Source organism: Nothobranchius furzeri, chromosome 2 (assembly GCF_043380555.1).
Source record: "Nothobranchius furzeri strain GRZ-AD chromosome 2, NfurGRZ-RIMD1, whole genome shotgun sequence".
Taxonomy (NCBI): domain Eukaryota; kingdom Metazoa; phylum Chordata; class Actinopteri; order Cyprinodontiformes; family Nothobranchiidae; genus Nothobranchius; species Nothobranchius furzeri.
Genome location: NC_091742.1, coordinates 230,785 through 374,963, shown reverse-complemented (window position 1 = coordinate 374,963; position 144,179 = coordinate 230,785). Strand labels below are relative to the sequence as shown.

At 42.4% G+C, this 144,179-nt stretch overlaps 4 protein-coding genes across 11 annotated transcripts in view; 1 reads left to right on the top strand and 3 right to left on the bottom strand.

Annotated features, from left to right (window-relative positions):
- LOC107377479 (3',5'-cyclic-AMP phosphodiesterase 7B) overlaps nucleotides 1-4,801 on the bottom strand; it is a 17,000-nt gene extending 12,199 nt beyond the window's left edge. The window contains exons 1-2 of the mRNA XM_015947094.3: nucleotides 4,593-4,801; nucleotides 2,055-2,115 (exon numbers count right to left, since the gene is read on the bottom strand). Coding sequence (XP_015802580.3) covers nucleotides 2,055-2,115; nucleotides 4,593-4,613 — 82 coding nt within the window. The 5' untranslated portion in view covers nucleotides 4,614-4,801. The remainder of the gene's footprint in view (nucleotides 1-2,054; nucleotides 2,116-4,592) is intronic.
- An 18,732-nt stretch (nucleotides 4,802-23,533) lies between these two features.
- mtfr2 (mitochondrial fission regulator 2) lies at nucleotides 23,534-40,405 on the bottom strand. Its single transcript, XM_015942680.3, has 8 exons — nucleotides 40,258-40,405; nucleotides 39,665-39,828; nucleotides 39,384-39,488; nucleotides 39,169-39,293; nucleotides 25,254-25,444; nucleotides 24,893-25,178; nucleotides 24,620-24,806; nucleotides 23,534-24,542 (listed from the first exon to the last, which is right to left on the bottom strand). Exons 2-8 carry the CDS (start codon nucleotides 39,734-39,736, stop codon nucleotides 24,498-24,500), a joined length of 1,011 nt encoding a protein of 336 aa, XP_015798166.1. The 5' UTR covers nucleotides 39,737-39,828; nucleotides 40,258-40,405; the 3' UTR covers nucleotides 23,534-24,497.
- A 367-nt stretch (nucleotides 40,406-40,772) lies between these two features.
- armc1l (armadillo repeat containing 1, like) lies at nucleotides 40,773-42,805 on the top strand. Its single transcript, XM_015942681.3, has 7 exons — nucleotides 40,773-40,790; nucleotides 40,906-41,075; nucleotides 41,143-41,234; nucleotides 41,511-41,694; nucleotides 41,778-41,894; nucleotides 42,001-42,075; nucleotides 42,155-42,805. Exons 1-7 carry the CDS (start codon nucleotides 40,787-40,789, stop codon nucleotides 42,347-42,349), a joined length of 837 nt encoding a protein of 278 aa, XP_015798167.2. The 5' UTR covers nucleotides 40,773-40,786; the 3' UTR covers nucleotides 42,350-42,805.
- Nucleotides 40,905-126,103, bottom strand: map7b (microtubule-associated protein 7b). 8 transcript variants are annotated; one of them, XM_054747837.2, is made up of 20 exons: nucleotides 125,986-126,103; nucleotides 59,893-60,063; nucleotides 59,742-59,819; nucleotides 59,105-59,268; nucleotides 58,757-58,874; nucleotides 58,414-58,515; nucleotides 57,975-58,085; nucleotides 54,620-54,715; nucleotides 53,595-53,714; nucleotides 51,732-51,904; nucleotides 51,455-51,597; nucleotides 51,075-51,319; nucleotides 50,851-51,001; nucleotides 50,605-50,770; nucleotides 47,324-47,431; nucleotides 47,194-47,244; nucleotides 47,091-47,115; nucleotides 46,908-47,010; nucleotides 46,682-46,833; nucleotides 40,905-43,780 (listed from the first exon to the last, which is right to left on the bottom strand). In XM_054747837.2, the coding sequence occupies exons 1-20, from the start codon at nucleotides 126,044-126,046 to the stop codon at nucleotides 43,770-43,772; spliced, it is 2,349 nt and encodes a 782-aa protein (XP_054603812.2). In that variant the 5' UTR covers nucleotides 126,047-126,103; the 3' UTR covers nucleotides 40,905-43,769. The 8 variants fall into 8 exon arrangements, with proteins under 8 accessions (XP_054603812.2, XP_054603808.2, XP_054603809.2 ...); XM_054747833.2 differs by lacking the exon at nucleotides 125,986-126,103 and adding an exon at nucleotides 112,834-113,645; XM_054747834.2 differs by lacking the exon at nucleotides 125,986-126,103 and adding an exon at nucleotides 112,834-113,643 and having other exon boundaries at nucleotides 51,732-51,880.
- Between the last annotated feature and the right edge of the window lie 18,076 nt (nucleotides 126,104-144,179).

Sequence of the window (144,179 nt, the reverse complement as noted above, 5' to 3'; positions counted from 1 at the left end):
CCCCTTGAGGAACAGTCACATGCAGAGAAAAAGTACACACACACACACACACACACATTGATTATCTTATATCAGCAAAATAACCTAACAGTCGTTAGAACAGGAGTGTTCAGAACAAAGATACAGATAAAACATAGAAACTTGTAGGAAGTGGAATGAGTTTTAACAGAATCATGGCTAACTTGACTGTTTTTGCTCACGTAGGCAGATCGATTATCTGCTGCAATCAAAGATATGTGAAAATGCTTTAAAAAGCTTTTCACAGAAGCGATGGCAGGAGAAAAAGGACACACTGAGCCAATGAGGTCAGTGGAAGTCCTGATGAATAAACTCTGGCAGAGAGCAGACAAGACGGCTGGCTCCAAATCCAGATGATCCCTGCCACTCCAGTCATTCCCCGTCCCTCACACAGATCTGCCTCCTTGTGGGACTTGCCTCTTATCCTGTTCTTAGCTAACACTCTTCTCCGCTGATGTCCTGTTTGTAAGAACGGAGAGGTGGAAGAGGGAGTTAAAACAGAAGAGGCTCTGAGCCAGCTGCAGAGGTCATCACAGAGCCAAGTCAGCCCAACTAAACCAACATGTTGTGTTTTCACTCAGCAGCCCTGCTGTTAATATCATACTGTATCACCCGCGGGGGGGGGGGGGGGGGGGGGGCTTGAGTCACGTTTACAGGACTTGGGACAAAGTTAAGACTTAGACATGGACTCTAACATGCACATATGTGACACGCCACTGTTTGACGTATTCAACATCTCCAGAAAGTGTCCACACATATGCCACATATCGTAAAGTTTGCTTTACAGATTTCTCCTCAGGAAAAAGCAGCACCAGATGTACAAAATGCCGGAGGTCATTGGAAGCCAAGACTAGGACAACTCAATGCCCCCACGCAATCACCAAGCTGACAGGGTAGCGTGTGGCTAAATAATAAAACGAGTTTAAAATTACTTTTGGTATGTTCATTCTGTGTTTATCAAATGTCATTACTTAGTACTTTCTGCACACAGTGTAATAAAGATTTGCTAGGTTTGGCTAACTCTGTAGCCTTTCTCAGACCAACGCTGATGTTGGTGGTGCCAGCAGCATCGGCTGTGCAGAAAAGAACCAAATAATGGAAGCTTAAAATAAATTTGAAAACAAAAATAATCAACATGCCACCTGTACACTTACAAGGGCTTTGGGATGTTGTGGTTATAAAATTTGTCCAGTAATCTGACCTAAAGTAACACGCCAACATTAGCATCGACAACAGCCATTTCACTCACTTTTCTGGTGCAAACGTAAGAAGTGGTGGTTGAAAATGGACATTCATGTTTTGGGACCTGACTTGGACTAATCCTATGTGACTTGGACTTGAGAGATAGTGACTTGACTACAACACTGGCATCACCTAGAACCAGGCATAACTGATACAGGTTGATGGGTACATCTTCTTCCTGACTAACGGAGTTATGATGAATGAAATGAACAAGCCTAGTCTGTATCTAATCGGCTGCTCAGTAAACGAGCTCTGCTACATCCTTACTACAATAAAACAACAGTTTTCACAGTGTGAGACATTTTTCCAAGTAAACACATCCAGTTAGGCTAAAACTTTAATGCATATGAAAAAAGTGAATTATTAATGAAATTAACATTTCTTTTGTTTACTTTTTCGTCTTCTTGTTTCACTTAGTCAATAATGTATAGGTTGTTTTTTCCTTCTGGTGCTTCTGCAGGCACAGACTAAACGGCTTAGGTGGAAATCATCGTTAAGGGAAACTTGTGGGGTTAAAACACCTTAATGAAGCAGATATGAGGGGGTGGAGTCAGCAGACTTTTAGTTGACACGTTTTGTTTTTACAGTCTTTAAAATGACTGCAAAGTCAGGTAAAGAGCAGTGATATTCCTGAGAGTTCGACACAGAAGTTACTCTGCAAAAGGTCAGTGAGAGCCTGAAGCACCCTCTCCCAATGTTTGGAAATCATCATACAACACCAAACAAAAGGGGACCGCATATGGTTCATCTCCCACTCTTCACACTCAGGTGTTGGGGTGGATCCGTGTTCTTACCCAGCATGCGAACCCGTACGGCATTCTGCTCCGACCATTTAAATGTGACAGCTCCACACCTCTGTGGCAAAGAGGAGAGAGAAAAGGACCATCAGTGTTACAAAAGCACACTCTGCTTTCACAGAGCATCATGACCCTTGCTGACAAACAGATTATGTGCTAAAAGTCACGTGTGAAGCCACAAAGTTTTTTTACACTTGTGTCTCAGAGGTCTGCACGGTGTTTCCCACAAGAACTACAGCTGTGTTTCATTTCATCTTTAGTCCTCTGTTCATGATCACTCAAGGGACACCTATTATCTATTAACATTGTCACCTTGACCATTAATTATAGTGATTTTATACCAAAAATAAAATCTGGATGGTAGTGAGGAAAAGACGAGTCCTTATTGACGCTGGTGTTGGTCGTTCCAGGCATGTCAGCATTTTGGCCAAAGACACAGAAATGTGGGTCAGGCAGCGCAGTGCCAAACTCTGGCAATGATGTCCACATTAATCACATGCTTCCACATGGCTGATCCTCATGGGCAGATGTTCTTTTTTTAGCCACTCTATCAAAGGTGTGTTTGTCTTGGAGTCAAATCACAAGATCTTCATATTTTTTCCCATTTATTTATAATAAAAGACATCTGGTAGCAGCAAAACAGACAAATAACCCTTTTCAGAACAACCTGTTGCATCAAACTAAGTCGATGCCTGGCGACCCCGTGGCCTTAAAAGTGTCACACGGATTTTTACTAATCAAGTCCACAATCAGTGTGAGGTTTGTCCTGATCTCAGATCAGCTCCAGAGCATAATTACGTCTAAAAGTCCTGCAGCTCAGGCCGACTCTGTACATTTCCCAGTTGGAGGCAGCTACATATGATGGCTAATAATAGTCATAATGGGTTTGATGTGTGTCCGCTGAATGGTGCACTAGCAGACACGTGTGTTGACATGACTGAAGGCAGACTGATAAACCTGTTCAACCCTCAGCTAATCATCTGCCCCCCCCCCCCCCCCCCCCCCCCCCCAAGAGAAAGAGATGTATACCTCAGGTAGGAGGCCTTACATTTGAGTTAGCACGCCGTTTACCAGCAGGCAGGAAACGGGTGGATGGGGACAAACCAGAAGGAATGACTACTCACTCACCGAGCCCACATTAACAGGACACCCGTTGGCTCCGTTTCTTTAATCATCACACTATTGTTCTTCTCATCCTCTTAAACTGTCTACAGTTGAGTGATTCTAGCTGGCTGCAACAAAACCAATAAGACTGGGTCCATAAATCCAACACTAGGAAAACAAACTAGAGAGGCTGTATAGTTTGTGTAAAATGACTCTAATTTGTTTACTTTGTCATCAAAACATTACAAAGATGCTTGAGGGTATGCATATTGCAACTGTCTTTCATGCAAGAAGACCAAAGAGTTAAGGTCCAAATTTCAACACTAAATAAAGCCAGATCTTGTGCAGAATCAACAGCTCTAACTCAATCTGTTGGCAGTCTACACAATATTACGGCTATTTCAGTCCATGCAATGTTTCAATGAATGTTGAGCCAACAATAACTAGTCTGTTAAAGCCAAAATGTTAAGTGAAAAAGTGATTAAAGTGGGTGATGAGCTTGCTCAATGGCAAATTTAGCCAAATATCTTTAGAACTGACTGAGATTTCACCAATTTGGTGTTTTTTCTGAGGCAGCCGTCGTAAAATAAGTTAATAACAAATGTTAAAACTTAGTTTTTGGGGTGAGTATGTGTTAGACATTGTTCAAAGCCAATAACAAACCAACCTTTAGCTTATGAATGTAAACAGATTGTATTTTTTGCTTTTTGTGTTCTTTAAGATCAACTGGCTGTGACGCAATCTTGAACTGGGTCAAGATTGATTAAACTTTTAAAACTTTTATTAAAATAGTCCTGTGGTTTAGCATCTATCATGCTATCACTACAGATACAAGAACCCATACAATGGTAAAAACATAATAAAAAATGTGCAATAAAAATACTTTTAAAGTTTCTCATTTGTTTCAGGACAGTAGATTATAATAACTTGCATATATCTTGCATATGTCTTTCCAACATATGCAATCATCTGTGCACACCCCCTGGCCCTGTATTTCATTCAGCAGCATCCCATCAGAATGTTTTTCTGCAGCGTCCAGGCTGCAGGTGCACTGCTGTAAATCTGTCAATACACGGACGAGACCTGTGGCTATAACACACGGGGCCCAGCTCACCACCACAGTAACAACACACACGTGCACGTTAAGAGGGAATACTGACAGGACTAACAAATAAGTCTTTATGAACTCAGTAGTTAACATCAAATCCTGTTTCAGATTAGAGAATAGTAGCATAACGATTTTGGAACAATGTCGCGCGACATCAAAGGAGATCAAAGCAGACCGACAACCGTAAAGGTAAATAATAAAGTCCCATTTAGCGCGAACGCAGGTGAGAGGAGTGCGTTTTCTGAAGTCGCACGGGGCTTTGTAGCTAAATACAACAAAGCGCGCGCGCGCGCGTGTCAGCTGTAAATTGACATTCTACGTACCTCGACCATTAAACAGGACATTTAACCATCGCAGCTGCTCGCAGATAACAAGAGAACGCGGCAGAATCTGGCGCGTGCGGCGTGTTTTCATGTCATGGGAGAAACGCAAGAGTTTTACCGCATACAGCAGGACTAGAGGTGACTTGTTAGCCTGGCTGACACCTGTTTCAGACTGTTTCCTCTTCCTCTCACGTCCTGTTCGCTACAGACAGTGTGGGATGTTTAAAGAACAAGGTTACGGCTGATGTTTACCCCGCTGCGCCTGTCCGCGTGCTCTGTGCGTGTTTGATGAGCTGAACCGCAGAGAGCGGAGGGGGGGGGGGGGGGGGGGGGGGGGGGGGCAGATTGTAGCACCACAGGGGCGGGACTTATGAGAAGTGAGCCAATCAGCGATGAGGAATATAACTGCTCTTATTCTGATTGGCTGGTTGGTGATTTAAGTAAACATCATGGTTTGTATTAAGATTACTACACCGATTAAAGGAGAATGAAGAATTTTCGAATTTATTCTGCAGCAGTATGTATTTAGGAATATTTTTGAACAATATAAAAATTTATCAAAAAGGTCACAATGGATGATGAACTAAAATATATAGCTTTTTTTAGGAATATCCATCTTAAAGCTGTGTTATTAAAGCAATCTCTTCATGAATTTCATATGCGTCGTCGTCGTCTTCCTCCGCTTATCTGGGTCCGGGTCGCGGGGGCAGCATCCCAACTAGAGAGCTCCAGACCTTCCTCTCCCCGGCCTTCTCCACCAGCTCCTCCGGCAGGACCCCAAGGCGTTCCCGGACCAGATTGGAGATGTAACCTCTCCAACGTGTCCTGGGTCGACCCGGGGGCCTCCTGCCGGCAGGACATGCCCGAAACACCTCCCCAGGGAGGCGTCTAGGAGGCATCCTGACCAGATGCCCAAACCACCTCAACTGACTCCTTTCGATCCGGAGCAGCAGCAGGTCTACTCCGAGTCCCTCCCGAATGTCCGAGCTCCTCACCCTATCTCTAAGGCTGAGCCCGGCTTTCTGGCTCAGCTCCCTCTTCACCACGACAGATTGGTTCAGCGTCCACATCACTGCAGACGCCGAACCAATCCGCCTGTCGATCTCCCGATCCCTCCTACCCTCACTTGTGAACAAGACCCCGAGATACTTAGACTCCTCCACTTGAGGTAGGACTTCTCCCCCGACCCGGAGTTGGCAAGCCACCTTTTTCCGGTCGAGAACCAAGGTCTCAGATTTGGAGGTGCTGATCCTCATCCCAGCCGCTTCACACTCGGCCGCGAACCTACCCAGCAAGAACTGAAGGTCAGAGCTGGATGAAGCTAGGAGGACCACATCATCCGCAAAAAGCAGAGAAGAGATTCTCCTGCCACCAAACTCGACACACTCCACACCACGGCTGCGCCTAGAAATTCTGTCCATAAAGGTAATGAACAGAACCGGTATCAACGGGCAGCCCTGGCGGAGTCCAACCCTATATATATAGTATATACAGTATATATATATATATATATACTGTATATACACACACATATATATAAGTGTCCACTAGGTGGGGTGGTGGGTTTGGACTCCCCACATGTCAGTTCCTGCAGCCACGATAAGCAGTGCACGTCACCTCAGTCTGGACAGGGGAGGGAGGTTGTTGGGGTTCGGAGGGCACAGTGACTCCTGGAACGATTCGGCGGCCTTCACAGCCCGCAGTCCCGCCCAGGCTGAGAATAGGAGACAGAGTTGCCATAGCGACGGCAGTATTCCACATTTCTTCTGAGGGGGTAGTAATCGTTGCAGCCTTACAGGCTCAAGAGCACCAGATTCAGATTAGAAATTGTTTTGGGGACAGACAGAGATAATTTCCTCCCTGTCTTAAAGCTCCGTTGGTCCTCAACCTCTAAAAATCCCAATAATGGCGTAAATTAATCTATCCCAATCCTTGCTGATTCGTCCACTCTCTCCTTGATGGCATCCATCTTTTGTGCCAATGCATGAATCTCAGCCAAAGTTCCAAGCTTACGATTCATCTCACCAATTATGTGAGTCTGTGAATTCACAGCGCGGTGTAATCCATCCCTGGGCTCGGGGAGAGCGCCAATATTCCTCTACAGCTCATTAATTTTCCGGTAAGCCAGGAAGCCTCCTAGGCCAAAGAGCAGGAAACCTGACACCAACACCACGAATATCCACACGTCTTCCGAATCCTCTACAGACAGCTGAGAGAGGCAGATCAGGTTCCACTGTTTCCAGGAGTCCATGATATACCCAGCTGGCTCTGTCCCAGAGGGGCACCCAGGAGCCCCTTATCCCTTTCTCATGGTTGAAAATATTTTGTCAATCGCATTAAGTGACCAACTGACCAGGTCCATTTTAGTAATTTCAGTTTTCCAGTTTCCAGAAATAATGCAGAAGCGCCGTACACCCAAAGACAGACAAAGAGCCTTGGAATAAGATAGGGAAGAGAGGAGGAAAAATAAGTGTCTGTACTCTCCAAGAGCCGGAAGAAGAATTCTTCCTGTTAAAAGGGAGTTTTCCTCTCCACTGTCGCTAAATGCTTGCTTGGTATGAGGATTGCTGTAAAGACACTAACACTTGTCAGTGACTTGATGCAATCTGCTGGGTTCCTTATATAGGAAACTTTTTACTGACTGGCTTTATGAACTGACCTGTATTGGAATGTTTATTATGTGAAGATCCTTGAGACGACTCTTGTCATGATTTGACGCTATTTAAATACACTTGAATTGAATTTAATTATAATTCTTATACGGAGTTATGATTATACTATTAGGTGTGTTATTGGTATTTATAAATGTAACTTTATACATATAGGCTTAGTGACCTCACAGCCTCAGCAGAGAGGAAATTGTGGGGACCCCCTGCAATCTTGCGGGGAACTCCTTGGGAGGTCATGGAACTTGGATTGGGAACCCCTGATGACCGTACTTTAAAATTGAGAGAAAAAAAACTTTTATCCAGTACTAGCACGTGTCCTGGGTCTCCCCCTTTAGGTCTCCTCCTGGTTGGACGTGCCCAGATAACCTCACCAGGGAGGCATCCAGGAGGCATCCTGACCAGATGCCGGAGCCACCTCAACTGGCTCCTTTCAACGTGGAGGGGCCCATCAATCTCACGCTCCAGCATTCCCTCACTTGTGAACATGACCCTGAGATACTTAAAATCCTCTACTTGGGGCAGGACCTCATCCCTGACCTTGAGAAGGCATTCCACACTTTTCTGAATCAAAACCATGGTTTAGGATTTAGAGGAGCTGATTCTCGTCCCAGCTGCTTCACACTCGGCTGTGAACCGCTCCAGCGAAAGCCGGAGATCACGTTCTGATGAAGCCAACAGGATCACATCATCTGCAAAAAGCAGAGACCTGATCCTCAGGCCATCAAAACGGAAGCCCTCCACACCTTGGCTGCGCCTAGAAATCCTGTCCATAAAGGTTATGAACAGAATCGGTGACAAAGGGCAGCCTTGGCGGAGTCCAACTCTCACTGGGAACGAGCCCGACTTACTGCTGGCAGATGCGGACCAAGCTCTGACACCGGTCATACAGGGACCTAACATCTCGTATCAGAGGGCCTGGTACCCCATCCTCCTGAAGTACCCCCCACAGGGCCCCTCGAGGGACGCGGTCTAACACTTTCTCCACAAACCACAAGTAGATTGGTTGAGTGAGCTCCCACGCACCCTCCAGGACCTCCCTAAGGGTCTAGAGCTGGTCCAGTGTTCCACGGCCAGGACAAAAACCACACTGTTCCTCCTGAATCTGAGGTTTGACAATCCGACAGACCCTCCTCTACAGAAAACCTGAATAGACCTTACCAGGGAGGCTCAGGAGTGTGACCCTCTGTAGATGGAACACACTCTGCGGTTCCCCTTTTTAAATAGGAGGCCACCACCCCATTCTGCTTTTTGACCACCTCAGTGACCTTGGCACCAGAGATTGGAGAGTCCAACCCAAAGTCCCCGGACTCTGCTTCCTCACTGGAAGACGTGCCGGTTGGATTGAAGAGGTCTTCAAAGTACTCCGCCCACCGGTCCACAATGTCCCGAGTCGAGGTCAACCGCAAACCATTCTCAATTTAAACAGTGTTGGCAACGCACTGCTTTTCCCTCCTGAGGCGCCATGGTGGACCAGAATCTCCTCGAAGCCATGCGGAAGCCTTGCTTCATGTTTCACCGAACTCCTCTCATGCCCGAGTTTTTGCCTTCATAACCTCTCAAGCCATATTTCGCTTGGACTGCCGGTACCTATCAGCTGCCTCTGGAGGCCCACAGGCCAATAAGACCTGATAGGACTCTTTCTTCAGCTTGACACCATCCCTGACCGCCAGTGTCCACCAGCAGTTTCCGCCACGACAGGCATGACACCCCTGTGGCCACAGATCTGGTAGAAAATACCATTGAGCTTAATTAGTGAGGGACATGCTCCCCCCACACTTTACAAAAGGCAGTTTGGATTCATTCATGATTTATGATCTTCCTAAAATTTACTAAAATTAGATAGAATATGTTACTTTCATTTTAATTAAGTCTGCTGACCAGAAATCCTGAAAAGGAAAATTAATTAAATACAAAAAGTGAAAAATAAACAAAAAAATTTATTAAATAAACAAAAAAGTTCCTATAGGAGACTAAATCTTCTTTCCTTCCAGTTGGCTCATAAGTTCACCAACTTTATTGAGTTTACCATTTCCAATACTTATATCCTTATTTGGCACAACTAATCAACCAATCCATGTGAGAGTTTGACAAACCTAACGCTGTAAGTTTTAGAGATCCGACTGTAAACACAAGAAGAGACCGAACTACAAGTAGGCAGTTTTCCTGTTCTACAGACACACCAACATTTGGCACATCACAGACCTGCCCTGATTGGTCTAACGGGCCATGGCGCCAACTGTGACTTGATTGCTGATGATTGGCTGGGTGAAATTCTGTTACTGTAAGAGCTTGTGAGGCACACTGACATCATTTATGTGAGTGGAAGTGTCTAAATGTAGACGCTGGCCCTTTAAAGGGTTAAACACGACTCAAGCACTTAGCTAAATTGAGAAAAACTGATTACTCAAGTCGGGTGATGTGTTCAAGGTCATTGCAAAAAAAAACTTTTACTAAAGAAAAAGATAACTGCATTAATATTCACTTTAATCAACATTTTTGTTTCACGCCTTAAGTTTGCATCTACAATCCTCTACTGTTTAATGATGGGTAAAAAATAGAAGTCCTATAGTCATCATTACACACTAGTGAAATTCATCTCCACATTTGACCCATCCACATGGAGAGTAGCTGTGAGCTGCAGCAGTGGCTGCGCTCGGGAAACACCTAGTGGTTTAAGCCCCCAATCCAACCCCTTAAAGCAGTGTCAAGCAGTGACGGATTGTCTAAGTCTTTGGTATGACCCAAACAGGAATCAAACCACGATCTCCCACTTCCAGGGTGGACACTACCACTAGGCTGGTATATTTAGCTTGAAAAACAATTTAAAGTTAAAGCTGTACAAATTTAATGAACACACCTTTATTTAAAATACTTTATTGTATAAACAGAGGGAGCTCATGCTTGCCAATTTTTCCCGTTAATAAGAATTTTTCATGAAAATAGGAAAAATGTAGCTTTAAGAGTACCACTAGAGGGAGCCAGACTAACGCTGATCCTGAGAAACCCAGGAGAAGCAAGTGGGTCTGCTTTAGAAAATCATCAGTGTATATTCTATCACCTTGTACCTTTTAAAAATAATTTGCATTCTATTTACAACAATAAACCCAAATGTTACCTATACTATATATAAAATAAAATGGATCATAAACGTCAGCTGTAGCCACTGCTGCACATTTTACAGGTTTTCAGTTCACTATCCCAAACCAGCATGATCACATATCAGTGTTGCAAGACAGAAATGTGGGTAAAAAAATCAAGTTACTGAACATAAACAGAACAGACGAAGTTTTTAAATAGTGCATTTTAATATGAAATAAAAACATTTTTAAAGTTGCATAGAGCCACAGCTCTCACACCGTACGCTCACTCCTCCCAATCAGCACAAAATGAGACTAAAAGTCTCATAAAAGGAGTCTAAAACCAATAGAGCAGCAGTGTTTCCCCTAGGAATTTTTCCAGCTGTGGTGGAGGTGGTGTTGGCGGGGGGGGGGGGGGGGGGGGGGGGGGGGAATTATGACATGTCTCACCTTTATGTTAATATTGTTTTATTTGATGCACTCCACTTTGAACTGCACCAATCCAGCGACTGCTGCATTGTAATAACTAGTATTAAAGGTGAATTCACCAATATTTGCACAAGAATAATTTCTGTTTTAAACTCTCAGTGACACACTTTGCAGGGTGGATTTGGCATTTAATTTTTCTTGGCGTCTGGAAAAACATCTCCTTTTGCCCCCTTTATTTGACTCTCTGCCCCCTTTATTTTGGTCGAAGATCATTACTGGGCTGGCCCTATTAAAAACGTTCTACACCCCTGTTTAGTAGACTTAATGAAGTATTTTTAAGCCAGTATAAAAATTACTGAAACACAAATTTACATATTTGGCATTACTGACCAATATTTTTTATTTAATTTATTTGTTAAGAACATCAAGATGCATTACAGTGAACATTATAATAAGCTGGGTGGACACTGTGCGACTTTTTCACTCGTAACACAGCTTCAGCTCAAACTGTACGACTTCAGCGCAGGGTAGAACTCAGGAGTCATGTGCTCACTGTACGTCTGGTAGCAACACGTTGGACCTAAAATATGCTAAAAATAGCAGTTTTTACGTCAGACTTTTTTGTCTTGTTTTGCCTGTTGTCCTTTGGGAGTGCTGCAGGAGGACACACAGGGATTTATGGGGGTTGGATGAGGAAATGAAATAAAGTAAATCTGTGTTTTGTGATCAGTTTAATTTGACATGAACACGACAAACACGCTTTCTTGACAACCTTTGTGAGTAAAAAACGTGTAGAAACAAAAACGAACAACGTGTGTTATTAGGGAAGTAGCGGGTGAGCGGAGTTGATGCAGGATTGCGAATGCGCCGTGAGCGGTTCTGATACTTTTTGGGTCGCAGCCGCTCTCTGCGCCGCTTCAACCCTCATGAGGAACGAGATAAATACCAAACACTCCAGAAGTCCGTGCGAGCTCACGATTGCTGATCGGTAGCTGGTCACGTGGTGTTAATCGCCTCTCGTAACCCCCTGTACACTACACGAGGCTCAGCGCAAAACTCGCCCCGATCTTGTGGATTCTCGCACGAGTGGAAAATCGGCTCAAAAAAGTGAAAAAGTCGCACAGTGCACGCCCGGCTTGTCTCTGTGTGTGTGCGCGTTGATGCCTGGGCCGAGCTGACGGAGCTCCCGGCTGCAGTTTTGTGTGTAGGGAGGGGCGGGCGCTCTATCTGACTGGCCAATCACAGAGCGTGAAGACAGTCAGTTACCCAATGAGGATTTCATTCAGCACGATTACAGATATTGACGAGTTTTACACTCGTTTCTTGTTTGTATTCGTCAAAAATGCTTTATCCGTACGCTCATAGCTGTAACCACCCTGCCCTGCCTCCTCCTCCTTGCTACCTGCCGGCTGTGATCACAAGCAACAACACAGTAGTTCCCGCTGCTTCTTAGGGAAACGGCGCAAAAAAAAAAAAAATCAATAAAACTTGGGATGTTGTAAGCGTGGCGGTGGGATTTCAGCCGTGGCGGGCCGCTATCGCGTCATACCCCTGTCAAAACCCGTGCACGCGCATTGGGTTATGGCAAGCCAAAACCGTCACAATACGCCACTTTCCCAACCCGTCTAGTTAAGAAATGGCGAAAAAAACATCGTTTGACGTGCCAAGACGTCGTAAAATACGGCGAAAACTCTGCCAGAACGCCGTAATTTACGCCGTTCTGAACGGTCCCGTAGAACGCCCGTAAAATACGCCGTTTTTTCCGGACATTGAACGCCGTTTTTTACGTCACCCTAATCCCAGACGCGTTCTCTGTGTGGGTGGCGTAAAATACGGCGTTTGGTACGGACATTGAACGCCGCTTTTTTCGCCGTTCTGTGACATAAAACGCCGCTTTTAACGCCACTTTGTGACAGTTTTAACGCGTTTAAAATTCAACTTTACTCTCATTTATGCAGAGCCCTCCCCATGGGTTTCGCATCCACTTAATTTAAACTCCAGTGACCCAATGAAAGACGAGGAGGTTGAGGCAGCACTAATTCATCCCAGATTCGCCGGGCTGTCGGGCTGTGCGGATTGCTGTTTTCTAATACAACTCGGCTCTGTTTCAACTAATTTCACTGTATTGAAAAAGCCTTGAAATGTAGTAATATTATCAACAACGTGTCAACATTATTATTTTTTCTGTCCACCTGTAAAAGGCAGAAACGCTGTTTCAGTCAGACCTGATGATTACTTAAAAGTGTGGCTGCCGTATCAGTCTGTCCTCGTGGCTCGTGAGTCCAGCTGAAACATCAGTGCTCTTTCTGTCCAAAACTCCATTCTTCTTAAGTTCATCCACTTTCAGTATTTACTATTGTGACAGTGTGTGTGTGTGTGTGTGTGTGTGTGTGTGTGTGTGTGTGTGTGTGCTGTCGCAACATCCCGATTGATGATGTGCCCTGGCTACTTGGCCAAGGAAATGTTCCTTTGGCTGACTGGTTAGAGCGTATGACTCTTACCCGGGAGTCTGGGGATCGAATCCCGTCCGAGTCCTCGTTTATCCACCTGGCCACACTATTGTTTTTTTTTTTTTTTTTTTTAACGACTGTTATACTTGTCTTACAGGAGCTTCTGAAGATGTTCTGTCTTGCTTCTCCATCATCACTCTCCAGCTCCTCAGACCAGCCACTCCAGAACCTTCCCAGATCCAGGATCAGAGCACTTTAATTAAAGTTTGAAACATGTCTGCTTGTTGTTCTCCTATAGAAGCCTTAAACTAGAATTTGCTAATGAGCTTTCTTGGCTAAAATATGCTCTTAAATGTTTTTATTTACATAATCAAGAAACACGTTTTTCATTGCTGCTTCACCAAGACATGACTGAAAATGTTCTCATGATCCTGAAACGCTGGTTAAAACAAATTACTTTTAACCTCTTATAAAACAAACGTGTCTGTTGATGATTATGCCCACTACAATACTGAAGCACCTGCATACTTGCTACCGATTTGCTAACTTTCTGTAAATTTGATATTTAAGTTGAAAACATGAACTGCTGTAACACAAATTCCAAATGTTCTAGTTGAGCACTTGTTTCTAATCAACTAATCATTATTTCTGTGATTAGTCAGCTTTTTCCTTTTCAATAAACACATGGAAAAATTACAATTATCTTACTGAAAAATGGTTTAACAGTGTTGCACATGTATAATAATCTGCACTGGTTTTCACAGTTACGGCATTCTTCAAACTATAATAATAAAATAAAGTGAAAAGATATTTACAATTGATTACTTCAAGTTCCTACTATTTACATTTTATGCATCGATACTGTAAATGGCTGTTTACTAAGGCATACAAAGTCAGTGCCTGTACTTTTATTGGATTGGCTTAGTGTCTGGCTGCAGAAGCAGAACAGATCGACTGAAGCAACTGTCTCTTTAGGTTTTGAGCACTACAATTTATGAAAAATATTTACAAATTTATAATTAGATATAGATTTAGGAAGACATCGAATGAATGCAACATATCAGCTGGAGTTGTTCCTTCTGTAAGAATCTCTGGATGTTAAAAAGGTTTCTCGTGTTTGCACCTTATGACACAAAGCAGATCAGACTGTCAGGTCTTTGAAGTGATGCTTTTGGGCCTGGTCCCTGGTGGTTTCCAGACATTATTTAGTTTACAGATCTTTAGCTGCACATGGAATGTTCTCATACGGGTTCTTGCCTAGTAAGCAGGGGGTTGCCTCCTGTAAAAATGGAGATGATCAGCCTCATTTTGTCTTTCAGCACACTCCGTAAAGTCCTACATTTAAAAAATGTGGTTTGTGGGAGAGGCTCATCTACTTTCTAAGGCTAACACTTTTAAACTCCTCTTAAGCACACACTCAACTTGTTAATAACTAAAAGGATTGTTCAATACCTGCTCAAATAAACAAGGCAATTATACAGACTCGTGGATTTGTAAGTAGCATTAATGAAGAATACAGGATCATATAGAACAGAAATATGTAGATTTACAAGCAAACTACCTGTGTACAGGCACTGACTTTGTATGCCTTAGTAAACAGCCATTTACAGTATCGATGCATAAAATGTAAATAGTAGGAACTTGAAGTAATCAATTGTAAATATCTTTTCACTTGAAGAATGCCATAACTGTGAAAAACAGTGCAGATTATTATACATGTGCAACACTGTTAAACCATTTTTCAGTAAGATAATTGTAATTTTTCCATGTGTTTATTGAAAAGGAAAAAGCTGACTAATCACAGAAATAATGATTAGTTGATTAGAAACAAGTGCTCAACTAGAACATTTGGAATTTGTGTTACAGCAGTTCATGTTTTCAACTTAAATATCAAATATTACAGAAAGTTAGCAAATCGGTAGCAAGTATGCAGGTGCTTCAGTATAGTGGCATAATCATCAACAGACACGTTTGTTTTATAAGAGGTTAAAAGTAATTTGTTTTAACCAGCGTTTCAGGATCATGAGGACATTTTCAGTCATGTCTTGGTGAAGCAGCAATGAAAAACGTGTTTCTTGATTATGTAAATAAAAACATTTAAGAGCATATTTTAGCCAAGAAAGCTCATTAGCAAATTCTAGTTTAAGGCTTCTATAGGAGAACAACAAGCAGACATGTTTCAAACTTTAATTAAAGTGCTCTGATCCTGGATCTGGGAAGGTTCTGGAGTGGCTGGTCTGAGGAGCTGGAGAGTGATGATGGAGAAGCAAGACAGAACATCTTCAGAAGCTCCTGTAAGACAAGTATAACAGTCGTTTAAAAAAAAACGAAAAAAAAAAACAATAGTGTGGCCAGGTGGATAAACGAGGGCCCGGGCGGGATTCGATACCCAGACTCCCGGGTGAGAGTCATACGCTCTAACCAGTCAGCCAAAAGAACATCCTCTTGACCAGGGGGCGCATGATCAATCGAGACGTTGCGACAGCACACACACACACACACACACACACACACACACACACACACACACACACACACACACACACACACACACACACACACACACACACACACACACACACACACACACACACACACACACACACTGTCACAATAGTAAATACTGAAAGTGGATGAACTTAAGAAGAATGGAGTTTTGGACAGAAAGAGCACTGATGTTTCAGCTGGACTCACGAGCCACGAGGACAGACTGATACGGCAGCCACACTTTTAAGTAATCATCAGGTCTGACTGAAACAGCGTTTCTGCCTTTTACAGGTGGACAGAAAAAATAATAATGTTGACACATTGTTGATAATATTACTACATTTCAAGGCTTTTTCAATACAGTGAAATTAGTTGAAACAGAGCCGAGTTGTATTAGAAAACAGCAATCCGCACAGCCCGACAGCCCGGCGAATCTGGGATGAATTAGTGCTGCCTCAACCTCCTCGTCTTTCATTGGGTCACTGGAGTTTAAATTAAGTGGATGAGAAACCCATGGGGAGGGCTCTGCATAAATGAGAGTAAAGTTGAATTTTAAACGCGTTAAAACTGTCACAAAGTGGCGTTAAAAGCGGCGTTTTATGTCACAGAACGGCGAAAAAAGCGGCGTTCAATGTCCGTACCAAACGCCGTATTTTACGCCACCCACACAGAGAACGCGTCTGGGATTAGGGTGCAACGGCGTATTTTACGGGCGTTCTACGGGACCGTTCAGAACGGCGTAAATTACGGCGTTCTGGCAGAGTTTTCGCCGTATTTTACGACGTCTTGGCACGTCAAACGGCGTTTTTTTCGCCATTTCTTAACTAGACGGGTTGGGAAAGTGGCGTATTGTGACGGTTTTGGCTTGCCATATTTATGGCAAGCCAAAACCGTCACAATACGCCACTTTCCCAACCCGTCTAGTTAAGAAATGGCGAAAAAAACGCCGTTTGACGTGCCAAGACGTCGTAAAATACGGCGAAAACTCTGCCAGAACGCCGTAATTTACGCCGTTCTGAACGGTCCCGTAGAACGCCCGTAAAATACGCCGTTTTTTCCGGACATTGAACGCCGTTTTTTACGTCACCCTAATCCCAGACGCGTTCTCTGTGTGGGTGGCGTAAAATACGGCGTTTGGTACGGACATTGAACGCCGCTTTTTTCGCCGTCCTGTGACATAAAACGCCGCTTTTAACGCCACTTTGTGACAGTTTTAACGCGTTTAAAATTCAACTTTACTCTCATTTATGCAGAGCCCTCCCCATGGGTTTCTCATCCACTTAATTTAAACTCCAGTGACCCAATGAAAGACGAGGAGGTTGAGGCAGCACTAATTCATCCCAGATTCGCCGGGCTGTCGGGCTGTGATTGCTGTTTTCTAATACAACTCGGCTCTGTTTCAACTAATTTAACTGTATTGAAAAAGCCTTGAAATGTAGTAATATTATCAACAATGTGTCAACATTATAATTTTTTCTGTCCACCTGTAAAAGGCAGAAACGCTGTTTCAGTCAGACCTGATGATTACTTAAAAGTGTGGCTGCCGTATCAGTCTGTCCTCGTGGCTCGTGAGTCCAGCTGAAACATCAGTGCTCTTTCTGTCCAAAACTCCATTCTTCTTAAGTTCATCCACTTTCAGTATTTACTATTGTGACTGTGTGTGTGTGTGTGTGTGTGTGTGTGTGTGTGTGCTGTCGCAACATCCCGATTGATGATGTGCCCTGGCTACTTGGCCAAGGAAATGTTCCTTTGGCTGACTGGTTAGAGCGTATGACTCTTACCCGGGAGTCTGGGGATCGAATCCCGCCCGAGCCCTCGTTTATCCACCTGGCCACACTATTGTTTTTTTTTTTTTTTTTTTTTTTTTTTTTTTTTTTTTTAACGACTGTTATACTTGTCTTACAGGAGCTTCTGAAGATGTTCTGTCTTGCTTCTCCATCATCACTCTCCAGCTCCTCAGACCAGCCACTCCAGAACCTTCCCAGATCCAGGATCAGAGCACTTTAATTAAAGTTTGAAACATGTCTGCTTGTTGTTCTCCTATAGAAGCCTTAAACTAGAATTTGCTAATGAGCTTTCTTGGCTAAAATATGCTCTTAAATGTTTTTATTTACATAATCAAGAAACACGTTTTTCATTGCTGCTTCACCAAGACATGACTGAAAATGTCCTCATGATCCTGAAACGCTGGTTAAAACAAATTACTTTTAACCTCTTATAAAACAAACGTGTCTGTTGATGATTATGCCCACTACAATACTGAAGCACCTGCATACTTGCTACCGATTTGCTAACTTTCTGTAATATTTGATATTTAAGTTGAAAACATGAACTGCTGTAACACAAATTCCAAATGTTCTAGTTGAGCACTTGTTTCTAATCAACTAATCATTATTTCTGTGATTAGTCAGCTTTTTCCTTTTCAATAAACACATGGAAAAATTACAATTATCTTACTGAAAAATGGTTTAACAGTGTTGCACATGTATAATAATCTGCACTGGTTTTCACAGTTACGGCATTCTTCAAACTATAATAATAAAATAAAGTGAAAAGATATTTACAATTGATTACTTCAAGTTCCTACTATTTACATTTTATGCATCAATACTGTAAATGGCTGTTTACTAAGGCATACAAAGTCAGTGCCTGTACTTTTATTGGATTGGCTTAGTGTCTGGCTGCAGAAGCAGAACAGATCGACTGAAGCAACTGTCTCTTTAGGTTTTGAGCACTACAATTTATGAAAAATATTTACAAATTTATAATTAGATATAGATTTAGGAAGACATCGAATGAATGCAACATATCAGCTGGAGTTGTTCCTTCTGTAAGAATCTCTGGATGTTAAAAAGGTTTCTCGTGTTTGCACCTTATGACACAAAGCAGATCAGACTGTCAGGTCTTTGAAGTGATGCTTTTGGGCCTGGTCCCTGGTGGTTTCCAGACATTATTTAGTTTACAGATCTTTAGCTGCACATGGAATGTTCTCATACGGGTTCTTGCCTAGTAAGCAGGGGGTTGCCTCCTGTAAAAATGGAGATGATCAGCCTCATTTTGTCTTTCAGCACACTCCGTAAAGTCCTAAATTTAAAAAATGTGGTTTGTGGGAGAGGCTCATCTACTTTCTAAGGCTAACACTTTTAAACTCCTCTTAAGCACACACTCAACTTGTTAATAACTAAAAGGATTGTTCAATACCTGCTCAAATAAACAAGGCAATTCTACAGACTCGTGGATTTGTAAGTAGCATTAATGAAGAATACAGGATCATATAGAACAGAAATATGTAGATTTACAAGCAAACTACCTGTACAGGCACTGACTCTGTATGCCTTAGTAAACAGCCATTTACAGTATCGATGCATAAAATGTAAATAGTAGGAACTTGAAGTAATCAATTGTAAATATCTTTTCACTTGAAGAATGCCATAACTGTGAAAACCAGTGCAGATTATTATACATGTGCAACACTGTTAAACTATTTTTCAGTAAGATAATTGTAATTTTTCCATGTGTTTATTGAAAAGGAAAAAGCTGACTAATCACAGAAATAATGATTAGTTGATTAGAAACAAGTGCTCAACTAGAACATTTGGAATTTGTGTTACAGCAGTTCATGTTTTCAACTTAAATATCAAATATTACAGAAAGTTAGCAAATCGGTAGCAAGTATGCAGGTGCTTCAGTATTGTAGTGGGCATAATCATCAACAGACACGTTTGTTTTATAAGAGGTTAAAAGTAATTTGTTTTAACCAGCGTTTCAGGATCATGAGGACATTTTCAGTCATGTCTTGGTGAAGCAGCAATGAAAAACGAGTTTCTTGATTATGTAAATAAAAACATTTAAGAGCATATTTTAGCCAAGAAAGCTCATTAGCAAATTCTAGTTTAAGGCTTCTATAGGAGAACAACAAGCAGACATGTTTCAAACTTTAATTAAAGTGCTCTGATCCTGGATCTGGGAAGGTTCTGGAGTGGCTGGTCTGAGGAGCTGGAGAGTGATGATGGAGAAGCAAGACAGAACATCTTCAGAAGCTCCTGTAAGACAAGTATAACAGTCGTTAAAAAAAAAAAAAAAAAAACAATAGTGTGGCCAGGTGGATAAACGAGGACTCGGACGGGATTCGATCCCCAGACTACCGGGTGTGAGTCATACGCTCTAACCAGTCAGCCAAAGGAACACTTCCTTGGCTAAGTAGCCAGGGCACATCATCAATCGGGATGTTGCGACAGCACACACACACACACACACACACACACACACACAGTCACAATAGTAAATACTGAAAGTGGATGAACTTAAGAAGAATGGAGTTTTGGACAGAAAGAGCACTGATGTTTCAGCTGGACTCACGAGCCACGAGGACAGACTGATACGGCAGCCACACTTTTAAGTAATCATCAGGTCTGACTGAAACAGCGTTTCTGCCTTTTACAGGTGGACAGAAAAAATAATAATGTTGACACATTGTTGATAATATTACTACATTTCAAGGCTTTTTCAATACAGTGAAATTAGTTGAAACAGAGCCGAGTTGTATTAGAAAACAGCAATCACAGCCCGACAGCCCGGCGAATCTGGGATGAATTAGTGCTGCCTCAACCTCCTCGTCTTTCATTGGGTCACTGGAGTTTAAATTAAGTGGATGCGAAACCCATGGGGAGGGCTCTGCATAAATGAGAGTAAAGTTGAATTTTAAACGCGTTAAAACTGTCACAAAGTGGCGTTAAAAGCGGCGTTTTATGTCACAGGACGGCGAAAAAAGCGGCGTTCAATGTCCGTACCAAACGCCGTATTTTACGCCACCCACACAGAGAACGCGTCTGGGATTAGGGTGACGTAAAAAACGGCGTTCAATGTCCGGAAAAAACGGCGTATTTTACGGGCGTTCTACGGGACCGTTCAGAACGGCGTAAATTACGGCGTTCTGGCAGAGTTTTCGCCGTATTTTACGACGTCTTGGCACATCAAACGGCGTTTTTTTCGCCATTTCTTAACTAGACGGGTTGGGAAAGTGGCGTATTGTGACGGTTTTGGCTTGCCATACATATTGGGTCCACAGCGCGCGTGTGAACAGGACTCGCGAGCGAAAATATACATGGCAGCGCGCGTGTGAACGGGACTCGCGAGCGGAAATATACATGGCGAGAGGTCATTTGTGCACTGAGAGGGAGCAAACTGTGTCTGTGAGCGCACAAGGATGTGCACAAGTGACAAACCTGCGTGCGCGCGTTGTCAACGAGCACACGGCAGAGGAAAACGTGCGCGCGCGGCAGCCTCTGTGCGCGCTCGGCAGCCTCTCTGCGCGCTCGGTTTCTGACTCCTGCTCGCTCGGCTGTAAGGGTTTTGGCACTCTGGAGGCGTGGCCTGTGGCAGATCTCCTCTGTCCTCTGATTGGTTAGTGTATCCCGCACTTTACCCTCTACCTATCTATATAAAAAAGTCTACTAGTCAAGTAGTTGCTGGCATAGCTCAGTTGAAAGAGCGGGTGACTCTCGCCCCGGAGGATCCAGGTTCGAGGCCGGGCAAGGAAAATGTAGTAGATGTCATGTTAATTTTTCTTAATCTCAGGTATTTTACAGTTGTGACCGTTCAACTATCATTAAACGTCCGAATGTTTGCTGGGCAGTGTTTTAAAAAGTGCACATAAGCTAGATGGTTTTAACCATATAAAATTACATTTTTTGTGATACTGGAAAAATACATACTGAAATAAAACTACTGATTGAAAACTTTATGACTGTGGTTGTACAATATATGACTCACTAATACACTGCAAACTCCCTTAGAGTGGGGCTTCCAGAGAGAGAGAGAGAGAGAGAGAGAGAGAGAGAGAGAGAGAGAGAGAGACAGAGAGAGAAAAGTTCTTGCCTCATTAATGAATTGTTTATTTTTTTCAGTATTTAATTGACAAATTATCCTTTCAAATAATTAATTGATGAGTTACATAATTGTCCATTTAGAATTGTTGAATGGACTGAGTCAAGTTTGGTGCACTTTATATATTTCAAAACATGTTTTTTTTTTTTTTTAATGATGCATATAAATAATTTAAATGTTAATTTAATGAAATATTTCTATTTTTTCATTACCTCACCCTTGTTTTGACAAAAACGGGACCTTGCTGGATAATATCATGGAGAAACTATTTGTTCACAGTACATGGCTCAGTGATGATCTGTGTACCGAAGGAGGAGATACTCAGAAATCTGTCTGCAGATTGTTACAACCCAGACTGGAAGTGGTGGGCTGTAATAAGAAAGGAGACCAAACAGAGGAGTGGGGGTTCAACAACTGATTTATTTAACAAAAGTAAGGATTTACTAAAGCAAGTTAGTGAACAGAAAATGGCCAGTGAGGACTCTCCACCACACAGGAGAGACCCAGTGAAAGCAGAAAAACAGTAGGCTTTGTAGGCAGCACCACACCCTGAGCCCAGGTGCCTCCAAGGCTGCTTAACCAGCTGCCTACAACAGAAGAAAAACACAATTAAACACAAATGAAAACCCAATGAGATGGTGGGGGCATCACAACACGTTCAGGACTACCCAAACACCAGTAAATCTTGACTGCACTGATCTGAGGTGTCAATGGCCATATTCCCCTCTCTTCCAGAGTCATATATTTTCCTCAAGTTCAACTGCACTCTGAAGAGGCTCATTTGGATTGTGCCACATAGGCCAGTGACCTTTGTCTCAGCACTGTATGCTGGAACTATCAGCGACCAACCTGGGAATCTGGTGTGTTGAAAATGCTACAACTAGAGATGGTCATCTTGGTAGACAGGGGTTTCTGCATTGATGACATTGTGCCCTGCAAAGTGTACAGGCCAGCTTTCCTTTCTGGCAAACCTCAAATGTCTGCATGTAAAGTTATAGAAACAGAAGCCATAACATCTCTGAGTGCATGTGGAGCGCTCCATTCATCTGGTCCAAGAACACAAGCATTTTGATTGTTATTCCCCTCCTTGCATTTGTAAACAATCAGCTATATGCTGTGGTTTTTCTCCTTACCAACTTTTAAAATAGCCCACTAGTGAAGGCCTGGGCAAAGAAGCCTGATGTCTGAGAACCTCAACATATGTACGGCAACCATACTGTATATTTACACACGTTCATAAAGAAACTGCATATCAAGCTTTCATTCAGATGACCTTCAACAGTGCTGCACCCTGCTGAGGGACATCCGAGTAAAACCTTGAGATGGCCATTTTCTGTTCACTAACTTGCTTTAGTAAATCCTTACTTTTGTTAAATAAATCAGTTGTTGAACCCCCACTCCTCTGTTTGGTCTCCTTTCTTATTACAGCCCGCCACTTCCAGTCTGGGTTGTAACAATCTGCAGACAGATTTCTGAGTATCTCCTCCTTTACACAGATCCTTACGGAGCCATGTACTGTGAACAAATAGTTTCTCCATGATATTATCCAGCAAGGTCCCGTTTTTGTCAAAACAAGGGTGAGGTAATGAAAAAATAGAAATATTTCATTAAATTAACATTTAAATTATTTATATGCATCATTAAAATTAAAAAAAAAAACATGTTTTGAAATATATAAAGTGCACCAAACTTGACTCAGTCCATTCAACAATTCTAAATGGACAATTATGTAACTCATCAATTAATTATTTGAAAGGATAATTTGTCAATTAAATACTGAAAAAAATAAACAATTCATTAATGAGGCAAGAACTTTTCTCTCTCTGTCTCTCTCTCTCTCTGTCTCTCTCTCTCTCTCTCTCTCTCTCTCTCTCTCTCTGGAAGCCCCACTCTAAGGGAGTTTGCAGTGTATTAGTGAGTCATATATTGTACAACCACAGTCATAAAGTTTTCAATCAGTAGTTTTATTTCAGTATGTATTTTTCCAGTATCACAAAAAATGTAATTTTATATGGTTAAAACCATCTAGCTTATGTGCACTTTTTAAAACACTGCCCAGCAAACATTCGGACGTTTAATGACAGTTGAACGGTCACAACTGTAAAATACCTGAAATTAAGAAAAATGAACATGACATCTACTGCATTTTCCTTGCCCGGCCTCGAACCTGGATCCTCCGGGGCGAGAGTCACCCGCTCTTCCAACTGAGCTATGCCAGCGACTACTTGACTAGCAGACTTTTTTATATAGATAGGTAGAAGGTAAAGTGCGGGGTACACTAACCAATCAGAGGACAGAGAAGATCTGCCACAGGCCACGCCTCCAGAGTGCCAAAACCCTTACAGCCGAGCGAGCAGGAGTCAGAAACCGAGCGCGCAGAGAGGCTGCCGAGCGCGCACAGAGGCTGCCGCGCGCGCACGTTTTCCTCTGCCGTGTGCTCGTTGACCACGCGCGCACGCAGGTTTGTCACTTGTGCACATCCTTGTGCGCTCACAGACACAGTTTGCTCCCTCTCAGTGCACAAATGACCTCTCGCCATGTATATTTCCGCTCGCGAGTCCCGTTCACACGCGCGCTGTGGACCCAATGCGCGTGCACGGGTTGTGGCACGCTTTAAACGCCATAGGCCGCCACGGCTATGCCTATGTAAGGGAAACCCTGAGCAGGTAGGTAAACCTACAGCACACCTGCCTACATATAATCCCATTCTGAGCAAACATGTCACATCAAAAACAAAAACATGAAACCAGTTCACTTATAAACTCACAAACCCAACAGATTCAAAACAAAGAATTTGACCAAACAGACAAACAATAATCGAAAATAAAAACGCAAAAATGAACACATTTGTAAACCATAAGCTGCTGAAGACGTCAGCTGGACCTGCTGGTTGGCCGTGTCGCCAGATCAAAAATGGCAACGGCCCAGACTGCGTCTGCTGTGGAGCGAAACCTGCAACAGAAGAATCAGGTTAAAGTGTCTGCGGCTAGATGATGGACGCGTGAGACGTGTGTCTGTGGAAGACGTACTTTAGGTGTTTCTGGACTGCCAAACGGAGAGAGTTCTTGCGAGTTCTCTTTGTCGGAGGAGTTGTTATGTCGATGATTCTGGGCGAACTTTCTCTTTAGAGCTTCAGCGATGAGAGCTGCCGGGTCGCTAAGCAACGCAGAAGCACCTTTACTGTGTCTCCTCCTGACAACCGTGCCTCCTGGTGATCTAATGATGACAAAAAAAAAAGGAATAAAGGCTTTAAACTGAAAAATAAAAGCACAAAACTAAGTGTATTACAGCAGAAACCTCACTTTTCCACAGAGCGTAACTTCACTTGATTCAAGTCCTTCAGAACTTCCAACATGGAAGGAATCTGTTTAGATTTCAACTCTCTGCTGAGCTCTGAGTTGGTTCTGTTATTCTGGCGCTGTTTGATAAGCTCGAACACGGATGACGATGAGGAGCCAGAACAGGGAGGAGGAGGAGGAGGTGGTGGTGGAGGAGGTGGGGGAGCACAGCGAGGTGTGGAGGTGAGAGCTGGTATAGGAGGATGGGACATCAAAGGTGAACCTGGGACATTCTGGGACTCAGTTAGACCTGAAACATATTAAAATCATTTTATGATTTCCTGCTCAGTAGACCAGCTCATTTAGAGAATTTTAACTGATCCACCTGATGAAGGAGCCATAACAATCTGTGCTATCTGAGCTCGTAGTTTCAGCAGCTCACTCTCCAGCTCTGAGATCTTTTTCAGAGCTTCAGGGTCGGTTTTCTGTCTGACAGACGTTCTTCTCTGAGCTTGAATCAGCGTCGGACCAGGATGTCGAATCAGACCTCCCGTTGTCGTTGGAGGTAAATGGTTCCTGTTAGAACAACAATTACACAGTTAGCATGTAGCGTCGTGTAGCATACTCCAGTTTTAGAGAAGGTGTCCAGTTAAAATAAATAAATAAAACTCCATTGATATTTACTCAAAAAAAATATTTATTGTGTGAATAAGGCAACAAAAATAATCTGTATCCACCTGGACTGAATAAAAATTAAATATAATAAAATAACATTCTTAGAAATACTTAAAAAAAAAAAAAACCAAAGTAAAAATGTGTTTTATGCCATTTATGTTACCATTTATAAGTTATGCAAAAATAAACAAAAATTGTTTTTACAATAATATAAAGGGAACAGATAGAATTTACTCCTTGGTCTGTCTGCAAACAACCCAAAAAATAACCGAATGTATTAAATTCTGAGCTTTGCTAACGATCGTGTTTTTAATCATTTGTAGGGACTGGTGTTACACCTTCCAACCTGAAAATCGTAAAGCTTATTCAGTTATTTCAAATCAGGCGGTTCAATTCAATTTATGAGTGATTAACGTATTTCCATGTTTGTTTATTTATTTAGCAGACACTTTTATCCAAAGCGACTTACAATTTATAACCCATAGGGCATGTTGTGATCTGTGGGGTAGGGCTGGGCGATATGACGATTTTAGACCGTTTTACGATCTACACATCTGACGGTCTGTCATTTTTGAGAGACCGCTTTATCACGATTCACAGCTCTGCTGTTGAATTTCTGCCTCTGAATGAAAATGGAGCTTACCCCAGGCGAATGACGCGCCTTTGTTTGACCCTTAACCAATCAGAATGAGTCATAGTAATATATTAGTGCCCCGCTTGTTTTCACCTGTGTGTGAACAAACATGGCTTCGCCGCGGCTGAGCGACAACGAGGTTTTCGTTCCGAAGAGGAACGCAGGGTTTCCTTAGCGCGCAGTGCTAACAACTTAGCGACGTGACATGTCTCGGAGAAAGCGTAAAAACACGTTGGACGCTTCTTCTGAAGCAGGAAAATAACTCTTCTTCTTAAGCAGAGCACGACGTCGCCTCGGCTCGTTCACCCTCTGCCGAGCTGGTGTCGGTACCGGACTGAGCTCGGTCACTGGGTCGTTGGAGCTGCCCCGTGACTGCCTGATGGAAAACCAGCGGGTTTCATCAGACTCTTAGTTTCTTGTTTTTGCTGTATTTTACCGCTCCCTCCTGCAGTCTTCCCCTATTAACATTTAAAATGATTCTGTAAACTCCGTGTATCAATAGAAACAACCTCTGCCAGCTGCAGTAAATGTAGTTTCCAAATAATAAGAGGTGCATTCATCTGTGTATCTCCTTTGATCCGCATTAGTGATATTTTCAGCACCAGAACAGTGAAGCAAAGAAACACATTCCTGAGTTTATGTTAGTAATTTTATTTATTAGGTGCATCTGACCTGTTCTATTTTTCTCTGAAATGAGATCAAATCAGTGCTTCTATGGGTTGTCTCCACTCTGCACTGGAAATTTTTACTTTATTTAGAGACTTGTTGCAGAAAATATTCAGAATGCGCAGTTTTTTGCTACCACAAGCGATCTCTGGTCCAGCCGCACATCAGAGACGTATTTGAGCTTAACTATCCACTACATGAGCAACTGGGAGCTACATAGTATTTTGAACAAGTTAATGTTTGCACAATACGTTTGCAATTGACATGTTTGCACTTTAAATATGTTTACGATTTTAATTTATGTTAAGTTACGTGAAAAACGAGAAAAACTGATTTTTGTAATTGTTTCTCTCAGGGCTTTTATCATCTCTGGTGTGAGTTTAAAATATAAGTGTGTTAGCACTGTGCTGATTATCCCTAATATGAATAAATGTTTATTTATTCAATGTTTCTCTTCTTTAATACGCAATTGAAGTTATGCTATTCATGGATAAAAAATCGTGATAAAATCGAAATCGTGATAAAATATTGGAAAAATCGTGATATTCTATTTTTGCCATATCGCCCAGCCCTACTGTGGGGGAAACCGGAGTACCCGGAGGAAACCCACGCATGCATGGGGAGAACATGCAACTCCACACAGAAAGGCCGCAGCCGAGTTTCAAACCTGCAACCTTTGTGCTGTGAGGCAACAGTGCTAACCACTGCTCCACCATGCAGCCCAATATAACTTTCCAGGTTTTGGTAAGGCTAGTGTGTATTTATGATTTTATCAGTACAGATTTAGTAAAAATTCTCCTCTTTGACACTGCTGAAGCTCACTTATTGCAATGTGATTATTTTGTTTCTTTTAAAAGGATTTAAAGCAGTCCTCTTGTTTAGTTTTCATCATTATACAAATATTACATGGCCTGATTTTCAGGAGAAAGTTAGCAGAAATCTTTTATAGAAAATTCTATGTTTTTATGGTCATCAGACAATAATATGGTGTTCTTCAAAGAATAATATTAGGTACATTAACATTTCCAAGCTACAGTGTAGCTGCCACTATCCAACATCTTGTTAATACTGTTTGCAGCTGATGCAAAACTTTTTGTTTCAAATAAAGGTTTAAAAACTCAAACCAGTTTTAAATGTTGTGTACGTGGAACTTCTGTCAGTTTTCGATTAAAGCTGTTATAGCGAATCTACAAAACAAGCTAGGTTTTGAACAGAAACACAATCACAGGACACTAAGGATTTACACAGATTACCAGTTAACCAGTTAATTGTCGTTAATGCTGTGACCAGGTTAAACAGTTTTTTCAGGTTAACTGCTTCTAGTCCTTCTACTGTGCTGGGGTGTGATATATTTTGTGCATAGGGATGTACGATATATTGGCGTCAATATCGGTATCTGTCCAATAAATAAAACTGGGCCGATATTTGTTCCATCTCGTTTCCATTTGTTTATGTTTCAGAGGGTGACGGGGGTGATGTGTATTTGTTTAGTCATGCGACAGTGATTGTAATCATCTCAGAAGTGTAAATGTGTGTGGTATGTGTACTTAAAGAGCGGGTCAAGTGTGCCTCAGAGTCCTTCTCCACCCACGTATCAATTTTAAAAACTGCAACATTAGTAGGCGTTGCCTGGAGGACCGAGGGGGCGGAGCCACGGCAGTGACGAAGACGATGGGTAATGAGACGATGCTAGCTCCCTTCACTCTGAGCAGTCATTAGAAGTGGAGGATGTTTCTCCCCCTCCTTACACAGACACTCGAGAAGAAAGGGACCAAGTCTATTTGGAGGAGATAAGCGGACCTGAGCCTTATTGTTTTGAGCTTGTGAGTAGCCTGAAACTACCGGAACCGACCCAACAGAACCAGCTCTGAATGGTAAGTAGCCATTAGCCATAGCATTGGATTAGCTGCAGGGTTTGGCTCCACGGCCCTAGAGAGCTAGTATTCAGCATGTTTTAGAGGTTTATCTGCTTCAACACACCTGGTTTTAATCAGCAACAAATAGCTGAGCTGCTTAACAGCTAATCTAACCTGTTAAAGCAGGAAAACTACTGAAACGTGCTTGATAGCAGCTCTCCAGGAGCCCTGGGCTCAAGTTACAGTCTGCTGCATAGAAAGTTATGAAACTACCCCATGAGAAAATTATTCTGTAATGTGTTCAGCCCACTAAAACTGCCCTGATTTCATTATTTATTTACTGATACTAGCTGCTTTCTTGGTTGTAGGTGATCCTCTGGTGTCTGCAGGTGGTCTCCTGCTGGTGTCGTCAGGATCAGGAGCTTCCAGAAGAATGTGCCTTTCAATGACTCTTTCCCCCTTATTTGTTATATTAATTAAATAAATCTCAATTTATGTATTTCCTGTATTTGTTCATGTCCATAAATACTTAAACATGCTTGAAATTAAAAAGAGCTTTTAACAGTGAGGTGCTAGTTTAATTCATCACAATAGAGCTAGTTAAACATGCAACAATGTGATAATTCAATTAATGTAATTTATAAATATCCATTAAAATATAAAAACTGGAATCAAAATGAGATATTTGACAGCACAAAATCTTGTCAAACACAATATTTATTATAATAATTGTAGGCAGACAGGAGACAGAGCTGATGGAGGTTCTCAGTCATCGAAGGATGGCTGAAGGCTTTCCAGGAACAGGAGATGTGGTGTTGTCTCTTCTCTCTCTATTCTGCCAGATGAGCTGATAGGTTACAAGTGTGTGAGGACATCCTCATGCTGTCATAACCAGATGACAGGAGTTATCAGGTGATCAGCCAGGCTAATGATGAGATGCAGAAAGAAAACAAATCCAGGACGGTGTACAGTAATAACAATAATAATATGTGGTGTTGCTCACCTTATGTGCTCTTATACAGTATTAACATGTGCCTGCCTCATGGTGTAGAGTCCATATTTTGCTGAGTGTCCTGCAATAATGCAGGTTATTAGTTAATTTACTTTTGATAGCAAAAACAAAATATTTAATGTAAAAGTTATTTACCAGGTGAATCAGCTCACACGTCACCAACAAGTGTCACAGGGCAAGAATCAGTAGCCTCCTTCATGATGTCATGATGTAATCACATACATATTTAATTGTTAATATCTTAAAAATTCTGAAATGTTTTAATTATTTTACCTTGAACAGTTCACTGAGCTTGCACTGTCACTGAGGTGGAAGCTGGAATCAACAGCAGACACCTCACATCTTGGTCTTTTCAGGGGTGTGGACGCTGCTCTGGGACTTTCTGGAAGATGAATTTCCGTCATGGTCTCTGTGTCACAAGACACACTGCGGCTGTGAACTCCATTCTGGCTGGCTATGTAAAAACAAAGAAGCAGCACATTTAAATGTTTAAAATAGCATAAAATCACGTGTAACAATAATCTGTAAAACAAATTAAAACTAGAAGGTAATAATAAAATGTTTACATAGAAGATTATTAAAAATAATTCACCTTTGCTACGGGTAAGGCTTCACGTCAGCCTGGACAAGTGCATTCTTGCAGACTACTAAATCAGTCTAACAACCAGTGTCTTGGGTAGATTTAGCCTGAAAAAAAAATAGAAGCACATTGTTGTTGGAGTTTATAAAGTCAGATAATATACAAAAGAAACTGTCCTATATAGGCGCTTTATAACATTCCTAGTGTGTGATCGTTATTATAACGTAAAAGTCAGTCACATATGATGTGGAGAGCCTGAAATGCGACCTCCTGAACAGAATTCCTTACAGAACCGGGTCACAAGCTGGATTTCACGCTGTAATGCTGTCTGTCAGCCAGTGCTGCGTTAGTTAGAGTCACTGTTAGCAGAATTATCGACTGACACAAAAACAACCCGAATTTTCTCCGAGCCTGACAGTAATAGTCATGTGGACCATTTTGTCGGCCAGGGCTTCGAGATATGTTCCGATTCGCCGCTGATTCCAACCTTACATCCCGTTCCACATTTTGTGAACTTGACAAATCAGCCTGAAGGCAGTGCAGGCTGATATTAGCTTAAGGAAGTGAACCACATCTCTGAAACTTTGCATTTAGGTAGGGAATTGTCTTTAGAAGATGTTAAACCTTTTATTTAGCTTACTCACCTCAGACTGGAGCCCGCCATGGTGCGGGAGCAGAGTCGGTGGGCTGCATCTAAATCGTGGAAGAGCCACGGTGGGCACGGCCTCCCTCTTCAAATGGAGACGTGCAGAACAACCCAGTTCAAACTCCATCATGTTGGCTAAGGAATCGCGGGTAAAATGCTGGTTGCAAACTACAGCACCAGGCGGGAGCTGACTTTTCCAGACACCGGTAGCGCGCAACCACTGGCGCCTAATTTCTAAGTCCAGCGGAAAGGAGTGCAACCCCACAGAGCTACCGAACCCACTACACTACACCTTCTCACCATACTAACACGATATGGAGCACTAAAACCGAATTACTTTCCTAATAACACTAACAGCCAAACACTAACTAAACTACAATATCCACCAGCCAAGCTAACACTATAAGTGTGTATAACACTAAAAGCTATGCTAAAGACTAGGATATGCTAATGCTGAACTACCGCTGACCGTCCTACACTGGCTTGCAAATCCAACTCCCAACTCGCCACAAGACGTAGCCGAGACTCTCGATGCTTTTATAACTTTGACACAGAGCTGCTACGTAGTACTCTACTGATTTATGTAGTATCTTACTCTTTAGCCATTGGCTAAAATTTATTCAAAATGACTCAAATTCTATGTTTTAAGCTGAAGGTGGCGCTATACTGTGGTATTTATGCAGAATTTTTAATTTTTAAAGAAAATGCATCAAATTGCTAAAATAATGAATACACTCATTTAAAACACTATTAGACACTCATTTATACAGTTCACCAGCAAAAAAAAAGTTAATTTAGACGTTACTTGCTCTTTAATAACGTAAATTCAGCTTTAATCATTTTATTTCTATATCAAACCTGCTGATTTTAGAAGCATTAATGTCAGTATACCGGCATCGGCAAATATCGGTTATCGGCCATAATAGTGATATTAACATCAGATATCGGTATTGGCCCAAAAATTTCATATCGGTGCATCGCTATTTGTGCCACTAGAGGGCGTAAGAGGTTGGTTGGTTTCCGGTTAACTGTTAAGAGGCGTTAATAACCGGTTAAAGAAATTTTGGAAAACGTGCATCCAGATACTCAACCTTCCCCTCGAGTATCTTCCCTGAGAAGCTTCTGCCGAAACTGGAGACCAGCAATGCCGATGGAAACGAGAGTGCGCTAAACACCAGTCACCATTTTCTACGTCCAGCTGTCATTTGTTGTCCGCGACTTCAGTGTTTTTCGTTTTGTCCGAAAGCTGAAGTGGTAGCATCCGTCTGTTTGTCCTTCTCTGATATTGTTGAGCGGAGAATCTCTCACACCAGTGGTGTTTTGTTGCTAAATACGAGAGTGTGTAAAGTAGGGCTGCAACAACGAATCGATAAATTCGATGAAAATCGATTACTAAAAGCGTTGGCAACGAATTACGTCATCGATTCGTTGTGTCGCACAACTCTCCCAAAAGCGCAACCCCCCCCCCCCCCCCCCCCCCCCCCGCCGTTGCGCGCAGAGCAAGTCAGATCAGCGCAAGGGAGAGCCGGCAGATCAGCGCAAGGTTCGCGCTGCTGCGAACCGGTTCCGCCCAAGGCCGGATTAACTGGGCAATTGCCCAGGGCCCACGAACTCTAAAGGGCCCAGGGCACGAGCACAATACTGTATCTATAATTTCCCGCTTTATGAGGACTATGGTGACCATACGTTCCGTTTTCCCCGGACTTATCCACTTTTCACTCTCTGTCCGGGCGTCTGGACTGCGGGTTCTTGTATTGATGAAAATGTCCGGCTTTTCATCCAGGAGCAGGGATCGAATTATGGGGGAGCTGTATATCCTACACATCCGGGGAGCCGGAAAAAAGTTTTCTATATTATATCATTTTTGGACTCTTTTGAGCAGAGAGCAGCACAGCGCATTGTTGCGCAGCGATCCAGGCAGCTGCTTCCAGCGCACGGTCCATTCTCAAAGTGGCGCAACCAAAAAACTATAATTAGCACACGATCGTTCATGTCTGCACATGTTCTCTATTTTCTGTCTTATTTGTGCCTGAAGCGCTCTGTTACTGCGGAGCTCATCACCTGTGCTGTGGTGATGTCGCCTCACGCAGCATCGAAAACGCGCTCTGCGCTTTGCGGTCAGGAGATCCCTTTGATCTGCTCAAAAGTAACTGATGAGGTGAAAAAGTAAGAATCCAGGCAACAGATTTTCTGGAGAATTAAGAGGAGATGCAGGAAGATGAGAGACAGACAGGACAGGAAAATAGTTAAATAAAAACAAGAAAACAAAACAAAGTGTTGAAAAGTAAAATGTAGGTAGATTTATCTCCACTACACGTTTTTACCAGTAAAAAAGAATAAGTTATACACGTCATATTTATACATCTGATACAATTCAGATCACCTTCAAAACTCAGTCACACACCCAGGGCCGTTTCAAGACATTTTGGGGGCCAAGGCAAAATGCCCCCCCCAATAACTGGGCTCCCCAGAAGCCTCTGTGTAATTCATACCCTCTCCAGGAGTGTTAGTTATACAGTGTTTATAAAAGCCCCTCAGACATTACTGACATGTTCTACTATTATCAGATGAAAAACTAAATTATCAGACATGCTGTCTCATCTGCTTCTATTCTAAACTTGTAAAAAGTAACAAAACTATTTGAAAGCCACTATTTGTGGATTCTCTGAAAGTTTCCATGGAGTGTGTGACAACTTATTTTTTCATTGATCCTATAGTCTAATCTCACAGCTGAAACAAGCATCCTTAATAATCTGTGCACAGGAAGGTTACCAATGCTGTAGTAAAACAAAAGGTATAATAATGTATTATTAATAAAACCTTGTTGCAGCACTAAAGCAGAAAAATGAGATTTTGCATTAAATATGCAAAATATTTACATATGAATTGTTTTAGAGCCCTTTTATTGGCAGAATCTGATATTAATTTAGTTCTTACAAAAAATGGGTCCCAACATGGTTTGTGTGGCGTTGCCATAGTGTGACGTCATAGGCACAGATCCCCTGTCCTCTTGTTTGGAAATGGAAATATGGTCACCCTATTAAACAAACTGTCCACCCGGGCTTTTGCGCTGCACAGAGACGCTTCGCTGCCTACGACTGAACGTCAGTTGAGAGTCAGTCTCATGCAGACTGACCAATGAAGAGAAGGCCTAAAGTTAAGACCCTCTCCTCATTGGTCAGTCCACACGAGGTGGGTCAAAGGTTACTCTGGGCGGGATACATGTTGTCAGGCATTCAAGTATTGAGTATGTTTACTGCATATTACAGTAAAATATTCTGTATGTGACCACATTATGGTGATCCTCGGGTCGTGATGATGGAGCCCTTGAATATTGTTGCCCAGGCTACAACAGAGGCTGTGTCCGAATCCACGGGTAGGATGCTTGTGATTACGGGTCCTCGCCGGTCTAGCAAGGCCTGGTCCTTGCAAGACCGCAAAAACCGGAAGTCAGCGGCTCTGAATTCGGACAGTACTAGCCTCGTTTTTATTCCCGCCCCCAGGTCCAGTTGCTTAGCTACCGTGACGGCGTCAAACAGGCTAACAAGCTAACAAGCTAGTCAGAGGTGAAAATGGATCCACAGCAGTATTCCCTTTTATTTTTGAGGAGCTGCGACTGCTTAGTAAACGTCACCGGCCTTTGTATTTAAGGCTGAGAAGCAGCCATATCCAGGTAAAATTATTTTTTGTTTAGTGAACCAGCTTTCAGGCATTACATGTTAACTTTAGTGCTAGTTTCATTTATATTTTAAGCAACAGAAAGACATGTGGCTGAATATACACATTAGTATAGAGTAGACTAACATGCATATAGTTAATTTAACCTATATTCATCTAAAATAATTAATGGAATGACATTTTAGAAGTTTGTATTTGATCATAATGCTTGGTTCTGTGCATAAATTTCATAGTAAAAGTAGCATTACAATGTGTTTAATGTGTATTGTCCTTTTCAACTTATGCCTAATAATGCCTAGCTCTCTTCTAAAAATCTCAAGCATTTATACAGTTTTTTTTTTAATTGTTTTATTGTTCTCTACTTTTCTTTTAACAGAACAGACCCCTGTACTGTAGGATAAACATGAGTGTGCCAGTCCTGGACCGGTTTTTTTAACCAGGAAGATCCCAGGCCAGATTTTCGTCTGAGCAGGGAGTCTTTTGTGGTGTTGCTAAATCTCCTGAACCAAGATCGGCGACATGGTTGGGGTGCCACAATCGAGACCCTGGTGTTTCTGTTCTGGTTGGCAAGTTGAACATCCTACAGGGTGGTCTCAAGAGTATTTGGGATGCCTCGCTCAACTGTCCACGACATCGTCCATCGAGTCACGGAGGATGTGGTCGCAGTCCTCCACCAGGTCATTCACCTCCCCAAAACCCCAGAGGAGATGGAGGTTGTGTCTCGTGGGTTTGCTGGGCTGGCTCGACACAGAGCTTTCATGAAAGCAGCAGGTGCGATCGACGGCTGTCACATTCGGATCAAGGCTTCGAGCGGTCCTGATGGTCAGTGCTACAGAAACAGGAAACTGTTCCCATCTATCATCCTGCAGGCAGTTTGTGACCATCAGGGCCGCTTTATCGACACCTATGTGGGCTGGCCTGGGTCGGTCCACGACTCCAGGGTCCTCCGGCACAGCCCACTGTACAGGCAGTCAGCCTTTCCTCCTCCAGGGCACTTCATCCTCGCGGATGGAGGGTACCCATGCCTCCAACATCCACTCCCCCTCATCACCCCCTACAAACGGGTGGTTCAAGGTGTGGGAGCCCAGAGCTTCAACAGCCAACTTTCCAGGGCACGCTGCATCATCGAGCGTGCTTTTGGAATGATGAAGACCAGGTTCAGGACCATCTTCCTGAAAGCGCTGGAGGTCCACCACACCTTTGTACCTCATGTAAGTTAACACAAAGTGGAAATAAACTTTGGGTGTAATCTTTGTTTGGGAATGAAATATAAATTAAATTTTTATCTCTATTACAGGTCATCACAGCATGCACCATCCTGCACAACATCTGCCTCAGTGCTGGTGACATTGTGGTGCAGGACGATGAACTGGAGGATGATGCTCCAGAAGATGAGGGGGAGGCTGGTTTGGAGGCAGTCAGTGGTGCCCTCTGGCGGGACCAACTTTCTGCTGAGGTGTCTGCTCTGGAGGAAGTACCACCATATCACAATTACTGTTAACAGGCAAGTAATTTACGTAGGAATCTCTAGTTTAAAAATCATTTAGTCCTGTTATCTGCTAGAGTTACAAGTATTATACTCATGATCTCCTTTTTTGCATATATCTGAATGTTAGTGATGTGACAGCCGTCGATTGAGCCAGCCCAGCAAACCCTTTTGATGGACGATGCAGTGGTCAGTGAGATGAGGCATCCAGAAGCACCCTCTGCAGACCACTCTGTCTGATGTTCCACTTGCCAACCAGAAACGTTCAGCCACGGATCTCGGTTCCTGCACTCCATCCACCTCGATGATCCATGTTTAGTAGATTTAGCAACACCACCAAAGACTCCCTGCTTTCCAAGTTTACTGTATATATTTTACTTTTATCTTTACTTTTATTCCTTACAGTGTTCCCTTACCATTTATTTACTATGTTGTTACTTGTTAAAAACTGAATAATAAAACTGTTAATGATCAAAAAAAGAGTTATCAATTAATAGAAATGTTATTACATTTAAACAAATAACAAAAACATTCAAACACATATATAGAACCTGAACCAGAAGAAACTAAAAGAAAAAAAAACCCCATTTCTCTGCCATCCTTTCCATCAATGCTAAAAATCTGTCCATCCTTCTTTCTCTCCTCTCCTCCGCTTCCCTCTGTTGTCTCATGTCCTCCCTGATCAGGTCAAGGAGCTAATCAGCCCTTCTCCTTTTTCTCCCTGATGAGGAGTCCGGCTTCCTTCCACCACTCTCCCTGTCCTCTGTCTCACCCACTGCTGCACTTGGCCCTGGAGTGTCCTCGGGAATGGAAGCAATAAGGACAGGAGGCATAGTGGAAGGCCTCTGTCCCAACACCTCGTCCATGGGGACAAACCAGGGCCAGGTTTCAGCAGTGGGCTTTCCGCTGACTCCCTCTCCTGACCCTGGATACTTGCAGTCCTACAGACAAAGGGAATTAGAATTACAAGGCTTTATTGTCATTTAACAACAGAGAACACTGTGGGCATAATGAAATTACAGATGCTCCTTAAAGGTACTGGTTCTGGATGAGAATAGGGAGGAATAGAAGAACAAAGTCAGATTATAAATCATAGTTGATAAAACATGCAATAAACAATATTTTAATTTATCAACATGGGAGATGAAAATTGTGTTCTGTCTTTTTTTTCCGCCTAAATTTAAATTAAAAACATTAAATGATTTAATCAGTAATGTGGTTTCTTAAAAATGAACTTAAATAAACATTAAACTTAGTTTTCGTTATTTTTGGCGTTCGTTACATGATTACATAAGATGCAAGCTCTTTTACGGTGAGTTTTTCCCTATTAGACTTTCAAGCAAGTTTACGGTGGGGTGTTAACCTTAAAACAAATGATGAGAAGCTTTATTCGCTAAATAAACACACACACACGGGAATTATGACGGGACCACCATACAAGCTCGTTCTCGCTGATTTCTGCTTAAAATGTACTTATACAAACGACAAATTTCTATAAACAGAAAGGCTTTCAGCTTAGTTTTCTACCGCTATTTTTTTTTTAAAAGCCTGCTGGGATCAAGCTAGTTTACGGTGGGTTTTTTCCTATTAAACATTCAAGCTGGTTTTCGGTGGGGCATGTTTTAGCCTTAAATTACATGAAAAAAAAAAAAAACAATTTGCGGTATTAGATCTTATATAAAACACAAACCAAAAGTGCCCAAACACGTATTTTATTTTTTGACCGCTATTTTTTTAACTAACTTACATTTTAAGCTGTACTGCTGTCCTGCTCCGTCCGCCGTTGTTGCGAGTGTCGAGTCCAGCGGCCGGCGTGCAAAGCATGCTGGGATACCCTTGCTCCTGTGAGGATCCATCAGACCCATCCTCGAAATGTGGGTGGAGCGAGGACGCGTTTGAGGACGCGAGAATGAGGATTCTTGGAATTCGGACAGTACTAGTCGCTGCGCTTTGACGTCATCGACCTCAAAATGCGCACTCACAAGCATCCTACCCGTGGATTCGGACACAGCCAAAGAGTTAATCTGGCCCTGGTTCCGCCGTCACATTCCCGCAGAAACTGGTTGATCACACCGGGGCCAGACTACTAGCATGTGGCTTTACAACCACAATGTCCTCGGAAGCAAAAACGCTTTTAAAAGGGAGGGAGGAGTCCTAACTGTTGCTGCAGGCGTGTTGTGTGAGAGTGCAGTTATATACTGGTTAATATATTTTTGGGTTCAGTTGCTTTCATGTGGCCTAATGTGAGTCTATTTGGGATCATTGGAATGATCAGCAGCATTTCTTGATGTGACTTTATGGCAGTTGCCCAGGGCATCATCACAAGGAGGATGGCATTCATTTACTTTTGTTTTATGTGGTATTTTTTCAGTCTTTTTTGGAAATAGTGATCAATTTTGATTAATTCACAGCCAATGTTTAATTACATTTAAAAAATTGTTGTTTGACATCCCCAGTTATAATAAATGTCAACAGATGAGCTCAAACAAAACAGATGAGAATTGCCCTTAAGCTGTTTAACTTGGACCAAGCATTTTAGGTCACAGATAGGTGTAGCTTAGGGTCTCTGTTTATACACCTTATAAGACAATTTAGGTGATGGCATGTTGTTTTTCTGCTATTGAACTGTTTTCTAATAATGTTGTGTTAAATAAAGTGAAGGAAGGAGAGAAATAACGTTTCCCTAGCAGTTTTTAAAAATTTCCCCATGTAATCCGATTAATCGTGTCGAGACCCCATCCGATTCATCGATTATCCAAATAATGGTTTGTTGCAGCCCTAGTGTAAAGAAAGGAGAACCCAGAGGAGTGCGGGGATTCGGTGAGACGGACAACCGGATGGTCCAATAGTTGTCTCTCCGAGAGAACCTCTTCAATAACTATGTTTTTTTTATATCTCCACAATATATTAACAGCTATACTGTTTGAAAGATGGTGAGGCATGAAAAAGATGTTTTAAGCTAATTTGTTTTCCAAATTTGCCATTTTAGCTTTAAATATCATATATTGAATATACTTAAAGTATAATTTGTTTTATGTATTTGTGTCATAATTAAATGTGGTTTTACCTAGTTTTGGCAAACTTCTCCCCCTCATCGTCAAACACCCACAAGACGTCAGCAAATGAGGGCACTGTTGGTGTGTCCACTGTGACATCACTACATCCATGTGGTCTGTATGTCATTAGAGGGATCTGAAGGCAGACCAGTGGCACAGATGACACAATCTGCTAAAGAAAACCCTCTAAATGTATATGGAGCCTCTGAAAATGGTTTTACATCACCTGAAAATGAACCCGTGGAGCCGGCTCCAGAGGAAGACTTGTTCCAATCATCCTCACGATGCTGCGATACTGACCACACAGCTGACTGTCCCACACAGGAACCAGCTGGAGCCAACACAAAACACAAAAATCAGTAGAATTACAAACATATATGGAAATATTCACTTTTGCAATCATAAAAAACTAGAAGATCTAATCATCTTGGCATTTAAAAACAATAATCACCATCCTTATATTGCAGACTAAAAAAAAGAGAAGAAAAAGCTTTTTATTGTGTTTACCATGTCTGGAGGTACTCCAAAATACTCCAGGACCATGCACAGCCCATCCAAAACATCCTCAACGAAAGACATTGCAAGGACTTTCCCCGCATAACCTGACGGCTGCAAAGCTTCTGTTTCTGCTGACTGACTTGGTGAGAGGCCAGAAATCACATACTTCTCACCTTAAACGACAAAACAAAAATAACATAACAGCATAACAAAAATAAGCACAAATTCCTGAAAATCAACCAATTTTAGTTTTAAAATGCATTTCATTCTTTTAAAGCATAATCTAACATGAACTTGTCTGCAGGTGCATATTTATTATTTAGAAATATTAACTATATTAATCCAGCGTTACCAAATGACGTCACCTTTAAAAAAGCACTGACAATTCACCCAAAACAACATTATTAGTGAGCAATCGTCACCCAGTAACAATAATATAGCTCATAACGGATATGGGTCATCCATCTAACATTGACTTGGCTATAAAACACACAACCAAATGACCTGCTTGAGCAATGCGGACAAATAGTTGCTCGGATCATCAAAACTAACTTACCTGCAGCCATGGAGAAGACGGGTAACTAGAAACAATATGCGCTCACCTTTAATTCGACTCCTTATAAAACAAAATACGCCTCAGTGTGTAAACGTCTCCTGAATACTCTCTGGAAAAGTAAAACACTGTTTTTAGAGCTGCAAAACTTCCTTTTTCCTCGTGCGTTCGAGCTGTGAACTCAAATAAAGCTGCAGCAGCAAAAACGTTTCTGATTGGCTGTGAAAACAGAAGAACAACGATTAGCCAATAGCAGAGGCTGAGCTAAACGCGTCACCAGACGTTTGACGACCAATGAGGTGCCAGGGTGAAGGATTGCACCAAATTTGTATTTTTGTGCACGATCTACTTCTTTTGGTAAGGAAACATCCCAAAATGATTTTCTGATACATACATTTTACTATCAGGGATGTGATATAGCATTATGTATTTTATGTGTTTAGTGTGAACAGTTGTGTGTGAATGAATAAAGTTTATTTTGAATTTAGTGCAACACGAAGTCAAAAAACGTCGGTTAGCTTCATTAGCTGCTAGCCACAACAAAGCGGAAGCTTTTATTAGCTATATCTGTCCTTAATATGAGTACTTAACATGTTTGTGTTAAACAGTAATATTTATATTTATGTACCATTGCATATTTTGGTCTATTTATTTCCTCACGTCAGAAATAACCGATGTTTGTGTCTTCCCGTTTAAGGTCCGGTGGGTTTAAGGATGATGGATGCTTTGTCGGTGGTGTGTCAGCTGCGGGATCTGGCTTCTGAGTCGCAGAACCGGGAGGTGATAGTTCAGGACCAGGGCTGCCTTCCTGGGCTGGTTTTATTCCTGGATCACAAGAATCCAGAAGTTCTGTTTGCGACTCTGCAGGTAGGAAGACAGACAGGTGCTGGATCTACTCATGTTTAGTGTTAAAACTGGTGTATTTTGTCCTCAGACCCTTCGTTATTTGGCTGAAATGCCTCTCAATATTCCCATCATGAAGAATGAACTGGGTATGATGGTGAGCCTGGAAAATCTTATCCAAAGGTGAGATTAGAAGTGGTTGGATGAATATTTTACCATGAGACAGAACTGTAAGCAGACTCCTAGTTGAAACTTTGCCTCCAAGCAGCCTGACTTTCTCATGAAGTTTTAAAATGAAACATTTTATGCTTTTAAAAGATCTTTGAATATTTTTGATGAATATTTGTTGCTTCACTCACATTCCAGTGTTACACTGTACACAAAGAAATGTGAGGACAGACTTTTGAAGGGAGGCAATTTCTAACTATTGACATTCAGACTGATTATGCCTTCATACAGGGAGGGCCCATCTGTTGACATCACAGCCTTGGCAAAGGAGGTTTACGGCATTCTGCTTTCGCCCACAATTCCTGCACCCTGCACGCCCGAGAGGCAGAGACGAAAGAAGTCCCAGTTCTTCATCAATTCCTCCAACAAGAAGGCCAAATCTGTGACACTACACATCCAGGGGCTGGAGACCACTGTAAGCTGACTAGCTGATGGAAACACTCTTTTATCCTTACAAGCTGTTTAAATTTACTCCAAGTTTTCTTTTCTGTTACCAAGCACCAGCGAAGCTTATGCGAGGAGGCTCTTTTGAAAGTCAAAGGAGTGATCAGCTTCACGTTTCAAATGGCTTCCAAGAGATGCACGGTCCGCGTCCGTTCAGACCTTCCCACCGAGGTAAAAAACAAAACACGTTTTATGTCCGTTTGGTGATCAAAATCCAAGAAGTTTGTCCGTTCAAACTGATAAAGAAAAACCTGCCTTTTTGACTTAACTTTTGCAGACTTTGGCATCAGCCATCGCTGCCACTAAGGTGCTGTCGGCTCAGCAGGTGTTGAAAAATGAGGCAGGAGAGGAGGTGAGTGACCTTTCTTTTGGTTTAGAAAAGGCACTCGGCACAAGTTCCCACTAAGCTTCTAAAACTTGTTTGTGCTCAGGTCTACGTCCAGCTGAACTCGATCGGAGTGCAGGTGCAGCAAAACTCAGCTCTTCCAGATTACCTCCCAGAGGATGAGGAAAGCCCAGAGAGGGAGGCGGACCGAGCCGTTTCCCGCACTGCAGCCAAGGAAGACTCCAACGGAAGCTGGCTCAACACGGCTGCCAGTTTCCTCACTAAAACCTTCTACTGGTGAAGCTGGGATGCTGTGGAGCACTGGGACCAAGTCAGAGTCGGTGGGTTACTGAAGTGGACTTTACGAGTCTTCAGTAACCGCATCTTATTAACAGATTACTGACATGCTATGACTGTTGGCTTGAAGTGAGATTTCAACACTCAAGATTTCTCTTTCCACTTGTTTTATCCATTTTAAATGTTTCTTTTACATCTTTTTCACACGTAAATATTCTAGTATTCCGATTTTCTGCTTTCCTGTCGTAGTTGTTTTGGGTTCTGCTACAATAAATGTACCAGTGCTGTTCGTGTGGGAGGAAATCATTCCAAAGTGAATTTTTGGGAATCTCAATTCAAAGTTTTATTTTCTTGCCAAGTAATAGAACTGTACAGAGAATTCAGTAATACACAACTCTTCCTAGCCCTTCTCCTATGAAGGAAAGGGGTGTGAGGAAAAATAAACTTTGTATTTAGAAGATCAAGTGTTAAATGGTGTTTTCTGCACTACTTACACAAACCTGCAGCACAAAACATTAAAGTTTATTTCATTTAGATGGAAGTAAAACTGACGAGTTCCAGTGTTTTACTTCAAGCTCCATGAGGAACTAACATGACTCGTGTTGAGATCAGTAACATAACTTAATATTAAAGCTACAAGCTCGTGTCAGGAACGAGCAGCAGTGCAGTAAGGCAACCGGACATTGAATTGACGGCATCTGTTTTTATCAAAGAGATCAAATTAATCATAATTTATTAATCTCAACAGTTTGACAGGATGGCGAAATTGCATGCGAGGCTGCAGCAGGTTAAACAGTAAGAAGGTAAATGGCTCTAATCCCAAAACATTTTGTTTTTGCTAAATCTGAACAAGTACAGGCTGTAGGCAACAGAGATTCAACATCTGTACAGAAATTAAATAAAACTAAAGAAAAATCAGAAATTTACATCAATGATTTGATTTCATCATTAAACCTAAAGTCTAATACTCAGTTACCTAAACACTGCAGACGCAGCAAAACTCAAGTAGTTAGTGAGATGTGCTGTCATCATTTTGAGCCTCTTGTGTGTGTTTAGCTGATGATGGAGGTCTGATTAAAGCACGTCTACAGCAACAAGAACTCTTCAAGTGTTACAGCTGGAGCCTTCATCTCTGTTTACATTAGTTAAAGGGTTTTCTTCATAATCTCACGTCACGTGGGATAAGAGTTCAGCGTCCTGTGATTTTAGAGGAGGACAGAGGCTGCACCAGGAATCAGGACTGATGAGCTCCGTCCGGACCGCGCAGAGGGAAAAAAGACTTTCCCTGGGAGGCTTTTTATGAGATCTCTGGAGAAATGACTGCAGAATGAGAGAACACCGGAGTGGTTACAGTTCCACGTTTCTCTAATCTAACCTCCTCTTCAGGTTCTGTGGGTCTGGGATCATCAGGTCCCAGAATAACGTCAGACAACATCTAAAAACACAAAAATAAACAGTTCAGCTGCTGTAAAACGTTAAAGGTCAAAACAGTATGTAACTCATGTTCTGGGAAACAGATTTTAGATTTAAAGTTGGCAAAATATTTCTCAGTTTTAATAAATAATACTTTTGCAAATGTTTCATCAGACCTCTGAACCCCATTCCTCAATAAAAACAGAGTTCAGATACTAATCAGATTTCAAAATTCCAGACTTCTAAACATTTTTCAACTTTTAACTTCAAGGTAAAACCATTTCCTGTCAATATACAGGACAGACTAAATGAATTTAGATTCAAGACTCAAAGCTTTATTGTCATCAGAACTGTTAGGAAACATTTCCCTGCACATGAAATTCTCACTTTGCCACCCATCCCGGAGCCAAAAGCATAGATTTAGGTCTAAAATAGATGAAAGAAGCATGCAAACATGCAAGAAAACCATCCAAATGTAAAGAGATAACCTATGCAGGGTATTGGCTTTAATGTGTACATACTTGGGCAGATAACGTGCTACAGTATCTGGTACGTGCAACAGTCAGTCAGATTGTGCAGACAGCAGGAAACAACACTTCTAAAGAAAAGCTGAGGTAAAAATGGAACCTTTTTCTGGGCTGCCTGTCACAAAAACACGCTCCAACACCGTAAGGACCCGTATGACCCGGTCCACGTAGGTCGGGTCCTTCCTTTACCGTTAGACCACCTGTGTAGGGTTAGACTACATACTAGAATCAACACTGTTTGCTATCAGTTGTAGATTCTGAGAATGACCAAGCAGATTAATCCATGAAGCTTACATCATGTATAAATATCCAGGATACTTATACAATCGATGTAAGTTCATACACCAACCTGTTTGGTCTATTTTTAATCCAAAGATTAATGTTTACTTTAAGATAATTAAATTTAATAGCAAATGTTTGTTTTTGAATCAGAAGTTAGGAATCTTTGCTTTTCAATAACCAGAAATAATTATACCTTTCTGTGTTTCATTTCAAAGAATGAGGCAAGTTTAAAAATGAAGAATTTATTACTAACAAGTTTAAACTTTACGATTTGAATGACAATTAATAATGACAATTCATGAATGACAATTTTTAACAGCTTTGATATTAAACTTGTTTTAAAAGGCGAACCTGTGGCTGGATGAAAGCTAAATGGAAAATACGAGTTTGGATGTGTGAATGGATTTCTCAGAAGGTTTCTTTCAGAGAGAGGAACGCGTTCTGGGTTGGAAATGATGGTTTGCAGCTAACTGTTGTTTACTTAGAGAAAACAGCATCAAACACAATCTGTCAGAATGTCTACGTCACCCAACAGACGACCCTCTTTGTGGATCTGGAGATCAAGGAGGATGTTGTCCACCTCAGGGTACTCGGTTCGGTAGAGAAGACGCAAGTGAACCGATCCTCTGGTCCAGAGATGTCGCCGGGTACACAGTGTCGAGCGTTTGGCTTACTCTGAAGGAGTTTCTCGTCTTAACTTAACTCAAAAATCAATAACTCTGAGGAGTTTTGCGTCAGCTGATTACAGTTACGTTTATTCGTAGCTATTCTCATCGGTGTGACACAACAGCTTGGCAGAGGATCAGGGCAGCCGTTCCCTTCCTCAGGATGGTGGTGGTTCACGAACTGGCGTGAAAGCTGCTGGAAGTTAGTTTAACCAAGTCCTCAGAACACGCCCTCTCAGAGCAAGAAAGCTTTGGTCATGAGTCAAAAAACATGAGATGGCAGTTACCCTTTACTCTGGATAAACTCCGTTAGATGGATAAGTGGAAGCTGACCTTCTGGTTACTGAACACACATTACTGATCATCAACCATAATCATAGTAATCATTATTAAACCCAAAGCTTAATAATTCATTTCAGTAATTAAAATACATTTATACTGAACCAAGTGATTATTTATGATGATTATAATAAACAGTAATAAAGTCAGAGAGTTTATTAATATTATTATTTAGGTTATTATCGTGAACTTGAAGTGTCCTTCTTCTGGGACGGAACAGCAGCAGATAAGGGGTGCTACTCAGCAGACATCAGGGCTGCTGGGTTAATCTGTGGAACTAAAAGTTACAGTCTGACCCAGCTGGGAAAATGTGACCTTTGTCACAAATCAGAAGACCTTCATGATGCTACACCTGTGAAGTTGGACGGTCCATCCTTCATATTTATTCTTGTTTGTCCCTCAGAGAACGTTCTGTTACCCCCCCCCCCCCCCCCCAAAAAAAAAGCCTAAAAGGAAAACCACTTTAGGTCTTCTGTTTTTTTTACAGCTGGATATTTTCACATTTAAAAACTAATCCTCCTGCTTCGTCCGCCATTGTTACAACAACAAAAGTCTCCCATCGTAATCTGTGATTTAAATGCTCAACATTAATTCTGTCTTTTCCTTTTAGGTCCAAACTATAATTTTATCTGAATATATTTTTAATTTGTGTTCTAGAGTTTGTTGTTGTGCCATTTAATGCTAATTGTAAAGCACGTTTAATTGTCCCTGCATTTGAAATGTGCTATATAAATAAAAATACCGCCATGTGGCTGTCGAGTATACATCAGACACGTCCTTGAGACTCAAGGGAACCCGAGGACGCATTTTGAGTATGCTTTAAACTTGAACGGCTCCAAACACATAGTTGGAAGAACGCAGCCTGTGGATCTGGACACAGCCAGCCCGTCAGTCCCTTTCTCCCTCGTTAACACGCGAGCGGTGAAGTAAAGAGAAGAACATGAGGAACAGACCAAAACAGAACAGAGACCACAATTTATGTCCAAGACCAGTAAAACCAGTAAAAACAACGCTCCGCTCCAGCGGCTCAAGCACCAGGCTCCTGCCTCCCAGCAGCATCTTCTTCCCTTCCTCTCCTGCACAGCTTTAGAGCACTAAAGGTTTACTGACCCGCTCCCTGCTGGACTGATATATCCTCCGCTCCACTCAGAGGCTTCATCACACCGTTCTCCATGACACCTTCCTCCTCCTCCTCCCCTTCAGGAGGAGACAACCTGGAATGTGGAAGTAGTTTGATCACCTCCTCAAACTCCCCGTTCTCGCTGTAAAAATAAAACAGAATAGAAACAAACAAAGTTCAAACGCTGAAGCGTGAACGAGCAGGTGTGAGCTCCACCTCTGATCCGAGCGGCTCAGCACCATGCTGCTGGAGTTTGGGTCGGGCGTTCGGCTGCCATTGCTGTTCTGGGAGGTGGACGCTGCAGGAGAGGCAGGAGTCACTGAGGATTAAAAAGAGAAAAACTCTTTATAAGAAAATGATTTTAGAGAACAGACCAATCTGAAATTATAATAATGTTACCAGCATGGTCTCCGTTCCTGACTTTCTGCAGATTAAAACAAAAAGAGTTTACTTTAAAAGATCACGTTTAGGTTACTTTATCCGTTTACACCCTAGGCTCCACCTTTTCTGATGCGTCCGAGCGTCTCGTTCTCTTCATGATCTCCTCCAGACGCTAAACAGAAATAACGGAAATGAGAATAGCTAAACCATTATGCATAATAATAGTTAAATGTGGCTTTGGGACACATTACCTTCTTTCTTTCCAGTCGCTCAGCCTCCTCTTTCTGAAAGTGCTTCTCTCGTTCCTCTTTCCTCAGTCGCTCGGCCTCCTCTCTCAATCTGGACTCCTCCTCCTCCTTCTAAAGCAGAAATATGTAGAAGATCAGGAGCAGACTCCCAGATAACTTCAGGTTTTACTTCTTGTTGGATTGAGTGTCCACAGGTGTTTGTTGTTTGTGAATGAATTGACGTCACAATAAAATGGCGGTGTAAGACGCTGGCAGGAACGCAGAAGCATATGCAGAGCTGATCCAATTTTTGGATGACAAGAGTTTCTCATCAATCATGAGAGATGCAGTTGATGATGGTCGGAAAGCACTGAAGATTTTAAGAGATTATTATGCTGGAGCGGGCAAGCCACGGATCATAAGTTTGTACACCGAATTGTCTTCTCTAACAAATGGAAGGAACGAGCGTGTGACAGGTTATATTATCCGAGCAGAAGCAACCATCACTGCCTTAAAAAATGCTGGTGAGTCACTGACCGACGGACTTCTGCCAGACATTTAAACCCCTTATTGTGCACGTTACCCAGAGTGATGCAAAAATCACATTTCCAGAATTTAAAATAAAACTTAGAAGTTATGAAGAAACAGAGAGAATGCGTACAGCTGTAACTGATGACAACGTAATGAGGACAAAAGTGCATCCTGACCAGGAATCCACTTCATGGAGAGCAGGTGATGGAAGATCAAAGAACAAAGAGATTGTGTGTTTTAAATGTGGACTGAAGGGGCATACTGCGAGAATGTGCCCATCCAAAGTGTGGTGCAGTTATTGCCGCAGTAATAAAGGCGCAACCTGCAGAAGAAGGCCGAAACGAGATGAAGCAAGAGGAATCGCGGAGGACGACAAGGAGAAGGACTACGTGTTCAAGACCGGTTCCAGGCTCCAGAAGATCTGGGACGACGAACCAGAGATGCCGAATAAACAGCTACAGGTGGACACTGGAGCGACATCGCATATCATCACTAAGATCGAGGACTTTAAGACTTTTGATGAGACATTTCAACCAGAGGCTCACTGCGTGGAGTTGGCTTACGGGAGGAGGAGCAGAGGAGCTGTGCAACGGCGAGGAGATGCCAAGATAAGTATGTTGGACAGCAGAGGACGCAGCCACAAGGTAACGCTGAAACAAGCACTGTACATCCCATAATTTCCTCAGGACATTCTGTCAGTCAAAGCAGAGACTAATAATGGAGCCACGGTGGTTTTTAAACATGTTGACGGAACAAAGCTCCCAATTTATGAACAAGAGAGACTGTTCTTTATGAACACTGTGAAAGAGTTTGAAGACGAATGTAATGGGTGTTTTGATATGCAAACGTGGCATGAAATTCTAGGCCACTGTAATAACGATGATGTTCAAAATCTGCTAAATGTTGTCGATGGGATGAAAATTACGGGTAAAATGAACAAAGATTTACAACGTGAAGCGTGCATTCAAGGAAAGTTTACACAAACTAGAAATCGAGAAGCAGATGAAAAGGCCAGCGCAGCATTAGAGATGGTGCATACGGACTTAGCCGGTCCGATTACACCAAACGCTAAAGAAGGGTTCAAGTTTGTTTTGTCTTTTGTTGATGACTTTTCGGGCATGACGTTTGCATATAATCTGAAACAGAAACGCGATACAACTCAAGCAACCGAAAGATTTACTGCAGATATGGCATCGTATGGGAAAATCAAATGCAGCATTCGCTCTGATAACGGAACGGAATTTACAAGCAGGCAGTTCTGAGATTTATTAAGTAGAAACGGTATTAGACATGAAACGTCAGCGCCGTATTCACCGCATCAGAACGGAGCAGCGGAGAGCAACTGGCGCATGCTCTTTGATATGGCAAGATGCATGTTGCCGAAATCTTTATGGCCATATGCCGCACAAACAGCGGGAGTGATCAGAAATCAATGTTTTAATAAACGTACAGGCCAGGCACCTTCTATGATGCTGACGGGGACAAGACCAGGTCTTTCAAGGATGAAACAATTCGGTTCATTATGTTATGCTTATAAGCAAAACAGAGGAGTGCTGGATCCCAGATGTGATAAAGGTGTTTTCCTGGGATGTGATCGAAATAGTCCTGCATATTTGATCTATTCTCCAGAACCTGGCAAAGTTGAAAGACACAGGTTGGTAAAAATGCTAAATCCAGTCACAACAGATCAACAAACGGAGAGTGACCACATTTTTGAAGATGAGATCTTTGAATCTAGAAAACAAAGTGAATCCAAACAGACAGAAAAACAAAATATCACTTTGCACGATGAGAACATTCCAGGTGTGAGTGAAAGCCGTCAAACTGATCCTGAAGCTAAAACTGAGGAAACTGTAGACGATGGAGCAAAACGTTCCCCATCCAGAGTCAGAAAGAGACCTGACTAAGTGATTATGTCACTGCGAAAGCGAACAAACACTAACTAATCTGGATTATTGTTATAAACTGTTGTGTGATACGCCAACATCACTGTCTGAAGCTATTATGTCAAGCGAGTCAAAACAATGGGAAAAAGCAATGAATGAGGAAATTCAATCCCTCGCGGAAAATGACACGTTTTCTTTAACCGCTTTACCAGAGGGTACGAAAGCAGTGGGGGGTAGATGGGTTTACAACGTTAAAAAGAACTCCGATGGATCAAACAGATTCAAAGCTCGATTTATTGCAAAAGGTCAGACAAAAGGAGTTGATTATGAGGAGACTTTTTCACCTTCTGATTATTTAGCTAGTGTGAGAATCCTGATGCAACAGGTGGTTCAAGAAGACACACATTGATGTAAAGTACCATTTTATACGATCAGTAATACATGAGGGAAGAGCACTTCTTGAGTTTTGTTCAGCTGAATCAATGGTCGCAGATACGATGACAAAACCAGTGACAAAGTTTAAGCTGGACAAGTTCTCTGTATTCATGTTTGGAATGTAAAATGTACCAGTATACATGCAGGTTTCTTGTCTTTTCTTAACCTGTGTACAAGTGGGGGTGTTGGATTGAGTGTCCACAGGTGTTTGTTGTTTGTGAATGAATTGACGTCACAATAAAATGGCGGTGTAAGGCTCCACACCCACCCCCCATCTGTCAGATGAATGAGCTTGCCGCTTGATGGAGGAGCAGTGGTGGAGTCATCTGCTGGAATGAGGACAGTGTCTCATTTCTTGTTGTCCTGCTTATCTGCTCAAGTTCTGGTGCCATAACGCAGCGCAAAGCAGCTCTGCTAACACTTCTAAACATGCTAAAGCTAATATCTTCTGACCTGTTTTTGAAGCCTTTCTGCCTCCTTCTCCTTTTGAAGTCTGTCTTCCTCAGCTGCCTTCTCCTCCTCCTCTTTTCCCCTCCTCTCTTCTGCCTGGCGTTGAGTTTCCTCCTCTCTCCTCATCCTCTCCTCTGCTTTACGCCGAGCCATCTCCTCCTTGGCCAGTCTATGTAGAAACAAACAAATCATGGTCTAAAGATCAAAACAATTACACAAACACCTGTAGAGCTGTTTGTTTCTGCACACCTCGCCTGCTCCTCCTGCTGCCTCCTCTCCTCTTCTTCCCTCTCCCTCTGCTCCCGGGCCAGCCTTCGCTTCTCAGCCAGGATACGACTCGCCTCCTCTGGATCCGTGGTGCCCGCTGACGGTTTGGAAGCCGGAGGGCTGCTTGTACTTTCTAGAAAGCATCAGAAATTAAAATCTGACCAAGCTGAATGATATCTATGAATTTGGATGTAGAAAGGACTGACCGCCGACTCCTGCAGGAGCTGCCGTTGGCGTCTCTTCACTCTGAGGTTTATTCTGACCCAGAGGCTGAGGTCTGAGTAAAGGAGGACTGAGAGCCAGCTCTTCTTCCTCTGCAGCTCTGGTGGGAGTGGAAGGTTGGGAGCTCTCAGGTGTGATCCTAATAGGACGGAGGTTCCCTGCATCTTCCGCTCCTGGAGACTTGAGCAGCTTGGGAGTCGGGGGACGCCCTGATGTCCTCTGTGGAGGTCTGTCCAAAGACAAGTAAAGCTCATTTTAGAATCATTTTCTGCAAAAAAACAAAACAAACAAACAAAAAACTATCTACAAATCTGCTAAAAAGACTCATTTTAAATGATCCCAGAATAAATCTAGTCCCCTGTACCTGCCAGGAGAGGGAGCCGCCCCTTTGCTGCTCTTTTTGGTTGGAGGAGCAGCATATTTGCTGGGGGGTAAAGTCAGGATGGGGTTCAGAGGAAGAGACAAGTTGCTCCAAGACTTCCTGACAGTGTCTCGATCTTTTAGCTTCTGTAGAAAAATGATCAAACACATTGTTAAAACTTTGTTTTTATTTAAATGGTTGGTTAAATTTTAACCAATGACTGACCGGGTCAAAGGTCTTTTCATTTTAGTATTTGCTGATGGATGACATCACGTCTTACCTGCATTGACCCGGTGGTCTTCCTCCGCGGGGTGGTGGATGTGGAGGACGGCGTTTCCCTGCTGAGACTCCTCTCCTGGCTGCGACAGTGAGGAAGTGGCTGGGCCTGCAGGGCTTTGAAGGACATGGCGCCCATGGGGTGGCAGGACACTGAGCGAGGACACACAGGCATGGCTACAGTGATGTTCAAGGGTTTTAAAGGAGGTGTGGGTCAGAATGGTGAGAGAATGTTGGGATTCGGTGTGAAAGGAGTGAAAACACCAGGAGAGAAGGACCAGGATGTTAAGATGATTTTTAAGGAAAGAGTCGTGGGTTTAGGATGGTTTAAAGGAAAAGGTGAGCAGAAGAGAGAGTAAGCGTCAGTGCTGCTGATTGGTGGAAAAACATCAAACACACTAAAACCAAGAGCACTAAATGATGTAAAACGCCCTAGAGCTGGACGATGGCTCAAACCCGACAGGAGGAAGAGAGAAGAGCCAAGAGTTCTAGCCCAGCATCACATCTAGAAAATAGTGACTTTTTCATTGATATCAGACACATTTAGTGTTTTCAGGAAGTGTGACGTTTGCTTTTCTGCAGCCATTTATTTTCCAGTCAGAGAACGAATATCTGGGTTGTTTGGCTGCTGAGAGGATTTATTGGTTTCTCCTGAGCAACAAAAACCAATTCTCTGTTCTTGGGTCAACACAACACCTTCTTGCTACTTAAATGTTACACTGATTAACCATTGCCTTCATCTCACCTGTTTTAGATCGCTTTCCAAACAGCCTCAGTTCAAATAAGTAGAGATGACATTTTACTGGAGGACTGTTGAGATAACAAATTGTAATTAAACTACAATGATTCGAGTGTATTGTTGTCATCTCAAAACGTCTCCAGTTTCCAGAGCAGCTCGAGAAAATGTTTTAAAAAATTGTTTCCGCTGCTCTAAATTTTGCTTTACTCAGTTATTTCAGTAGAAACAGCACAAATGACTGCCCTACAGCCCCTGGATGCACAAGAAACAAGCAATAAGGTGCTCTGTGTGTGCGTGCATGTGTAGGTGTGTGTGTGTGCATGTTACAGCTGTTGCTGTTTTATCCCAGAAAGCTGACTCTGCAGAGGACAGTCAGTGCATTGCCTCCTCCTCCTCCTACCTGCACAGCTGCACACACTTGGTTCTGATCACCTCCTGAGAAGCATAAAAGGCAGAGCTGCCAGGAGGAAGGGAGAGACTGGATCTGTGTCAGTTCTCTCATGTGCTCCATTTGTTTGTGTTTTAATGGCTTTTAAATGGGTTTTAGTTGTTTTAAGCTTGGTGAAGCTTAAGAGCTTTTAGACGTTTTTAACAGATGAGGGACCAGAGTGCTGGTTTCCTCTTGGATCCCAAACTTGTGTGTAAGCCAGTGGACTTTGATTGTGAATGTTTGGGAGGATTCGGATGTCTGTTTTAAACATAAACCCTTTGCCATTTTAACACTGTTTTAAGTACTTTTCGATTTTGAGCTTTCTGCCATTTTAAATCCTTTAAATAAAATAATTGTTTATAATTTTAACACCTGAAACACATGCCTCTGTGTTACTCCCTGTCTTTCTCCTTATCTACCAATAGAGGACGTAACAGCGTGTGTGTGTGCATTGGTGTGCGTGCATGTGTATGTGTGTGTCTGATACAGGCTGTTAAGGAAGTTTCAGACAGTTTTAAATCCGGCTAAGTCTTATCAACCATCTGAAGGTGCTCTGATCCAGAGGCTCACACGAAACTGATATAAATGCTCCTAACACAGGAAGTGGTGATTCGTGAGGAACTCAGTGACTTTCTACCAACTATAACTAAACTCTGTGAGTGAGCAAACAAGGAGGGGTTTAACGAGGTGTGTGTTACCTGTTTGCTCTCCAGACAGGCTCATGGCGCTGCGACTGCGGGCCAAATAAGAATGTGTTGGCTGCTGCAGGCGGTTCACCATGCTGCTCTCCCATGACGTCAACGGAAGGCGGCGCAGCCCTGAACAAAGACGCAGGTAACAGCTGAGGTTCGATAAGCGCTCAGACTTTAAACAGCCCCAGGAATCAAAGCAGATAAGCCTTCAGCCATCCCTTCGCTCTGACTGAGCAGTGGAGTTTAACCACCCCGCCCACACGCACACACCCACATGCACCAGGCTGGTTGTTATGAGAAGTAAACACCCTGAATTAGTGTGCAAACATAAAGGGAACATGCAGAAAGGAGAGCAATAAATGACAAAGGTCATACTGCACCTGCATCTCAGATAAATATCCTACCTTATTAATTATTTCACCGTAACTTGTGATCATCTCAGGAAAACGCAACAGAACTAAATAGCTGGTCTGAATTGACTGATAATGAATGAATTCATCATCGCGATAACCCAACTGGGGCTCAGAATAAAATATGATGTAAAACATGCAGCTTGGCAGCGCTGGGTTAGAGTGCAGATGTGCAGTCAAAAGAGAAGAGAAGAGTGGGCTGAAAACTACACAAATGATTTTGATAACGTTTATTAACATTTCTGTAACCAATTTTGTTTCAGCAACATTTTTCTAAAGATAAAAGGGTTTAATTTGTTTTTAACGGTGGTAGCTACTTTTCCCTTTCAGGAACAGGACACTGTGGTCCCACAAAAAAATAAATAAATAAAACAAACAGGATAATCCTACAGCGGATTAGAGAAAGGGGTTACGATGAAAGTGGGGAATCCCAATCCCACGGATAAAGTGTAAACATCCACATTAACAGTAAATACTGTAAACCTAATCTGTCCTCATATTCTGTAGCAGGACCTTAATAATCAGGAGGTCATATTTATAGTAGTTTCCAGCCCACCATCTTTTAGCTTGTAAACATCGAGTGTGACAGAACAAAAGTGCACCCCCCCCCCCATGGGAAACCTGTGTTTTTCTGCTGCGTGGTCTTCCCCTGATGGAGGCGGGGTTTGGACAGAGCTTTGTTTATGATAGGAGTGGAGACTGTTCTCATCTGTAAGCCTGTCAGCAACATCAAACAACACATAAGCTAACAGTTAGCATTCAAAAAAGGAAATGAGCTCATCTGAGCATAAAGAGGAAAACAGTGGCTCTTCTGCCCAAATAAAACATTATTAGGCCCGAGTAGCAAAAGCGCTGCGAAGGCCTCTTGTTTTTGCTCTGTTTATTTCTTGTTATTCTTAGCCCGCTTTGAACAGCTTTCTGGGGACCTTAAAATACCCCAAAACTCACAATATTTTGCAAACGTGTCAGGCCTGGTGAAAAATTTGATATTTTAAAGGTTCCAAAAAAATCGCAAAGAAAATGGCTGAACAGCACCCCCTAGAGAGTGAAAAAAAACCCTCTTCATAAAGCTTAGTTTATTGTACAGTTATGAAATTTGGTACACTTGTAGTACTCAACAGTCCGCACAGAAAAGTCTCTTGCAACCATGGTCAATATCAAACAGGAAGGAACCCATTTTGGGTTGACATGGCGATTTTTAGCCATTTTGGTCCAAGTACTCGATTTAGTGGTTTTCGCACACATTGTTTGGAGAATGATGCCCCGTCGCCCTTTTCACCGATTGCCTTCAAACTTCTGCTATATACTCCTAAGACATAGGGGGGGAAATTCAACCGTCGGATTTTTCAAAAGTTGAAAGGTGTGGGCGTGGCTAAGCCTCAAACTTTGACCTGTAGCCACACCACTCATTTTCACAGCTCCCTATTGGACTGCTTTTACCCAATCACCAGGAATCTCTGGCAAATAGCAGTAGACAACTTGAGGTCACTTGGTCTCCAGTACTGGCAGGTTTCGAAAAAAGGCGGAGCTTTGGGAGCATGGCGAAAATCACCATCACGCCATGGAAATACGTTTGCCTCTCACTTCTTCAGTTATCATGATATCGCCACGAAACGTCTGGTGAGTGATCCTACTCTGACCCCCAATAGAAATAGACAACTGAAGTTTGTGGGTGTGGCCTATATTCTGAAATAGCGCCCCCTAGAGCCATTAAAACTGTCAGCCCCAAGCCGTGCTTTGACTGAGGATTACGAAATTTGGTTCACTAATGTAGTGTCTCAGGACCTACAAAAAAGTCTCTTGGAGCCAAGCGTAAAGTCGCACAGGAAGTCGGCCATTTTGGTCCAAGTACTCGATTTAGTGGTTTTCACTCACGTAGTTTGGAGAACGATGCCCAGTCGTCCTTTTCACTGATTGCCTTCTAACTTCTGCTATATACTCTTAAGACATAGGGGAAAAAAGTTAACCATCGGATTTTTCAAAAGTTGAAAGGTGTGGGCGTGGCTAAGCCTCAAACTTTGACCTTTTGCCATTCCATTACTTGACTTAACTTCCTTGTGCATGATCAGATCTATATCAAACTTTGTGTGATCACTGACCACATCTGAAGACAATGACAATGTGGACAGCTGACATCACCTAAGCCCCGCCCCTGACAACAGGAAGTCTATTGTTTTATGGTCAAATGCTCATATTTGTCTCCTCTAATTTAGTCAACATGACACTAAGGTCATGCACTGTCTTCATGATGCTATAATGACCATTCAGTTCTGATAGCTTTCCAAAAAGGGAGGGGCTTTGATGCCATGGCGAATTCTGGCGTGACGCCATGACCTTACATTTTATTGTAACTTCCACAAACAGCCTCCGATCTGCACGAGACTGGACAAGGCAATCAACAATCATGCCCTTTAGCCAACGAGGCACAAACGGTTGGTGAATGTTGTATAATATCACCACAGCTCCCCCTACACACCTTTAAAACTGTAATAACTCCTAGAGACGAGGTCACAGCTGCACCAAACTTGCTAAGTGTCATCACACAAAGGCACCCAACACAATCCTATGGTCATTGGTTGATATCGCTTTAGCTCCACCCCCTGACAGATATTAGGCCCTGAATAATACATGTATAATGCAATTCACACCAAACTACACACAAATGATTGTTGTCAACCTACAAACTGCTCCATGGGATATTTTCCTAAATTTGGGACAGCACCCCCTAGATACAATAAAACCTTTGTAACTTCTACAAAAAAGCTCCAAACTATATCAAACTTGGTGGGAGTCATCACACAACTGCAATCAACACATGTATGTGCTCACTCATTCAAATCACTTTAACTCCGCCCACTTACAGCTTTTTATCTCTAGATGAGCCATGCAACGTTTGATTGATGCTAAATTAACAGAAAACCATCTTTGATGACCTCTATGGGACTTAGTTGTAAATGGTCACAGTGCCCCCTAGATAGGTTCAAACTTTATTAACTTCTAAAGACAAGGTCAGAATGGCATTATACTTGGCTTGTGACATAACGTGACTGCACCAAACACATTTATGTGGTTGTTGGTTCAAATCCCTGTAGCTCCGCCCCTTTCAGCTCACTGGCTCTAGAAAGCACACACAACGTCTGATTGATGCCAAAATAACAGAAAACCATCTTTGTCAACCAAAGCTGACCTCAATGGGATTTTTCTGTGGTTGGTCACAGTGCCCCACAGCATTTTTTGAAGTTATTGAAGGTTAAATTTATCTATAAATTTAACCTTCAATAACTTCAAAAAAACATGGTCAGAAAAGCATTAAAGTTGGTCTGTGTCATCACACCACCAGTGTGGTAAAGATAGAGTATGCCCTAGTAGTGAGACATGTAATTTAACGGTGGGCTCAGAGGGGTTGCTGAGTCAGGGTGAGGTGCGGACGAGGAGACCGTTCGCGGTTTCTGGTGTCGGGGTGGTCGACGTTTATGTTCTGTGGACGTGACCGGGTGCCCTGGGCTGCCGGCCAGGCCGGAGCGGTGTGGAGTGGCGCAGAGCTGCGAGGGCCGAATGACGCTGCTTGCAGCTTTAATTATTATTATTATTATTAGACAGCATCCCCATTTCCATTAGCTGATCCTACCTGCTGGCTGCAGCTTCTTATTACCGGTCACAGGAAATGACAAATCCTCAGAGAGGAAAGAGCTTAACTAATTTTTACTCTGAACTGAAGCTTACAGAATAAATAAAACAAAGTTTTAAAGGAATATTTTAAAGTGGGGCTCTGAACAACCTCAGTTTACAGAAATATAGATTAATTTTGGGAGATTTGAATATGTAGTCATTAGTTCATCCATCTGTTCAGAACTAAAGGATTTCAAAGCCGTCAAAAACAGCAGGTAAGATGATGACTGTTAACATGTCAACAGAATCACATTTAAACAGGAGTCACACTAAAGGCAAACCATCACATGTGTGTTCATGTCTTTACCTCTATCTGGTGAGTTTAGGAGAGTTGCAGAGGAGGAGGAAAGGCGCTTGGTAATGACGGGGTCTGCACGTTTGGATAAATTTACTGTCGACACCGACCTCCTGTCTGCATCTAGGATAAAATATGGGATAGAAAATGGCAGTCATCTTCTGACATCAGTGTCGGAAACAGAACTGGAGCTAGCGCCATGTTGGCTAATTCAGGTTAAATATAAAAAACTAAGCTAACAAAGAAATGCTAATAAATTAGTAGTAAATGGGTTTTTTGGCCATGTAAAACTGAAATGACTGTGCATGCCCTGTAATAAAACAATAGGCAGCTACATGCTAATATAGGTTAATGCTAACCATGCCACTCAGTTTACACCTACAGTCTGAGCTAAGACAATGCTGTAGGTTGCTAAGCTACTGCTAGCGCTCTAGCTAAATGTAATATTCACATTGAGACGTCATTCCGTGTCTGTGGTAGAGACTGAAAGCACTCTGCATGTGCTCCAGTCCAGCAAGGTCGAGTGGATAGAGGAAATCAGACTCAACAAAACCTGGAACAAGAGGTTTGAGAAGAAAAGAGCAGAGGCCGGGGGGAGAAGGAGAAAAAGAGCCACGATTGTAAGAATGAGAGAACAAGAGAAGAGAATGAGGTGAAGAGAGGTGTGAGTAAAAGGCAAAATTATGTAAAATAATCCAACATAACACTTCTAATGATGAAATGTGGGGAACAACCCTGTGAGATGTCTCTGGGACACCTTAGCGTGTTTGTGTAGCTAAGGTGTGTTGGCATACCGGCTGTTGTGCTGGGAGTGTTTGTGTGCAGTGCTCCGCCCCAAGACCAGCGGTTTGGCTTCGGTTTGGTTTTCTGGCTCTTCTCCAGCGTGCGGCGGATCACCGCCTCGTGACGCACCTTCAGACACACCAACAGGCAGAAAACCATTAGTTACAAACCAAAGGAGGGACCTGCTCTGGCAGAGGAACTAAAGCTTGATCCGACCACATCAGTTCAACATAAGCTGCATTTATGAAATAATTCCTGACAAGCTGAGTCAATCTAATCATAGAGGCTTCTTACACCAACACACAGTTACAGTTTAGTATTATGATCAGACTTTTATTTAACCAGTGAACTGAAAGTACCCGGTCCTCCTCCAGTTTTTGCCGTCGTTTCTCCTCCACAGCAGCTCGTCGTTTATCCTCCTTCACTCGCTGCTCCTCCAGCTTTTTCCTCCTCTCCTCCAAGTGCTTCTCATAGTGCTGCCTGGCTCGCTCCTCACGTGCCTGCCACTGTGCCTCCTTGACGGCTGAAGAATGCACATTGACACACACACGTTGTCTTGATGTTTGCATGCATTAGTAACTTTACACAGGCTTGTACCGACAACAGGAGAAGGGCACATCACGTGACACTGCTTTAGCAAATCCCGGATCTCCTTTACATGGAATTAAACCAATTGTATATTATGATCAGCATTAACACACCAAAATACAAAACCCCTCTAGTGTTAAACAAAAAACACACCCTAAACACCAGCTTCTCCTAAAACCTGCCACCATTATGTAAGATGAACTCCATGGCAACAGGGTGCCCGGCTTTGGCCTGGACTTTATGTAACATCCAAGGAAACGGCCACTTCACCACAGCTACCAACTAATTTCACCTACAATGTGTCCAAAGCAATAAAACAAACAGAAAAAAAAGCGAGGGACTCGCTTATAGCTCAGTAAGGCATCAGCTCCACAGCGAGTCGACCAGACCAGATGAAAGAATGCTCACCGTTTTGTTTCTCACGCTCCTCCCTGCGCTCGCGGGCCAACCTCTGTCTCTCGTCAATCTTGTTGAAGAGCAACGAGTCTGCAGCACAAACAGTTTAAACTACAGCTCTAAGCATTCTGAACACACGTGTCCAGTTTTCAGGGACCTTTACCTGCTTTGGTTGCAGCATAATTACAGGTGCTTTTGCTGGTGGTGGTGCGATTGAGGGGAAAGGTAAAGTCAGGGGTCCCAGTGGGGGTGTAGGTCTCTCCAGAGCCTGAGGAGCTGGGACGGGTGATTGTAGATGCTCCACTATCCTCATACCTATACTGGGAGAAGGACGCTGGAAAACAAAAGAAAATGTCATTAAAAACTGCGCAAGATTTTTCAAAAAGATCTAAAAACGATAAGGGATGAAAAAAGGCAGAAGCCGCTACTGTGCATCACACAGTACATAGAAATGCACAGTCATGCTAAATGTTATCCAATCACACCCAGCTATAAACGTTCCACTAACAGATAAAAACTCAGTTCGACAGCATCTCCACGAGATGTTTGGTCTATCAGTGGGGTGTAGTGTTTCTCACGTTCTAGAAGAAAAACAGAAATGCATCAAAAACACACAATCTAGTGATAAGCTGACACATCAGCAGATACAGTTCATCTCCAAACGCTGCAGCACTTCCAGCATTACCTCAACACAAGACAACGCTCCTGTAGAGCTGCAGACAGGCCTCCTTTATCGCTATAACGACCTGCAGGTATGTTAGTTAACCTTTTCAGTCTAACTTGGTGCCTCTCATGTCTTTAATAACCATTTCCTATTCTGGCAAAATGCATCAAAAGCTTTTATTCAAAAAAGTAAAACTATTAGAATCAAGTGGGGTTTTAAATGCAATACTGTCCACGAGTTAAGGGGTCCAAGAGCAACTCTTAAAAGGAACTCGGGTTACAAAACGTTGTGGTTCTTAAAAGATAAATGTTATTATCATTTATATTAAAATGGTGTAAAAACCTTCTTGATGTCTTCATTTTTATACACTTTGTTAAAAATTGTTTAACTTGTAGGTCGCCATTGTTGTTAGCGTCACACTGCACTCTGGGTAGTGACGTCATATGGTTGTACCTTGGCTGCACCGGCCGGCTTTGGGACCCTGTGGGGCAGGGGTCCTCAATTATAATGGTCCAAGGGCCACACACCAAAAAGACCCAGAAGCAAGAGCGCTGGAGAGGGGATGGGGGGTGGGCGGGGGGTGGGTGGGTGTGGGGGGGGGCTGCTGCTGTTTGGATTGCTGGCTGTAATGAACATAACACACAAGCTTGCTATATAAAGCAGGACAACACCTGTACCCCTCCAGCTCGGCTGTGTGACTGCACTAACCTGTCCTGTGGGACCCTCACCATGTAACCCTCGTGTCCATGCTGTCTCTAGAGGAGCGGATAGGAGACAAGGCCTCCTGTAACTTAAAATGAACCACAGCTTCCTCCCAGTTTCTCTTTAAGCTGAATTTAACATCAGTTTATCATCATGAAACAAAATAATAAAGTGGAACAAGAACGTCTATCTTCTATTTCTATCTCCTTTTAACTTCTCCGTGTCCCTGAATAAAAGAGACAGATGATTACGCTGCAGCCACCGTCACTCACCACGCCCCCTCCCCAAGACCAGACCTCCCGACATCACAGCACTCGGTCTGACTAAGCGCTTCCAGGAGAAACAATAATGAAATTATGAAAATAACGCGTGTTTGGAGGAGCGTCCTCCGATCCTCTCTCTTGTGTGAACACACAATCTCTCTCTCTCTCTCTCTCAGTCGCTGATCGAGCGAGCGGAGCGCGCCACACGACAACCCGCTCAATTAACATAATTTACAGCCCAAATCCAACAGAACCGGTTGGGCTGATTCGATTCGGGTTCGGTCTCCGGTTATAACTCCAGAGCTCAGCCCTGCAGCACCACATAAAGGAAGACCAAAGTTTCCTACCCGGTAAATGTGGAGAACACCGCTCTGACAGATTTGGATGCTGCGCTGGTGCCGCCGTTAAAATAACAAAACTACATTCCACTATAATTGATTATGGTACTCATCTATGATGCAAAATCGTTTATGCCCGCATCTCATGCATTGATTATTTGATTATTTTCCTCAGCTCTATCTATCCTACACCTCCCGGTCGGCCGTCGGAGGTGGAAGTGGGGGGTGCGCACGGGGTTTGGGGGCCACAAAGAGAGGGCTCGTGGGCCGGACGTGGCCCGCGGGCCGCTATTTGCGGACCACTGCTGTAGGTACTGTTCAGCGACATCAACATGTCATCTGTTCAGCCTTTTTAATTTGAACCAGAGTGAAACATTAATGAGGACATCACTGACCATGTTTCACAAAACGAGTATCAACATGAAGAGCAAGAAGGGCGGGATGAAGCGAGTGCAGGACAAAACCGGTGGTGCGTGCTCAACCAGGGGCGACCACCCCCGCCGGGGACCCAGCAGAGCCCAGGGACCCAGACCCCACCAGGCAGCCACCGGGATTGGTCAGGCAGATGCCAAAAACCTTAAACTCCCTGACCCGGGAGCCACGACCCAGGCAGACCAAGGCACCACACTCCACACCAGGTGTGGCAGGGAGAGGGTAGACAAAGATCTATATCATCAAAAGAAGTCCCAGGAGAAGGGAGGACTCAAATGCCCCACCTGACATATACAGTCATACACAAACACTGTCACACACTCCCTCCCTCACGCTCACACAAACACATACAACCAAAGACTTACAAAAATGCATGCCGGACACCCACTCATGCTCCCCATACACAACCTATTCACTCTGGTCCCGGTACTGCTGCACATGGGGTACAGCCATTACTGGTTCCCAGAGTTCGACCCTTTCTGCTGGGGTGCTGATGAGCAGGCTCCCCCGCCCAACGCTGAGCACAGCAACCCACCACCCCAGACCCCAACCAGACGGCCGGATCTCCCTCCTAGCCTCCAGCCCCAGGAAGCCAAGCGATAACAGAGGTGTGCTAAGACCCCTAACCTCCCTCCACCTGCTCCAATATGGTGTTAGTGCGTGTTGATGAGGTGTATTCCATGGTTGTGGTGAGCGGGCAGTGCGGGCATTGTCTGGCCTATGCCAGCTGATGCCACCACCCCACCCCACTTGCACCCACAGCTCTCAGTGTCTAAGTGCAGTTTAAAATTGGAAGTGGGCACCGGCACTTGGGATGAGGCTGAGAAATCCCCCTGCCAAGTGTCGTTGGATGTGCTAACTCCCAAGGCCCTAAGTGTGTCTTTGCGTGGAATGTCGTCAGTGGAAGTGTTTAAGGTGCAAATAAAATTGGGGGGCAGGTTGCCACAGCAATGTGGAAATGGGGTCCATACCCGCACACCCTGACTCGTCCACCCCCCAAGGTCCTATGTGCATGTTTGTGTGATGATGTGAGGGAGCAGGAGGAAAGAAATATGCGGGGATGGGGAGGAATGGCTGGTTGGGCTTAGCCCTCCAGGGAGCCAGCTCCCCCACTGGCTCCAATAGGCACCTCTGTTGTCAAATTGCCACCCAGGGCATGGAGACCCCAGCCCATCCTGCCAGGACCCAAAGCAGCAGCATTACAGAGCCTCACGAAGTCCGAGGGCACCAACCCCGCCCCACCTCAGCAGAATATCTATGCCCATCCCTGCATTTGCACAACTTCCAGAATATATAAGACATAGGACATCCAGGTAAGGTTGGGTCCTCCCCCTCCTGGACCTCCCCCTCCCCTGTGATGGGACAGCAGAGGAGCCAAGGTCTACCCGAGGCCCCTGAACCTGGGCCAGGTACTGCTGCATGTTCCTGCCTTCTTACTGGCTGCATACATGTCAGGACACGACCTCCAAGGCCCCGCCCAGATCCCCACATGGGGCCGGCCACCCCCACACCCCGAGCTCCCAGGCCCCCACCCAGACCCGCCCAGGGGCAATGCAGCTGCCAGGCAGTGACCCATGGCCGCCGCCAAGACCTCCAAGGGCCCCCACTCACAACCGCCAGTAGTCCACCCCCCAAGGCAACCCAAGCACCTCCAGAGGGGGGCAACGGCCCCCCAGGCCCAGACACCCCCAGTGAACCCACCTCCAGGGAACATCCGGATACTCCAAACTCAGACCCCCCCCCCCCCCCCCCCCACATCATCCCACAGGACAACATCAATGGTCCCCCATCATCACCATGTGATGGAACCGATCAAAGGAGCCCAGAGAGATTGATCTGAAGTGGAAGCAGAGGCCAAATCAAGTGTAATATGATCTAACAAAATATTTCTATACTGATTAATGCAGAGAGTTTCTCTATTTTTCCAATTCAAGAGGATAGTTTTCTTAGCGATGCATATGGCAGTCAGAACCACATGAACCAAAGATGTTTCAGTCGGGACATCATCCAGGTTTCCCAGTAAACAAAGAGAGGGGGTGGTTGGGATATGCCATTTCAGAGACTTTGACAGGTCTTCACATACTCTACCCCAAAATTCCTGGACAGGTGGAAAAGACCACAGTGCATGAATGTAATTGTCAGGAATGTTGTTTGTGCAGTGTGTACAGGTGTCAGATGACACAAACCCCATCTTGAACATCCGATGACCTGTATAGTGTACTCTGTGTAGGATTTTGTACTGAATTAATTGTAAATTGGAGTGTCTGATCATTTTAAAAGTTTTTAAACAAGTTTGGGACCAGAAGTTCTGGTCAAAGCTGACTGATAGATCCACCTCCCATTTTACAATAGGGATTGCTATTCTATTGTCTATTTTGGACAGTGTCTTATATACTTTAGACAGTAGTTTGGGGGGTTTGAGATTATAGAAGTCTAATACCCTTGGCGGTGTTTGTAATTCTATTTTATTGAGCTTAAATTTTTGTTTGACTACAGATTTAATTTGGTGGTATTCTAAAAAGCTATTCTTATCTATTCCAAATTGGGAGACTATTAAATGGGATGAAGTCCAATCCTTCATATATGTGTTCCAGGTATAGGATTTCTTTATTTTTCCAGTCCGGAAGGTTAATCATTTTATTTTGCAAAATATCAGGATTATTCCAGATAGCTGTGCATCTGCATGGTACTAGTGAAGACTCTGTCATTTTAAGATACTCCTGCTGTCAGAGAGGTGCTGATACTAATACTTTTGAAGCCTTCTTGTTTTCTTATGCTTGAGCTAATAAATGGTAAGTCTCAAAGCTCTATCGTATTGCAAAGTGTCTGTTCTATGTCCAACCAAGACTCATCTAGTGGGTTATCTTGCAACCATCTTGGTATATATTGCAGCCTGTTAGCTAAGAAATAATAATAAATGTTGAGTAGATCCAGTCCTCCTCTGTCTTTGGTCTTCTGAAGCGTTTTTAAGCAAATTCGTGGAGGTTTATCCTGCCAAAGGAATTTGGTAATTGAGGAGTCTAGAGATCTAAACCAGTCAGCTGGTGGCTTGTTTGGGATCATTGAAAATAAGTAATTTATTCTGGGTAAGACCATCATTTTAATTGTAGCAACTCTCCCCATGAGTGATATCGGTAAGGATTTCCATCTTGCAAGATCATCTTCAACTTTCTTTAAAAGTGGGATGTAGTTTAGTTTGGTTAGATCTGCCAACTTGGGATAGACATTAATTCCCAGGTATGTGATATTCCCTGACTCCAATTGTGTATTAAGTAAATTGACAAAAGAGAAATTAATTGGTAGAACTGTGGATTTTAACCAGTTTATAGAGTAATCTGAAACTTTTGAAAAAGAGTTTATCAATTCTATTGAATGAGAGAGGATTGAGAATTCCGGAGAAAGAGTAAAACATCATCTGCATAAAGACGGATCTTATGTTCCATTTTCTTACACTTTATCCCTTTAATACCTGTTGTTTGCCTAATTGCTGCTGCTAGTGGTTCAATAAAGATAGCAAACAGTGAGGGGGAGAGTGGGCATCCCTGCCTGGTCCCCCTCTGAAGACAGAAGCTAGCTGATATTTGGTCGTTCGTCCTGACACGTGCAGTTGGCGAACTGTATAATGTTTGTAGCATGTTTATGAAGAAGTTCCCATACCCATATTTATGTAAAGTTGCAAATAAGAACTTCCAGTTAACTCTATCAAAAACCTTTTCTGCATCTAGAGATAATATTCTAGTTTCTATGTGTCTATGTGTGTTTTATGAAGGGGGTTACCTTTTCTAATCTTTTTGCCAGGGCGTTACAAATTATTTTGAGATCAACATTAATAAGAGAAATTGAGTGATAGCTGGTAGGAAATGCAGGGTCTTTGCCTGGTTTTAACAAGAGACTAATATTGGCTGAGTTCATGTTTGGCTGTAATCTGCCACTCTCTTCGATTTCCCTCACCATTCTGAAAAATATTGGAGCCAGAATGATCTAGAATTCTTTGTAGAACTCTGCTGGAAACCCGTCTGGACCTGGAGCTTTCCTACTAGTCATGGATTTAAGGGCTTCCTGGAGCTCCGCTGATGTTAGTGGCGAGTCCAGGACTGTAACTTGGCTGTCTGATAATTTAGGAAGCTTTATCCTGTCAAGGAACTCATTGATCTCATTATCTGATGTCGCTATCTGTGGTGAGTACAAAGTTTTGGTAAAAGTCTCTGAAAGTGTTGTTTACATGTCTTATATATTCTGGAAGTTGTGTAAATGCAGGGGTGGGCATAGATTTTCTGCTGGGGTGGGGCTGGGTTGGTGCCCTCGGACTCCGTGAGGCTCTGTAATGCTGCTGCTTTGGGCCCTGGCAGGATGGGCTGGGGTCTCCATGCCCTGGGTGGCAGTTTGACAACAGAGGTGCCTATTGGGGCCAGTAGGGGAGCTGGCTCCCTGGAGGGCTAAGCCCAACCAGCCATTCCTCCCCATCCCCGCATATTTCTCTCCTCCTGCTCCCTCACATCATCACACAAACATACACATAGGACCTTGGGGGGTAGGCAAGTCAGGGAGTGCGGGTATGGACCCCATTTCCACATTCCTGTGGAAACCTGCCCCCCAATTTTATTTGCACCTTATACACTTCCACTGACGACATTCCACACAAACACACACTTAGGGCCTTGGGAGTGAGCACATTCAACGGCATTTGGCAGGGGGATATTTCAGCCTCCTCCCGAGGGCCGGTGCCCACTTCCAATTTTAAACCGCACTTAGACACTGATGGCTGAGGGTGTAAGTGGGGTGGTGCAGTGGCATCAGCTGGCATATGCTGGATGATGCCCGCACTGCCCACTCACCACAGCCATGGAATACACCTCATGATCACACAACACTATATTGGAGCAGGCGGAGGGAGACTAGGGGTCTTAGCCACCTCTGTTGTTGCTAGGCATCCTGGGGCTGGAGGCTAGGAGGGAGATCTGGCCGTCTGGTTGGGGTCTGGGGTGGTGGGTTGCTGTGCTCAGCGTTGGGCGGGGGAGCCTGCTCATCAGCACCCCAGCAGAAAGGGTCAAACTCTGGTTACCGGTGATGGTTGTACCCAATGTGCAGCAGTACCGGGACCAGAGTGAATAGGGTGTGTATGGGGAGCATGAGTGGGTGTCCGGCGTGCATTTTTGTAAGTCTTGGGTTGTATGTGCATGTGTGAGAATGAGGGAGGGAGCGTGTGACTGTGTTTGTGTATGACTGTATATGTCAGGTGGGGCATTTGGGTCCTCCCCTCTCCTGGAACTTCTCTTGATGATATAGATCTCTGTCCCCCTCCCCCTGCCACACCTGGTGTGGGGGCTTGTGCCTTGGTCTGCCTGAGTGTTTGTGGCAACCGGGTCTGGGGGTTTAAGATTTTGGCATCTGCCTGTTAGATCCCGGTGGCTGCCTGGTGGGGTCTGGGTCCCTGGGCTCTGCTGGGTCCCCGGCGGGGGTGGTCGCCCCTGGGTCCCGGGTCGCTGGGTCCCGGGCTCGGCCGGCTAGGGGGTAGGAGGCTGCGGGCGGGCCTGTGGGCTTGCTGATATCTCCAGGGACTCTGCCGGCTGCTGGTTGTGGCCCCCCGGGGCGACCCTCTGTGCCTCTCGAGGGGGGCGGGGCCTTCCTGGTTGCAGTCTCCTTGGGGTTCCTGCGTTCTGGGGCAGCGCCTGGATCTCTGGGACTTGGAGCTCCCCCCGTCTCCTGCGCATCTTTGGGGGGCGGATCTGTGGTCCCTCACACTCTCTGTTGGGCGCTCCTATAGAAAAACCTTAAATAAACAAGCACGTGTACACACACAGGTGCTCACATGGTGCTCTCAAAAGTATGGGCTTGGGCACGTTAAACACAGGTCTTAAGACTATGGTGGGCACTTGATGCGTTGTGATTTATTATCGTGATTCTTCAGTTAAGCAATATTGATTATATATATATATTTTTTCTTTTCATCAAGTTGACACAGTGATAGGTAGATCTTGTTGTATTCTTGTTGTGTCCCTTTTTTTGTGTCCCTTTGTTTTTTTTTTTGTCTTTTTTTTCTGCAGGTCTAGAAGCAGACTCTTGTTCATTTTTGTGGACCCCCCCCCCCCCCCCCCTCTCTCTCTCCCCACCTTTTCTTTTCCTTTCTCTTTCACCTCTGTCTCCGTGTCTGGTCGGAATTACAAAGCATTCAACAACAATAACAATAAAGTTTTAAGTATCAGGCATGACATTAAAAGCAAACGCTTTGATGCTCCACCTGAGAATAAATCTGTAAGGCTTGTCACCAGCATTCAGACATCAATTCTGCTTGCTTCACAGCCAGACAGGACACGTTAAAAAAAAAAAAAAAAAAAGTGTTGTTTATGCTTTCAGGGTCATAAACTATATTCCCGATTGAGTCTTTAACAGCATATATGGTAGTTTTCTCTTTATTAAATTTTAACTGGCTAGCTAAAAATTTACCTGATTTATTACTATGTTCAAAGTTTTCTATTCATAGTCTTTGTGCTAAAAATTGTGTCTTTTTGTCAATAATTCCATGAAGCTCTAATTTAGCTTTACGTAATTTGCTCATTAACTCTTCTTCAGTGGATGCCTCTAAAGACAATGATTTCCTCTAACTCCTGAATATGTTTGTTTTCTGTTTTTTTCTTATGTGATGAGTAAGAGATTATTTTACCTCTCATCACTGCCTTTCCTGCCTCCCAGAGAATAGATGCTGATGTTCCAGGCAGGTCATTATGTTCTAAATATAAAGCCCACTCCTTTTTAAAAAATTCTATAAAACCTTCATCTTTAAGCAGTGATGTATTAAACCTTCAGTTGTTGCTTGGTGGGATTGTATTCTTGTTTACCAGAGTTAAAGAAACCGGAACATGGTCGCTGACAACTATGGGGTGTATTTCAGTGTCTGAAATGTCAGCCAACAATGAGCTGCTGACTAGAAAATAATCCAAACGTGAATGAGTGATGGACGTGTGAAAAAAAAGTATATTCTCTACGGTTAGGATGAAGAGATCGCCATGCATCACAAAGCCCATAATCACTCATGTACTGTTTAACTATATTAGTGGATTGCCAATTGCGCTGAGTCCCAGCTGTACTGAGCATGTCTGTTAAAGAGTTCATCCAAAAATTAGAATCGCCTCCAAGTATAAGTGGACAGTCCAAGTGTTTGGAGAGTGCAGAGAAAAAATTATGAAAGAATGAAGGGTCATCAATATTTGGACAGTATATGCTGACTAGGGCTGTAGCGAAGCCTCGATGACGTCAACGGCTCGATTCTAAAAATTCGTCGACGTCAGATCCGGTAGTCGACGCACCGCGCCCACTTGTTGCATCCCCAGGAGTTTGTAAATAGAGGTGGAATCTTCCTGTTTTTCCTCTAGTTCGCCCTCTTCTCCGCCTTCACTAACATCTCCGCTAGGGCTGCAACAACGAATCGATAAATTCGATGAAAATCGATTACTAAAAGCGTTGGCAACGAATTGCGTCATCGATTCGTTGTGTCGCACAACTCTTCCAAAAGCGCCCCCCCTTCCCGCCCGCCGTTGCGCGCAAACCAGAGCAAGTCAGATCAGCGCTAGGGAGAGCCGGCAGATCAGCGCGAGGGAGAACCGCAGATCAGCGCAAGGGAGAGCCGCATATCAGCACGAGGGAGAGCCGGCAGATCAGCGCGAGGGAGAGCTGCAGATCAGCGCGAGGGAGAGCCGCAGATCAGCGCGAGGGAGAGCCGGCAGATCAGCGCAAGGGAGAGCCGGCAGATCAGCGCGAGGGAGAGCCGCAGATCAGCGTGAGGGAGAGCCGGCAGACTTGCGCTGCTGCGAACCGGTTCCGCATTGTTGCGCAGCGATCCAGGCAGCTGCTTCCAGCGCACGGTCCATTCTCAAAGTGGCGCAACCAAAAAACTAGTTAGCACACGATCGTTCATGTCCGCACATGTTCTCTATTTTCTGTCTTATTTGTGCCTGAAGCTCGCTACTGCGAAGCTCATCACCTGTGCTGTGGTGATGTCACCTCACGCAGCATCGAAAACGCGCTCTGAGCTTTTCGGTCAGGAGAGCCCTTTGATCTGCTCAAAAGTAACCGATGAGGTGAAAAGGTAAGAATCCAGGCAACAGATTTTCTGGAGAATTAAGAGGAGATGCAGGAAGATGAGAGACAGACAGGACAGGAAAATAGTTAAATAAAAACAAGAAAACAAAACAAAGTGTTGAAAAGTCAAATGTAGGTAGATTTACCTCCACTACACGTTTTTACCTGTAAAAAACAATACGTTATACACATGTTATATTTATACATCTGATACAATTCAGATCACCTTCAAAACTCAGTCACACACCCAGGGCCGTTTCAAGACATTTTGGGGGCCAAGGCAAAATGCCCCCCCCCCCCCCCCCCCAATAACTGGGCTCCCCAGAAGCCTCTGTGTAATTCATGCCCTCTCCAGTAGTGTTAGTTATATGGTGTTTATAAAAGCCCCTCAGACATTACTGACATGTTCTAATATTATCAGATGAAAAACTAAATGATCAGACATGCTGTCTCATCTGCTGCTTTTCTTAACTTGCAAAAAGTAACAAAACCATTTGAAAGCCACTATTTGTGGATTCTCTGAAAGTTTCCATGGAGTGTGCGACAACTTATTTTTTCATTGATCCTATCGTCTAATCTCACAGCTGAAACAAGCATCCTTAATAATCGTGCACAGGAAGCTTACCGATGCTGTAGTAAAACAAAAGGTATAATAATTTATTATTAATAAAACCTTGTTGCAGCACTAAAGCAGAAAAATTAGATTTTGCATTAAATATGCAAAATATTTACATATTAATTGTTTTAGAGCCCTTTAATTGGCAGAATCTGATATTAATTTAGTTCTTACAAAAAATGGGTCCCAACATGGTTTGTGTGGCGTTGCCATAGTGTGACGTCATAGGCACAGATCCCCTGTCCTCTTGTTTGGAAATGGAAATATGGTCACCCTACATTAAACAAACTGTCCACCCGGGCTTTTGCACTGCACAGAGAAGCTTCGCTGCCTACGACTGAACGTCAGTTGAGAGTCAGTCTCATGCAGACTGACCAATGAAGAGAGGGCCTCAAGTTAAGACCCTCTCCTCATTGGTCAGTCCACACGAGGTGGGTCAAAGGTTACTCTGGGCGGGTTACGTGTTGTCAGGCATTCAAGTATTGAGTAGATTTACTGCATATTACAGTAAAATATTCTGTATGTGACCACATTATGGTGATCCTTGGGTCGTGATGATGGAGCCCTTGAATATTGTTGCCCAGGGTACAACAAAGTGTTAATCTGGCCCTGGTTCCGCCGTCACATTCCCGCAGAAACTGGTTGATCACACCGGGGCCAGACTACTAGCTTGTGGTTTTACAACCACAATGTCCTCAGAAGCAAAAATGCTTTTAAAAGGGAGGGAGGAGTCCTAACTGTTGCTGCAGGCGTGTTGTGTGAGAGTGCAGTTATATACTGGTTAATATATTTTTGGGTTCAGTTGCTTTCATGTGGCCTAATGTGAGTCTATTTGGGATCATTGGAATGATCAGCAGCATTTCTTGATGTGACTTTATGGCAGTTGCCCAGGGCATCATCGCAAGGAGGATGGCATTCATTTACTTTTGTTTTATTTGGTATTTTTTCAGTCATTTTTGCAAATAGTGATCAATTTTGATTAATTCACAGCCAATGTTTAATTACATTTAAAATAAATGTCAACAGATGAGATCAAACAAAACAGATGAGAATTGCCCTTAAGTTTTTTAACTTGGACCAAGCATTTTAGGTCACAGATAGATGTAGCTTAGGGTCTCTGTCTATAAACCTTATAAGACAATTTAGGTGATGGCATGTTGTTTTTCTGCTATTGAACTGTTTTCTAATAATGTTGTGTTAAATAAAGTGAAGGAAGGAGAGAAATAACGTTTCCCTAGCAGTTTTTAAAAATTTCCCCATGTAATCCGATTAATCGATTAATCGTGTCGAGACCCCATCCGATTAATCGATTATCCAAATAATCGTTTGTTGCAGCCCTAATCTCCGCCAAATACCGAAGACCCGGAACAACGTCTGTCCGCTACTAGGTTCCTTTCCTGTTTTGCCCGCCTTCGTTTCCCGGCAACGGACAACAACTTCCGGGGTCAAATGCGCTGCTCCGTCTCTATAGCAGATGCAGAAAATCACCGGGAGCGTTTCTCCCTTCATAAAGGAGCTTCTTTCAGACATTAGGAGAGCTGTTTTGGTGGCAGCAGTCTCTCCTCCGTGCTGGTCTGTTTGTTGCTGGGTGTTTTTGGTTTATTTAAACTTGGCAACTTGAACTTAACGTTGGTAAAGCTACTGTTAGCATTTTCGCTAACAGCTTCTTGCGTTTGGATAAGCTGTTACGTTTTGGTTTAGAGCTGATCTTTTTTCAATCCAATCCAATTTAATTTATAAAGTGCATTCACAAGGCATTACAACCAAACAAGGCGCTGTACACTAGAAATGTTGGTTAATTAAACAAGCGATATTTAAACATGTTGAACACATATAAAAATAATAATTTGTGGTGCAGATCTCCCTTTTATTACATTTAGAGTTTTGTGGGTTTTCGGTTTAGTTTAAAATATCACCTTGAGTTTGGTTTAACCACCCAATTTAGAGTTTGGAACTTTGGAGATTCTTATTTTGGTCCAGAACCCAGTAATCTTTGCCCAGTGGGACATCCCTAGTTATCTGTACTTTTATTTTAATTCCCCACAGGCAGAATTAGTTTTATTACTCCCAACCTGTGGATGGAAAGATTTGTTTTTTTGTAGTTGTAAATAAACCTGATCATCATTTTAACTTTTAAATCCCACATTATTGTCCCTTCCTTTTTGCACACGAGCCAAACTCCCCAGGAAGAGTCGTAACACCACTCGCCTCACGCTCATAAGTGACCAAAACAAAGCAGCATGGAGACACTCCGTCTCCAACCACCTCTCAGGCAGCAGCCTGCACTCCCAAGTTCTACACATCACCAGAACATAACCAACCAACACAATAAAAGCAGTGTTATACAAAATGGGAGGCCTGTAGTGTTTATTCTCTTACAGTAACAATTAATCAATTTTTTGGACGAATTTATTAGAGATTTTTTGGTTTTTATTAACTGTGCAATAGAAAAATAATCATTAGATTAATTGTATAAATAGTCATTAGAATAGTAGACTATTCGATAAAATAATTGTCAGAATAATCGTTTTAAAAATAATCGTTTACCCCCAGCCCTAATGCTGACAATACATAAGCTTTGATTCTGTACAGATATTTTTAACACTATAAATCTACCCTCTGGATCAGAGACTGTGTCCAATACTGTGAAATTGATGTTTTTGTGTATTAAAATAGCTACACCACTTTGCCTAGAGTTATAGCAGGCAGAGAACATGCTGGGAAACTCAGGTGTTTTAAGGTCATCTGCAGATGTGGCAGATCTATGAGTCTCTTGTAATAATAATACGTCTGCTTGCACTCTCTTTAGCTGATCAAAAATCTTTATTCTTTTCTCTATGGAGCCAGCTCCATGTACGTTCCATGAGACAAACTTTAGTGCACCCATAGATGTGTGTGTGAGTAGCTAAAATATGATGCCTTCATGTGAATATGATGGAATAAGTATCTAAATGTATAAAATAGTATGTTAATAACAGAAAAGTCAATAATAATAATAATAATAATAATAATAATAATAATAATAAAGATTTAACAGTGTTTGTGGTTGTATTATTTGATGCATAAATTATGATATTGTGCTGTGGATTTAATATATATATATATATTTGTGTGTGTGCGCGTGTGTGTGTGTGTGTGTGTGTGCCGAGTCTGACGCAGTGTTGGAAAGTTGTGTGGTTGTGCCATACAGGTGTAAATGTACAGAAGAAGGTAAAGAGGAAAGGAAAATACAGATACAGGTTAAAAAAGAAGAAAGAACTAAGAAAAGATGATAGGGGTGTGAGGTGGTGATGAACAGGTGATATCATCTAGAAAACGGATTTAGCAGCTGTTTAATCATGACGTGATCAAACCCAGTGAATCCCGATAAGAATAGTAAATGTCTGACCTGATGTTGGGCTAATACAGCCAGTCTGTCACTCCTCGCTCCTTGTAAAGTTTATTGTCCACGTAAAGCTTATACACCGAGATGACAGCCCTCTTCCCATTCTGGATAAACTTTTTGCGCAGCGGAAAGAGGACTCGGCGCCGATCCAGGATTTCCTTAGGGAACTGGTCATTTACGCTGTAGTCTTTTCCTTTGAGCTCTCTTCCGTGACTTTTAACAAGATCCTTCTGCTTAAAATGTTCAAATTTAGCCACAATGGGACGAGGTCTTCTGCTGTCCACTCTTTTAGCTCCAAGGTGATGTACCCGGTGAAATGTGATCTTTTGTACTGTTTCTTCGGGTATCTTCATTTCGGTGTGGAGAAAGTTTTTTATTGTTTGCTCGCAGTTCTCCGCCCCTCCCGTGTTTGTTTACCAGAGTTAAAGAAACCAGAGCATGGTCGCTGACAACTATGGGGTGTACCTCAGTGTCTGAAATGTCAGCGAACAATGAGCTGCTGACTAGAAAATAATCCAAACGTGAATGAGAGTGATGGACATGTGGAAAAAAAAAAGTATACTCTCTACGGTTAGGATGAAGAGATCGCCATGCATCACAAAGCCCATAATCACTCATGTACTGTTTAACTACAGTGGGGCAAAAAAGTATTTAGTCAGCCACCGATTGTGCAAGTTCTCCCACTTAAAATGATGACAGAGGTCAGTAATTTTCATCATAGGTACACTTCAACTGTGAGAGACAGAATGTGGGGAAAAAAATCCATGAATTCACTTGGCAGGATTTTTAAAGAATTTATTTGTAAATCAGGGTGGAAAATAAGTATTTGGTCACTTCAAACAAGGAAAATCTCTGGCTCTCACAGACCTGTAACGTCTTCTTTAAGAAGCTTTTCTGCCCTCCACTCGTTACCTGTATTAATGGCACCTGTTTGAACTCATTATCTGTATAAAAGACACCTGTTCACAGCCTCAACAGTCAGACTCCAAATTCCACCATGGCCAAGACCAAAGAGCTTTCGAAGGACACCAGGGAAAGAATTGTAGACCTGCACCAGACTGGGAAGAGTGAATCTACAATAGGCAAGCAGCTCGGTGTGAAAAAAATCAACTGTGGGAGCAATTATCAGAAAATGGAAGACATACAGGACCACTGACAATCTCCCTCGATCTGGGGCTCAACGCAAGATCTCATCCCGTGGGGTCAAAATGATCATGAGAACAGTGAGCAAGAATCCCAGAACCACACGGGGGCACCTGGTGAATGACCTGCAGAGAGCTGGGACCACAGTAACAAAGGTCACCATCGGTAACACACTACAACGGCAGGGAATCAAATCCTGCAGTGCCAGACGTGTTCCGCTGCTGAAGCCAGAGCATGTCCAGGCCCGTCTGAAGTTTGCCAGAGAGCACATGGATGATACAGCAGAGGATTGGGAGAATGACATGTGGTCAGATGAAACCAAAGTAGAACTTTTTGGTACAAACTCAACTCGTTGTGTTTGGAGGAAGAAGAATACTGAGTTGCATCCCAAGAACACCATACCTACTGTGAAGCATGGGGGTGGGAACATCATGCTTTGGGGCTGTTTTTCTGCTAAGGGGACAGGACGACTGATCCGTGTTAAGGAAAGAATCAATGGGGCCATGTATCGTGAGATTCTGAGCCAAACCCTCCTTCCATCAGTGAGAGCTTTGAAGATGAAACGTGGCTGGGTCTTCCAACACGACAATGATCCCAAACACACTGCCCGGGCAACAAAGGAGTGGCTCCGTAAGAAGCATTTGAAAGTCCTGGAGTGGCCTAGCCAGTCTCCAGACCTCAACCCCATAGAAAATCTGTGGAGGGAGTTGAAAGTCCGTGTTGCTCGGCGACAGCCCCAAAACATCACTGCTCTCGAGAAGATCTGCATGGAGCAATGGGCCAAAATACCAGCTACTGTGTGTGCAAACCTGGTAAAGACCTATAGTAATCGTTTGACCTCTGTTATTGCCAACAAAGGTTATGTTACAAAGTATTGAGTTGAATTTTTGTTATTGACCAAATACTTATTTTCCACCCTGTTTTACAAATAAATTCTTTAAAAATCCTGCCACGTGAATTCATGGATTTTTTTTCACATTCTGTCTCTCACAGTTGAAGTGTACCTATGATGAAAATGACTGACCTCTGTCATCATTTTAAGTGGGAGAACTTGCACAATCGGTGGCTGACTAAATACTTTTTTGCCCCACTGTATACTAATCGTTTGACCTCTGTAATTGCCAACAAAGGTTATGTTACAAAGTATTGAGTTGCATTTTTCAGGGTCCGAAATTAACACTCGCCAAATGCGAACAAATTGTTCCATTTGGCGAGTACATTTTTGAGCTCTATCTGCTACATAGCGAGTAAATTTTTGCACCAAATTAGTTGTTTATCAGCCATCTTCCATGGATTTGATACTCCTCCCGCCTGCATGCAACATACACAAACGTACGCGAAACGTGATCGCCACATCCAAAGTCATTTCCACCTATCCCTTTCAATCAATTTATCAAGTTAGCAGTTAGCTTCGTGTTAAAAATAGCGGTGATATGTGGCGGTTTTTAACTGGAGTCAGCCAGCCTTCCAAAAGAAAACTCATCAAACTGGAAGAAAAACCACCAGGACCAGTGGCAACCAGAAGATTTTGTGAAAAGTGGCGAACTGGAGATGGCGGAGTCGTGAGACAATGGCTACATTATGATGGCCACGTAGCATTGCTGCCTTTCACAGACAACTGTCCCTCGGCATTCTTCAAATATCCAATAAATGCCCATACTTCCCACTTTGTCTTCTTTGAGGGATAATAAATGTCCCGATTGCTGCCATCTCCTCTGGCCATTATTTCAGCTTTAGCTTCAAGAAAGTTTTGGTCGTAAACAACAAAGTGCGCATGTGCCGCCGGCAACTTCAGCAGATGATACGGTGGCTGGTAAGGGTCACCGCGCCTACACCGCAGCCACGGTAATCCACCGAGATAATTTTTTTTTAAAACAAGATGGTTATAATTATTGTCAACTTTTTTACCGGGGTTTACTGCTACACCGGTTACCGTGACATCAGACTTTATTTTTTCTGATGTTAATCTAATTCTGTTTTGAGAGCATTTTGATTTTATGATGTTAATCTATTTATGATTTTATGACTTAGTTTTATTTTGTTTTGATCTATGTGAAGCACTTTGTGATTCTATGTCTGTGATCGGGCTGCACAATATATCAAAAAATTATCGTCATCGGGATAACAGGACGTGCGATAGGCCCATCGCAAAGCACGCCAAAAATGGCGATAAATGTTTGGTTCAAACATTTCCATCCGTGTCATACATCAGCTTTTTGTAAACCAGCTCTGTTTTTTACGCTGAAGTATTATTTGACCAATCAAATGTAGCCCTTCTGATATGCGGCCAATCAGATGGGCCCGTTCACATAATACACCCACCCCCACGTAGACCCATAGGATGGAAAGAAACACTCGAACCGAGTTAGTGGCGCCGTTCCCTTGTTCGTCATGCTGGCCCAGAGCAACGAATGCACTTTGTGCTGATGTTTCTGGATTCAGCGCTGCTTTCAAATGTGAACGCGAGTCAGCTCGGTGTCGTTAATCATTTTTACCGGGCTGACTCCGACACGTGCCGGTGAACCAACCCACCTTCATGTTGCTAGTGTTAGCCCCTGGCTCCGATTAGCTTCCAGCTAAAAGGCTACAGCACTCTCCTCCCAGTCCCACCCTGCTAAAGAGGGCCTGGAAAAGTTCCCCCACACATCAAAGTGATTTTTCATTTATGAGCTTTTATAACCTTGTTAATCAGGATAGTTGATTTGCTGCTGCACATAAGCTGTCAGTCAGAAGCTCTGCTAGCTGGTTATCTTAAGAGGAGCTAGTTCAATTTGTTAGCTTGTTATCAGAATCATAGTTGCAGTTTCATCATCTGAGCTGCTTTTTAAGATCTAGGTAAACTTGTTCAATTTGGGGTTAAAAACAAACGTTTTCACATATTTTCCATGTTTTTGCTGCTAATACAGTAGCAGGTGCAGCTGCATATTTTTTCAATAAAAATGTTGTGTTATAATCAGGGTCCGAAATTAACACTCGCCAAATGCGAGTAAATTGCTCCATTTGGCGAGTAAATTTTTGAGCTCTACCTGCCACATGGCGAGTAAATATTTGCACCAAATTAGTTATGTTTATCAGTCATCTTCCATGGATTTCTGATACTCCTCCCGCCTGCATGCAACGTACGCGAAACGTGAGCGCCGCATCCAACGTCATTTCCGCCTATCCCATTCAATCAGTTTATCAAGTTAGCAGTTAGCTGCGTGTTAAAACTAGCAGTGAAATGTGGCGGTTTTTAACTGGAGTCAGCCAGCCTTCCAAAAGAAAACTCATCGAACTGGAAGAAAAACCACCAGGACCAGTGGCAACCAGAAGATTTTGTGAAAAGTGGCGAACTGGAGGTGGCGGAGTCGTGAGACAATGGCTACATTATGATGGCCACGTAGCGTTGCTGCCTTTCACAGACAACTGTCCCTCGGCATTTTTCAAATATCCAAAACATGCCCATACTTCCGACTTTGTTTTCTTTGAGGGATAATAAATGTCCCGAGTGCAGTCTCCTCTGGCCATTATTTCAGCTTTAGCTTAAAGAAAGTTTTGGTCGTAAACAACAAAGTGCGCATGTGCCGCCGGCAACTTCCAACAGATGATACGGTGGCTGGTAAGGGTCACCGCGCCTACACCGCAGCCACGGTAATCCACCGAGATATTTTTTTTTTTAAAAACAAGACTGTTATTATTATTGTCTACTTTTTTACCGGGGTTTACTGCTACACTGGTTACCATGACAACCCTAGCCCTGACACACTTTCAGATATTCTCATGGTGCAGCTGTGTTCTCCAGAGATCAAGGACTATGACCCAAATGAGGCTGTAATGCTTTGGCACAAAGACGGTGTCAGAAGCAGGAGGCCAGACTTCATGGACAGAGAAAACAAGGAGTCTGACTAGATTTCAATGAAACAGTTCATAAAAACATCTCTAAAAATAAATAAATAAATAGTAAAAATGACAAAAGAGTTGTTTTCCTTATTAATTGATGTTTTAATTATTTTGTCACTCTGCTTGGAATCAACATAATATAGAATAACATGCTTTAGGTAGATCTAAATCATTTAGAATTTTGGCTGGTAAAAAATATGCTTGGCCGGTAGATTTTCATCATCTACCGGCCAACTTGGCCGGTGAGTAAAAAATTTAATTTCGGACCCTGGTTATAATGGAATTCATGCAGTAGTTTTTGTTTGCTTTGAACCCAGAGCAGACGTCACACGCCAGACGACATCAACACTGCATACTTTAGTATTTGTTTATTTATCGCAAGTAATATCGATAACGCAATATTAAGCACCGTTATCGAATATCGCAGGTTTTCCTAATATCGTGCAGCCCTAGTCTGTGATAAGTGCTATATAAATCAAATTTACTTACTCACTATATTTGGAGAACACTGTATTGCCACACTTACTACATGTTTTACTGACGGGAGAGGTGAATGTTCAGCTTCATCCGTGACGAGTGGCGTGTCAGATGGTTCGCGGAACGTGACTGAAGCGGCAGCTGCAGGAGCGGGTTGTCGGCTCAGGAGAGCGTCCAGCATCTCTAGTCTCTCCGAGGGCGTTTAGGCTCCTTGTGTAGGAAAATGGTCGGCAAAGCATTTAGTTTCCGCCTTCTCTTATACCCAGCTGCTCTGGTGAGCTCTTTAAGTAGTTGTGGTCAACTATTAGCCTCAAACGCATCAGGAGAAAAATGTCTGAAACACAGCCGCAGATCTTTGGAAAGTTGTGTCCGTCCACAGGCATCTTCCCACTGCTTTCTCCTCTTCTTGCCAGTGGGAAAGCTGTGTAAAGTCATATCACTCCCCTTGTTGACCTTTGACTGGAAATTACATCCAAAGGCAGCACAATGCTAGCCTAGTGAACTATACCAAATTCTTGCTTTGCAAATACATTTATTTAGTCTGGCTTGCCAGGCTAGCACAATGCGGCATTTTACTTAATTATTAATACAGTGAGCGCATGAACAAATAATAGCATCAATAGCTATTCTTCCAAAGTGCAACCAATATACGACATCACCCCCCGAGTGCATTGCGTGCACTCAGAAAACATGGTGTCCTACGTATGTCAAAAGATTTACTAAATATTATAGATTTATAAATAAATAGCAATATCTTGTGTGTTTCTAACAACAAAGTTTGGTACTACAGAAAAATTGTGGCTTATTAGGGCATACATGTCCTCATGGCCAGAGTTCCTTTTAAGATCTTTGAGCTTCTGTAAAGCTTACGAAACATTATTGGGGCTCAAAATGGCCCAGGAGCCCTGATATATAACCAAACACAACCCCATAACGAAGCCCTAAAATAGAAAGACTAGTTAACCCAACTACACAGCCAGGACACAAAAAAATTAAAGAAGCTTTGTGACGATTGGTCTGTTTCCCCCAATGGCTCAATGATGCTGACAGACTAAAGAACTACCTGGCATTCATTCAACATTCCCAGTACATCCTGGACCATTCATGTGTGCTCCTACATTCTTCTTTGCTGTTTTCCTCTCCTCTCATCCAACAAAGAGGTTAGCAGTAGCTAGGGCTAGCATTAGCAGTAGTTTGGGCCAGTGTTAGCAGTTATAAGGCTAATGTTAGTGGTCATCATTGCTGCCACCAACTGTTATACATTGAAATGGTAAAGTGTGTTGGGACATGCAAATTGATGTGTTTTATCATATTACCTCAGAAGAAACCACACCTCTGTGACCATTACAACATTCCCAATATCCTATTTTACAGTAGCAAAGAATAGATTGTGACACAATTTTGGAAGTCACTGTGGGATGTAGCCCTAGATAGGCAAGCATGTATTTAGCTTGGGTGCCTATGGGTCTGAGTCACTCTGCTCGTCTCAAAGTTGTAGTTTTGTCTCCTAAATATGTTCAAACCGGAAGGAACTAAGCACTGCTGTTAGGGGAGGTGCTAATCGGACTTAAAATACCCAGATTGAATGTCGAAGTGAATATTTTATATTTTTTCAAAGCCAGACAAGGTCTGCGACAAAGTCAAACAACTGAAAGGGAAACAAGCTAAAGACAGAAAATGCAAAGTGGAGGCAGTATTTATGTGAAAGAATGATTTTCAGTGTGGAGCAGACAAATGGAAGCACATACATTTGTTCCATACGTTTTGCCGGAGGGAGAAGTCCTACATCCGGGAATGACGAGCTGATACTAGCAACACTCCCAGGAGGCAGTGGTTTAAACAAAGCTAAACGTCTGTCAAACAGCATCCAGAAGTGGACAAAAAGGCTATTGACTAGAAATGGGTGGTTTGTAAAAAGTAGTGACACAAATAAAAACCTAAGAGTAAAACCATTTTATTTTGTTGACGCACAATTCCTTGTCATTTCAGTGAGTCTTCATGGATGAGCCTGGCTCATCCTGATGCCCATGGATTTATTTACATCAGCACACACGAAACATACATGTCATACTACACACATACTACATAAACAGTTTTGAAAAAATAGTTAAATCTGATTTGAGTTTTGGTCTTCATTTTGGTCTCTGCTTTCTAATCAATGTACATGGAACAATGGCTTGTGGACCTCGGTATTTTGAAACTCTGGATACGGCCCTGCATATGTGATGACATTTTATTTAGCCATGTCCAAAGTTTTACATGATAACACCCTGTACAGATGCATGAATGGCTGTTTGCACAGCATGCTGGGGTAATGGTGGGAGAGAAGTTGGAATATTTTAAATTCATTCAAAAGGTAATCTGGGAATTCTTTAGTCCGAACGAATAACTTCCAAGAGAACAGCAGTACTGTCTTTAACCCGGCATTGTTTCTGTTGTGTTTCCAGTGATTTTCATTCTGAATTAGGTCAAACTGAAGCATACTTGGTGAGTAGTCCCAGAAATAGAATGAGTGTTTTTGTGTGTATATTATGCATGGCATGTGGAAAAGGAAGCAGAATTATGTGGACTGTGTGAAAAATACTTGAAATTATGGAAAAAGTGGAACAAACAGACACAACCCTGACAGAGCTTGTGATGCTTTGACTACATGATGCTGTGCAGACTGACAGGAAACAACCTGGGGAAAAAAACTCCTGATCTATTATAACCTGCTCTCACTGACCTGCAGACACTCCCCCTCCCTGTCCTGTCAGGCTGAGGGTGACTCATCGCTTTCAGGTTATCCTTATGGATGCAAACCTTTATTAGTCCTGATAAAATAAAGCACAAAGTAGAAAAGGACGATGCCTTCTGAAGGATTGATTAATGCCTGATTAGTCAGTCAAAGGAGAAACAGAACTAAGTTATAATGGACGTCTGTTTTTATTCAAATCTCCAGATCCATTACCCTCTTCCCTGCAGGATTCCATACTTCCGGCACATTGCAGAACATTACAAAACCAATCGGTCCTTGCCGTCTCCACCCAAAGGAAAACAAAAAAACATCCATAGACATGGGAAAAAGACATGAGGTCACATCTAATTGGGTATTAAATGTCTGTGGGAGGTTTGTTCACAAACAGGTCTGCACAGACTCAGGTGGATGTGGTTAAAGCAGCTATTGTTAAAACAAGAAAATCAAGAGTAGGACTGTGTACTCGCTCTTCTTGAATCATTTTCCTCAAATAAAGGACCGGCTCATTGTGGAGGGAATGGTTTCCTGCAGCTAAATATTTAACTTGACATTTGATGAAGCTTTAGGTAAGAGAGGATATATCAGAATTCAGAAAACCACTTCCTTTGTGTTTTAGAGTAGATATTTGGGTATCTGAAGTCATTTACTGATATCCTCACCTCAACCAGCCCCTTAACACCTGTTCAGTATGTATATTTTAAACATTAATATCTGCTCTGGCCAGAATAGTTTCACTCCTGTGCTTTGTCCACAAGAGCGAGGGAGGACGACAGTGAGCGCGAATGCCACATTCAGGCCTGGTTGGTCTCTGAAACATTCAGCAAAGTCTGCATTGATCAAACTCCAGGAGATGCCTGTTGATGCTGACTAGCTCAAATAGATATGGCTGCATTGCTTTACCAGAGACATGGAACTTCTTTATCTTCAGCAGAAGCTTGGTTTGTAAATTTTAGTGTCAGAAGTAGGGATGTTCCATTCTGATATCGATATCGGAAGTAATTCGATATCGGCCCAAAAACAGTGAATCGGATTATATATCGGACTGCATCAAAATTCTCCAATATAAGGAGTTTAAGATTCACATTTTTGCAACCAAAGGATAAAAAAAAATGTCATTTTTTTCCAAACTTATTAGTGTTGGCTCTTGTTCTCCGATTGAGTAATATAACTTGATCAAGCCTTTTCATACACTACAAAATAGATAAAAGTATGTATGATTTGTGCTGATATCATATCATATTGATATCGGTATTGGTCAATACTGATGGCTGCAATATCTGTATCGAATTGGAAGTGAAAAAGTTGTATCGGGACATCCCTAGTCAGGAGCCAATTTCTAAGACACACTGTATCGCTAAACTACGGTAGCACTGCCGCCATGGTGTGTCTTATGAAAGTGCCGTGGTGGCATGGCGATGCAGGAATGTAGCAGCATTCATGCCGCCACACTTGTTAGTAATATTCTTGCAAAGCCTGACTTTTAAATGAGGTTTATGCCTTGGCACAACAGAGGGTGGCATCATGATCATGTGCGGAATTACCGCCGAGCTCCGGCCAACCACGATACTGAAATTGAAAGTAACACAGGCATATGTTTTCCTTTTGTTAACAGAAGCAGGTGAGACAGGAAACTGGAGTGATGCAGAGCTCTGGGAGCTTCTCTCTGTTAGAGCTGGAGCGCAGATCAGCAGACAGCTCACGGGGCCTGTGGAGGGCAGATTCTTTTAAAGCCTGATTTATACTTCTCCGTCTGCGTCGGTGCAGAGACACGCAATGCTATTATGCGTTGGCGCAAGAGTTCTTCGACGGGCTCGCAGAGGGTAACGTAAAAAGATATCTAACAGCAGACATGGAACAAACTGAAGAATGCATTGCAAGAAAAGTATGAAAATATAAACATGTGTTCACCCGTGACTAAAAGAGTACAAAAATATGCAGTGAGAGTTTAGTCAATGAAAAAGATAAGAAACATGGGTTTAGAGATGCCGATCGCATGAAGAGGTGGATGGGGGGCAAATATATTCATGTTCAAAAGTCTCTGAAATACGTTAACAATGTAAATACAATCGTAAATACGCTATTGTGGACCAGATACTAGGGTTGCAAAGAGTAACTGGTTTGACTTTTAACCACGGTGTGCTGCGGTTAACCCACCGTAAAGAGGTCACAAACGCCATAAAAACAAAACAACAACAAAAAAAAAATAGATTTGTGGACCAAAGTGAAACAAAAAATTAATGAATGCATGCAGCAGAACCAGCGTCAACAATGACCGGGACTTTGTTTCCAACGAAGAAGTGCTTCAAGTCTCCTGTGAGGGAATATTTTAGACTACCAAAGCTGCTAAAAGAGAACTTCAGAACAATGTCTCATCCATCTGCAGAGATGGCAGAAAAATAAGTTTTGACACTTGTCCTACTTGTCCTAATCTCTGAGATCATCCCACAGACATTCATTATGGCTCCAACTGAGTCAGATTAAATTAGTGACTGAACGGATTTAGCAATAATATTAGAACAATCCAGTAAATCTGGCGTCCTTGAGCCTGCAAGGCTCCAACGAAAACTCCCCCCCAGAAGATATGTGGAAAGTCCCGTCGCTATGGCAAATCAACTCTGTCTCCTTTCCCAGCCTGGGCGGGACTGCGGGAAGGCCGCTGAAGCGTCCAAGGTCACTGCAACCCTCCACCCCTCAATGCTCCTCCCCCTATCCACACTGAGGTGACATGCGCTGCTTATCGTGGCTGCAGGAACTTAAGTGGGGATAGTCCCAACCCACCACGTGGACACTTATGTTGTGTTGTCTGAAGTCTGTTGCATAACTGTCTGAGGTGTTTTTTGCAGAGCAAAGCTGCCCTCCTGTGGCAGGGTAACTCTGAAGTGCCTTTTTTCCCCCTCTACCTGAACCAATCCTCATGTAACCCTCTTATCTCTATTAAGGTAGCGCGACTCAGGGTTGCGAATGACCACAGTCACCAATTCTTGTCATGTGTCTTGCCCATGTATGTCTGATCTCTGAATTGTGTGTACTGAAACTCTAATTTCCCTCTGGGATTAATAAAGTATTGATTGATTGAACGACGGTTCATATTGTGTTGTTCTACGTTTCCCCCGTATCGGTCCACAACAAGCCTGTACGGCAGGTAGGGATGGGTACCGAATTCGATACTTTTTAAGGTACAGGCCAAATTCCATTGTACCAACTGAATGGTGCCTTGTTTCACTGCCTGTGCCACGCACCGGCGCTGTCACTGTGGGCGAGCTGTAAACAAAGCAGCATGGTTCTGAAGTCTGGGTCCACTTCACTAAATGGGATGGGTAACTGGGTGATGATTAAACCAGCAACAACGATCTAATAGAGGCATCATCACCTTAATCTGCTCCTGTAGGTAAATAAAATGCTTATGGTAACATTATATCGATAGTTGAGCTTTTGTTTATGTAGCTAATGGTGAGTTCAATTTCTCCTCAGAATTTTCAACTTCCGAGTAGAAAAAATAAACGATTTGAAAATGAACAGCAAAAGGAATGAAGATACACCCGGGTTTCCCTTACATAGGCGTAGCCGTGGCGGGCCGCCACGGCTGAAATCCCACCGCCACGCTTACAAGATCCCAAGTTATTTATTTATTTATTTAGCGCTGTTTCCCGAAGAAGCAGCGGGAACTACTATGTTGTCGCTTGCGATCACAGCCGGCAGGCAGCAAGGAGGAGCAGGCAGGGCAAGGTGAAGTTACAGCATAAGTTACTGAGTTTAAAATTAGAAAGTTAGCAGTGGATATAATGCTTTTTGGTTTACATGTTTCAATAGCATTAAGATAAACGAGTGTTGACGATCTTGACAGGGTTTCGTCCCCCCGCTAGGCTAAGCATAACTTATTCATGTAATATTTATTTATTTTTTCATGTCTGACTTTAACCGCATCTAATACTGTATTACGGCGTGAGCGCAACAGCGACAACTTAAGATAGATGTGTGAGCAGCCTGAGAGGTCGGGTGTTTCATCTGAACCCTTAAAACCTCCAGCAGGCTACGCTGCACTATTGGCGTGTTAGTGCGCGGCGCTAACAACTTAGCGACGTGACATGTCTCGGAGAAAGCGTAAAAACACGTTGGACGCTTCTTCTGAGGTGGGAAAATAACACTTCTTCTTAAGCAGAGCACGACGTCGCCTCAACTCGTTCACGGCCGAGCCGGTACCGGACTGGGCTCGATAACATTGACCCAGCACAGCCACTGGGGCGTTGGAGCTGCCCCGTGCCTGATGGAAAACCAGCGGGTTTCATCAGACTCGTAAAGTTTCTTGTTTTTGCTGGGGACCCCCTGTATTTTACCGCTCCCTCCTGCAGTCTTCCCCTATTAAAATTTAAAATGATTCTGTAAATTCCGTGTATCAGTAGAAACAATCTCTGCCTCTGCCAGCTGCAGTAAATGTAGTCTCCAAATAATAAATAAGAGGTGCATTTATCTGTGTATCTCCTTCGATCCACATTAGTGATATTTTCAGCACCAGAACAGTGAAGCAAAGAAACACATTCCTGAGTTTGTTAGTAATTTTATTTATTAGGTGCATCTAACCTGTTCAATATTCCTCTGAAATGAGATCAAATCAGTGGTTTGTCTCCACTCTGCACTAGAAAATCTTACTTTGTTTAGAGACGTGTCAAAAACGTGTCACTTCTGATTACCTTCAATGGTGTCTGTTTGTTGCAACCACCAGGTACAAAAACTAACTTGTTTTTATTTGACTATTTTTCTGTCCTGCCTGTTTATTATCTTCCTGCATCTCCTCTCAATCCTAAAGAAAAACTGCTACCTGGGTTCATATATATTCACCTTATGAGTTACCTTTGAACTGCAGTTCTAAAAGATCTACCGACCGCAAAAACAGCGGAGTGTGCGCTGCTTGCCGGCCACATCAGTTAGGTGCATCACCGAGGACAAAACAGGTGACGCGCCCCGATCCACAGCAGCGAAACGCATCAGGCACAAATAAAAGAATAAAAAAAAAAAACATGAAAGGAAATGAGCCGACATGAACGGTCGCGTGTTAAATTAGTTTTTGAGGTGGCGACACCTGATTTGATAATGTTACTGTGGCCGTGCTCAGGACGCAGATGTCTGGAGCGCGTCAACAAACAGAGCTTTGCATGCGCAAGCTGTTTAAGGTTAGGATGGGGGTGAGGGGAAGGTTAAATTGCAAGAGGGTAAACATCACAATTTGGTTAAATGTCCGTTTTACGGCGGGTGTCGGTACCGACGCTCTGGCACAGCGCGTTGCCCCCCCGACGCGCAGGAGCTTGTCACCTGCTGACAGCAGGCTGCTGTCTTTTCCGTGGACTACATCTTGCCGGTCATTATCACGTGACAGCGACTAGTCGATGACAGGCATAAAAAGTCACTACAGTGAAGTCGTCTAGTGACTAGTTCATACAACCCCTGCTACTGCTCCCCAGAGTGTTCTGCAGCATAATCAGCACGTTCTCTTTGAACTTGATATCAAATTTTCGCCTCCTCTTCGTCTCCGCACGGTTAAAGTTACCCTCGCGGTCTATCACTGGCAAATCAAAAGTGAGACGATGACACAACCGCCCCCGTACTTGCTTGTTACCACATTCCACCCGGCCACAATAAGAGACCGGCCATTATTCACCTCCGCCGACACAGACACCGGCCAAAATATGATACCCGGCAGTTAATTAAATACAGGCTAATATTAGAGGATTTACGGTATATATTTAATGAAAAAAGTGATTTAAAGGATCATTAAACACGCAATAGTATCAAAAATTGGTACCGATATGTACCGGTATCGATTCGTAGGTACCGGGAATTGGTACCGTATCGATTCAAATGTCAAAGGTATCAATCCGTAACGGCAAGCCATTTTAATATTTAATCGAAAAACCTCTGTAATTTCTGTTCTATCATTTATCCTAGTCCAAATAATAGTCTTACTGATGAAATTTGAAAAGATATGAACAAGTACAAATTGCATTTAAGTAATAATATTCATAACAACTGCACTAGTAGGAATTTAACATCCTAACTCATTAAAGGCACAGTCTGCAACAGTTAAATGTAGAATAACTTTAAAAATGTTTGATTTTGACCATCTGACCCAATTTTATTAAAAAAAGTAAATAATCTTTAATATTTCAATTTTCTCCTAAGTCCCTCCCCTGCCCTGTAGAGCTCAGCCAATATTTCTGCAAGCCTAACGCGTTGATCAATAGCGCTGCGTTTCCACCAGGGGGCAGCTGTCAATCATCGAGCACGAGCAGGTCTCAGCGCACAACAGTGTCACGCGCCTCACTCAGCTTACTGCAGAAACATGGAGCAACAAAACCCCAAATTACCGATTCCTCGAATGCCTTCCACATCTCAAAAAACATTTAAAAAGTTTAAAAGCCCTTCTTCAAAAGTGGCTGTAAGACGTTTGAGACAGTCGAGTAGAATTTACATTGGAGATTGTTTTACACACGATGGAGAGATTTTCGTGATCTACACGGCCTGAAAATGGATGAAGAGTTGGCAAAGTATCTTTTAGACAGGTAAGTTATTTATTGTTTTTCGGATAAATTTACTTATAATCTTTCTTTCACTGAAAGAAGTAATAGAGCAAACAAGCTTTGTATGCTTGGTGTCCTAAGCTAATGTAGCATTAGCTTGAATGCTAAGTCGACATGAATCGATGCTAGTCAAACTATTTATGCTATATTTGGAAGAAGTTTCAGTAACGAAAGGGGATTTTAGTTTTTTGTTTATATGGGAGCTAATGATTAGTGTGGCGTTTAACTATAGGCCACATCAGTATATTGTTTTAAGCTCTTGTTTATAACTTCCCCGTTAGCAGGGTTCAGTTAGCATCTTGAAAGCTGAATTAGGTGTTTACACTTTCCTGAGCTGCGTGTTTGATTAAAATGAGTAATCTCATGTAGCACTTGTAGAAGTCTGAGGAGATGATTCAGCAGTTAGAATTAGGTGTGATTGATCAGGAACGTATCCAAAACCTTACGTTTCCATTAGCACCGAAAGACATATTGTGCTAACCTGGGTGGGCCACGTGTACAGATTACCGTCTGAGTATATGGTCTTACCTACGTGAAAACTCCATATTAAAATAAAAGGAATGATAATCAGCTCATGCAAAAATCTGTGAAGGCTGGGGGAGACTTGTTTAGCTTGTGATCACTAATTTTTGGGCTTTGTTTTTTACAGTCATCAGTCCAAATATGAAGCATCAACATCTACACCATTGAAGCGCCAACTGTGTATTTCTCCAACACCAGTGCCAGCTCTGTCTAGCATTCATGGAGAATCATCTGAAAGGTAAATAGCTGCGTAAAAACCTACCAGGAATATTATAATTTTGCCTCTGTTTGTTTTAAGTTAGTGGTGGATTATTTTGAAAAAATTCTAGAAATGGGATAATGAATGACTATAAAAAATGTATAGAAATAAATAGTAAAACTACATTTTATATAGCGCCTCTCAAGATAAAACTCTTGAGGCACTTCACAACAACAAAATCAAACATATTTTAAAAAATTATATTTTTATTTCAAAGTTTATGAGAAAAAAATAACACAATTGTGTTTTTAAAATGTAAAGAGAGAGACAGGAAATTATTTGTAAAGAAGGAATTCAGTGGATACAGAGAAATGCGTAATAAGTAGAGTGAGAAAAATAAGGAGAGGGTGATGATGACGGCCAATAGACAAGGTCTATTACCTTCAAAATGACAAAATATGTATTGATTCTAATCATATTCTTGTGCTTGTATTTTATTTTCATAGGGATGATAATTTGGAGGAGGTGATGGAACAAGGTGAAACTAAAAAGAAGGATCTTCACAAATGTAAGTACAAGGTTGTATCTGTATTTGGCTGTCACATTTGTCAGGAAAAGTAAACAATAATTACTTTTTTAGGTTATCTTGTGTGGGAATTGAAGCAAACATTGACGAGGAAGAGTTCAACAATATTCAAAACTCTGTGTAAGTATTCAGATGTTAATAAAATGTGTCAAATTTTCCATGCTAAAAACTTTATATTGTGTATATTCAGGATAGAGTCATCAGATGACACATGGTCACCAAACAGAGAAACAGAAGTTGATTCGTCTTCAGAGGAGGACGAAACCATCGAGATGGACAGCGGTACTGATGACAGCGGTGATGAGGACTACACACCTTATATACACATAAGGTAATTCTTTTCGTTTAACATCCTATAAAACTGCAATAGCGCATAGTTAATAAAAAGCTTTTGTTCACAGGACTGGAGCAGCATTACAAAAAACATTACAACTTGAGACTGCAAGAAATTAACATAGAGGATACAGTTCATGACTGTAGTATCCCAGAAGCAACTGACCGACGTTTGACAAGCAAGAAAGGTCTTCCTCAACGCTACAAGCTAAGGCCTGAGGATCCAAGGTGTTATGGTTTGCTGTCCGGAGTTCCTGCACCATCAACAGAGGAACTTCTACAACACCTACGGACTTGCGGTGATGGTAAAATAAAACATTATGTGCCTTACATCTTCCACACAATAGTCCATTGCTAATTGAGTTTATTTTTTATTTACAGGTAAAACTTTGCCACAGACATAGGTGTTGGGGGAGGCAAGAGAAAACCCAAAACCTTCTTTATTTTTGTTTCCTGTGTTTTTTTTTTTTTTTTTTAATAAAGATATATTTTGGGGAAATAAGGACTAATAATTTAAAAATGTATGTAAAATGTTGGAGGTAGACATAATTTTTTGTTGTTGTGCAGGAGTTTTAAAATGTATGGTATTTTTACAAATGCAACACAGAGTTGTGCTTTAGAACACTTTATTAGACCATCAAACAAAAATATATAAAAACAAACTTATGTAAGATATCGAATATATACATTTATTTACAATCGTCTTGGAATAAAACCAGTGTAGTTACCATTGGGGTCAGGGAATTTTGCAGAATAAACTCCTCCATGTGTGGTACAGTTGAAATACATGTCTGGGGAGGCTGTTGGCAGCATTTCTTTTCCAAATCAGTTGGCATATCTCTGCAGTGGGAGCATACACACCATGAAGGTTGATTGGGTGTTGGAGGTGTTGTGGCAGGTGGATCAGAGGGCAAGTACATCAAAGAGAACACCAGTGTCTGTCCAGCACCATGGTAAGGATGTCAATAGTCTGCTGAGGATTCAGGTTCTGTATGTGTTGCTACAAAAGTGGAAAGAGATGCTACAGCAACAGTTATGCTTACACATTCAAAGTCTATTAGCTCGGAACGAAGATTCTGAACTCGAGAGAGATCTTCATCTCCAAGGTCCACAGCTGAGTGTCTCACACTTCTTCGGCCTCTGGATGCACCGCGGCCTCTAGACACACCACGACCTCTGGATGCACCACGGCTTTGAGATGATGGTGGGCATCTCCTTTTTGCACCACGTCTTGAGGATGCAATAGGAGGTTCAAACTCTTCCTCAGAGGATTCCTCAATCACTGAACTCTAAATTGTATTAGAATAAAAGAAATTTTACTAATATAAAAAGTACTCTTGCATATTAATCAATTTTGACACAGATCAGGTTTACATCTAGTCAAAATTTGGGCTAAACAAACAATAAACAGAAACTATGAAAACAACCATGATTATAGAAGGACTACACAGAATGCAGTGTTTATTCATGATTTCCACATAAATTATTTATATGCTTTGATATATTCATCCCATCTTGAATGGCGAAGCAATTAAAAATAAGCTAGTTACTTGTAATAAATTGCTAACAATTTGATAGGATTAATTTTATTTACAACTGTTGCCAACTGTTACTGGTATTTTAAAATATAAATATATTTATAGATATTCTTTATAAAATGCCTTTTGTAAACAGTAAGTGTTTAATGTGCTGGTTAATTACAACTTTCTTACCTCAGATAACTCCATTGCTAACACTAGCTCAGCTCTATTACAAGAAGCAATGCTCCGATGTTGACTCTGCTTTTCCTGCGCGTGCACATTGGGAGGTGTGGCTTTCGGCTCTTTCAGGAAGGGTGGGGGAGTGAGCAACAGCCGTTCCAATTTAAAAATCTCCTCCTCCTCACCCTGACGGCGTCATCCTGCGGACTGTGCCTTTAAGGTGTCTCCATCCTTCAGTGCACTTACTGTGTCCATAAAACAAGTCTGCGCCTGCTTCAGGGTAACATTGTTGATCATGCCATAAAAGGGTCAACATTTGGGCATTCAGCTTTTCAGGGTAGATGTTTAATGTTGTAACCATAGACTGTACATACTGGACAAAACGATTCCATAGGCTCCAATAACACGTTTTTTGTCTATAATGGGAGGTGGCCACCACCGTCATTTTGACCGTGTCACAGGTTCCATCCAGCCCAGACAATTCCATAAAAGGGAAGAGAGGAGGAGCTGAGGGTGGGGCTGTAAGGCTGGGATCGACTGACGACACCCAGGCGAACTAGCTACGAGCTAACCTGAAGCTAACCCTGGCTAACCCAAAGCTAAAGCGGAGGTGGGAGCCGAGCTAACGGATGTAGCCACCTAGCTTCAACCCAACCGGAGCTAACTGGAACACCTATCGACCTGAACCTCACACGGAGTTTAGGTGGAGGTTTTCGGCGCCTGTTCGTGAAAAGTACCTGGATTAAAAAAGTATTAAATCGGTAAGTTTATAATTTATTTCCATAATGAAAACATTTTGCTTTGAGCAAGTTTTCAGTACCGTGTTTTCCGGGCTATCGCCCATGAGTCGCACCAGCCATTAAATGTATAATGAAGAAGAGAAAATATATTTAAGTCGTATTTTGGGGGGACATTTTATTATTTTTCTTACAAAATCTGAGACCAAGCGTTTCACATTGCAAGACAAGCACCGGTAACCATAACAGAATGAACAACCGCGTGCCACGGGTCGGAGTCGGCCCGCAGCAGCGCAGTGTAGCCTACATATTTTGTTATATAAGTCGCCCCGGAGTATAAGTAGCAGGACCAGCCAGATTATGTAAAATAGTGCGAGTTATAGTCTGGAAAATACGGCAGTTATTAGTATTCGAGCTAAATTAGCAGCCTAAATACATTTCATATATTTCCAAAACGTAATACTTGTTTGTATCTTGTACAGCCAACTAGCCTTTATTCTGGACTCAGTACAATTCAAAAGTAAAGAGACATTATACAGATGAAGTAAGCACAAGATAACTTACTGGAAGACACGGAATTATCATGAGAACCAGAACAAGAGAGCCTGATAACAGTCATGTGAAAATAACAGTTAAAAAGTATGTATGTGTAATAGAAATAAAAATATATTAGAATTAGTGTAACTCACTGTGTTCCAAACAATAAATCAGCCATAGCTGATTAGTAAATATGACATGAGGTCTGGGAGTTTTTAAGTTTCATTCTTTTATTACATTTTTTTCTTAGATCTGTTTAAAGGTCACCATGGCAGCCTGTGTCTCCAACATCAGCTACACAATGCAGCAAGTGTAAGTTCCAAATACCTGTCTTGACCACTTCATGTATGGTTTTGTACTTTAAACAATTATGACAAACCTGTTATTTTTTCTCCATAGCCATTTGGATCATTGGAGACAGCTACGTGAGGCGTGGTGCCCAGAGAGCTGCAGAGACCCTCGGAGACAACCTTGGCCTCCCTGACGTCTGTGTCTCCTGGTTTGGTTGGGGCGGACCATCGACATACATACATGTGCCGACACTTTGCGCCCTGTTTTATAAAATGTAGTGTTAAAAATACATGTTTTTGCTCAATTACTGGAATTTCTTTGGTTAAGACAAAAAAGTGAGGAATAATCATTTACAAGTTATTTGTACAACAGGAACATTTTAAATCCCAACAGTTTCTTAGCAGCCAATAGAAATGTGTTCTTTACTAACTTTACTTGGTTTAAAAATCTTACTAAAATAAACAGAGTGCTGTATTTCAAAACCCAATCATACTTGTTATGTAAACATTAGCTTTGTAGATATTTCTTACAGATCTATATTTGTGTGCAACAAAAACCAAACTTAAATAATTTGTCATTCTTTATTGAAAAACAATAAAATACAGTTATACAGAAAGTGTGGGAAAATGATAATGTGAAAGTATTGCTCTTTAAATGAAGAAAAGAAAAACTCTAAAAATGTCCTGTACAGCAACATGACAGAAAAATGGTGGTCTGTCTGTCAGAATGTGCTGAACAGATTTGCTCTGTCAAGAGGAGCCTTAATGTGTACGAGATTCCCCTTGAGTAATATTGGTTTGGGTTATGTATCGCCACATCAGCATGTAAATGCTGAACCAATCTGGAATAAAGACTGCTGATAGAGGATAAACAAGTAAATAAGAGGAAAAATTAATACAACTAGGAAACCAACATAAAAAACAGCAACCAGCAGCTGCACATGTGAAGAAACATTTCTAAGAGTCATCAAGAAAACATGGGATGAACAACTATAAACATGTAAAGCATGAACCACAAACATGAACAACAAACATCGACAAGCATGTGTTCGTGCGTGTGCTGGGATGTGAAGTGTTAGACTGGATCAGGTGCACTCTGGAACCGCCGCAAGCGCCCGAAAACCTTGCTACAGAGAACTCAGCTATGCCACATCCAGAACCGGGCTGACACAGGTCATGGGCCACATGGCACAGGAATCACACAGCATTTCCACCTGAAACAGAATCATTAAAATTAGAATCAAATAAAACAGTTGTTCAGTATGACATCAAAAGGATTTTTAAAGAAGGCAATTGGATTTCTTTGGTTTCATGAATATAGGAGGGTTGATCTTAAGCCTGATTCATGCTTCTCCTGTGTCAGTGCGGAGACAAGCAACTCCATTATCCGTCCTTGCGTAGGGCCCCAGCAGGCACGCAAGTACGCACGGAGTCGAGCCCACTTTTTTAAACATCTGTTTAACGAGATGGACAGCGCAAGCTTGTGATTGGTCAGGATGCCGTTGTCGTCTACAGCGCCGCCATTGCTCACTCAAAAACAAAGAGCCGAGGATAACTAGCAACAGACACGGAGAAACTTGAAGAACACCTCGCAAAAAAACTCTAAAAACATGAACGTTTTTATTCCCCGTGACTGGAGGAGTGAAACGATCCACAGCAAGCGTTTTATTTGTAGACGGAAATGACAGGAATCATGGGTTTAGAGGTGGCGAGCCCTTGAAGAGGTGTAGGAGAATGAGACAAATTTGTCTGTTCAAAAGTGTTATGTACAAAAATCACAATATCATCACACTATTTTGGACCGATACATGACAGGATACCACAGAACAGCTCTCCGCCCTCTGCTGTCCGGTCCGGTAATTGCTTTGCAACACTCCCCAGGAGACGGAGAAGTATGAGAGCTAAACGTCTCCGTCCGTGCGTGCGTGTCTCTCCCTGTTGGAGCTGACAGAGAAGCCTGAATCAGGCTTTATTGTAGCTGTCAATTGTTGCTTGATAAGCAGAAACTGTCACCTTCAAAACACCTCCTCTGCACAGGTGTTTCTTTGTAATTAGGAACAGGAATAAAGTTATAGAGGTCAGCAGGTAAAAGATCAGCTTAAATTAATTTCACCATTAGAACAAAGGATGTTGTGTAGGCGTGAGATCACCAAAGATGATAGGGTCTTTTAAATCTTACTTTCAGATAAGCTGATGAAGTTCAGCAGCTGAAACTGGGGGTGAACTGGCAGGAACTCAACCGCAGAGAGAAAATTAGTACCTGCTAGGAACAAAATAGAACAAACAAACCAAAAAACCCATACTGCTGCAATTCAACAATACAGCTTATCTGTGCAATAACATATCAAAATTATTTTAGTTTTAAGATAGTTTCTGTTTTTCTTCAATGTAACATCAACTTATCAAGAAATTTGTCATCAAATATATACCAGAAAACTGAGAAGGTTGCATATGCATTTTGCATGTTGTAACTTTTACTCTGAACTTTATCAAGTGTTCACTTATGGGCTCGACACATGGGAGGCGACATCGCCTCTCCTCTATTCATTTTCAATCTAAACTCTAAACACGTTTTACTTTGCAGACTGCTTGTCTACACCTTCATCAGATCTGCTCATAATAAAACATTTGGGTTATATTTAATGTCTAGAGAAGATGCTCTTCCTGGGCATTAAGTTATCAAAAACAGATAAAAGGTTGTTTTTTTTTACCATAATTTTAACTGCTATCAGCTGATAAAAATAATAAAAACAGCCTGATCATTAAAGGGGTGTAAGTGAAACCGCGCGGATCACACAAACCATCATGCTGTCTATATGACTCCGAGTGAAGGAAACATCACAGCGTTCCCTTCCCAACACTTTGGAGAGGCTGTCTAGATTGTGACAAAGCCTTTGAAGGGATTAAGGAACGTTAACCCTTAACAAATCTATAGCATCCCTGTGGAAACACCTTGTGTTTACATGCTCTGAGCCTCCAGTCTGGATGATTTAACCTCCTTAATGTGAGGATTCACTCACTGCCACAGAACACCTGCAGTCTCAACCAGGAAAACAGCTGCTGGAATGGGATTAGAGGCTGGGATTAGGGAACGTCAGACAAAAATGGATGATGAACCTATAAACAGACCTCTTAATGGACGATCATAGCAACACCTAAAGAAGCCACTGGACCAGAAGCAGACCAGAACTCCTGAAACTGCCCCTCTCCTGATCTATATGGTGGATACCTACATGGAGGACCAGTGTCTGATGTTAGGAACAACATTTGGGCATCAATGGCTGCATGGTGTCACAGTTGTTAGCACTGTTGCCTCGCAGCATGAAAGTTGCAGGTTTGAAACTCGGCTGCGGCCTTTCTGCGTGGAGTTGCGTGTTCTCCCCATGCATGCGTGGGTTTCCTCCGGGTACTCCGGTTTCCCCCACGGTCAGATCTGTCTCAGAGTCCGAGAGCTACACGAGCGGTCAGCTCCCGCAGAAGCTAGCCTGACCGCTGCGGAGTACCGGATGGAACAATGGAACACAGAAGTGTCCCTCCAAGCGGTCATATTTCAACCCATTTTTATCTTAAATGCACTGGGTTTTACCCTTTTACCCATCGAAATATGCACTCTTAATTATTTTACCGTATTTTACATTTAAATTTCATGGTTAAATAAACTGTATGTACAGTCTATGGGTTAAACAGTACATGCTACATGTTAAACTGATAGTTAGCTAGCTACTTCGGTAAACAGCTGGCGGCAGTGACATAAAATACAAATATAGATTTTAACTTACCGAAAAAAATGAAGTGGAGACTCCTTGGACGCTCTATTAGTGCAATTAATACCACAGCAAGTCATTTTGTCCAACAATTGCACCAATAATATCCAAAACAGAATTCACAAGCACAGAGACTCAAAATCCCGAAACAGTTTCCAGGAGGGACCGAGGCTGTACTGAGGCCTTTCCACAGAGCTAACTCTGTGGTCACGTGGGTCTGAGGCGGCGGTCACGTGGGTCGGATGCTCATTAATTATACAGAATTTTAGGCTTTCAATACACTTAAACAGAAGAGTGAGAAAAAAATCCACCCCCCTCAGAGTTGTCATGAGTATAAACTAGATAATTTAGACAAAAAACATGTTCTGGTACCAGGCTGTAAACATGTTTATTTCTGCTGTGAAATTGTCATTTTTAACATGGGAGTCAATGAGGATTTGCTCGCTTCTGGTACCAGTCCCCAGTGGATGAGGGTGGAACTGCAATTTTTCTTACTTCCGGGATGGGACCATTTTTAGAGCGGCATTGTGGGGGCTTGGTTGTAACTTAACAAGAAGCACTTGCTGAACTCAAAATCACATAAATACTTAGGTCGGGGTAATCAGACCATCAAAAGCTTTTGATACTGATAAACACAGACTTGTTTTGGAGGCAAAAGGTAAGTTAGGAGACCTTTTTGTTATTAACAACATCCATTAATTAATCACGACAGGGACATTAAAAAAATATATAAAAATTTGTATAATATAATCTCTCTTAAAGTACTTACTTTACACCAGAAGATGTGTAACTTCAATCTGAGCAACACTTTTGGCTGTATTTCTATTGAAAATATCGGTGTTTATAGCTTGAAAACTGCCCCATCAGGGGAGTCCAGACTAAGGAGAGGAGACGAGCGGAGCACACAAAGGGCGAATATTACTATATATTAGAGAGGAGAAAGTTACAATACGGACAGGTCTGTTCATTGTTGACAAAACCGTTTGTCTGGTAATGGCTGACTCCGTTTCTGAAGAGCAATATTCATCCTCTGATAAAGATATTCACTCTTCCAGTGAGGATGAAAGTGACAAATTTGGTTCCGAAATTGTAATGCTCAAAAACTGGGGGGAAAAATAAAAATAAATAAAAATAAAAAGAGTTACATTTAGCATTTTTAAAATATTGTGTCATAGGTCAATGGCATTGATTGATGCTTGGTATTGGCAAGTACTCATCTGTAAATTAATATCGCACCAGTGCGTCCCCATACATGAGTCACAAAAACAAATCATTATAGCTATGTGACCTGGCAGTTACCATGTTTAGAGAAATAACTCAAGATCAAAGGTCATTGTAGCAGCTTAGCACATACTTTGATTTCTTGCTGGAATTTTAGGTAATATATAGAAAGAGCACACCTTTAAATTAAATCCAAGTGTCTTGATACAGATATTTTACCTGGATTGTGGTTCATGATTTCAAAGGTACTCATCTGTAACTTAATATCGTTAGGTTGGGATTTGTGGCCCTGTCTGGAATCTCCACTTCAGTTAGTGAGCGTTCCAACTTCTCAAAAATATCCTTCACTGCATCCCATGAGGCCAAATCCAAAGGCCATACTCCAGATAAAATCTCCAAACAAAAAATAACATCAAGAGTTTCTAAAGTGAGGAGGAAAATAGAGACAGGTCAGGTGGTGTCACTGCTGTTGATGAGCAGCATGAAACGAGACGCGGCGACTTGCCAGCCCCCATCCTTTTGTCCATGTGTGCATGTGTGTACGCATTTAACATGAATGTGTGTGTGACGAGGAGAAGGATATAGAGTGTGACTATTTAATCTGTCCCGCCCTTATTATGTGTGTTTGTATGCGTGCAAATACAGTCCCTCCCTACCCCACCCCCCAATCTATCTGCATTCACTGCCAGTCAGATTAAATGGTCAGTGTGCGATTAGTGCTCTGCTGTCCAGGCCAGTGGGTAGCACACAGCTTCTTCCTTCCCTGCAGTCTGAGAGGATTAGCTGCTGCTAATGCTATGCCAAACTGTAACCTCCAACAACCTGAGAGGAAAAGGGGGCAGGGGCAGGAGTTTTCCTGTAGAGCTCCAGGCAGGCATTCAGGTCAGGATAAAAGCTGCAAGAATGGTGGCTTTTATGTTTTTTTAAGTCCAACCTGCATTCATTGAACATAGCAGGTATGTTTAAGCTGCAGCCAAAAAAGCCACAGTCAACAGGAGGGGTACCCTCTCATCTATGTATAAGGATTAAAAGAAAATGTGTTATTGAGGCAAGCTTGGGTTTGCATCCAATACAAGGAACACTTTTCTTGAGCCGACATATTCTCCAACTATAATATAAACAACCTATTCTAACTCTGATGTTGTCAAAGTATACATGCATGGCCTGATTACTTAGGTCCATCAAACCTATGATACAAATAAATCACATTATTCCAAAACACATCCATTTGGTACTGTAGCAAAAAAAAATGGGAGTAGAAGAGATGCTATTCAATAAATACATAAGAGTACATCTTTATACAACAGTCTTCTACAGCTCCCCATCTACACCCATCTATTATCAAAATATTAAGTGGGTTATTACATGAAAGTTTGCTACCTGAGGAAACAGCTAATCTAATTTAGATCAGGTCGGGATGGACTACTTTGAAGGAACATTTATTTTTATGGCTTAGACTAAAATATTTAATAAAAACACAGCTAGCCTTTTGCACATTTTCAAATTTCATTAAGTATGGAGCTAGGATTGGGACAATATTCAATGTAACTTGTACCAAGTTTTGTAAATTGGAACATGTTTCATGACATGTAACTTTGGATTCGTAACTTGTAACTTTAGTTTTCTAACGTGTAATTCTCAATTTGTACTTGTATTTCTTGTTTTGTAACAGGAAATTTTCATTTTGTTCATGTATTTTTTGTTTTGTAAAATCAAACTTTTATTTTGTACATTTACTACTCATTGTGTAACATCAAACATTTATTCAGAAACATGAAACTTACGGTTTTTACCTAGCAGACTTCCAAAATAAAAAAATCAATGTACATGTTCGAAATCAAAACTCTCAAAACACACATTTCATTCTACAGGTACAAACCTCAAATCTACAGTGTTACAAATAATTTTGTCTCAATTCTAACATCAGTGGGAGGATCTTGGGTGGAACCAATGAGAGCACGAGTCTTAGCTACCAATCACGTTTCTCGAATCCCTGTCCAATCATTGGGAGAGGAGGGCAGGGTTCTGTCAGAGCTGTAGAGAGAGAGACACTTCTATGGAAAGAATGGAATGCGGGAGTCATGTGGTTCATGTAGCTTCAAATGGTTCCAAACAGCCCCCGCTGCTGCATTGACCGTAGTTCATTTTCGGTGTTTCTGAAGGATTTTCTTCAGTAAGTTGATGAAATGTCATCATTTTGTTGCATTGTGAAGTGTTTGCTAACCGCTTCGTACCAAAATAAGCCAACGATAATATTTTATGCTGCCAGTTTTAGCTAGATAACCTTTAATGAGCTAATTGTGTGCAGCTTGTTGATTGTGAGCAGGAGGACGAGCTGTAGACGCGTTTATATCAGTTTGTTTGATTCTACGTTTTAAAAATATTCCCCCCAGTTTGAAATAGGTTATAAACTTTTGACATTATTAGTTTTATTTGGGATTTTTTGTACAATACATGTCTGGTTGCTGTAACAACACGAACATGCATCAGAAATGGACGCACAAATGGAGAGACCAATAATAAAAAAAATGTGATTGTGAAGACAAGTAATTATTTAATATTTTTCAGTTAATAACACTGACTGCAACAAACTGCTGAAGCATGAGACAAACAGGATTACGAACGTAAGAAGATATGTTGTTCTGTTTTGTGGACTCAAGTAATAAGAATAGAATTAAGATAATTCAAGAATAGTAGTCGAACAGTAACTTTTAAAAATTAGACATTTTCCATAAAACTGCTCATTTCCACTTGCTTAATAATAATAAAAATAATAATATTAGCATTTGCAGTTTTGTTATTAAGTAAGGAATGACAAGAAATAAGAATTAACAATAACATAAATATCAATAAATAAATAAATGTCAAAGAGTAACTAAAACAAAAATCTTATGTAACCATTAAAGGTTAAACTATGTTGTGTGTCCATCTTCATGTTTTCATAGTGGCTGAGCGGAGAGCTGACCAGGAACAACGGTGGTGGCAAAACCCAGTTGGGTCTGTGATGGAGTGAAGCACACCTGGAGTGATTGCCATCTCATCCACAGTGAGCACACACTCTTTCCATCTCTGTCAGATTTTTAACCTTCAAACTGATTATGTCACACACCTCTCCTACCATACCTGGCTCCAGTCTAATGGGCTGCATTTGTCTGTGCAGGGTTCTAACATCAGGCAGAGGGATACTCATGTCCTGAAGAAACCTGCAGCCTGTTGAACCCACTGAAAAACCGAGTTGTACCGCCTTTTTGATTATTTACCGTACTCCATTTAATGCCTCTTGTGTTTTTCATGCCTTTTTGATTGTCTGTTTCCTCCCTTAGGATTTCCAGCTGGGTTCCCTGGTTGCATAGCCTGTTCCTTTCTCCTCCTGGCCCTGATGCCGGCTCCTCATGGCTTCCTGGGATGTCCCTCTCTCCTGATACCATCTCATGTCCCCCCTCACTTTCCCTCATCTCATTTGCCTCACTGCTGCTGCTGCTTTCCTCATTCTCTGAATTTATTGTTAGAATAAACTATCATTTTCAAATAAAATGTCTAATATTTCAAAAGATCTGTACCACAGTTTACTGGAGTACAATATGTGTGGTCACTGGTCAGTGGATCAACATGCAGTGGTTCTGCTGTACTTCTCACTGCGGGGTCCTTCCTCCTCCTTGGTTCAGGGTGACGAACAAACACAGCATTAGGGCTGTCGCAATAATCGCAAGAACAATATATCGCGATATTAAGAAACCCACCGCGCTGCATGACGTGCCACCACAATTACCGCACTTGATTAAATCTCGCGACAGCGCATGCTGAGAGGTAATGTCTGCGCTGATCTAGGAGATAGTAGGGCACTTTTTTTTATTTCTGTTAGATATTGCAGCCAAATTTGCATTTCAAAGTTAAACCTCCTGAATGTTGTTTTTAAGTTCAGTCAGAGAATGCCGTTACTGCCCTTTGATCTGCATTCAATAAAGTGTTAAAAATGGCCATGTATTTTTTTCTAACATTTTTTAAATGTGTAAGCACAATGTTTCAAAGGAAATATTGCCATGAGTTAAGTAATTAACAAACAAATTTGCTAAGTACATAAATAAGACGGGGTGCAATAATATCGCATATCGCAATATTGAGCTGCCCTGACTCACCGCAGGGGGAATTCCTCAATCGCGACAGCCCAACACAGCATCAGCCCCGAGTCTCACCTTGCCTTGCCTAGTCTTAGTAAACTGTCCCTCCTCAAAATGTGCCTGTAGAGTGGTGTATTAGTTTATTTCCTGCCACATTTAACACTTTAATTGCAGCCTTGTGCAGCTGAAAGCAGAACATGTAGAGCCTTGTTAGAAAACATTTGAGAGTGCACGTTAAACTCACTGCACACAGCTTTTTGTTATTGTGATCTCTGGTCATGGTGAGGTTGCTTCTGCTGACTTGAGCCAACCATTTTCTTCTTCTCTCTGCGTCTTTGGGTAAGCCATAATTCTGATTCCTCCCTCAGACTGATTGCTATATGCAGCGCAGCCAACCAGGGTAAGATAATCAACCTAGAAAGGGATTATTAAAATACTATTTTTGTACATATAGAAATATTGAACTGAACCAAAAATATAGAGATGTAAAATTACATTTAAAATTTTATCCAACCCTAAAATTAGTAATTTCAAATTTCAACCGACGGACACATTTTATTTTAATAATAATCAAAATAAATTTAATCAAGATTTTCATTAGGTCTTGAGTACATTGCTCATAATTATTGATTCAGCTTATTTGTGCATATGTAATGACTAAACATAATGTTGGTAAAATGCTTTATTAAAAATGCTATTATACATGTTGTACAAGTTTGGTGTTCATTTCTTCACAAATAACACTTATTTATCTACTGTGTTTGACCATACAGTTTTATTGAAATTTTCTTTTTAATTAGTTGCTATAGAAGCCAGATAAACTGGGTTATAGATTAATGTACTGTCTTCACATAAAAATATAAAGTAATGATTGGAAAATGTATTCTACTGAACATAATAGATCATCATTCAAAGCATAAACAGCTACGTGTTTTCTTCAAGGTAAGCTGGAGCAGAATTCTAGCTTTCAATAAACACTTTAAAATGGATATTACAACTCGAGTTTAGGGCTTCTTGTAGGACTTAAAGTTATTAAGTATGCTTATATTAGTGCAGTGTGTTGCATTACTACATTCGATGTATTGCTATAGTATGTTAAGATAAGATAAGATAAGATAAGATAAGATAAAACTTTATTAATCCCTCGGGTGAGTTCCTTCGGGAAATTCAGTTTCCAAAAAAAGCAGCGCAACACCGACAGAGGTTACAGAACGTCAGAAAATATTATATAATAATAAAAATAGAAATAAATATAAAAATACAATTGAATTGCACCTTCCAGATATCAACGTCCTTAGCACCGTTGACCATTAAACCAATTTAACTGTTTAACAAAGGTACTTGCATTGAGGTATTGCATAGTGAAGTGAAGAGTCACTACAGCTTCGGTGTCCCCCCCTCCTTTGTCCTCCTGTTTCTCCTCCCTCTCCCCTCCAGAGAGGAGTTATACAGTCTGATGGCGTGTGGGACAAAGGAGTTTTTAAGTCTGTTAGTTCTCATCTTGGGGAGAAGCAGCCTTTCACTGAACAGACTCTTCTGTTTGTTTATGGCCGTGTGCAGAGGATGCCCAACATTGTCCATGATGTCAAGCAGTTTTTTTAATGTCCTTTCCTCTGCCGCTGACACCAACGTGTCCAGTTTCATGCCGACCACAAAGCCTGCCTTCCTGATCAGCTTCTCCAGCCTAGATGTGTCCTTCTTCGCTGTGCCACTCCCCCAGCACACCACAGCAAAAAAAAGTACTCCAGCAACCACTGACTCGTAAAACATCTTCAGGAGCTTCCTGCAGTTGTTAAAAGACCTCAGCCTCCTGAGGATGTACAGTCGGCCTTGGGCTTTCTTATACAGGTGGTCTGTGTTGCATGACCAGTCCAGTTTATTGTCCACCCACAGCCCAAGGTACTTGTACTTATTGACCACCTCCACCTCCTCCCCCTCTATCTTAATCGGCACTGGACCCCCTCTTGACCTCCCGAAGTCCACAACCAGTTCCTTAGTCTTTAAGGTGTTGAGTTGCAGGTGATTCGAGTGACTCCATGCGACGAAATCTCTCACCAGACCTCTGTACTCCGCGTCCTGATCATCCCAGATACACCCCATGATGGCTGTATCATCTGCGTACTTCTGAATATGGCATAATTCAGAGTTGTAGCTGAAGTCAGAGGTGTACAGGGTGAATAGAAGTGGGGACAGCACAGTTCCCTGTGGTGCTCCTGTGCTGCTGACCACAGTGCCGGACGTGATGTCCTTCAGCCTGACATACTGTGGTCTGTTAGTGAGGTAGTCAGTGATCCAAGCGACCAGGCAGGGGTCCACCTCCATCCTGTTCAGTTTTTCCTGAAGCAGACAAGGCCGGATTGTATTAAAGGCACTGGAAAAGTCAAGAAACAGGATCCTGACCGAGCCTTTTCCCCCATCCAGGTGTGAGAAAGCTCTATGCAGGAGGTACAGGATGGCATCCTCCACTCCGACACCCGCCTTATATGCGAACTGTAGTGTGTCCTGGGCATGTTGTACCTGTGGTCGGAGGAGGTTGAGGAAGAGCCGCTCTAAGGTCTTCATAAGATGTGATGTCAGTGCCACCGGTCGGAAGTCATTCAGCTCATTGGGCTGGTTCTTTTTGGGGACCGGAACGATGCAGGATGTCTTCCAGAGGACGAGCACTCTCCCCAGTCGCAGGCTGAGATTGAAGACTCGTTGTAGCGGCTCCCCAAGTTCCGTAGCACATGCCTTAAGCATCCTGGGACACACCTCATCTGGGTCTGCCGCCTTGCTGGGGCGAAGTTTCCTCAATTCTCTCGTGACCTGGTCCACTGTGACACTGGGAGATGATTGAGAGAAGTTATGAAGTAAATGATTGAAAAAGGGGGGGTGTCATAGTGTCATGAAGGGGGGGATGCGAGGGAGGTAGGAGAGTGGTTAGATGGCTCTTTAGTAAGATTGAGGGTGAGAATGAGGGGGAGGGTGTGTGGGTTGTGGGCTGGTCAAACCTGTTGAAAAAGTTGTTAAGTTCGTTTGCCATCTCCACAGTCCCCCCCACTGTGTTTTTCTTAATGTTGTGGCCTGTTATAGTTTTCACACCATTCCAGACCTCCCTCATATTGTTCCTCTCCAACTTCCTCCTGTAGGTGTCCTTTGCTTCCCTCAGGCAGCGTTTCACCTCCTGCTGTGCTGCTTTCATCTCCTCCTTCACTTTGCTCCTAAACGCCTTCTTCTTCATGTTGAGGACAGCTTTGACTTCCCGTGTTACCCACGGTTTGTTATTGGGATAACACTGTACCGTCTTAGCAGGGGCGACTGTGTCCACACAAAAGTTGAGGTAATCTGTCAGACAATGTGTCGCCCCCTCTATGTCCTCACCATGTGAGCTCAGAAGCACATCCCAGTCTGTGGTGCCATAACAGTCTCTCAGAGCATCCTCCTTTTCTGGGGTCCATTTCCTGATGGAGCGTGTTGTAACAGGCTGCCTTTGGACGAGGGGTATGTATTGTGGCTGTAGATAAACCAGGTTATGGTCTGACTTCCCTAGTGGGGGGAGGGGGGTGGCTCTGTATGCATCCTTCACATTAGCATACAGTAGGTCAATTGTCCTGTTGTTCCTTGTGGGACAATTCACAAACTGGTGAAAAGCAGCCAGAGTAGAATCCAGTGTGGCATGATTAAAATCTCCAGATATAATAATGAAAGCCTCGGGGTTTTGTGTTTGAAGTCTTGCTGTTGACTGTGTGTTTTTTCTCACAGGCAGCTGCTGCGTCGACCCCCGGAGGAATGTAAACACACACACAGATCACATGACTGAACTCCTGAGGTAGATAATATGGCCGCAAGCTAACAGCTAGCAGCTCCAAATCCGGATGGCATACCGAAACTTTGACAGAGACGTGTCTAGGGTTGCAGTATCTGTTGTTAACATAGACAATGAGTCCCCCACCTCTGCTTTTCCCACTGGCCTGCGTGTCCCTATCGGCTCTTACAGATGTGAAACCGCCTAGGTCTATGTTAGCCTGTGGCGTTAGCTCAGTTAGCCACGTCTCCGTGTAGATAAACAGACTGCACTCACGGTATAGTCGGAGGTTATTCAGGGCACACAGTTCATCCATTTTATTCTGCAGCGAGTTCACGTTGCCCATTATCACTGTCGGGATTGATGGTTTAAATCGCCTCCGGTGATCCGCTTTCCTCGCTCCGGCCTTACAGCCTCTGTAGCTCCTCTTTATCTTCAGCAGGGATGTTATGTCGCAAGCCGACCTGTCCCTTTGTTCTTAGTGTCAGCAGTTCCGCTCTCGAATAGATGAGGGAGCTGGCTCCAGAAGTTTTGAATAGTGCATTATCCATCTTGTATCACTAAGGTTAAAATCCTAGTCTGAAAAAAAGAAAAAAAAGAAAAAAGCTTTGACTTCCCGTGTTACCCACGGTTCGTTATTGGGATAACACCGTACCGTCTTAGCAGGGGCGACTGTGTCCACACAAAAGTTGAGGTAATCTGTCAGACAATGTGTCGCCCCCCTCTATGTCCTCACCATGTGGGCTCAGAAGCACATCCCAGTCTGTGGTGTCATAACAGTCTCTCAGAGCCATATAGTAATGTATGTGGTCTAAATGTGTTCTACAGTGTGTTTGGATTGTCGTATTCCTGTAAAGTAGAACAGTCACGGATGTTTGTCTTCCTCCAAATGCTCGGAAAAATATAAATAGGCTATTTTGTGAGTTAGGACATAATGTATATATATATATATATATATATATATATATATATATATATATATTATAATATTCAATAATTACCACAAATCGCCAGGGGAAATGTGATTATATTGAATTTTTGTGATTTGTCCCACCATACGCCGTTCAAACTGACTTACGGCGCTGGGATGTTTGGAACTGAGAGCTCCATGAACCACGTGACCGCGAGTCGGCGAGTTCAAAGAGTGTCGTAACTCTCTCTCTACAGCTCTGACAGAACCCTGCCCTCCTCTCCCAATGATTGAACAGGCATTCGAGAAATGTGATTGGTAGCTAAGACTCATGCTCTCATAGGTTCCACCCAAGTTCCTCCCACAGATGCTAGAATTGAGACAAAATGATCTGTAACACTGTAGATTTGATGTTTGTACCTGTAGAATGAAATGTGTGTTTTGAGAGTTTTGATTTCAAACTTGTACATAGATTTTTTTTTTTTGGAAGTCTGCTAGGTAAAAACCAAGCCCCCACAATGCGGGTGAAAAACAGAAGCAAACACGGAAGTGAAATAAATTGCAGTTCCACCCTCATCCACTAGGGGCTGGTGTCAGAAGCGAGCAAATCTTCATTGTGTAATGCCCTTTTGTGGAACTGTCTGGGCTTGACGGAACCTGTGACACGGTCAAAATGGCGGCGGTGGCCACCTCCCATTTCTCTTCAAAAACGTGTTATTGGAGGCTATGGAAACCCATTGTCCAATATTTATATGTCGATGGTAAAAAACGAAAGTTTCATGTTTCTGAATAAATGTTTGATGTTACAAAATGAGTAGTAAATGTACAAAATAAAAGTTTGATTTTACAAAACAAAAAATACATGAACAAAATGAAAATTTCCTGTTACAAAACAAGAAATACAAGTACAAATTGAGAATTACACGTTAGAAAACTAAAGTTACAAGTTACGAATCCAAAGTTATATGTCATGAAACATGTTCCAATTTACAAAACTTGGTACAAGTTACATTGAATATTGTCCCAATCATAGCTCCATAAGAAAGTAGCTAGCTAGCACTGCTGCTAATGTCTCTGGTTGCTAGCTAGCACTGATGCTAATGTCTCTGGTTGCTAGCTAGCACTGATGCTAATGTCTCTGGTTGCTAGCTAGCACTGCTGCTAATGTCTCTGGTAGCTAGCTAGCACTGCTGCTAATGTCTCTGGTAGCTAGCTAGCACTGCTGCTAATGTCTCTGGTAGCTAGCTAGCACTGCTGCTAATGTCTCTGGTAGCTAGCTAGCACTGCTGCTAATGTCTCTGGTAGCTAGCTAGCACTGCTGCTAATGTCTCTGGTAGCTAGCTAGCACTGCTGCTAATGTCTCTGGTAGCTAGCTAGCACTGCTGCTAATGTCTCTGGTAGATAGCTAGCACTGCTGCTAATGTCTCTGGTAGATAGCTAGCACTGCTGCTAATGTCTCTGGTAGATAGCTAGCACTGCTGCTAATGTCTCTGGTAGCTAGCTAGCACGGCTGCTAATGTCTCTAGTAGCTAGCTAGCACTGCTGTTAATGTCTCTGGTAGCTAGCTAGCTCTGCTGCTAATTTCTCTAGTAGCTAGCTAGTACTGCTGCTAATGTATCTAGTAGCTAGCTAGCACTGCTGCTAATGTCTCTAGTAGATAGCTAGCACTGCTGCTAATGTCTCTGGTAGCTAGCTAGCTCTGCTGCTAATTTCTCTAGTAGCTAGCTAGTACTGCTGCTAATTTCTCTTGCAAATAATGGGAAAAAAACATTTATAACTAGATAAGATTATACAGTAACCACACAAAATAAAATTTAAATTTAAGACTTTTTTAATGGCAGTAATCCACCTTTGTTTTCGTTCCTGCTTAGACGCGCTAAACAGAGATTAGTGCTCCACAGATTAGCAAGCTAATGAGCTTGCTAATCTGTGGAGCACTAATCTCAGTTTCTTCAGGTTGAGGCTGTTCAAAAGGCCATCTACAACAGGTAAGATATTAATTATCAATAGAAAAGTAATTCTGTACTGTTACTGTATGGAACTTCTTAAAGAACGCTAAGTGAATCATTTAGCATCTTAAGTTCTGCGATTGAAAGTTTCCATATTTACACCTGCAGAGTGAAAAGCTGCATGGTGACAGACAGCTGTGCTGACTAATGACCTACACCCACAGCCACATGTTAACCAAACTCCATCTTCACCCTCATCTGCCATCCTCCTCTTTGGCTTAATCCAGCCTCATCAGCTGATTTTCACATACACAACAAAACTGTCCATCATCATCTGTCCTGTGTGCCAACTCTCTCCCCACTTCACTCAGCTTGATTTTTAAATAGGTGAGGGTAAACAGCACGCACATGCACGCACACGCACACACGCGCACACACACACACGGCTTCTTGAGTATAAACCATCGACATATAAATATTGGACAATGGGTTTCCATAGACTCCAATAATAAGTTTTTGCGCTAAAATGGGAGGTGGCCACCACCGCCATTTTGACCGTGTCACAGGACCTGTCAAGCCCAGACAATTCCATAAAAGGGAAAAGAGGTGGAGCTGAGGGTGGGGCTGTAAGGCTGGGATCAACTGACGACACCCGGTCGAACTAGCTACAAGCTAACCCAAAGCTAACGCGGAGGTGGGAACTAAGCTAACGGAGGTAGCAACCTAGCTACAACCGGAGTTAACTGTGCACAACACCAGAGCTTCTAAGTCAGAGATACGCCGGGCTGACCGCCGGGTAAAACCGGGTGGAACACAGAGGTCTCCTGAGAGCTCCACAAGCTGGCAGCCGCACAGCAGACAAGCGCTGCTGCGATCTGTGATGCGCAGAGCTGCCGCTGGGGAGAACCGGGTGGAAAGGTTTCCATCCAGAGCTCCACAAGCCGGCAGCCCGCGCAGCAGACAGGAGCCGCGATCAGACAGAGATGCGCCGAACTGCAGGGAGGGGAGAAACGGGTGGAAAATGTCGGTCTCCCGAGAGCTCCACAAGCCGATAGTCTGAACCCAGCTCCACCAACATGTTATATTTCAACCTATTTTCTAGGGCTGCAGCTATCGAATATTTTTGTAATCGAGTACTCTATCGAATATCTTTTTCGATTAATCGAGTACTCTAATAAATTACCCTTTTGTATTTGTAAACCATTATATCAAATAGCATGTTATAATTATGAAAGACCTGTTAAAATGAGCAAGCAATTGCCAGTTATTCTTCAAGTTTTATTCAAAATTAGTTTTCAAAACTTCAGCACTTCAACTTTACTTCACAGTAAACAAATGGCTGTGCAAAAAATAAGTACACAACCTGGGCAGATTTTCCCCTCGTGCGAGAATCTGCTAGCCTGCAAGCCAGACAGAAACTAGGAGGATAACTGTTGAAGTAGCGCTGCGAGCAGGCTGCGGCCCAAACAGAACCAGAACCGCTCACGGCGCATGCGCAAACAGCTCGCCGGCTGTTTCCCTATTAACACACGTCCGTTTTAATTTCAACACTTTTTTTACTCACACAATAACAAGGATTGTCGAGAAAGCATGTTTGCTGTGGTTTTGTCAAATTATACTGATCACAAAACATTTATTTACTTTCTTTCGTTTTCCTCTCATAAATACCCATGTCCTCCTGCAGCAATCCCGAGGGACAACAAACATCAATAACACAATAAAAAGTCCGACGTTTTGTGTAAAAATGCTATTTTTTAGCACATTTTAAGTCCGACGTGTTGCTACCAGATGTATGGTGTGAGCTTAAACTGAGTGCTACAAACGAAAAAGTCGCACAGTGTCCGCAGAATATATAGAAATACAGGCCAAAAAGCATCATCTTGTAGAGGCTCCGAGTCCGCTTGCAGAAGTGACATTTACAGGCGCTGCAGCAGCATGGAGGATGTGGTGTTGTGGTAGGCTAAATCCATTTTACAGTATTTACACTGGACTACGTTTTCCGCCTAACGACGTGAAAAATTGTCCCACACCTTTGACATTTTCTGTCTTTTTCGCACTCTACCGGGGTCCACGTTGTCCGCCATGGCTGAAGAGAAAGTTAAGTTACATTCGCTACTCGCGTGTGCAGTCCAGTGGGCATGTGCGTCACTTATTTCAGTCCGGGTGAAACATGACCACGGGCGACTGCAAAGCCACGAATTAATTAAATATGAATTAAACGAATCCTCGAGGCAGAGAATTTGACTCGAGGATTTTTTGTACTCGAATTATTCGAGGTACTCGAGGAATCGTTTCAGCCCTACTATTTTCTAAAGTGCAGCATTATGTTAAATGCACTGGGTTTTACCCTATTACATTTAAATTTCATGGTTAAACAGTACTTGTTAAAATCTAAGCTCAGCTCGGCAGTGACCTAAAATACATAAATATAATTTTACTTACCGAAAAAAATGAAGTGGAGACTCCTTGGACGCTCTATTAGTGCAATTAATGCCACAGCACGTCATTTTGTCCAACAATTGCACAAAAAATATCCAAACAAGAATACGCAAACACAGAGACTCAAAATCCCGGAGCAGTTTCCAAGCCAGACCGAGGCTCTACTGAGGCCTTTCCATGGAGCTAGCTCTGTGGTCACGTGGGTCTGACGCTCATTAATTATACAGAATTTTAGGCTTTTAATACACTTAAACCGAAGAGTGAGAAAAAAATTCACCCCCCTCAGAGTTGTCATGAGCGTAAACATGTTTTGGTACCAGGCTGTAAACATGTTTACTTCTGCTGTGAAATTGGTATTTTTAACATGGGAGTCAATGAGGATTTGCTTGCTTCTGACACCAGCCCCCTAGTGGATGAGGGTGGAACTGCAATTTTTGGTACTTCCGGGATTGCTTCAATTTTTGAGCCGCATTGTGGGGGCTTGGTATAAACACTTTGCACACTATTTATGGTCACCAAGAAACGAAGGTCAACAAAGCTTGTTGTGAACCTTTTCCAGAGCGTCTGCAGCTGTGACTCCAGAAACTGGTTCAAAATGTCTCTGCTCCACTTTCTGCCCTTCATAAAACTTTTGATCACTTTTGTAAAGTTAAACAGCTCCAAAAGGCAAGCAGAAGCCAAATATGAGAATTAACTTTCATCAAGTTTTGTTTCCATATTTTCCGCCATACCTTTTTTCTTCGTTTTGGAAGCTTTTCTCTGTTTCAGCCCCTCCTCTTCCTCATTTATGGTAAAAAGTGGTTGTATAGCAGAGCGACTGTCAGTCTTCCTCAGCTTGCACTTGTCTGAAGAAGATCTACTTCCTCCTCCTTTTTGTCCTTTCCCTTTTGGCATTTCCTGCCCTGGTGCTAGCCTGTCCATCCCACTCTGCAGCAGTGGGTCGGCGTAGGTGATGATGCAGTTCAGTCCTGGGTCCCAGGGGACTATGGTCGTAAGGATCACTCCTAAAAGCTGTCCTCTCAGGGAAGATGAGGTAGCTAAGAGCTAAACGCTAACAGCTGCTTAGATATGGCTTCTTATTAGGAAAGTAAAAGGTGTCCGGATGAGTAAAAAGTACCAAATGACAAAATAAGATAAATGAAAACTATGAACAGAAGTAAAAAAAAAACAAAAAAAAAAACAATGCAGTGATAAGAGAAACAGAGCAGCTCACTGTGCCTTATCCATTCTGCCAGCGATGACAGTGCCCGGTACAGAGAGACACTGAGGATGAGCTCTTGAACTGAAGCAAAAAAAAAAAAAGTCATAATCCACAAAAGTGGCTCAGTCGATGTCTCCAAGTGCTGCACTTCTGACTCCAGCTCTCTTGAAATGATGCTTCCTCTGCTGTGGACGCTCCTACTGCAACCTCCCTCCTGCTCCTCCTCAATTCTCCCCCGCAACGTCTATTCTGTAAATCTAAACTTGTCAGGAGAATCAGATCACACACCCAATGACTTTACAGCGCACACACACACACACACACACACACACACACACACACACACACACACACACACACACACACACACACACACACACACACACACACACACACACACACACACACACACACACACACACACACACACACAGGGAAAAGAGGGCACTAGAGCTGATAAAATATTCAATGCGAATACAGCAGTGGAAAGTGAGCCGGTACAAAGTAATGGGTTTCCCTGACGACAGCAGCGCGTGGAGCGGTGACACGGAGGATGAGCAGACCGCGATGCAGCCAGGATTATTGCTCCTATGCGCACATTAAATCAAATAATGCAGTACTGGAGCCTTCTCTATGGTCAGAAGAGCACATGGGTTGTGGCTCCACCCACATCCACAACTTAAAGAGGCATCAGCAATAACATACAATGTATGATAAAAATGCAGCACTATCCATTCCTCTAGTGCTGTACATAATCTGCACCTGAGTTTGCACAAAGTGTTTAAGTTTTAGGAAAGAGTGAAAAATAAAAATGTAAACATCACAAATGTCTAAAACATGAGCCTAAACTAGCTTTAAGGTAGAAAACTAATGTACAAAAGGATAAAAATCCATCATAATAATTTAAAATGCATTCTCTCGCAGAGCAGTAAAGTAACAAACCGGTACAAGTTTGCTTCTTGTTGCACATGAGCCTCTGCAAGATGAGTCCTCAATATTTAAGATGAAAAAAATTATATTTAATGTCATAAATTACAAAAGGAATTCAGCACTAAATCTGCTGCCTCATCTCCATAGAGAATACCAACACACACACACACACACACACACACACACACACACACACACACACACACACACACACACACACACACACACACACACACACACACACACACACACACACACTTGTATTCATATGTTTGTGTGGACCACCATTGACTTCCATTCATTTTAGTGACTTCACTATGCCTAACCCATACCCTAACCATAACCAAGGGGGTTCTATTTCTGTGCCACCGTCGCACAGGAGTCAAGTGCTCGCCCCGTAATCGGAAGGTTGCAGGTTCGAGCCCCGCTCAGTCTGTCGCTGGTCGGAGGGACCGGTGGCACCAGTGCTCGGCAGCCTCGCCTCTGTCAGTGCGCCCCAGGGCAGCTGTGGCTACATTGTAGCTCATCCCCACCAGTGTGTGAATGTGTGTGTGAATGGGTGAATGACTGGTTGTGTTGTAAAGCGCCTTGGGGGGTTCCAGGACTCTAGAAGGCGCTATATCAAATACAGGCCATTTACCATTTACCTTAACCTAGACTAAAAGCTAATACACACCATACCTCTAAGATCAAGTTTTTGACTGCTTCACAATGTGTGCTCCAGCAAAATGTCCCCACAATGTAAAAATGTCCACACAGTACAGGTTAAAGTTAAAATGTGTCCACTTAAACCTATAAAGACAAGTACACATACACACACACACACACACACACACACACACACACACACACACACACACACACACACACACACGTGTAAATGGATCTTTGTTCCTGCAGAACACAGCAATGCCATAAGCTTACACTCAACTTTAATTTGATAAGGGAAGCTACAAACCCCTCACACCTACTGAGAGGGGGAATCAAACACAAAGGGGGAACATATTTTTATTAAATGTCCTTTAAAGGGACTTTACAGAGTTTTGAATTTTTATGCTCGCGACTGCCCCCTCAGGCCAAAAGTGTAACTGCAGCTTCAATAGTAGGCTCGTGCACGAGGCGCGCATGCTGTACGTGCACACTCCCTAACGAAAATAACAGCTGAGACAGTCCCTTGTGTGTGTGTGTGTGTGTGTGTGTGTGGCCCGGAGGACAGAGGACAGGAAAATGCGCAGCTAATTAATTAAATAATTTGGTTCTGTACCTTTCTCTTCAGCACAGCCGACAAAGGTTTATGATAGGGCTGCTCAATAAATCGAATTTTAATCTCAATTACGATCTGAGTTTTGAACGATAATGAAAACAAAACAAGTAGATTATTTGCTCCTTGCGCTGCCCCGAGTTGCAAATGAAGCACTCCTCACAGTGTTGCCAACTTAGCGACTTTGACGCTATTTCTAACAGCTTTTCAGATCCCCTTCTTGACTTTTTAAATCTTAAAAGTATCTAGCGAATACCTCAGAAACATCTCTGGTAACCCTTAGCTACTTTCTGGATAACTGTCGTTGACATTTCCTGCAGGTTAGCTAAAAACTCAGCCTGCGCTCCGGACCGTTCTTCAGGACATTAGGAAAGGGAATGATGCAGTGATGTGTCAGTCACTAAAGAAACGGCTCTCAGAGCCGGCTAACCACAGTGAGTGGCACACACCGTAACTGCGGGCTCCTGAGCCGCTAAAAACAGCTAAATGTGCGCGTGCGGCGTGCTAAACACACGTGCAGCTTGCCCGATTGCTGTGAAATCGGGTTGGGGGGTGGGGGGTGCAGCTGTGGTTGGGACAATTATTACATTAACTGATGAACCCGTGAATAAATAGTTTATAAATAAAGTAGAAATAGATAGAAATAAGTTCCTCACTCTGATAAATAATAACTAATCTCTCTGAGGACACAGTGATAGCGCACTCTCCTGCAGCACCTTGACACAACTAAATACATATTATGCAACATTTTGTGAACATCAATTTGCATGTATTTTTTATAAATGCCACTGCATAATTCTTTTTGTCAGTATTTGCAAGATATTGTTATTTGGGTCTGTACTGGTTAGACTTAAATGAGTTAAACCAAGGTCTATAGCCCTTGGGTCATAAACTATGAGCTAAAAGTATACTGGTCTTTTTATACTGGGAATCAGGAGTTATTTTAGTGATCATCTTGTTTCTTATTTATTTTTGTCCTGATTGTGCCCTGTGCAATTTTATGACAGAATAAAAACAAATAAAATCGACATAAATTGAAAAATCGTCAACTGAAATCTTGACTGAAATTGAGATCTCAATTATTTAAATAATCGAGATCTCAGTTTCAGTCACAATAATCGTGATTATTATTTTTGCCATAATCGAGCAGCCCTCGCTTATGATGGGTCTGTCCTCCTGCATGCTCAGATCATTATCTTCCCTTGCTTGAAAAATTGTTCCAAAAAGAAAGTTGAACCCACATCTTTTTTATCTGTGAATTCAATGCCGTTCGGCGAGTCTCAAATAAAAATTTGGGCATCTTATTGTAAAAAAATATACCATTAATGTAAAAAATAAACTCTAAATGAACTATGTTCACACCCAGAATCAAACGCAGGTCTTCTGCATGAGAGTCATACATCTTACATGGTGAGCTACACTCTAGTAACATCCATAGCATCTGTAACTTTTACATCCTTAATAACAGCTGAAAAAACGTCAAACCAAAGAAGAGTTTGAAGCGAAAATGGCAATTTTGTTGCTAATTTGCAGGAAATATCTAGAAGAAAGTTCTACAGAAAGTAGCTAAGGGTCCTCAGAAATGTAGCTAGGTTTGTCACTAGGCATTAGAAACAGCGACAAAGTCGCTGAGTTGGCACCATCGACTACCTCTCTCACTGCTGCTAAAGCTAAGGATAGCAAATGCTACGGGCTATGCCTGAGCTTGAACGCGCATGAAGCAGCCTGCTCGACCCGAGCAGCTCTCTTTTTCTGTGATTTTACAGAAAAACAGGCAATCACAGTAAAAATTAGAAATAGAACTATGTGATTCAGTTTTGACAGAAGGTACACTCTCGATCATTCACTTCAATAGTAGAAGTTTGTATTGCAATTACTCTAAAATATTGGACTATTTAACACAAAAAAAAAAACCTTTCAAATCATTGCTATAACAGAAACATGGTTAAAAGAAGGAGATGAGGAGGAGGTACAAATAGAGGGGTATGAAATGTACTTTATGAATCGGAATAATAAAAGAGGTGGTGGTGTTGCACTGTGTGTATGTCACAATTTAAAAAGAAAAGTCATTCATAACATGTCAACAGCCATCCAAGATGTAATGGAAATGATCACTATTGAAATAATCTCTGAAAAGACAAAAAAACATAATGATAAGTTGTATCTATAGAGCGCCTGGATCTTGTGTAGAAACATGTACAAATACAATTACTGAGATGTTGAGTGGAATCTGTAACAAGGATGTATTTCTGTGTGGGGACTTTAATGTTGATCTGGAAAATGTAAACAATTCAAGGACAGCAAACGACTTCATAAATTCAATGTATCTACTGGGTCTGTTTCCACTGATAACCAAACCAACAAGAATTGATGCGCATTGCTTAACAATTATAGATAATATATTTACTAATGCAGTGTTTCCCTTACATAGGCGTAGCCGTGGCAGCCCGCCACTGCTGAAATCCCACCGCCACGCCTACAAGATACCAAGTTTTATTGATGTTTTTTTTTTTTTGCGCTGTTTCCCGAAGAAGCAGCGGGAACTACTGTGTTGTTGCTTGTGATCACAGCCGGCAGGTAGCAAGGAGGAGGAGGCAGGGCAGGGTGGTTACAGCTATGAGCGTACGGATAAAGCATTTTTGACGAATACAAGCATGAAACGAGTGTAAAACTCATAAATATCTGTAATCGTGCTGAAAGAAATCCTCATTGGGTAACTGACTGTCTTCACGCTCTGTGATTGGCCAGTCAGATAAAGCGCCCGCCCCTCCCTACACAGAAAACTGCAGCCGGGAGCTCCGTCAGCTCAGCCCAGGCATCAACGCACACACACAGACAGTAAAGCCGGGCGGACACTGTGGGACTTTTTCACTTTTTTGAGCCGATTTTCCACTCATGCGAGAATCCACAAGATCGGGGCGAGTTTTGCGCCGAGCGTCGTGTAGTGTACAGGGGGTTACGAGAGGCGATTAACACCACGTGACCAGCTACCAATCAGCAATCGTGAGCTCGCACGGACTTCTGGAGTGTTTGATATTTCGCTCGTCCCTCGTGAGGGTATCACACTGTTGAAGCGGCGCAGCGAGCGGCTGCAACCCAAAAAGTATCAGAACCGCTCACGGCGCATGCGCAATCCTGCATTAACACCGCTCGCTCGCTATTTCCCTAATAACACACATTGTTCGTTTTTATTTCTACAAGTTTTTTTACTCACAAAGGTTGTCAAGAAAGCGTGTTTTTTCGTGTTCATGTCAAATTAAACTGATCACGAAACACAGATTTACTTTCTTTATTTCGTTTTCCTCATCCAACTCCCATAAATCCCTGTGTGTCCTCCTGCAGCACTCCCGAAGGACAACAGGCAAGACAAGACAAAAAAGTCTGACGTGTTGTGTAAAAACTGCTCTTTTTAGCATATTTTTAGGACCGACGTGTTGCTACCAGACGTACAGTGTGAGCAGTCAAATCGAATCCAAGAACTGGGTCGTGCAGTGTGAGCACATGACTCGTGAGATCTACCCTGCGCTGAAGTCGTACAGTTTGAGCTGAAACTGAGTGCTACGAGTGAAAAAGTCGCACAGTGTCCGCCCGGCTTATTATAATGTTCGCTGTAATGCATCTTGATGTTCTTAACAAATAAATTAAATAAAAAATATTGGCCAATAATGCCAAATATGTAAATTTGTGCTTCAGTCATTTTTATACTGGCTTAAAAATACTTCATTAAGTCTACTAAGCAGGGGTGTAGAACGTTTTTAATAGGGCCAGCCCAGTAATGATCTTCGACCAAAATAAAGGGGGCAGAAAGTCAAATAAAGGGGGGCAAAAGGAGATGTTTTTCCAGACGCCAAGAAAAATTAAATGCCAAATCCCCCCTGCAAAGTGTGTCACTGAGAGTTTAAAACAGAAATTATTCTTGTGCAAATATTGGTGTATTCACCTTTAATACTAGTTATTAAAATGCAGCAGTTGCTGGATTGGTGCAGTTCAGAGTGGAGTACATCAAATAAAACAATATTAACATAAAGGTGAGACGTGTCATAATCCCCCCCACTCCCCCACCACCACCACAGCTGGAAAAATTCCTAGGGGAATCACTGTAATGCTTCAGAGGGGATAGAGAGAAGTGGAATAGTGATGACTGAAATCAGTGATCATCTGCCAATTTTCACAGTCTATAAAAATCACCAGATCAAAAATCAACAGAAAATGGAAAAACGTATAAGGGACAGGTCACAAAACGCTATAGATGCACTAAAAAGAGATCCGGAACAACAAAACTGGGATGAAGTATATGTTGATGATGTAAACTTGGGTTACAATTCTTTTATAGGAATATTATGTAGTCAATATGACAAAAACTGTAAAACAAAAACTCAAACCATGGATGACAAAAGGACTGCTGAATGCATGTAAGAAAAAAATACATTATATAGATGTTTTTTAAAACTAAGAACAAGTGAAGCAGAAAGGAAATACAAAAAATATAAGAATAAATTAATTTATATAATCAAAAGACAAAAAAAGGAATATTATAGCAATTTATTAGAAGAAAGCAAAAATAATATTTGAGCAACTTGGGGAACAATAAATGTCATAAAAAGAAATAAAATAGCTTCAACTGTTCCAAATTATTTTGAAAACGGACAGTCTGAAATTAGTGAAACCAGTAAAATAGTAAATGAATTTAACAATTTTTTTTTTACTAATGTGGGACCTGACCTGGCAAAAAACATTCCAAAAAGAACTAATTATATTACAGGTGAGAAAATCAAAAGCAATATAAAACAGTATATGTTTAAGTTCAGTAACTAGTGATGAAATAAGAAATATTATCAATAAATGCATCAATAAAAGAAGTACTGACTGTGATGGTTTAGACATAACATTAATAAAAAATATAATAGAAAGTATTATTCATCCATTGACTTACATATGTAATTTATCTTTTGCAACAGGGACATTTCCTAACAGGATGAAAATTGCAAAAGTCATACCACTTCATAAAAGTGCAGACAAACATATATTTTCCAACTATAGACCAATATCTTTATTGTCACAATTCTCAAAAATATTAGAAAAATTATATATTGCTAGGATTGACCGACTCCGGATCAAAGAAGAGATATTAAATGACAGTCAGTATGGTTTTAGAACAAATCATTCAACATCCATGGCATTAATGGAATTAGCAGAAGAAATATCGGAAGCCATTGACAAAAAAACTCATCTCATAAAGTGTCTTTATTGATTTAAAAAAGCATTCGATACAGTGGATCATAAAATTCTTATTAAAAAACTTAGTAAATATGGCATCACAGGGATGGCCCTAAAATGGACAATGTTATCTTACCGATAGGCAGCAATACGTTCAAATAAACAACACAAAATCACATATAAATAACATTACTTGTGGTGTACCACAAGGGTCGGTATTGGGCCCTAAACTATTTATCATTTATATAAATGACATTGAGGCATCCAATATATTAAAATGCACCTTATTTGCAGATGATACAACTTTCTACTATTCAGGAGATAATGTTGAGCAGATGATAGAAGTGATGCAAACAGAGATGAAAAAATATTGGTTTGATGGGAACAAACTATCATTAAACAGTGATAAATCCTGTTTTATGATATTTGGTAATACATATTCAAATGATGAAATTTTATTAAATACAGATGAGATTAATATTAAAAGAGTTAAAGAAGTCAAGTATCTGGGAGTCATCATTGATGAAAAAATGTCTTGGAAACTGCATATAAACAGCATCAAAACTAAAATATCTAAAACTATTGCACTGTTACATAGATCAAAAGGGTTGCTTGATAATAACTCACTATATTTGTTACATAACTCACTGATCATACCGTACCTGAACTACTGCATTGAAATCTGGGGAACAACATATAAAACTTACACAAATTCCATTTACATCTTACAGAAAAAAGCAATAAGAATAATCACAAGAAGCAACTACAGAGATCCGTCCAATCCATTACTTATAAAATTAAAAACACTAAAATTCTATGATTTGGTGGACTACAGTATTTTAAAATGTATGTATAATGCAAACAAAAGGAACATACCTGCAGGATTAATCAAAAGATTTACAAAAATACATAGCAAATATGATTTAAAAGGACATGAATTATTTAACACACCTAGACATCGGATACTCATAAAGGAACATTGTGTGTCCATTAGGGCTGTCGCGGTTGAGGAATTCCCCCTGCGGTGATTCAGGGTGGCTTAATATTGCGGTGTGCGATATTATTGCAGTCCTTTTTTTTATTGCAGTACTATCTAAACATAATGTTTACACATTTAAAAAAGGTTAAAAATTGCCGTGCCTTCTTTTATAACGCTTTACTGAATGCAGATCAAAGGGCAGTAACAACACAGATCGCAGTAACGTTTGTTTGTCCGACAGTCGGAGTCCGACTGAACTTAAAAACAACAAAATTCAGGAGAAGGTTAAACTTTTAAATGCAAATTTGGCTGCAGCATCTAACAAATAAGAAACAAGTCCCCATTTTGTTTAGTTGTTTAAAATCAAGCATAAAAAATTACATGTACCGGGCGCGCGCGCGCCGGGGGGCGGGGCACTATCATTTCACTTTCACACACACGAATGACGGTGCTTTATAGCTCGGTCACGTCCTTGTTACCCACAAGGAAAACCAGCATGTTAACCACATACGCTTTGAGAGAGGATCTGAGAGGGGGGGGGCAACATTTCCAGCAACACTGAAAACCCTCTCGGATGGTGCGCTCGTTGCACTTACCCCAAATTCCACTACCTCCGCTCCGGTCCGGCCCCGCTCGCTTCCGAACTCAACTTGCGTGCGACTCTGGCGAGCAAAGGGAATCTCTCCCGCTTGTTGCTCCACCATGTCAGGCGGGTTCTTTAGGGTGGATGCATTCCTCCTGCAGGTAGCGAGTGAGCTCCAGCTCGGCTCAAACTCTCTTCGGGACGGTTGCAGAAGCAGTGCTTGTCCGGGACTTCAGCAAGTCTCCGAGCGTTTATTTATTTATTTATTTTTGCCGCTGGTGGCAGCTCCGTCTCGGCCAAGGACTCTGGCTGCGCAGCAGCTGACGTACTGAAAACCAAAGCGCTCCCAAAGGAGCGAAGTAACGTTTCGTTTTGATACCAGTGCAGCCATCCTTCTCAACATGCATCACTGAGTTGAACCAAGTTCAGTAATCGCGGTGGCCCATGATGCAGCGCGGTGGGCTTCTTCATATTGCGATATTTCATTTTTGCGGTTACCGCGACAGCCCTAGTGTCCATATGTGGAGTTAAATTGTGGAATAAATTAAATACTGAAATCAAGAATGCAAAAACAATATTGACTTTAAAAAAAGAGATAAAAAATGAAATGATTAACTTATATAGATCCGTTACATAAATGTGTGAGGGAAGGGGGGTTGGGGGGATGAAAGAAAAAAAAAAGTCTATGTATTCATTTGTGTATACATGTATGTATAGAGGTCTATAACTTTATGCTTCTCTCTGTGTAACTCATTTTCTCTTTTTTTCGATTCATGGGTTGAGATTGTGTGGGCCAACCAGTCCAGGAACTATATTGTTCAATTTTTTTTTTTTTGTATTAATGTTATTTTAGTTAAAAGGGGCAGATAACATAAGTTTTTCTTCTTTCTGTCCCCTTTTTCATTTTTGGCTTGTAGTAATTTTTTTCTGTATTTTTATTTTAATGTCAATAAATGAAAAATGAAATAAAGAAAAAAAAATTTTAAAAATGCCAGGGTGCATTCTACAGGACCAGGGCATTGCAGGAGAATGTTTGAAGAAGAAATGTATTATTTCTATACATGTTTTGGCTGTCAAACTTCCACAATGTCCCTTTAAGCCAAAAAAAAGCAATAATAACTCAAGCACTTATTAAGGGTTTTACGTTTAAATCACATGAAGTGTGACTCTGAGGTCAGGATCTGGGAAAAGGAAAAGTAGGATGTAAACAAAAGATTCAACCCAGCAGTGCTTGTAAACCATCTAGAGTTGTCACGGTAACCGGTGTAGCTGTAAATCCCGGTAAAAAAGTTGACAATAATAATAACCGTCTTTTAAAAAAAACTATTATCTCGGTGGGTTTACCGTGGCTGCGGTGCAGGCGCGGTGACCCTTACCAGCCACCGTATCATCTGCTGAAGTTGCCGGCGGCACATGCGCGCTTTGTTGTTTACAACCAAAACTTTCTTGAAGCTAAAGCTAAAATATTGGCCAAAGGGGGAGACAGCAGCGCTCAGGAGGACATTTATTATCCCTCAAAGACAAAGTGGGAAGTATGGGCATTTTTGGATTTTTGAAGAATGCCGAGGGACAGTTTATAGAAGACGGCTATCCTGCTTGCAGCACGTGCAGAAAAAGAGTCTGTGAAAGGCAGCAACGCTTCAAATCTCAAGACACATCTGCGTGACCATCACCCACAACTCTACAGTCAACGCAAGGCAAGCTAACGTTAGCGTTTTAGCTAAAATGCGTGATCTGATGATTTGGGTTGAGGGAGAATGCAACGAGTCGCTATATAAAGCAGCCGCAGCACCGCTACCTGCATATAAACCGTGTCGTGGACACCGCCATGTTGAAATGACGCCATGCATTATGGGGCTCCCTGGGGCAGATAAGAGTTGGTCTCTCTCCGAGAATAATTATGAATTTAACAATGATTACCGCCTGATGACATTTTCCCACATCTGCAAAGCTCACTGGAAGGACACAAACCGAGGACGATATTTTCCTGGTATAGGGTTTATTACTCAAGTAAGGGTAAAAAGTATCTGATTAGAAGGCTACTTGAGTACTGAGTATCATCTGATCTAATACTTTTAAAATGATGACATCAAACAGACAAAAAATAAGAAGTTATGGGCAAATATTGGTATTTTAAAGACTAAAGGGGAAAAATGTAAACAAATAAACAACATCATTACAAAATAACACATTTTAGGCAAAATTTAGACACAAACTGAGGACAATATTTCCTGACATACAGGGTTTATTTAATTGTGTGAAAATGTAGCACGTTTAAAAAAAATACCACGATAATACCGAAAACCGTGAAATTTTGATCACAATAACCGTGAGGTAAAATTTTCACACCGTGACAACCCTATTAACATCAGTATTCAAATACAGTAAATAATGCATTAAATAGAACAACCAGAACTGGGAGATGTGCTGAGGTCAGGTGACTTTAGCTGCAAGTGAAGTGAGAATAAATATCAGAAGTAACTGATCAGTAGACCATAATATTTATTTTGGAAGATTTTCAGCTATAGTGGATTTCCTGGTGGTCATACCGCTGCTTTACTTACAACAAAATTTTACTATAACTCAGAATACTTTGCAAAAATACAACGCTGATGGCGTATAATAACACACACTATTTAAACACCTTATATTAAATACTTTATTCAAAAGACTCTGAATTTGTCCTTATTTGTAACACCAATAAACAACAACATGTCCTCTTCTTTAAATAACACAGAATCCAAGTAAAGTGTTTTATCTTTCATTTAGTGGCATTGAAATGATGAGGTAAAAGTTTAAAATTGCAAGCCTCAACAAAGTTCAGAACCAAAACAAGAGATAATTTTGCTGTAAAACAACAAAAGTAAAAATGCTGTGTTCAGTTTATTCTTCTTTTCATTCATTTTTTAACCTGAGGACACCAATAGATCCACGTCTCAATAACAGCAGGTATTAAACACCTGTTCTTGCTACAAGGGGCATGGCTACAGGTGAAATAAGCTTTTACTTTTTTCTTCTTCAGAAACTTTTCCTCACTCTACTTAAATTACACACTCACTGGAATAAAAATGGTATCTTGGTCTGTTGATTAAGCCACGTGATTAGTTAAATAACCATGTTTATTTTGTCTGGTGTATTATTAGCTACAAAGCTAAAGAGCACATCTAATGAAATATATGTCTTCATAACACACTTTATGCTAACGAGTTAAGTTGTCCACGTGTTTGTAGCTCTAAAAAGGTAAATATGTGAATATAAAAGGTTCATTTACGCATGTCAGAGAGCAGAGAACAAAGTTTAACCTGAAGAGATGAAACCATCTCCCATGAATTCACCTGTCGACGGTAGTCGCGTTAACACACACACACACACACACACACGCGCGCGCGCGCGGCTTTAAAATGTCAGCAACGGGTGTTTGACCCAGCAGAACGAGCTAAAAATGTCTCCAAACAACAATTATTCCAAAGGTTTCACTAAACTCTTCGGGAGTCATGAAGAATATCGTGTTAAAGTGAAGTAAGCCGACCGGTTGGGTGACTTGGTTGATAGTTAATCCCATTCCCGTGACTGACCGGCTCCGTCTACACTCTGGGAATTCAGAGTTTAAACTTCGAGAGAAACAAACCCAGAATGCTGCCACAACTCAGCTGACGAGGGTTTAATATTTAGAAAGTTTGTTGAGTTAAACTTCCTGTCGGCAGGCGCTCACCTTGGGACTCCGGAGGAGATGTGTCGCAGCCATCCAGCTCCGCCATTTCTCCTGACGTCATCCGCGAGGGATCAGACCTGCTGGAACGATCCTGATCCCGGTTGACAGGGACACGTGTCCCTACCACGGACAGGTGAGAGACAGCACTTCAGTCTCACGTAACAATCATATTTGTGGACAAAATAATTATTTACATCACTTAATTACGTTAAATATGCATCTACTAAACGTTATATCGTTGCGCACGAGCTGATGACTCATAATAATATTAATATTTTTAAATACATGCTGCGTTTTGCTTACTGCAATGGTGTGCATGAAGCGCGCGCATGTGAAACTACCGGTCTGATAAAACTTTATCATGCTGACATCTAGTGAAGATAGATGAAACTTCAAGATTGAATCAAAATCAAATATTTTTTTCTGTTTTATTTATTAAAAATACCAGATTTTTCAATCATATTTAAACAAGAGTCGTTGCTACAAATTTAAACCCGAAAATAAGTGTTTTACGATTTACAAGACATTATTTAACAGTGCATTTTGTGTTATTTGCCTTTCACACCATCAAGTGTCTATTTTTTGAATGTAGCTCTTTAATATTCTTTTATTGTAAACTTCTTTATTGACAAAAATATCAATGTAATATGTTTGAATATTCACTTTCATAGTTTATTTTTTTCACTGACTTTTGATTTGATCAAGTCTAGAATTTGGTTGGATCACTGCCAATGCAATTGTTTTGGTACTTCTTCAGAAACATGATCAAATTTCCCCCAAAGATGATAGCAACTCTGGTCTGGCTTTACTGTAATAAGATGGTGTCCATAAATACTCAGCTGGAGCACCAAACCTGTCTTTTCTTAAACAAAAACTCTGTGAAGTGAATGTCAAAATAAAGATATTTGCACCAGGTATTAATTCCTTGAGATTCCTTTATTGAAATGTTTTGTGTTCTGTCCATCCTTCCATTTTTGTAGTTTTTTTCTCACATTTATGGAGGTAACAGATCCATGAGGGATGCCTGTTGTGAAACTTTCCAGCTTCTCTTGGGGAATCCAGCCTATAGACATAGTCCCTCCATCCAGTTCTGAGTCTCTAAGGCTTGATGTCTGAACCGCCTCTGCTGACTCCTTATGATGTGGAGAAGCAGCTGGTTTACTTTGCATCCTCTAGATAACAGAGCTCCTCACCTTTATGGAAGAGAATCTTTATAGCTGCTTCTATTCAGGAAGTGTTCTTTGAGTCATGATCCAAATCCGGTGACCGTAGGTGAGGGTTAGAGCGTGGACAGATAAATTTTTTTTTGTGATATTTTTCCTTTTGATTCATTTCCATCTTTACATTGACAAACTGTATCATCCCTGTCATGATTACCACCTCTTACTTGACTCTGTGAGCTTATTTTATGTTTATTTATTTAGCAGACGCTTTTATCCAAAGCAACTTACAATTTATAACCTGTAGGGCATGTTGCAATCTGTGGGGGAAACCGGAGTACCCGGAGGAAACCCACGCATGCATGGGGAGAACACACAACTCCACGCAGAAAGGCTGCAGCCGAGTTTCGAACCTGCAGCCTTCATGCTGCGAGGCAACAGTGCTGACCACTGCGCCACCATGCAGCCCATTTTACCACAGGTCATAGCAAAACACAATATAGGTGATATTCTAGCATCAACATGGGCTTTCTCCTGATACATTGACCAAAAAGGAATTTTGGAAAGAGGAATTGGCAATTTCCTATTGCCTAAAATGTAAGATTTTAAGGGTGTAAAGAAATTGGGCAGGGAAATGAGTAATGCAGATGAGATGATTGTGGTAAGTTTGTACTTAGTAGTTTTACATGTGTGTTAAACTACCAGAAGAGGGAGCCCTTCTCTTAAATAATACTGGGAAAAAAATTCATTCATCAAAACAAGATTTAATCATTTATTTTAGGGGGTTCAACGTTTTTGTTACTTGGTTGTCCTGATAAATGAACAAATAGGAACATTAATCACAATCACACACACACACACACACACACACACACACACACACACACACACACACACACACACACACACACACACACACAGTTGATATTTATTTATTTATTGCAAATAAACCCACGATGAAACACTTGTGTGTTATGATTATTGGAGGCTCTCCTCCCTCTGGCTGACTTTATGCTAATCTCTGCTAGCATTGCTGTCATGCATCAGACTGTGCTAGCTTAAGCCCCTCTGTACCCCCACAGTAAAGCAACCACTGATTTGTGCAGGAAAAAAATAAAAACCCAGTAACCATGGCAATTTCTCTGATGGAGGAATAGGGAGGAGATTAGCCATGTAGACTTATACTGAGTGATAAATGCTGTGCCAGACAGAATGGGTGACTGGAAGAAAAAAAGGGATTGAACCTCAAAAAATATTCTTTAAATCTTGTTTATTTTTCCCAAACAAAGACATCCCAGCCTTTCCTGGCTCTTCTTTTTTAAATAGTGTTTTCTTTGTATAAAAATGACAACTCAGTTGGTTTGGGTTTGCCTGGGAGATTCAGGCTCACATCTGAGTTCATAGGTTTTGATAAAAAGCTTCAACAAATCATCAGTAATTGGTTCTCATGGGAATATGACCTTGGGAATTTCCCCAAACAGAAAATCCCACCTGAATGCCACAAAGAAGACTGACTGTGCATCTGGAGGATCACCAGCGTCTCATGATTAATTCTCAGTTTTTTTTATGAAGCCTCCAATCAGCTGAGGGTTGGGAGGTTGCTGTGGAATAAGTAGATTGAGGAACTGATTGATTTTGAGGACAAGTGGCCTCTTTTTCCCCACCTCTACTCAGATTAGGCTTTGCTCTCATGTGTTTGTGTCCCAGATTGCATCACCAGAGAGATCAGATCACTTTCAAGATTAAGATGGTTTACCAAGATGGCTCCAGAACTTAAAGACATTTTCTTTGGCATATGTCTCAGCTGTAACACCTTTTTAAAGGGCAGGGAGAACATCTGATGACTGGAGAAATCCTGTGGCTCTTTTGTGTCGTTGGACCTTTTTGCTGAATCCGTTTGTCTCTGCTTTCATTTCTGATGATGCTGTTTATTTTTTAGAATGGACAGAGCCCTAAAACGTATGAATCAGATATAAATGACACGCTGTGACCTGCACAGTCATCTAACTGGAACTGAACACCTTAAAGGGACATTTTGGATGGACCTGTTATAGTCCTTTTTATCGTAATCATCAAATAATGAAGGTTTGCTGGAATGTGTTTCATAGGAATGGTGGGTGGTGTACCCTTCGAGTATTGGTGGCTAGTCATTTTGAAGATTGTTTTGTTTTAATTTAGGCATTAATGTGGTCAAGAAAGAAGCACTAGACACAGGAGCTAGGACCTGTTGTGCCCCCTAGTGGCTGGATGCAGTTTATGTTTTAAGCCCCGCCCACCGAATGGGACATTTTCCTGTCAAAAAACTTAAAGGCTCTATGCATGAAATCCATTGAAATCATCATGAAAAAATGTGACTCTTTATGCAGTTCAGAGAAAATATTGCAGCTGCGGTGGCTCACTCATGAGTTTGATTGTATAATCAATTTCCAACCAGTCTAGCGTAGCCCACACAAAGCTTAAAACAAGCAACGTGACCTCTTTAAAAAGCATTTATAATTATGACTGTTTTATCAACCTACCAGTTCTGAAGGAAGCAAGCTAGTTCTGTTAGATCTTGAAGCGGTCACGATTCAGACGTGGAGGAGGGGCGACGTCAGCTGGTAGGCCAGGTGTTGTGAGAAATTGCGTTCCCCTGTCCCCCGTGTCAGGAGATCGCACTTCTGGCTATTTTCACAACATTTGTGATCGACTTTCATGGTAAAATGATGTAATGTAATGTAATAATATTATGCTTGTGATTTTTTTAATCTGTATTTCCTCCTAAAAACAAAAAAGATACAGTAAAAACATTCTTGTTCACTCTTACAGCAAGCTTATTTATAATTTTTGAAAGTTATGTAAAAAGATGTAATCTCACTCAGTTTAACATCTTTTATTTGAGGTAGTTTAGTCCTCATTATGGACAATAAGTTCTGTGAATTTGGAAATATTTGCACTAAGGGAAACAGAATATTTCAGGGGAACATCATTTCCCACAAAATCCGTTTCACGTGGATCATGGTGCGCTTATGTAAACAAACTGGCTGCCACTAAAATCTATTGGGCGATCACTGCTGCTTGTTAGCCACGGTTGGTGAAGGAGTGTTGGTGAGCCGGGGACACGCTGTGGATATCAAATAAACAATGTTGACTTAGCCATCAGCTAATCGTGGCTCACGGCTGGCGTGGTGGAGCTGGACATCACAAGCTACTAGTTAGCCATGGCTAGAGCCGGGGAGACGCTGTGTATGCATCGCGTAAACTCCCACGGATTACCAGCAAAAGGAGACCCAAGTCTAAAGGTAACGTTTGAAAAGAAGCCCTCTGAGTCGGATCATCTCTGTAACATGTGGATAACTACATCGCTGTTAGTAGAGTGTTTGTGGGATCAAGTAAACAACGCTGATTAGCCACTGGCTAGCTGATGAGCGCTGGAGTGTGTTGAGAGAGACGGCAGGCCACGGGAAGAGAGGAGACTTGAGTAGAAGGACTTGAAACGGACACGTTGGGAACCGATTGGGGATTCTGGTACTAGGAAAAGACCAATGAACAACTTGAGGTGAGTTTGGGAGTCAGATGGGCCATTCCCATCTGTACCGGGTCGGCCCGGGCCGGGTAGCCCCAGTCGGCCCCAGCCTGGCCCGGTTGATTCCACACATCCTTGTCTTAAGCCCATGTGGGCTGATTCTACCCACCAATCAGAGGCTTGCTCTAATGGAAGGTGTGAATGGGCTGATTCTACCCACCAATCAGAGGCTTGCTCTAATGGAAGGTGTGAATTTGCTGTCAGCAGTGGGCGTGTTGGCCCTGGTCGGCCTGAAGCAGTACCCCTCGGGAAGAGGGCCGAGAATGAGCCTTGGTTGGCCCGGGAAAATTCCAGGCCACCCAGATATGTAAACAACAGGTGGGAATGGGGCTAAAGACACTAATCGGAGGCTGGCGTCCAGATAATAGCGGGCGGGGATCTGAACATATGCAGATTCCTTGTGTTGGACATGATGACGAACTGACAAAATTTGTGTCTTTTAATTTAATTGTTTTTGCATTAAAACTAACAAGTACAGCAACGGTGTAGCAATTTTTTCAATTTCTTAGTTGAATTAGCAGACTCCATACTTCCAGGGCGCACTGCTGCCCTCTGCTGGTTCTTTCAGGTTACAGTCATAGTCCAAATGGGTAATGTGGAGCTGTATGTCCCTAAACAGCTACTGTATTTTAAGTTGGTGGATGACCATGGAGCGTCGACCACAGTTTATGTATTTAAAATTTATAATTTCATGTTGAGAGGAATATTTAGAATTGATGTTGGTGAGAAATATTAGTGAAAAAGGACAAATTTGTGAAATGGAAACACAGGATTTGATAGTAAACAGGTAAAAACATCACTCGCTGGAGCTTTAAATTACACCTCAACATTTTTTTCAGTTGTTTTTTTCTGCCTGGAATCCATTATTTTTTATTATGTCTATTCAAATAATTATTTTTCTAATACTTTAAGTGGTAACTGGCCCAACGACTTTGATTTGTTGCTTATGATAAAAGGTTGAGTCTTTTTCCGTTCTGTGTCTGATTCATGTCCTGCCATTCATTCGCATCCATCCATTTTCAGCCGCTTATGCATTAAACTGTGATTTAATGAATTTGCAACCAATACAAGGACATTCAATTTGTTTCTCATGCTTCTCCTTTCTCATTCAGCCTCTTTCTCTATAATGTTACTTCCTGATCTGCGGTCGGTCAGGTTCGTTTCCAAAGCAACAAATAATTTGTGTCTCGGATTTGACAAATGAAGCCCATTTGCAAACCAAAATGAATCAGTAATTAAAGTTTGAGCTTCTATAAGCCTGATCTTGGTTATGGAAAAAAATTGTCTGTTGTTTTTTTCTTGTTCTTGAAATGAAATATTTTTATTTTAGTTGGAGCTGCATGGTGGCGCAGTGGTTAGCACTGTTGCCTCGCAGCAAGAAGGTTGCAGGTTCGAAACTTGGCTGTGGCCTTTCTGCCTGGAGCTGCATGTTCTCCCCATGCATGCGTGGGTTTCCTCCGGGTACTCCGGTTTCCCCCGCAGATCACAACATGCCCTACAAGTTAAAAATTGTAAGTTGCTTTGGATAATAATAATGCTGCATTGAACTTATATAGCGCTTTTCTAGACACCCAAAGACGTTTTCACACACTCTCACATTCACACACTGCAAGTGATGGTAAGCTACTTTGTAGCCACAGCCGCCCTGGGGAGGTCTGACAGAGGCAAGGCTGCCATTTGGTGCCGTCGGCCCCTCTGACCACCACTAACACAGGCAAGTTGGGTGAAGTGTCTTGCCCAAGGATACAACAGCAGTATATCCCTGGCGGGAGCTGGAATCGAACCCATGACCCTCCGATCACGGGGCAACCTGCTCTACCACCTGAGCTACTGCTGCCCCAGTGCTGCTGCACTGGATAAAAGTGTCTGCCAAATAAATAAACATATACATTGTTTAAATTAATCATCTATATACATAATTAACTAGAAACAGATGGTAGCAGACCCCCAACAGATAGACAGACCCCCCACCAGGATTACAACCATGTTGTCCAAATAAAGCTGTCCTTCCTGAGCTCAACCTTGGATAAACACACAGATACACACTCTGTAATCCGTGCAGAAACCGGTCGCTTCCAAATGGTCAATCACTACAAAGAAAGCAAAGCTCAATAACAAGGTGATGCACAAACAGACCAGCAGACAGGGCTCAGCCTAAATCAGACTGTTCTATTAACTTATTTAATCCCCCAGGGTGGAAAATAATTTTACTCTCTTGGCTTTCATAAAACTGACATTAGGAATCTGTTGCTTAGGGAGAAGTTGTACTGAAACAAACAAACAGTCACTTTATTGCTAAAAATGTTTTTGGATTTGACATTTAAAGGTTCACAGTCATAATATGTAGGTTTTTTCTCAGATTTTTATGTTTTTAGGGATGTACGATACATCAGCATCAATATCGGTATCGGCTGATATTGATGTTATTGATGTTATTTGTTACGTTTTTGGTACCCAGCGCTGGACTGACCATAGGGCATAGCGGGCAACTGCCCGCTGGGCCGACCCTTTCATCTTTTATGGGCCGGTGTCTGTTTTTTTTTTTTTTTTTTTTCCTGGCCTCTAGTTGTTGCGGACAACTTGCCCGCGCCGCCCCACGCGACACCTCGTAAAAGTTGGTGGATTGGCCAATTGGTAATAATACACTCTGGGCTGGACCAATAGCCAGAGGTCTGATGCACCCGCCAGTTGTTTGTGAATCTCAGTAAACAGACAGACGAGCTTAACAAAATGGAGAACAAAAAACGGAAAGGAGGAGCGGAGAAAATTCGACTAAAAAAGAAACTGGCCCTTCAGACTGATGCTGGCACATGTGTTAAAATCTCACAGTTGTTTGGTAGTGAAGGTTCAAGTAAAATCAATTTAGGAAGTGATGGAGCCTCAGCCCAGCGACAGGTTGGAGAAGAAAAGAGGGAGGAGGAGGAGAAACCCGAGCCGGTGTTGTGCCATAAATTGACTCGCTGCCAAAAAATGATTAGCCACCGCGGGATCGCGCACGGTTAGGTAATTGCATTTCTAGACAAAATTCCCCAGGATTTCGCCCTAAAACTCAGCATATCTAGCAATATGGACATTCAGAAAGCAAAGATAACCTCTTCCGGTACTTAAACAGATGTTTATCGCGGATATTAGTGTGGCAGTGTTTGTGGCACCCTGCGCGGGAGCACGAGGACGTGCTTGTGGAAAGAGGGAGGAAGATGTGGCAGTGTGAGCATCCACAATATCCCGATTGATGATGAGCCCTGGCTACTGGGCTAAGGAGATGTGTCTTTGGCTGACTGGTTAGAGCGTATGACTCTCACTCGGGAGTCTGGGGATCGAATCCCGCCCGGCTCTCGTTTCTGCACCTTGCCACATTAGTTTTTCCAGTTCGGAAGTTGTTTTAAGTGTTGCTATTTGTCTTAAACGTTCACAATGAGGATATATTAATCCTTTTTGCAATATTTGCGATTGAAAGATGGTTTGTGCCACAAACTTTGTGATAAGAACTGGCTTTCTTTATGTTACAGCCTTGATACTAAAAAAATAAATAAACAATGTAAAATGGCACCCTGTATTGAATGTAAACGTTGTATAAATGGAAATAAACAATTCTCCAGCGATTTAATTTTTTCCCCTTCCTTTCTTTAGTCCACTTGACATGGAGCCACAGTTAACTAGTTTGGGGCACATTTTTACTTGAAAAAAAGTATTTAAAATGATCAAGCTTTGGCTTTAATGACACTGTGTAGGTTGCTATTCATTACGTTGCTCTATTTAAAAGTAACAAGATAAAAGCACTTCAGCACATAAAATTAAGATTGTCACTTGCCAAATAGACTACACCCTCCCGTTTACCTATAAGAAATGCCTCAAAATATCTTTAAATTCTTTATTGATGATTTAATTGTAGACAACTAAAATGGCATTTTACTTGCCAAAAAGTGATTGAATTGCTAAGATTTTCATGGAGGCTAAAATTGACCAAATAAGGGTTTTATGTTTTATCTGTTGATGTTACTGTACTCATACTGCCTACTGTGTCATCATAAACACCCCAAAAATGGCACAAAAAAAAAGAAAAAAAAAGATAATTTCCCTTGCCAAAAATTGATTACAGTGTCCTGGTCACCTGTAAAGGGTTACATTTACCAAAATATTACTTTATTTATTATCTCTTGATGTTATTAGTGCCATCACAGGATGCTGGGTGTCTTTCACATTCATAAACACCTCAAAAATGGCAACAAATGATCATTTCCCTTGCCAAAAATTGATTACAGTGTCCTGGTCACGTGTAAAGGGTTAAATTGACCTAAATATTACCTTATTTATTATCTCTTGATGTTATTAGTGCCATCACAGGATGCTGGGTGTCTTCCACATTCATAAACACCTCAAAAATGGCAACAAATGATAATTTCCCTTGCCAAAAATTTATCACAGAGTCCTGGTCACCCATAAAGGCTTAAATTGGCATAAACATTACTTCATTTATTATGATGCTGGGTGTGTTCCACAATCATATTCGAATAAACATGAAAATATTCCGTCCGAATATCTGTTTCTTGTTATAAATATAACAGCTAGAAGGATTTACAGTTAAAATAGGAGAAACACGTGACTCCCCAGGAAGGGTCGTAACACCACTTCCCTCACGCACATAAGTGAACAAAACAAAGCAGCATGGAGACACTCCGTCTCCAACCACCTCTCAGGCAGCAGCCTGCACTCCCAAGTTCTACACGTCACCAGAACATAAACAACTGCAACACAATAAAAGCAGTGTTATACAAAATGGAAGGCCTGTAGTGTTTATTCTCTTACAGTAACAACTTATCAATTTTTTGGAGGAATTTATTTGAGAATTTTTTGGTTTTTAGTAATTGTGCAATAGAAAAGTAATCGCTAGATTAATCATCTAAATAGTCATTAGAATAGTCGACTATTCGATAAAATAATCGTCAGAATAATCATTTTAAAAATAATCAGTTACCTCCAACCCTACTTTTTAGAATACCAGGATAGGAAGGATGGTGTAGGTTTACGTTTATTAGATTGATACATAAATACTACCAATAAGAAAGTGTACGTTGGTGTGTGTCAGAAACAGCGTAAGGCTTAATGTCTTTTCCAAAAAAAACAGGTGATGGGCCGGTCTCCAGTCAAAATGCCCGGGCTGAATTTTTGTCCCAGTCCAGCCCTGTTGGTACCGGTCCGATAATTAAAACTGAATAAATCTAATATACAAGTTTCGCTTTCTGAATGGATTTTCAAACAATATGACCAGCACCTGTAATGTAATATTGGTTATCAAATATAATAGCAATTTTAGTATAGATATCGGTCTACATTTTTAGATCGGTGCATCCCTGTTTTTTCCAGACTTCCTTGACGGCATTGCTTCAAATTGCAGTCATTTCTAGAGCAGATGGGCAGATCATCACCTGTTTCTGCAGCCAGAGATTCATCTCTAGAATCACAATCTAGTCCTTCAATAAAGTTACACCAGATCCCATTTTCTTAAGTCAGACACACCTTTTTTAGCTCTTGCAAAAGCAATTGACTTTTTTAAGGCTTGATGAAAAATTAGGACATTTATGACAAGGTACTAGGTTTTCCTTCCTGGAAAACAAATATATTTCAATTGTTGAAATGTCTTGGGTTATTAATTCTGCAAGAAGAATGTAGAACTGTGCCTTATGAAAGACCTGGGACATTGTACAAATAAGGAGGTCAAATCTTAGTGGAAACATGCAAAACCATTTGTATGCAAATATTAGAACCTCTAAAGGGATGTGGCTTCAGTTTCTAGCTTTATAAAAATTTAATTTTTAAGAATAAAAATGTAGCTAAAAGTTCTTAGAAATACAAAAATTTATTTATATCCAGCATGAGATAATTTAAAAAATGTTGTCTAAAAAATTAAACCACTTATTTTACCATCTAGATTCTTTCTATGTTCTGGTTTGTCCTCTTCCAGATACTAATGCAGATTTATAAATGTATTCTTACTAAAATTGCTGCAAATGCATACAAAAGTTTCTATTTGCTTCAAGCAAGCTTGTAACAGAGGTAATGGAATGGCTAAGGCTCCTTTCAGTGTCTGTGCAATCTTGTACACACCTACATCTTTTAAAGCTTAAAGAGCAAATCAAAAGCTGTAACATTTATGTGTGGGGGCAAAAAGAATGGGGCCATTGTAGAGAAGTAAAAGGGATTTCCCACGAGAAGCATGGAACGTTTCAGCACTGCCATGCACGTGAAGCTAGGTAAGTGGAACATGAACATGTAGTATTTATGAAGTCAGGAATAAAGAGGTGGTTTGCAAAGAGTTTCTTGTTTTTGAAAATACACTAAGAAATGAAATGTTGTATTTACTTAACCAAGTTCCACCAATCCCAGTTGTATAAACTTAAAGAGTAAAGCCGGCGTACACTGTGCGACTTTTTCACTTGTAGCTTTCGGCTCCATCTTAAATTGCACTTGGACAACTCTCCATGCTGCTGGCCGTCCGACCTGGTGGGTGGGGGTATGGTGGGGGTATGCCCACAGAAAGCCAATCCACCCCTAATTTCACTGTAAAATTATGACTTTAAAGACTTTTATGTTAAATTATTTTGTTACAGAGAAAAGGAGAATACACTTCACAGGCCAGGTGAAGACATGTGTAACAGAGAAAACCTCGACCCTTTGATCTCTATCTAATAAGTGATGGTGTGTGTCTGAATTGGTTGTCATGTGAATGGATGAGCAGGCCACAACAGCGTGAAGTGCTGCCTCAACGGCGGTGGAGATGATGACGTTTGTCTTCCAGCCATGTGGAGATGCTGTCAGTGTCACTCTCCGTCTCTCACTGTCTCCCGCCGCTCCCTGTAACTCCCTTGGTCACGGAACATATCTGTCTTTTTATATTCCCAATCTGCCAGATTTCTCCACCCGCGAGAGACACACAGAGAGAAGATAGCAAAGCAAAAAGCCGAGCTACAGGGAGAGAACGTAGAATGAAATGGGGGGGGGCATGAAATTTACACCAGGACTTTTTAGGAGGCTGTTTCATGCGAGACGTGCGGGATTCTGCAGCATTTTCTGTTATGATGTTGGAAAGTAAATCCCATACGATCCTGTCCACAGTGGCACCACCTTTACAATATTCATTCTTCTGTCGAACGACTTGCTGGTGTGACAGACTGAAGCCAGCTCCCAGACTGGTGAGGGAGGCTTCTGTCGTTAACCATTCTCCTCACATTCACCTTGCAGTCCCAATTATTCAAGGCAGCATGCACAAGCGCTCCCTGCCAGCCCCAGCTGTGGAAAAGTGGGTCATGGAATTTAAAGACACACGCAGTCCATCGTTTCTGCTGGCATCGCGCGCGCGTGTATGTGTGTGTGTGTGCGTGTGTGTGTGTTTCCTGCAGTGAAATCCACATGTAAATTTGGGAATGCGTGTCACCACATTCTCTGCTGTAATAAAATATGTCAGACTATAACAGTGTGTTTTTGCTTGTCTGTAAATTGGTCTGTAGTCTTTGTGCATAAGGAAATATAAACCCTTTTTTTTTTTTGTTACAATCAAATCTAATAACTGTTTGAGTCACACGTTTTCTACCCGGCAACAGGGCACAGTAGGCCAGTAGGTTAGGCCATATGTGGCTGAAAAAGGCTACTCATGCGCACGCTGAGCAATAATGTCATACCCTGATGGGCTTTTTACAGAGCCAGACAGTACAGAGGCGTACTACTAAACTACAGCCAAACTCTAACAAAAAGCTTTAATTTTCTCCCTCGTGATGAAACTGTCGTAGAAAAGGACGTGCATCATTAGAGATAAAATTCTGGATTTTAATTCCATCATAGAAATGTTTGTATATTTTTATTTCTATTCTATGTGCTGAAGTACAATGTGGGACACTGTGTGCAGCAGTATTAGCCCATTTCTCTAATTTAGGCTCTTGCTTTTGGTTTTTAAAACAAGTAAAAATGTAATATTTTTATATTTTTTATTAAATTCACTTTTAAAAAGCTCTGTTAATCTGAATTAAGATTATTTTTAACATAAGGGCAAAAAAACAAACTGAAATCTGTTTTTCTGAATTAATTAAATAGTGGGAGCCAGAGTGAACCAACACTGACACTGATTTCTTTTTGCTGCCCTCCTAGATGTTTTAACCTAACACCCCCCTGTTACGTCCCCGACAGGAGATGTTAAAATGTGAAGGAGGGGGTTACACAAAGTTCAAACAAACACAGGTCAAAACTGCTGTTAGAGGACCATGGGATAAGTCTTTTAATCTTGACATTAGCTTTGTATACAACTACTAGGCCCCCTCCATGCCTTTTAGCCCTCGGAACATCCATAAAAACACAGTCAGCCGGAACTAGTTCATTAAGGGCAAATGACTCACCAGCAGTAATCCATGACTCCGTTACACAAAGAATATCCAGACCATGTGTAACAAAAAAAACATTTAAAATGAACGTCTTGTTAGCCACCGACCTAGCATTGACCAGGCCCCACCTCAAACAAGATGATCCATTAGCTCTAATGATAGTTGGAGCTCTATTCACTGGTCGAAGATTCAGCAAGTTGATCCCTCTTTGATCAAACCGCTGGGAAGGAGGGGGACAACCACCACATTTGTCATGTTCTGTGTCCCTTTGTTCCCCAGCCCCTCCAGGTTTTCCTCCTGTGTCCCATTATTCTCCTCAGCCCTCACCCCTCTAGTTATTGGTTGTTTATATTGGCCCTCAGTCCCTAAGTTTAGTTATCCGTGTTTTATAGTTTTAGGTTTATCTGCCCTCCTCTGGTTTTGTTCCCCATTTAGATAATTGTATGCACCTGCTTTCCCTCCAGCCCTCACTCCACACACCTGCTGCCTGTTTCCCTAATTGCTCCTCTCTGTGTATATAAGCCTTGTCTTGTCACTCTGTGTCTGTAGGATCAGTGAATTTGTCAGCGTGTTTCTGTCCTCCTCATGTCCTCCTGCTCTGTTCCCACAATTTAGTTTTCCATTTGTTTTGGTAAGGTTTAAGTTTGGTTCGTTTTTAGTGCCCTTTTGGATTTTGGCACCTCCTCCTTTAAAATAAAAGATGATTTTTTTGAAAACTCCTCCTGCCTCGAGTCGTTCTGGGTTCTGCATTTTGGTTTCCACCTCCTTTGCCCTGACCGTGACAGAATGATCCAACCAACACAGAAACCAGCAGAACCCTGGACTCTACCATCACACCGCTACCGGTAGTGCGGCGACCCAGATGGATGCCGTATCTTCGTGGAAGCATGCGCTCGTCTGGACTCGGTTTCCTCGGACTTCGAGAGGCTATCCATCATGTTATTCAGTTTGGGTGGTAGCGCCCTACGTTGGGCTGTGGACTATTTCGAAGATCGCCCATTCAAATCTGTGCCATTCTGGACATTTGCTAAGGAGCTACTACGGACCTTTGGCCGTGACCCTACTCCACCAGCCGCTCCTGCTCCGTTCCAAACTCTCAGAACCAGATTCATTTCCTTCTCCCCTGAACCAGTTGGCTCTGTTTCAGCTCCTCTAAAGGACCGTCCACCACACAAGAACCCAGCGAAACCACAAGGTTCACCAGTGAACCAACCCGAGGGTCCTGGTTGTGGCAAGAGTCTTCCAGCAGCTTCTCCAGGTCAGCGTTGCTGGCGAAATACAGTTCCTCCTGACACCACCTCCAGTCTCCTGGTGGGTCAAGTCTCCGAGGGATCTGTTGATTCGTTTCATGGTCTGCGCTCAGGACCTGGAGTCATGCAGGAAGCATCCTCCACTCCCCTGGTGGATCAGAGGTCTCCCACCTGACGACGACGCCACAATCGACACAAGCAGTCGTCTGAGGCCAGAGCTGGGCATCCTGTTCCAGCGGTGGTCCCGGAGGACGCATCACCTCCTGCTCCGGCGGTGGTCCTGGAGAACGCATCGCATCCTGCTCCGGCGGTGGTCTCGGAGGACGCATTGCATCCTGCTCCAGCGGTGGTCCCGGAGGATGCATTGTATCCTGCTCCAGCGGTGGTCCCAGAGGACGCATCGCATCCTGCTCCCTCGGTGGTCCCGGAGGACGCATCGCATCCTGCTCCCTCGGTGGTCCCGGAGGACGCATCGCATCCTGCTCCGGCGGTGGTCCCGGAGGTCGCACCGCATCCCGCTCTGGCGGTGGTCCCGGAGGACGCATTGCATCCTGCATTGGCGGTGGTCCCGGAGGTCGCACCACATCCTGCTCCTGCGGTTATTCCGATGGACGCATCACATCCTGCTCCAGCGGTGGTCCCGGAGGATGCACTGCATCTGGACGACCCCATCCACGAGGCTCCGGCCCAGCTCTCCCAAGAGGCTCCAGTCCAGCTCTTCCACAAGGCTCCGGTCCAGCTCTTCCACAAGGCTCCGGTCCAGCCCATCCAAGAGGCTCCGGTCCAGCTCATCCAAGAGGATCCGGTCCAGCCTGTCCAAGAGGCTCCTTCCAGTCTGGTGCCTCCAGGCCAGAAGTGGATGACTCCAGTCCAAGGGTCGATGCCTCCAGTCCAAGGGTCAACGCCTCCAGTCCAAGGGTCGACGCCTCCAGTCCAAGGGTCGACGCCTCCAGTCGCAGGGTCGACGCCTCCAGTCCAAGGGTCGACGTCTCCAGTCCAAGAGTCGACGCCTCCAGTCCAAGGGTCGATGCCCCCAGACTCGAAGTCGACGTCTCCCCCTCCAGCTCTGAAGTCGACGTCTCCCCCTCCAGCTCTGAAGTCGACGTCTCCCCCTCCAGCTCTGAAGTCGATGTCTCCCCCACCAGCTCTGAAGCCGACGTCTCCCCCACCAGCTCTGACGTCGACGTCTCCCTGTCTCCAGCGTTCCAGTCTTCAGCGTCCCCACAAGAGTCTATGTTCCTGTCTCCAGAGTTCCTGTCTCAAGAGTCTATGTCCCCACAAGAGTCAACGTCCCCACTAAAGTCTATGTTCCTGTCTCCAGAGTTCCTGTCTCCAGAGTCTATGTCCCCGCAAGAGCCTACGTCCCCACAAGAGTCTATGTTCCTGTCTCCAGAGTTCCTGTCTCAAGAGTCTATGTCCCCACAAGAGTCTATGTTCCTGTCTCCAGAGTTCCTGTCTCAAGAGTCTACGTCCCCACAAGAGTCTACGTCCCCACAAGAGTCTATGTTCCTGTCTCCAGAGTCCCCAGTGTCCCTGTCTCCAGAGTCCCCAGTGTCCCTGTCTCCAGAGTCCCCAGTGTTCCTGTCTCCAGTGTCCCTGTCTCCAGAGTCCCCAGTGTCCCTGTCTCCAGAGCCCCCAGTGTCTCCGTTTCCAGTGTCCCTGTCTCCAGAGCCCCATGTGTCCCCGTCTCCAGAGTCCCATGTGTCCCCGTTACCTGTGTCCTTTCCTCATCCTCCTTTAGGGTCCCCCCTTCGTCTTCTTCCTCCAAAGCCCCCGATCCCTAGATCTACCTGTTCCCGGCTCCTGGTTCCCCGTCGCCAGCCCCCGAGACTCACCTGCTCCCGCTCCTGATTCCCCGTCGCCGGCCCCCGAGACTCACATGCTCCCGGCTCCAGGTTCCCCATCGCCGGCCCCTGAGACTCACCTGTTCCCCGCTCCTGGTTCCCTGTCGCCGGCCCCCAATACTCTCCTGGTCCCGGCTCCTGGTTCCACGTCGCCGGCCTCCCTGAGTCCCCTGGTCCCTCCTCGCCCACCCTTGTGGGTTGTTTTTGTTTGGTCCCTCCTCTCCCGCCCTGTGGTTTCTCATGTCCTGTTTTGTCTTTGTCTTTTGTTTGTGGTTTTGTCTTGTTCTTGTTCTGTGCGTCTGGTAACCGCCCTTGGGGGGGTACTGTCATGTTCTGTGTCCCTTTGTTCCCCAGCCCCTCCAGGTTTTCCTCCTGTGTCCCATTATTCTCCTCAGCCCTCACCCCTCTAGTTATTGGTTGTTTATATTGGCCCTCAGTCCCTAAGTTTAGTTATCCGTGTTTTATAGTTTTAGGTTTATCTGCCCTCCTCTGGTTTTGTTCCCCATTTAGATAATTGTATGCACCTGCTTTCCCTCCAGCCCTCACTCCACACACCTGCTGCCTGTTTCCCTAATTGCTCCTCTCTGTGTATATAAGCTTTGTCTTGTCACTCTGTGTCTGTTGGATCATTGAATTTGTCAGCGTGTTTCTGTCCTCCTCATGCCCTCCTGTTCTGTTCCCACAATTTAGTTTTCCGTTTGTTTTGGTAAGGTTTAAGTTTGGTTCGTTTTTAGTGCCCTTTTGGATTTTGGCACCTCCTCCTTTAAAATAAAAGATGATTTTTTGAAAACTCCTCCTGCCTCGAGTCGTTCTGGGTTCTGCATTTTGGTTTCCACCTCCTCTGCCCTGACCGTGACAGCATTCACCTGGACAGCCAGCAACAGGGACAAACCACGAGCCAACCGGATCCAGTACTCGCCACGGCACCACAAATTTTGTAGCTGCCCACAGGATCGTACGAGAACCACCAGTAAAATTCTTCAGGGCTTTCCACCTGACAAGCCGTCCCCCATGAGAACCCCGTTTCATACGTTTCCTCCTCCAGCACGGCGGTAACCGCTTAGCATCCCGAAACACCCGCCAGCCCATCTAGGTAAGGGGGAGAATTATTCCTGTATTCTCCAGCCGTAGACGGTAAAACTTGTATTTTTAATACATTTGCAGTGGTCTATTGTAGGAAGGAATGCTTTGTAAGTCGTACTCTGGGGAAAGAAGCTCTGGTGCGCCTGTTTCAGCACAGAGAATTCAGCAAGAGGAAAAAGTAGCTTCAGACTACAGGATCTTATTTCCTGACATTTGGACATCTTGCCTTTGATTGGCTAACTGCAATTCGACTCTACCACTGACTTTGTATGCTTTGGAACACTGATGTTTTTTCTCCACAAATAACTCAAGTCTGAAGAAGTTCTGCTGTGTTGTAGAGTTGCTAATGCTAACTGTTAGCTTCTACTTGTCCAGACTGCTGTTTCCTGGACGCAAAACCAGCAACAGCCTTCCCCATCGTGAGGTTGAGATGAGTGAGTCTATGAATGTTAAGTGGCAGTGTGACATAGATCTGTTAGGATTTTTAAATCCTAACGTTTCACTTTCTGTTTTCTGTTAAAAGCTAATGCAGGAGATGGGTGTAGAAGACTATTTTCATGTTCAGCCTGCATGAAAACTCAGAATTACCAATCATTTTCAAAAATCAGTAAAACATGTTTTCTAAGTGAAGGACCTCTGAATTTTTTCTGAGTGGCATCAACTTGCATGTTGTGCATGTTATTGGTGACATTTTAGCATGAAAATAAGGTAGAAAATGCCAAGAGATCGTCCATGAAAATCGGCCCATAAAAACCGGCATTAGATATCGCTATTGGCAATAGAAAAACCAATACTGATTGACCTCTATAACATACAAGATGTCGTTGAATTTGACCTTTACATTTCACAACGAGACCTTTTCCCAACTTTTATGACACCTGGATCACATTTAGCATGAGAATCAATGTGATTTCTTCATCCCT

Bases quoted from the DNA above. Each gene is read 5' to 3' on its own strand.
- map7b (XM_054747833.2), bottom strand. From the start codon at position 113,023: ATGGACAGGCTAGCACCAGGGCAGGAAATGCCAAAAGGGAAAGGACAA. The intron at 58,086-58,413 runs GTGAATATTACA...ATTTTATCCTAG, and splicing joins ACACGGAATGACGTCTCAAT to ATGCAGACAGGAGGTCGGTG. The intron at 51,598-51,731 runs GTAAGACGTGAT...ATTTTTCTACAG, and splicing joins AGACCACCGGGTCAATGCAG to AAGCTAAAAGATCGAGACAC.
- armc1l (XM_015942681.3), top strand. The intron at 41,235-41,510 runs GTGAGATTAGAA...GCCTTCATACAG, and splicing joins CTGGAAAATCTTATCCAAAG to GGAGGGCCCATCTGTTGACA. The intron at 41,695-41,777 runs GTAAGCTGACTA...TCTGTTACCAAG, and splicing joins TCCAGGGGCTGGAGACCACT to CACCAGCGAAGCTTATGCGA.
- mtfr2 (XM_015942680.3), bottom strand. From the start codon at position 39,736: ATGTCTTTCGTTGAGGATGTTTTGGATGGGCTGTGCATGGTCCTGGAG. The intron at 39,489-39,664 runs GTAAACACAATA...TGTTGGCTCCAG, and splicing joins TTGGAGTACCTCCAGACATG to CTGGTTCCTGTGTGGGACAG. The intron at 25,445-39,168 runs GTAAAACCACAT...TTGTTCTAACAG, and splicing joins GAGAAGTTTGCCAAAACTAG to GAACCATTTACCTCCAACGA.